General features: G+C 41.2%; 1 protein-coding gene across 5 annotated transcripts; it reads left to right on the forward strand.

Annotated features, from left to right (window-relative positions):
- The first annotated feature begins 29366 nt into the window (after positions 1 to 29366).
- DCUN1D4 (defective in cullin neddylation 1 domain containing 4) lies at positions 29367 to 101558 on the forward strand. Of its 5 annotated transcripts, none has more exons than XM_058547041.1 (11): positions 29367 to 29467; positions 50287 to 50357; positions 50536 to 50575; positions 59938 to 60052; positions 62912 to 63003; positions 70884 to 70954; positions 76279 to 76370; positions 82981 to 83089; positions 95846 to 95950; positions 98030 to 98132; positions 98244 to 101558. In XM_058547041.1, the coding sequence occupies exons 1-11, from the start codon at positions 29443 to 29445 to the stop codon at positions 98297 to 98299; spliced, it is 879 nt and encodes a 292-aa protein (XP_058403024.1). In that variant the 5' UTR covers positions 29367 to 29442; the 3' UTR covers positions 98300 to 101558. The 5 variants fall into 5 exon arrangements, with proteins under 5 accessions (XP_058403024.1, XP_058403023.1, XP_058403026.1 ...); XM_058547039.1 differs by lacking the exon at positions 29367 to 29467 and adding an exon at positions 44789 to 45504; XM_058547040.1 differs by lacking the exons at positions 29367 to 29467; positions 95846 to 95950 and adding an exon at positions 44787 to 45504.
- The last annotated feature ends 40977 nt before the right edge of the window (positions 101559 to 142535 follow it).

Here is a 142535-nt window from a genome sequence, read left to right on the forward strand (position 1 = left end):
TACTCTTCACCCCCTGCTTCTGACAACCACCAATCTGTTCTCCATATCTATGAGCTTGGGTTTCTGAGGTTTTTTTAGATTTCACGTATAAGAGAGATCATACAGTATTTATCTTTCTCTGTCTGACTTATTTCACTTAGCATAATGCCCTGAAGGTCCATCCATGTTGTCACAAATGGCAAGATTTTATTCTTTTTTATGGCTGAATAATATTACATTGTGTATATATATCAAAATTTCTTTATCCATTCATCCGTTGAGGGACACTTAGGTTGTTTCCATATCTTGGCTATTGTAAATAATGCTGCAGTGAACATGGGGGTGCATATATCTTTTCTTTTCTTTTTTTTTTTTGTGAGGAAGATCAGCCCTCAGCTAACATCCATGCTAATCCTCCTCTTTTTGCTGAGGAAGACTGGCTCTGAGCTAACATCTATTGCCAATCCTCCTCCTTTTGTTTCCCCAAAGCCCCAGTAGATACTTGTATGTCATAGTTGCACATCCTTCTAGTTGCTGTATGTGGGACGTGGCCTCAGCATGGCCGGAGAAGCGGTGCGACGGCGTGCGCTCGGGATCCGAACCCAGGCTGCCGGTAGCGGAGCGCGCGCACTTAACTGCTAAGCCGTGGGGCCGGGCCCCTATCTTTTCAAATTAATGTTTTTGTTTTCTTTGGATAAATATCCAGAAGTGGAATTGCTGGCTCATATGGTACTTCTATTTTTATTTTTTTGAGGAAATTCCATACTGTTTTCCAAAGTGGCTGCACCAATTTACATTCCCACCAACAGTGCACAAGTGTTCCTTTTTCTCTACATCCTTGCCAACACTTGTTATGTCTCCTGATAGTAGCCATTTTAACTGATGTAAAGTGATAGCTTGTTGTGGTTTTGATTTGCATTTCCATGTGACTAATGGTGTCAAGCTGACACATAAAATTAACCATCATAAGCACCGACATCACCTGGGGCTTGTTAAAAATGTGGAGTCTCAAGACTTGCCCCAGTTTTACTACATTGGAATTTGCACCTTAACAAGATGCATAGGTGATGTCAGTCTGAGAGGCCTTGGTCTTGGTGGACCAAAAAATCTCGAGCCCAGAACTGAGATTAAGGTGATTCTGGATGGCTCGTGCCCCTAAGCATCTGGTAAAATAAATAAATAAAATATAATGTAATATAATTAACAATCCTCTTAGGAGGAAGATAATAGATCTCAAATTATTTCTACAAATAATTTCTTCATACACAATGTCCAGTACACAGTCAAAGATGACAGAGCACACGAGGAGATAAGACACCATAAACTATGATCAGCAGAAACAAGACAAGGGCAACAGACATACTGAGGCTTCAGGTGTGGGATTTATCAGATATAGACTATAAAAAACTATGTTTACTGTGTTCAAGTACATAAAAGCCAAGCTTGAACATTCTGGCAGGAAACTAAAACTGTGAAAAGTGACATAGCAGGTTTGAAAAAAAGAAAAATTCTAAAATTCTCAAAAATATGATAACCGAAATTAAGAATTCAGTGAAATGGTATAACATCAGAATAGACAACTGAAGAACTGGAAGATAGGTCAGAAGAAACGCAGATCCAGAGACGGAAGGCTCCCAAGGAGTAGGGATAAGGGGAAAATTCAAATACATCTGTTTAATGTTTGCAAAGACCCTGTCTCTGTTCTACATATAAATAAGCACATATTTAATCATCCTTTTACACCTGCATACAATAGTGTGCTTTGTGCAAGTCAAAGTATACACCTTTCACTAGTTTTAACAGAAAGTACATGGAGCACTAGTATTATGTAATCCCCTTTAACCTGATGATTGTTATTCCAATGCAAGCACAGTAACTCAGAGTGCCTCTAACCATCCCGGCCTGACACATGCTTGCTGTTGCTGAGTCTGGACAAAAAATAAAGACCCTGATGTTTTGGGTGGGGTGAGGGTGTGGCTGACAACAGTTTCTCTGATCATTGGCCCTTCTGAGAGACCCTTAGACTGCCTTGGAGTAGGAGGCTAAGGCCGGTGGTAAATTGAGGGGAGGGAAGGTTGCCATCCTAGGAACTCAAGGGGGTTGCTTTGGAGACTTTGATAATGTGGCTGAACTTGAGATGATTAGTAAACTGTTGTAATCTGTCAACCCAGCAAAATACAACATGCTCTTAATGCTCCTTATTTTTAAGGTTTCTGTGGAAATCTATAGATTAGAAATTAAGGGGCCGGCCCCGTGGCTTAGCGGTTAAGTGTGCGCGCTCCGCTGCTGGTGGTCCGGGTTCGGATCCTGGGCGCACACTGACGCACCGCTTCTCCGGCGATGCTGAGGCCACGTCCCACATACAGCAACTAGAAGGATGTGCAACTATGACATACAACTATCTAGTGGGGCTTTAAGGGGAAAAAAATAAATAAATAAAATCTTTTAAAAAAAAAGAAATTAAGTCAATTCTATGGAAATTTGGGGTTCTTGTTAACGATAACACCAGAGTTCATATTCTATAATTGGATCCAGGATGATTGGATTCCTCTTCAATTCCAGTTTATTTTGTAGCGAAGGAAAGTGTGCAGATTCCTCATGTTTGCACTGCTTTCTAGCAGAGTAAACACTATATAAACATTGCTCTGGGGTTTTTTTCTTTTTTTTTTTTTTTTTTTTTGGCCATAACAGAAACTTTCAACCATATCTCTATAAACATTTTTTAACATTTCTGGCAGTTTTCCACTTAGAGTTTTTTTTTCCCTTAAAAAACTTAGCTAGCTAGCAAGATGTTGAATATGGTTTTTGTTTTCTTTTTTTCCAGATTCCTTTTAAATTAAAGATGGGAATTCACTTGTTTCTTGAGCATGCCCTTAGGGGACAGGTATTACAGACTGAATGTTTGTGTCCCCCCAAAATTCATGTTGAAATCCTAACCCCTAATGTAATGGTATTAGGAGATGGGGCCTTTGAAAGGTGATTAGGCCATGAGGGTGGAGCTGTCATGAATGGGATCAGTGCCCTTAGGAGAAGAGACACGAGGGCTTTCTCCCTCTGCTCTCTGTCATGTAAGGATACAAGGAGAAGACGGCCATCTGCAAACCAGGAAGAGGGCCCTCATTAGATACCGGATCTGCCGGCACCTTGAGCTTGTACTTCCCAGTCTCCAGAACTGTGAGAAATATTCGCTGTTTAAGCCACCCAGTCTATGGTAATCTGTTATAGCAGCCCAACTGAAAAGGAGGAGGGGTCTGATAACCCAGTGACTCTCATCCTGGGGTCAGGGTGGTCTGTAGAGTGAAGAAGCCATTCCTATAGGGGAAAATGGAAATTTCCAAAACTTTCTCCCTACTTTACAGTGGACATACTCTTTTTTTTTTTTTTTGTGAGGAAGATAAGCCCTGAGCTAACATCCATGCCAATCCTCCTCTTTTTGCTGAGGAAGACTGGCCCTGGGCTAACATCTGTCCCCATCTTCCTCCACTTTATATGGGATGCCGCCACAGCATGGCTTGACAAGCGGTGCATCGGTGAGCGCCTGGGAACCGAACCCGGGCTGCCAGCAGCGGAGCGTGCGCACTTAACCGCTACGCCATGGGGCCGGCCCCTACAGTGGACATACTCTTAATAGTCGATGTCTCCTCCATTCTGGAGATCGGGTGCTCTTTTCCTTACCGGCTCTTTGGCCAATTTTCCACTTAGTGGAATCTGGCAATTCAAGAGTTATGTCCTCTTGCCTCCCATTTCTTCTTTATTTTTTGAATTCCAGTATACTTTTTAGTTGATTAGATGGATTCTGGGGACAATGGAAGAGACAAGAAAAAAGGGAAAAGTGCTTATCTGCTGCATTGTGGACTGGTGAATTTATCTTATTTTATACAGTTAGGTCAGTAGCTATTTTCATTCCCCTGTATTTGGGAAGTATCTGATTATTTTAGCTATAGCTTCCTCTGAGCTAATAATCCAGTCTCTCTTTTTTCTCTCTCTCATACTTAGATTAATAATCCAATCTCTCTTTTTTCTCTCTCTCATAGTTAGATTAATAATCCAATCTCTCTTTTTTCTCTCTCTCATAGTTAGATTAATAATCCAATCTCTCTCTTTTTTCTCTCTCTCATAGTTAGATTACCTTAATCTGTACTGAGGAACTCTAGAAGGGTTAATGCCTTGAGCTGCCTTCAGTATGTGAGCAGCTAATACGAACAGTAACATAGTAATTTCAGAGTAAAGACATCAAGGAAGACTCTAGAATGAGAACCACTTAGTCAAACATTGATTGATAACACAAATAATCAGACACCCTTCATAAACTATAATTTTTCCCTGAACTCAATTTTTAAGCATAAGAGGCAAATCATAAGAGAATATGCCCATTTCAGAATCCCGGAATTCATAATCACAGGGCTGGAAGGGAACCTAGAAATCATGTAAGTCAGCTCTCTTGCTCTGCAGATGAGAAAACTGAATTCCTAGGCACTAGATGACTTACACAAGGACACGGCTAAATAACAGAGAAGCTGGAATGAGAATATAGTTTTCTTGACTCCCTGGTCCAGCATTCCACCTTCCATATGTTACTGCCTCTTATAAAATTTGGTGGAGAAAACATTTCCAGGGTATATCATGAGGATCTGATAGGTAGTCCAAACCTCTATACCATAAAAACTGATGTTCCAAATTGAGTTGTACGTCTGTCTTACACATGTCCCAGATACACAGACGGTGCCCCAGCCCCGGACTCACCACCCTACTGGGACCTTCCACCTGCATCTGTCTCTCTTTCCCTCCTCCCACCCCCCCAGGCACTAGTGCAGGGCCTGTATCTCCAGTGGGGATGCCTTTCCCATCCACCTCTTACTTCATCTCTCCCCTTCACTTTGTTAGTCCTAGCGTCAGCAGCTCTGTGGAAATTCTACCTCCCCCGTCTTGTGAGGTCCCCCAACCATAGGGAGCCCAAGCCCACTCACTGGCTAACTTTGTCACTGACAGTTCGCCTGGCTGGCTGGTTAGAGTTATGTCCTCTCGCCTCCCATTTCTCATTTGTTTTTTGAATTCCCGTACACTTTTTAGATGATCAGATGGATATTAGATAATCACAGATTTTAGATAATCAGATGGCTATTAGAGTTCTTCCCTCTCCCTCACTCTCCTTCCCTCTTCTGCTCCTCCAATGTCATTCCCTTCTTAAGGATCTTGCCTCTGCTGGAAGCTAGAGGGATGGAGACTCAAACTCCTTCTTGTGTCTGAGGACATTTAGCTCCCTCTACCCACAGCTGGGCTCCTTCTTTGAGATAGGGGTCTACCTCTGCCCTTGCCTCGGTTCCAGTGACTTATTTGAAGGATTAGGCCAATGCTCTCCAAATGTTTTGATGTGTGCAGCCCTATCAGTGAAAAAACATTAGAGCGTGCATTCTCAATATATTTACTTATAACTTACATATGTGTACTACTATAAATCCATATATCAAGTATAAGTAGAGCTTAATTTCTCTCCAATATTTTTGAATAAAAAGAAATATAAATAGAAGTTGTAATAGTTTCTCCTTGCATGTCCCCTTTCCTCTGTCACTCCCTTAAATTGCTGAATTGGGCAGTGGATGCTCTGGGAGCCACACATGAGATAAGTCTGTGTTCAGCAATAGTAATAATAATTGCTGCCACTTTTGGAGCACATACTGTGTGCCAGTGGTTGTCTAGTGGTTAGGATTCGGAGCTCACACCACTGCGGCCCAGGTTCATTTCCTAGTCAGGGAACCACTCCACCTGTCTGTTGGTTGTCATACTGTGGCGCTGCGTGTTGCTGTGATGCTGAAAGCTATCCCACTGGTATTTCAAATACCAGCGGGGTCACCCATGGTGGACAGGTTTCAGCAGAGCTTCCAGACTAAGAAAGACTAGGAAGAAGGACCTGGCCACCCACTTGCGAAAAAATTGGCTGTGAAAACCCTACGAATAGCAGCGGAACATTGTCTGATATGGCACCAGGAGGTAAGAGGATGGCACAAAAAGACCAGGCAGGGTTCTGCTCTGCTGTACACAGAGTCGCTAGGAGTTAGAATCGACTGGACAGCACTAACAACAACAAACTCTGTGCCAGGCAAGGTCCCAAGCCTTTATAGAAAATGTTCCATCGAATTTTTGCAGGAGCGCTGTGTGGTAGGCACTATTGATTCTCATTTTATTGTTGAAGAAGCTGAGGCTTAGAGATGCTGAGCTTTGCCCACTGTTGGCACTAGCAAGAGGCAGGGCAGAATCAAAGCTAGGTCTCTCTGACTTGAAGCCTGTCTTAGTCACTGTGCCCTGCTGCCTCAGGGACCCACAGCAAACATTCATTGAGTGCTAGGCACTGTGCTGGGTCCTGGACATACACAGGGAACAGGGATGCAGACTCTGTCCTCTTAAAGCTGCCGTCCTCCTGGGCTCTGACATTGTGAGGGCTCCATAGGTCTGATTGAAAAGGGCTGGATAGTGTTGAGTACGTTTTATGAGGCTTAAAAAAAAAAGATCTCTGCATTGAATTGGTTGTGGGAATTTTTTTTAAACCTTAAAATATATAATTATGAAGTATTGTAGCACATTTGGAATTCTATTGGCTTTGTGTCTTGGGGTCTTATTATCATTTATAGCATTATTTCAACGGGAAAGTGCATTTTAAGTTTCAAAAACTCAACTTATAAATTAACTTTTCACAATCTTTTCAAATGTTTGGATTTCCTGAACGGCTTACTAAGGCAAGAAAGTTATTACAGCATTTTGGAAAGATTTTCAACAAGAAGCATTGATGAAATTTTCAGATAATTAGAATACTAAGTTCTTTGAATATTCTGGTTAATTGAGATTATTACTTCAAAATACTCTAAGGTGAATACAGTCATAGGAAAAGAAAAGAAATCATTGTTCCAATTCCTTAATGAAATAAAGACCTTAAAGCCTGATGGTATTTTCTCTTCTCAGCTGGAGTTTGTATTAGTATCCCTTACTCACAAAGCCCTGGCCCTCGTCAGAGTGAAGAACTAGAAGTTGAATGTATTTCTCTTCATCTCTACCACTGTCACAGATGGCGATTGACTTTGCATCCCTAAACAGTAATGGCAAATGTCACAAAAATTAATAATTATAAACTCCTGTGTTGAGAGATTATATTTGTTTTTATATAATATTGACAATACATGTTGCTTTGTAGTGTACAAGTCCTTTTCCATGTACAATTTCTTTTTGATCCTCATAGTCATCTTTTTCGCTAACGTTCTGATGATTTGTCATTGTGTAATAAACTATGTCTCATGATTTTGTGGGTTAGATATTTGGGAAGAACTTGGCTGGGCAATCTTTCTGTTCCATGCGGCACTGATTCCATGGAGTCACTTGCTGGCATGTGGGTGGTGGCTGGGCTGGACCAGAGGGTACAAGCTGGCTTTATTCACATGACAGTGCCTTGATGAGGATGGCTGGAAGAATGGACTCAGCTGAGCCCCTTAGCTGTTTTCTCCATGTTGTTGAGTAGTTGGACTTTATATATGGTGGCTCAGGGCTCCAAAAGTGAATATTCCAAGAGATAGAAAATGGAAGCTTCCAGAAGAGTAAGGCCTAGGCTCAGAAATTGGAACAATCTCTCTTCTGCCATATCCTATTCACCAAAGTAGTTGCTAAATTCAAGGATAGGGAACCAGGACCCTACCTCTCAATAGGAGAGGTGTCAAAAACTGTGTGGCCATCTTTAATCTGCCACAGCTAGATTTCAGGAGGTGTTATTTGCATTTTCTAGATAAGGAAACTAATACTCAGACTAATTGAGTTGATGTGCCCAGAATGGCACAGCTAGTAAGTGGGGATGGTGGGACCCATCCCAGGACTGCTGATTCCGAGGCCAGTATACATATATTGCTGGGCATCTTCTTGGACTGAAATAAATAATTACTGAACAATGTAATACGCTAACACTGCTTCTTTTTTGCTCTTCCTCTTTTAAAAGTTATTGGGGGAGTCCAGGGCATCTGAGGTCCCAGAAGGGCCCTTAAGTGTCTGTGTTTCTGATGGTACATTTTCCCAATGCCTCTCTTTTCCAATTTGACCTATTTCCTTTCTGAGGCGGGAATGAGAAGAGGCGCAGGATAGAAAGGGTGGAAGACTTTCCATAGGAGTTGGATAATTGTAGTAGCTCTGGATGCTGCCCTCAGTGTTTGCTGCTGGGTTAACATTAGCTTGAGTTCTGAGCAAGCAAGGGGCTTAACCCATGGAAGAAGCACCATTTATTTGAAATTAATGGGGCAGGAGACTAGTCAGGAAATAAATACCCATGGGGTGAAGAAGTAAGTATGAGCCATTTTGTTGACCAATATAAATCAGTCCTTTGGACTCAGGTTTTAAATGAGGACACTATCCAACAAAAGCCAGAGCATGTTGCACAGCAGTTTTCCTGTACAGTACAAATGGCTTTTTGAAAAGTACCTCCCAGTACATGACATTTGCTCTATTGCTCAGATTTGGTCACAGGAAATCCTGGGGTTATCTCTGGCAGAAGGCACTTTGTCTTTACTAATAAGCTATGCTTCCACTTTCCTGTATCTCAATATTTCAAAAGATGCTTCTTTTCTCTTCCAGTGAAGCAATGGCTATACTAACATTTTCCTTTTATTACAGTGGAGCCTATTGCTATATTATATAATATTATTATATAATATATTATACTATAATATTATTAATTATATAATGTACATTTTTATTTATGTTATAATTATATTGCTATAATAGCCTATTGCTATTGCTACTATAGCCTGTTGCTATAGTATCCTTTAGATTTAAATTTATTCACCGAGTCTTTGCAAACACCTTGTCTCTCCTCTTTCAAAGTGCTAGGATTTGTTTTTTTTACTGCGTATAAACCTGCCCCATTTTTCACCCAAGAGCAAAAGCACTGAAGAAATCTACAAAAGCACCTTGGAAATCTACATCATACGTGAGCAGGGAAAAATTCCCTTCTAAGTGCTTCTGAATATAATCATGCTGAACAGCACATCGCTTATGCAGAGCCAGGACTTCAAAGTAACAGCAAAATTAAAGTTCAATCACAGCATCGTTCACTCGGAACATTCTTGCTTTGTGGCTATCAAGTACCACATGTACTTGCGGTGGCTAGAATTTCCATGAAAGGAACAACAGGGGTGCTAGATTGCATTGCCTAAAAGTGATGGTAGCTGTTATCACAAAGGGAAAGGAATTAAAGCAGAGGAAAGATGATAGGAGTCGAGTCAGATAAAAACCAAAGGCAGAGTGCACTTGAGCGCTACGGGGGGATATTAGTGGGACTCTGAGCTGTGCCCATCTGATGTGTCCCTTTATTATCTCCTTTACTCGCAGTGTCTGAGGTTTGGGAAATTTCTGTGATTTATGAAGTGCCCCCTAGCTTGCCTCTCTGGCAAGGAAACCAGTGTGGTTCTGTTTAGTGCCGTGGTTTCCAAGATGGGGTCTTTGATTCCTGGGGCTGCATGAGACAATTATCTGGGGTGTAGGAAAAATATGAATTAGTATTACTGTTTTATTCCATAGTATTTTAGTGTTTTAAATTTCTATTTTGGGGTTATGCTTATAGCAATGCTGTTGAAAGTGAGATCACAGACAGTATCGATGTCAACTGGGAACATGTTAGAAATGCAATTCTTGGGTCCCATTGCAAACCTACTGAATCTTTGGTGCTCTGGGGGTGGGGCCCGATGAGCTGTGCTTGAGCAACTCTCCAGGTGATTCTGATACCCACCAAAGTTTGAAGAGCAAACTGGTTTCTAATGTATATAACATGTTTATAAATAAACACACACGTACGGAGTTGCACTCAGAACTTTTTACCAATGGGATGCTCAAACCAAAAAGTTAGAAGATGATGCTGTGGTGGAAATATGCTGACTCAAGAACCACAAATTCTTCCTCCCTTTTTTCTATCTTGCTGATTAACCCTGGAGTGAGGAGGGTCATTTAGCTTCTTTTACTTCCTGGGTGAGCTTAAGCAGGTTACTTAATCACTGTGGAAAATGAGAATAAAGTGAGATGTCACTCTCACAGGACTGTTCTGAGAGTTCAGTGAGCTCGTGTATACTGGAAGCACATAGTGAGCCTTGAGCACAACATAGATTCTCGGTTCCTCTTTTTCCCTATAGCTGCGGACCCGACAGCATAGCAGTTTAAGTTCTTCTGCCTGCTAGGGTATATCTATTAGTCCCCAGGCCATCAGTATAAGTATGGAAGCCAAAAAAATCTCTTACAGTCTACAGACTATAACCTGATATATTACACTTTGTGAAGCCTTGACAATAAAGACCAGTGAAGAGGGCAGCTAATGAGTTTATTCAACATATTTACCCTTTCCAAGAGCTGCATGTAATTTTCCATTGATATTCCAAGCTGCAAAGAATAGCAGTGTCGGAGATGCTGTAGACTGTAGCAGTTCAACATTATGCTATTGTGAGGAACAGCTAGTAAAACCACATTCCCGATTGTCTTGACAGAGCAAGTAGCCTCTGCCTCAAGCTGTGCATGCTTCAGCCAGGCAGCCGGACACAGTTGAGTTAGTTCATGAGACATGATGAAGAGCATTGGCCAAAGCTTTTCCCTAAGAGACCTGGGAAATGCTCCTAACCTTTACTGTTCGTAAGAATCACCTGGAGAGCTTGTGAAATTGGCACATTTCTGAGCTTCATCTGTGGAGAGTTTTATTCTACTGGTATGAAGTGGGCCCAGGAATCTGCTGTGTTAACAAGCTTCCCAGGTGATTCTGTTGCAAGTGGTTCACGCAGAAGCGAATTTATACACCCTGAATCGCAGATGTTTTCGTGCTGATAAGCACTTTAGAGCTCATTTGATGTACAATTTCTTAACCTTTTTCCCTTCGTAAGAGCTAAGACGATTGCCATTAAGATAAATGCATGACACTTTCTCATTAATATATTCACATTTGACAAAACCACAAATGTTGGGAAGGACTAAAAAATGCCACAACCATTAGCAGCACTAATTCACTGCAGACTCGGGGCATCGATAAGGTTATGTTTTACTAAATTCCCTACTGTGGAATTTAACACTGCCTCTCAAAAAAACTTATCAGAATACAAGGGAGAGACAATAAGTGTTAACACAGGGATGACCTTGAATTCATTCATGTTTTTAAAATAATCCATTAGTAATCTCGAGTACTTTATTAGCAATAGATTTCCTGGTGATACGAATCACAATCGAGACATATCATTGTGGCAGAGCCTGCTAGTTGTCCCCTCAGATTTCTTTTCCTCTGTCACCTGTAAGAACCTACAAATTTTAGCAGGGCACATGGACACCCGGAAAAAAAGACTACGTTTCCTAGCCTCTCTTGCAGCTAGGAGTGATCATGGGACTAAGTTCTTGACAATGGGATATAAGAGGAAGTAGCATGCGAGACTGCCAGGCAATGTCCTTAAAGGGGCGGCTGTGCCTGTTCTTTCTGTGGCTGGAATGTGGAGGTGAAAGCTAGAGCAGCCATCTTGGACTATGATGGGGAAAACACGTGTTGAGAGTGGCAGAGGAAAGAACCCAGTAGAAGGAGGCTGGGTCCCTGAAGATGCTGGTGCTGTCGTGGGAGTCTTGGGCTGCTGATGTTATGTGTGAGAGAATTACGTTTCTATCTTGTTTAAGCTGTTATTATTTCTGGCTTTCTGTCACGTGTGGCAACCCCAAGGTTGAGAGCCCCTAATGTAGCCAACCCTCTCATTTTTTAGATGAGAACACAGAAACCTGGGGAAGTGAGTGGCTTGACTGAAATCACATAGCTAGTGAGGCACAGATCTGGAAGTAGAACCTAGGTCTCTTGGCTTCTGGATCAGTGCCCCTTTTTTTTTTTTTTTTTTTTTTACCACCCCAGGCTTTCTCGATTTCACTATTAGCAGCCATGCCTAGAACTGAGATCATAGTTCTGCAGCTGAATTGATATGACAGACTAAACACGTGTACCTACCTGCCTCCTATCCAAAGTCTCATTGACAAGGCAGAGAAAACACTTTTTAAAAGAATAAATCCATAATAGTGTGGGGATACAAGAAATGGTACTATTAGCAGATCAGAGATTTTAAGTTTTCCTGGGAATATTACTGAGAAATTCATGAAAGGCAGAAAACAGATGGGACTGAATTGATAGATGTAGCAGCTGGCTACCTGCGTCCACATCCCCTTGCCGATCTCTGACTGTGATACCACTCAAGTGTTGCACTGCATGTCTCTCCACTTTTCTGCCTTGAGGTTTTCTCAGAAGCAGTGGGAGCTGCATCAATTCTTCTGGGGGTGTAGGGATGACAGCACTCTTGGAGACCCTTTTCCCGCTGAGGCAGGATCCAGTGGATAAGTACCCCAGCCTCACGTCTTTTGTTCCCAGCAGAGTTGAGCCCCTGTTGCCCACAGTAGCCTTGATATTGCACCCTTGATTGGCTTTTCCTCTCTGTGGTGTCATTTTCCCTGCTATCTCTCTCCTGCTTCTTGGGATTGCCTCCTGAGTAAACCACCTGCGCCAAATCCTTATCTGAGGCTCTGCTTTTGTGAGAACTCAAGGTATGACAATGGAGAATCAAGGGCAGAGAAACCACAGCCTGAAACACACATAGGAGAAAATTACTAAAGAGGTAAGCAGCTTTCCAGGGGTCAAGAGATACAAAGAACAAAAGGGGACCTTGAGAATTTACCAGAGTAATTAATTAAAGTTCTTTGTTCAGAATGCATGGATTCCCCCTTATATTGAGCTTCTAGTGGTAGTGACTTTTCCCCAGACCAAAGTCCCCCAAACTACTTTCCAACCAAAATGAGTCTCTGTCTGTGGTGAGCTCCTAGCATGGGGGCTGGGGCTGTAGAGAGAGAGAGCAGGGCAAAAGCAAAGCCAGTGCATCACAAACACGGGCAACAGAAAGAACAAATGAAAGGGGAGCAACTGACTTGGTCATTTGGGCCCAAGATTGCTCAGTTTTCAGTAATCCTGGAATGGCTTTTGTTCTACCAGGTGCAGTTCTACCTACCCCCTCAAGCTAAGGGGGTTAGTACCTTCAGACAGGTGAGGATAGCATCCAAGCCACAGGAGCAGGTAGGGGCTACAGGTCCCACAGGTAACAGGAGAGGGATGGGGCAGGAGGTGGCATTGGTGTCCTGAGAGTCCAGGGGGCAAACATATGCTGGACAGGGCTCCTTGAAGTTGAAACCTCTTTGGCCACCAGGCTGCAGAGGGGTAGAATTACAATCCAAGGAGAGTAACAGGTCCTGGCATATATATGACAAAGCTGGGATGGGCAAGGGGTTAGAGCAGAAAGCTGTAGGATACAGAAAGGAAGATAGAGGGTAGAGATTTGACCCAGCCTGGTGAGTTCTCTACATCTATTGTTTGTAGTGCTAAGAAATCCAGGCACTGGCCTTGAAAGCTACCCTGGAGTGTGGTGTTGAAGAGGGGGCTGGGTCCAGGTGCAGGTGAAATGACTGTGGCCTGCAATGATGCCCTGAGGCCGATTCAGGATGGAATGCAGTCAGGAGTCTTTACCTCCTATTTCAGTCTGCTCAGGCTGCCAAAACAAAATGCGATAGACTGGGTAGCTTAAGCCACAGACATTTATTTCTCATGGTTTTGGAGGCTAGGAAGTCCAAGATCAAGGTACTGGCAGGTTCAGTTCAGGGTTAGTGAGGGCCCTCTTCCCGGCTTGCGGATGGCTGTCTTCTCGCTGTGTCCTCACATGGCAAAGAAAGTGACCGCTGGTGTCTCTTTCTCTTCTGTAAGGACGCTAATCCCATCAGGGGGTGCCACCCTCATGACCTCATCTGAATCTAATTATTTTCCGAAGGCTCTTCCTCTAAATACCGCAACTTTGGGGGTTAGGGCTTCAACAAATGAATTTTAGAGGGACATAAACATTCAGTTCATAACAACTATCCACACCAGAACCTGACTCAGGGAGATTTGAGAAGATATTATATCCACAAAACAAGGAGAGAAAAAACCCTTCACCAATGAGTTATTAACTACCACACAGCTAAAGGTTGAGTTGTTGAGCTGGAAGATCAAGCTAAGAAGTTTGCCCAGAACTCACTAGAAATGGTTAAAGAGAACCAATGAGGAAAAAAAAAGTTAAGACACATGGTGGATAGATCTAGAAGTTTATGTGTTTGTGTAGTGGTAAATAATGAAGAGAATGGAAAGGAAGAAATAATCAAAGGAATAATAGAAGAAAAATCTCTAGGGCTGAAAAAAGAGAAATCTTCTGATTGAACATATCCTCCAAATCCTGAATAGGAAGAAGGAGACTAAACCCACATTAAGAGACACCCTGGCAACATTTCAGAAATCACAGCCCTTGTTGCCACAGGATGCAGAGAGATTTCAAATTGCTTCAGACTGTGGGATTGTTATTGCTTCAGTGCCTTAACTCTTGAAATAAGTCTCCTATTCTCTGTTCTCAAGGTATAGAACAAGCAGCCAATGAACGTATCTTGATCGATGTGTCTCAAGAGGAAAATGCCCAGAAACATTATAAATTTAGATTCTAGCAATAGCATCACATATAACAGAATGTAAAACAACAGTAAGGGAGATAAACAATAATTCATAGAGGAAAATAACTATTTTATATCTGCGCGTGCTGTTGAAGCCCCACAGACAGCACACCAGGGAGACCTGCAGCTTACGCAAGCTGAGTTGATTGACATTGCTGAGCGAGGAAAAGCACGACCTTGACCGAGTCTCAGAAGGATCTCCAAAGGGGGAAGTGAGAGAAGGGTGCTTATAGAGTTGGGAGGGCTGGAGTTAGTCAGAGAGTGGTGGTTTAGGTCAGGGATTGATAGAATTTGTAAATCTGGCAGGTTGCTAGAACTGTCCGTGGTCTTTGGAGCACATAAATCCATGTGGAGTTATTGTTACTATGGTCTTTTCTTTGAATATATGGATCTGAAAGAGCTGGTATTAAAGTAATTTGAGTTGAGATAGTTTATGTTGCACATTATGGTTTAGTACAGTTAATCTATTTTGCAAATCACAGTACAGTTTTTTTGCAATACAGGAAATTGTGGTTTCCACTTCTTTTTTTGTGTGTGAGGAAGATCTGCCCTGAGCTAACATCTGCCAATCCTCGTCTTTTTCCTGAGGAAGACTGGCCCTGGGCTAACATCCATGCCCATCTTCCTCTACTTTATATGGGACCCCGCCACAGCATGGCTTGACAAGCGGTGCATCAGTGCACACCTGGGATCCGAACTGGTGCACCCCGGGCTGCCGCAGCAGAGCATGCACACCCAACCACTTGCGCCACCGGGCCAGCCCCTGCACTTCTTTTCTCACTGTAGTATCTAGCATAGTGTCTGGGTGGGCTCTCAATAAATGTTTGGTTGAATCAGTTAGTAAACTAATTATTAAAGGGGAATCAAGAACAAAATGAATGGACTCAAATGTCTACACACAAAAGCTTATGGCAGTGTTGCTTAATAAAAATGCAAATTCCTGGGGTCACCCCCCAGATAGTTTGATTCAGTAGGTCTGGATTTGAGGCTGGTGATTCTGATGAAAGTGGTCCACAGATTTCACTTTGAAAAACACTAGCATAGTGGCCTGGTGATAAACAAAATGGGTTGAGATGTTAACACGTGGAAGGAAATAAAACCTCATAGGTATCTTTGAGACTTGGTAAAATAGGATTGATCATTGAACTAAAGAAATCAAGAATTATGTCCCCTTCAAAATAAGCCTGCTGATAGAAAAGGAAACAGAATGAATTGTTTATCTACAAGTACACACCTACCTAACAATCCATGCATCCTAATGTGATACACAGCGGGGCGCACTTAGTTGAGAATTAGAGAGAAATAGAAGCAATATTGTTATGGTAAAGAACTTTAGATTACAGTGTCTTAACAGTTTGAGATATGTTACTAGGTCATTTCTTATTAACAATAAAATACCTAAATTTGAGTGCTTTGTTTTTTTATTGAGATGAAATTAACATAGCATCAAATCAACCATTTGAGAGTGAACAATTCAGTGACGTTTAGTGCACTCACAATATTGTGCAACCACCACCTCTAATTTCAAAACATTTTCATCACCCTACAATAAACTCTCTACTCATTAAGTAGTTACTCCCCATTTTCTCCTCCCCTCAGCTCCCGGCAACCACAGATCTACACTGTCTCTATAGATTTACCATTCTGGATGTTTCAAATAAATGGAATCACGTGATCTGTGACCTTTTGTACAAGTCTGCCTTCCTTCATGGAGCAAAATGTTTCCAAGGTTCATCCATGTTTTAGTGTGTATCAGTACTTCATTCCTTTTTATGGCTAATAATATTCCATTGTATGCATATACCACAGTGTTTATTCATTCATCTGTCCATGGACATTTGGGTTGTTTCCACCTTTTGGCTATTGTGAATAGTGCTGCTGTTTGTGTACAAGTATATACCTAGGAGTCTACACCTAGGAGTATATACTTTTAGGTATATACCTAGGAGTGAAATTGCTGGGTCTTATGATAATTCTGTTTAGCTTTTTAAGGAACTGCCAAACTGTTTTCTGCAATGGCTGAGCCATTTTACATCCCCCCCAGAAATGGACAAGCCTTCCAATTTCTCCACATCCTCACCCATGCTTGTTATTTATTTATTTTTTATTATAGCCACCCTAGTGGGTGTAAAGTGATATATCATTGTGGCTTTGATTTGCATTTCCCTAATGACTAATGATATTGAGCATCTTTTCATTTGTTTGTTGGTCATTTGTATATCTTATTTGGAGAAATGTCTATTCAAGTCCTTTGCCCATATTTAAATTTGGTTGTTTGTTTTTTTGTTGTTGTTGAGTTATAAGAATTCTTTATATATTCTGAATACCAGGCCCTTATCAGATATATGATTAGAAAATATTTCCCCCAATTTTGTAGGTTGTATTATGTTTTTAAAACAAATTAATTGAATAAATTCAAAATTATCTTTATACTAACATCGGTTTCATTCCCTTGCATTCTTGAGTGGAAGACCTAGTTAGGGCCATGTGCATACACCCAAACCTATGGTGTACATTGCCTCACTCCTAGTCTTAATAAGTTTGTGGGAACAAGCTGCTCATAAGAACATATTTTTAAGGTGAATCATGGCAGAAAAAAGATGGAGAATGACTTTTCTAGACCAAGTATCCAGATTCAAGAATAGGATGACGTATTCCTGATTCCTGCATATCAAAAACTGGTACAAAGGTGTGAAATAATAGCAAGAGGAGGAACACCAACTAACCTGACATAGAGGAAGTCTCCCTGCCACATTGGCTTTGCTGGTCCTCAACCCTTGGTTGGTCCTCAACCTAATTCTATAATTCTTTATCCAGATGTTGGCTTATCCAGCAGCCTCCATAGATCAGTCTACATCTCAAGCCAGTAGAGTTTGGCTTGTTAAAAGGGGACATGAATCTCACAAAGCCTCAAATACCAGCTTCTTTAACAAAACTAATATCAGCAGCATGAGATGTAGCATGAAGCCAAAATTCTTCAGGCCCTGGAGTTGGAGAAGAAGGATATGCCCCGAAGATTGATTGCCCTTAGTTTGGGAATAATACAAAGATCAGTGGGAAAGCAGACTTCCTGGCTGACAAAACCTCAGAGGATTTCAAGTTGCCTAACACCCCTAGACAGAGCCCTAAGTAGATGTTAAGCACAGAGTGAAAACCATCTTGAACATTCAGCTATAGACTTTCATATTTGGAAAGTGCTTTGTCTTAAAGGTGGCCCACTGGCACTTAGCACGCAGATGAAGAATAAAACCTGCTGACTCTTCCTTAAAATCAACCCCGCTAGCTATTCACAGCCAGACTCTAGACAAGTGAGAGCCATCTATTCATATAAGCTGGAGACTGCATATCCTCGGGGCCAGTAGAGACCGTGGATGAACGTGGTGGGTGGTGAGAGAAGTATAGAAAAGCCACTCTGTCTTCTATTGCTTCGTCACTTCTTCCAGTCACGGTGGACCAAATGACCACCAGTAGAAAGTTAATCAACTCTTGATTCGTGAAATGTTTGCTGAGTTTCTGTTAGATGCTGGAGACAGTACTAGATCATCAAAGACAGCTCCTGCTCTGAAGGTGAGGTCGCCACACAGAGTAGGGGTTTCTAACATGGAAAGATGGGGCCTGGCAGAGTGGGGAGGCCCACTGAACTTGGGAGGATGGAGAGCTGGACCAGCTTTGCTCTATGAGCCAGGACCCTCCTGGTTGCAAGTGACAGAAACCTAATTTGAATTACAAAGAGGGAATATATTGTCATGAAACCAACCCCTTGGAAGGGTAGGGGATCAGCCAGGCTTCAGAAGTGACTGGAATCAGGAACTAGATAGCCATCAAGACAAGGCCACTGCATGGGCTATTACATGTCTGGGAAGCTCTTCCCTCCCACTTAGTTTATCTACTACTCATTATTCATGTGTCTCCAATCACCTCCTTGGGGGAGCCTCCCTCTTCCCCCACTCATTTCCCTGACTGAATCACACCCAGAGTCCTTGCTGCTCTATTCAAGACTTTGGGGCAAATTAGAAAAAGGTGACTCTTGCGAGCGGCTAGTGCCAGTGTGTGAAGAACAAGGTGCCCCTTCTTCTGGGCAAATACAGCTTCACACCAGGCCTCATGGATTGGTGAACAGACTGTAAGTGGGATTTCAGCCCACTTACCCCCTCAGCTGTGCTTCTTTGTGCAGTGCACAAACTGTACAACTGTACAAAGTAGCTGAGCCAGATCCCCTATTACATGTTCTCAGAAGATTATGTTTCTCTCCTTACTACTTGTCAAAATAGCAGTTTTACTCTGCTTGCATGATTATTTAAGGGATGTCTCCCCTGCAAGCTCGTAAGCCCCACGAGGACAGCAGTTGGGTCTGTTTTTAATCAACGTGTTTTTCCTATAGCCCAGCAATGTCTGGCACACGGAAAGGCCCTTGAAAAATAATGGTTGTTTCATGAATAAATAAATGAGCAAGCAAATGACTGTTTGTTTCTTTATTTCTCTTGGACTGGCTTTTTCTATGAGGTGGGAGCCATAGTTGCTGGCAGCTTATGAACACAAACCGAGAAGGCTGCTTCTCCTTAATTCTGATTTTTAAAATTCTAGGAAGGATGCTAATAGGCCAAGCTGAGATCATATGTTCACGGGGAGTGGGAGGCACCCTGCTTGGCAACCTCTATCAAAGCTCTGTTTGATGAATGGTGGGGTGAGCAGTTCCTCAAAAGAAGAGGGGGCTCTTCCCAGCGGAAGAGAGGAGGGCTAGGCAGAAACAACTCCAGATGGCCCCCATACTGCCCTTGACTTGCCAGTAGGTCAGGTGGGCAAGTCACCTCTGTGTCTGTTTCCTCACCTGTGAAAAGAGGGAACTTGCGAGCTCACCTCTGAGATCGTGCAGCCCAACATTCTATTCCCTTTATTCTGCTTCTGGTTCTCTTGCCAAATTCTGTTCTAGTGCTGCACGTGTTAAGTGGAAAAAGACATGACTGGGGGCAGCCTTAGTCAAGGAAGGCTTAATGGACGTGAGCTTTAAGCTGAGTCGAAAGCTGAGGAGGAGTTGTTAGGGAAAGAGGAAGGAGGGGAGACTTTTAAGGATGGGAGGCTGGCTGGGGGAAGTATGTTAGCTATTGTTGTTGAGCCATTTGTTTGTCAAGAGTCTTCTTTTTTGTTTGTTAATGTAAATATCTTTGTAAGGAGCACTGTGTTAACTCATCGATATTTTCCCCTGAATTAGTTTATCCAAGAACAGCAAGGTGATCATCCACAAGGATCTGAGGGAATGCGACATTGGACAGGTAAGTTTTGATAATCAAAATAGGTCCTGAGTACAAGCATGTTTAGGGTATGAATTAGGCTGATCACCTTGGGGTCTGTACTTTGCATGTGTGCTGCTGGGTGGCGGGGGTGGTTTTGTTCCAGCAGTGGGAGAGTGACTCAGGGAGGCAGAGGAGAGAGCAGTGTCTCCATTCATGATGCTGAAACAGCATGAGGCTCTTCCACACACAACTGGCCCCCTGCGCATGATCATTAAGTACGATAACCTCTTGGCGCCTGTCCGTTCCCCTTCCAGTTTTTCAGATGACCCCCTGTGGCTTTCTTCAAGGATGTCATTTAAGCTCGTTTCAGTCTTCCTCAATCTTCTGCCTGTTGGGGAACAGTGAGGTTTGCCTTCACTTGCTAAGGATGGGCTTCATCCTGAAAATGGGAGCGGTCTGTCCAGAAGGGCTGTCCACCAGGCACCACCATGGGAGCCCTGGGCACCTGGAAGGGGAGCTGGAAGAGGGAGAGAAGGCTCACCAAGGGGAAGTGGGAGGAGGGGACGAGTGGCGCAGCTTTGATCCGTGTACAGTGGCAATCCTTTAAAACCGCATTGCCTGTAACAACACTCTGCTACTTTGGGCCCTACTCTTCCATACCCCAACATGCAGTCCTGTTGCTAGATCCTCAGACCTGTTTAACAAGGAAGAGAATAAAGTTCCATCCCCTGGAATTGGGGGAACTGTGTTTCATGTTACCACTAAGGATGGACAGAGAAAACACAGGACATTTGCCCTGGCCCCCTAGAACTATGCTAGATGTGACTGCCTATTGGTGCTAGAAAAATAGCTACAGCTTCCACATTAAAGGACTTGGAGTTTGTGTTGGGGGAGGGGGAATAGGGTGGGCAAGCAGCCCTCTGTACAATGCTACACAAAGAAGCCATATAGCATAGTGAATAACAATACAGATCTGAAGCCAGTCTGCTTGGGTTTAATTCTCCCGGTTCTGCCACTTACTAGCTGTATGACCTTGGGCAAGTCACTTTACCTATATGTGCCTTAGTCTCCTCACCTGTAAAATGGGTTTAACAAAAGTTTCTACCTCTTGGGATTGTTGGGAGGATTCAGTGAGTTAATACCAGCACTAGAACAGTACCCAGTGCCAAGTGAGTGGTACTTAAGTGTTTGCTAATATTTGTGTTCCCCCATCTATTTTCTGTGAATTTGAAATGTTTCCCAAAGCTAAAGTTATATAAAATTTGAATGGAGACTTAAACAGACTAAGGTTGTGGTGCTAGAGCTTCGAAGCCGGAAAAAAGTGATTGTGAGGTGGAAGGATGAAGAAAAAAATGGAAGCAGTTGTAGGGGGTCAAGGTCGGAGTTTCAGGATAAACTGAGCAGACCGTGGGGGTAGAGGCAGGACAGCTGGGAAGCCTGGAGCACAGTGGGAGCTGATCAGGCCCTTGGGTGGGGGGATGAGAGGATCAAGCAATTAGATAAGAGAGAAGGCAAAGGGCAGCTGTGGGCAGAGTTGAGCTCAGAGTCTAGGTGTGGGTGGCTGCAGAAAAAGCGGTTTTGACTGCAACCCAGTTTGAAATTGGAGGTGAGCAAAATTTGGAAAGAGAAGTTTATTTTTGGCATCTCCTCTCCAAAGAGCTCTGCTCCTCTTCTGCTCTTCATCCAGTCCCTCCACATTGCCTTGAAAATGCCACCCAGCCCCCAAGCCAAGCCTTCCCTCCTCTCCCACTGCTCCACGGCCTGAAACTTCTCACCTCACCCACCAGTTCCCTAACAAAATTCCCATTATTTGAGCGTAGGCTCGGATGTCAGAGGAAAGCTGGCGGAGTGGAACTCACCTCTCACTAACAAAATTACTGATAGGCACTGACTAGTCCCTAAAGCGCCTGGATTTTAAAAAGGAAACCCTCGTAAACTCAAATGAATGTCTAATCTAGGAATTCTTAATTTAGGGGGTGATGGGGTGGGCATAGGTGCATTTCAGGCCTTTGACAGAGAGTCATCGTTTTCAGTGATTCTTAAAGGGGCTTCTGACTCCCAAAATGTTAAGGGCATTTGTTTTAACCTATTATGGCTAAGACAGTATAACAAAGAAAAATGTAAGCATTCAGCTGAGTTGGAAGAAAATATTTTTCCATTGGGTAAATTAGTGATTTGTGTGTGTGTGTGCATGTGTGTGTGCCTGCATATGTGTGTGTGTGTGTGTCTTTCCAAATCGTTTTCTCTTTCGGAACCATAGCTATTTTTTGATGCTTGGATTCATTGCTTTCTCCCACCAACATGGCTCCTGTAGTAGCTTCAACTGGGGGTTCAAGTGTGAGTGTTGGGAATTGTCGTGGGGCAGCTGAGGCAGGTATATCCAGGTTGCAGGGGCTGGAATCTGCTTAGTCATAGGTTTTTCACATCCTACATCCTCTTCCTTTCTAGAACAGGAAGTTCTTACTTCCATAACATGTTATCATCACCAAGGAAGTGAGCATATATTTTCCACAGCTCCTGTCCTCCTCTTCCCTCCCCCACTTCCTATTGCAGTCTGCCGTCTCCATCCACTCTCCCAGAATGCTTCACTTTGCCATAATGAGATGCTCGGCTGCTGTGCAGCCACCGACGTCTGGAGATGGATGGGGCCTTCTGCACTGCCCTGAGAGGGATGGTAAAAAGACGTTGTATTCATGGAAGCAGGCTAGAAAAGGCAAGGAGAAATGGAAAGCCTGACAACACACAGAAGCAATTGTCCAAGTAAAATGGTTATTCTTTCTGTCCATCCCCCACTAGCTGTAATAACTGAAGCAATGCTATGTTTATGAAAGTCACTATAAAGGTCATGCATTGTTTAGATTCAATTGGAAAATTATACCTTCCGAGATCAAATTTAATGGCAACATCATCAGGACTTGATTAGCTCAATGCGAATAAGGTGAAAATACCCGATTCAGAGAAGAACATATGGTAATGAATGAACACATTTTTATTCAAATCCTCTGTTAAATCCCTAGGCAGGTGTGAGTTCGGTAAAATAAAAGGCCCTGGATAAAAAATAAAAGCGTCGGTTTGAACATCCTATAGTTGTGCGGGAGAAAAAGATCAGCAAAAAAAGGCTTATTAACGCTATCCGAATAGTCATGTGTCAAGAAATCTTGGAAATTAGAAATAGTTTTAAAAATAAATGAAATTCTCTCTGTATCTAGGAGAGGCAAAAAAATTCATTGTTAAATGAAATTTAAATCGAAACACTGATGTCAAATCTCAGTATAATTAGAAAATTCTTAGCTTTTCTAAGAGATCCCTAATATGGCTGCTTCATAAAGAAATAAACCAGGATTTTCTAGATATTTAGAAATACAGATTCATTTTTACTTGAAATAGTCCCAAGCATAAAAATTAGCCAACTGCACCTCACAAAATTGCATTAGGTTCACATGGCAATATGTGGCAGCATCACATAATGGGTGCTCATGAGTTCATTCCTGCTTCCCTCTCCTACTTTCTTTTTTTTGTGTGTGAGGAAGATCAGCCCTGAGCTAACGTCCATGCTAATACTCTTCTTTTTGCTGTAAGACCGGCTCTGAGCTAACATCTATCACCTATCCTCCTCCTTTTTTTTTTTTTTCTCTCCCCAAAGCCCCAGTAGATAGTTGTATGTCATAGTTGCACATCCTTCTAGTTGCTGTATGTGGGACACGGCCTTAGCATGGCCGGAGAAGCGGTGCGTTGGTGCGCACCCAGGATCCGAACCCGGGCCACCAGCAGCGGAGTGCGCGCACTTAACCGCTAAGCCACGGAACCGGCCCTTCCCTCTCTTACTTTTATAAATGCTTTTACATATTTTATTTTATTTAGCCCTTATTTATCCCTTGAAGGTATTACTCCTATTTTCATAGATAAAGGAACTGAGGCCCAGCCAAGTTTAATGCCTGTTCAAGTGTTTAAATAGTAGGGTTTGAGTCTTAATCTAGGCTGGCCCAAGGCTAATATTGAAAGACATTTTGCCTTTGCCTCTGGTATAGCAGATTGAAAATCTTTTATATCCGTAGCTGTGGCTCTCAGGGAAAAGTAATATTACTTCAAAGTGCAAGGAAGAGAAATTATGCATTATGGTAACACAATATGTGTCTCTATTCATGTAGAATCCCCTTGTAATTTTTTACAATCTTTTTGTGTAGGATGCTCTCTTTCTGTATTTATAGGAATTTCCTATATCCATTTGCACTTCAATGATCAATCAATTTTCATTAAACTAGTTTTAAACTAGCTCAAACTCCTGCTGGACTTTGAACACCACAGTATTGATATTGGGTACTCATTTTTTTCTTTACTGCGTAAAGTCTCACATTTCAGTTCCAAACTAGGCATGTCCTGGAGATGGAGGTTTTTGTATGCTAACTCAGTGTTCACCGCGAACTCTAGAAGGGAGGGAGGAAGCTAAGTCAATAAAACAGAGTGACTGTGGAGTCAGAGACTGGCTTACAGGAAAAGCCAGATTTGGGATGACCAGCTGGATGTGAGGGGAAGAGTTTATTCAAGGATGTGATGAGTACTGGAGAGTGTCATGACAACAGCAGCTAACATTTATTGAGCATTACTGTGTGCCAGGTACTTTTAAGTGCTTCACTTGTATTTATTCATTCATTTATTCCTCACAACATACCTATGAAGTAGGTCCTATTATTTTCACCATTTTGCAGATGAGGAAACTAAGACACAGAGGCATGAAGTAATTTGTATTAAATGTTGGAGCCAATGGGATTTTAATCCAGGCCATCTGATCCAGAAAGCCTAAATTCTGCTTCAGAAAAAATGGTAACACTGCTCCCAAGGCTAAAATGCCCAGTGTAGAGTGGTTCCAGAAAATTCCATCTAAGGTTTTTTATATTCAGGTACATGCTATAGCCCCAACGGAGGCTGATGAAAAAATGGAAGTCTCTTGAATGTGCATTATGAGCCCACATGACAGGAGCATATCAATTCTATGGAGTAACCTGTAGTAATTACAATGAGGTTACTTTCTTGTGTTTAATAGTCAGTGTTCTGACCTCTAGGGTAAGATAGGCAGGAAAAAAGGAAGCCGAAAATGTCTACTTCTATGCTTTTTTCATTAACCTGATAATTGGGACCTGACTGTAGGCAGGTATTGAAAAATGAAACCAACATTTTTATTACCCTAGTAGCATCTGGCAAGTGGCTATTTGCAAAACTGTTCTATGTGTACATGTGAAAAGCAACACATGTTACAGTGTCATTCTTATGTAAATAAACGCTTAAGAGCTGAAACTCTTCTCAATAACACAGGCCTCAATGGTTAAAAGGTTAATTCCGGTAGGCTGAAGAGGCTGCCCTCTCGCACTGACAGATCAGAGTAGAGAATTGATTGGATTCAGCAGAGCCTCCTTAGATACCCTGGATAAATAATCTCGTTAATAATATACCATGAAGTGGATAGTTGCTGTTGAAATAAGGTCAAAAGGTTAAAACAAATAAGAAAGATGTAGTAGTCTGGAAATAATCTCTCTGACTCATATTTTTCATAATATATATCTACAAAGGCAGCCTGAGTTATTCAACTTGAGCCTAGATATTCAACTCCACAAAGAGGCCAGGTTTCACTTTCTATCTTTTAAAAGCACATTCACATCCATATTATTGTGTCCTTATAAATAAATCTCTTGGGTATATAGGGCATATATTAACCTGATTAAAAAGAGAGGGAACTGAAGCACAGCATGGGAACATTATAACACAGGGAGTTACTTAGGGGCACATTACTTATTCGCTGAGTGGCAAATTACTGGAGCGCTTTAAGCCTCAGTTAACTTATTGTAAAGTGGGGATAACAGTAGTACCCCACTGGGGTGGTGTGAGGGTAGGTAGAATAATTTACAAGCAAAGCACTATACGAGTAGTGCCTATCACATTGGAAGCACTGAAAAAAGTTGTCATCATTTGGGTCAGCAAACTGTCAGTTGGTTATGAGTTTGGAGAAATAAACTATCCTGACCTCTATGGATAGATTTACTTTTTGTTTGTTTGTTTCCATATCCCGGAAACCCACTTAGCTTGACTTTTTGTAACTAGTGGAGTTCTATATACTCTCTCACTGTAATCTGAGGCCAAATTAATTCCTCCCTGCCATGTTTTCGTTCTCATTCTCTTCGGATCTTACCAGGGGCACATTTATCTATTTGAGCAGGCCCAACTTTATTTTAGTCTTGAGGACTACGGCATTCTCCATTCTGTACCCCCAACCCCAACACATGCAGTAAAATTGTGCTATGGTAGGATGTGTGGAATTTGGGGAAAAGTTTTAAAATTTGATTAAAGAGCTCTGCTGTTCTTTCTTTCACCAGATTTTTCCACATCAAATTTTAATCTAGGCTTAGGGTATTTTAAAATATATGTGGTTAAAATGAATATTGTACAACTAATAAAATAGAAAAATTCCAATTCAATTAAGTATCAGTTGACACAAGGTAACTTCCTTTAACATTACTTTAAAGCAGTAACCAGGTGAGGCAAAATGGCATAGAGACTGCATTCCCAAATATCTCTACCCATCACAGTCCCAAGACAATTATTAACTTTTTCTCTAAGGATTTGAATATAAATGCACAGAAGCATAACATTATTATCGCAGTAAACATCCCCTTAGAGATCAAGTTTTTTGGGAATGCTACCAATGAGAAAAAATTGAAATGTATTATATATTGAAAAAATTCCTCACTGAATTTCATAAAAAAGAAGGCGATATTCCAGCCATGAAGTATAGAATTTGTATTAGATTGATATAATACCTTTCAAATGGAAAGGGAGAGTAGTTTACCGATTTTTGGAATTTGAAGCTTTAATATTGGACAGTGTGGTTCAGGGGAAAAGACCTGGTCTAGGAGTTGGGAAACTTGAGTTTAGTTAATGCTTTGTTATTAACTAGCTCAGTGACTTGGACTAGACATTTAACCCTTTTGGACCTCAAGTCTCATACTCTTAAAATGAGGAAGTTGGATTTGATAATCTCCAGGGTTCCTTCCAGATCTAAAATTTCACATTATAGTCAACATTCAGTTCACTGTAAGAAACTATAAACTAGTACCTACCATTTGAAAGCACTATACTGGGTGTTAGGGACATAAAGATAAATATAACAAGTTTCCTGCCATCAAAGGTTTATAATCTTGTGGATTATTAAAATGACAGGGTAATATTTGCAGAATATTATATAGTCATTTCATTATACCAATTTTATTATTCATAAAACATGTGGGGCAGTGAGGCTTAGCAGACTAAGAATGAGCTTTGCTTCTCAATCTCCAGCCTGTAGCTGACCCACTACAAGGATCTGTGTAAATTACTCTCTAAGTCTGTTTTTTATTGGAAAATAATCATACTAACCCAACTGAAAGTGATGCTGAGAAATAACAAAGGTTGTACATTCTGTAAATTTTTATGGACATCATGTGCCATGATGGGTGCTAGGGGCAGAGCAGCTGGCAGGTCATCATGTAGCTTAACCATTACATACACTATTACAAAGTTTGCTGCAAATAAATCAATATGGCAAATGGCTACCTAAAACAAATTAATTGTGGGCTTATTTTAATTTAGAGGTTTCAAGAAGCAAGCCCATTTCTGTGTAAAATAACATCTGTCTCGGCCCTTGAAGTACCATGATAAGCAGTAAAAAAAAAAAAAAAAAGCTACAAACGTACAAATATTACATATACAAAATATTATGAACTTGTATAAACTATATATAATTTATTATTTCCTAAGTGTAGAATAGATTGAAAACATAAACGGGATGAAGAATGTAAGAGCAGCTTTTCTGCTCAGAGTAAGGACTGACATTCTTACAATTAGATCTGCCCATCAAGGAATGGCCTGAGAGTCCAGAGGTACCTACCCATCTCTGTGGGGCCTAGCTAAGGCTCTGCCAGGTGACAGGTCACCAATATGGATGAGATTCTTGTCTCGAGAAGGAACCTGAAGTGGATAAATTCAGGTTCAATTCTGAGATTCTATGATTAGGCAAAGCGATTCATAAATGTTTGAATGATAGAAATAAGATAAATATAAAATTATAAGGATGTAATTTATTAATGAGACATTAGGGATTAACAGGCTTGGAGTATATTACAACTGGAGTGGTGTGGGACAGAGGAACTGGTTTAATCCCATTCTTTCAAATATCTTATTTTTTATATAACATTTACCCCCGATTTGAAACCTAAATTTCAGAACCCTGAAACTCAAAAGCCTTGGTTGTAGAAATCTAAAACCAAAACGACTGATGTTTTGTTACCACTTGTTTGTGGTGTCATCCATTCTCTGAGGCAGGATCTGTATAATGCTCTGGCTGCCGGCTGGGGCAGGGCTTTGGCATACAGGGAAGTGGTGTTACAAGTGCTGCGGTTAGGGTAGGAGGGGGAGATCCTCTATTCATATCTCAAAATAGTATTCTGCTGCAATAATATGGTGAGTGCGATGAGCTGGTTTGAAACCACTGAAAAAACTGGTTGGCAGTCATGAAAATGGTGCAAATTCTTGATTTAGGAAACTCAGTCGTCAGAATTCACCTAAATTTACGCCTTCCTCTGCCAAATAATAGACAATTTTGTTTTTGGACGGCCTCTCAGCGCCAATGGCAGATTCTCTTAGCTTACGCTCGTTGTCCTTCGAGGGCTGGTGACCCGGCCCCTAGACTTGCCGACGTGCCACACTGAGCCAGAATCTCAGAGCGTGGCCCTGGATTTCCTGTATGTAGTCTGAGGCGGACAGATGTGTCTATGACGGACAATGCCTGTAGCATTCGAAGCCTTTAGAACAGCCCATTTGTGACGAAGGGACAAGAAGTGTGTTGACTCTGGAAAAGAAGTGCATTTCGAAAACGGGGAGAGAATGGATTCTTGTACAAGAAATGGGAATTTGTTCTTCACCAGAGGATTTGCTGGAAATGAAGACGCAGCAGTTCTTTATCCAGTTTCCAGCTGTAGGAAACAGCTAGCAAGAGAAGTCCCAGTCCAAGTTCGGCGCGAACTGGGCTCCTGCGGAGAGCCGCTCTGAGGCGTGCGAGACAAGCGGGAGGCCCCGCCGCGTCGCGCCAGGCGCGAGGGATGCGCTGACTCCCCGACTCCGTGCAGCGGGATCCAAGCTGCCCCAACCGCGCTTCCTCTCCTCGGTTCTTCGGGTAACACTTCGCGTGCTTTGTTTCAGACGCCGACCCATCTTTCTCGGTTGGTCTGCAGCTCCACCAATCCCGCCCGCGACGGGGCGGGGCTTTAGGGTCAAGGTGGACCAATTACCCTGCCTCGCCGCTACACGCGCTTTCGGACCCCCGGGGATGAGTGACAGCAACCGGGGCCAACCTGCTACTCAAGAGCGTGGCCTCCGCCAGGGGCGTTACGGGGACGAGGGGCCAGGACCAATCCTCTTAGACCTCAGGGGGCGGGGTCTCTTTGCCAGCTCCAGACCCGCGGTCTCTGCGCTCCTGTTGTCAAATGAGAGACGCGGCGGGGCGGCCCTTCAACCGAGGATCAGCCAATGGAGGAGGCGAGGTGGGCGGGCCGGGAGTGCCTGGCGGCGGGTCCTCAGCTCCGAGCCGAGGTGCGGCGAGCCGGTGGGGGGACCGCGAGGCAAGCGCGGGAGCCTGGGCGGCGAGCGGGCTGTGAGCTGCCCGAAAATGCACTCGGATGCCGCCGCTGTCAGTGAGTAACAGAGCTAGCGGGTCGGGGCCAGGCGGCTGCCAGCACTCTCCACTCGGCTCCCGCAGTCCCCGCCCCGCGCCTCCGGTCCCAAAACGCGCCGGGAGCCCCTGCCCGGGAGCCACCCCTTCCCCTCCCGGGGCCGGGGCGGGCGGTGACGCTGAGGGCGGCGCGGGGGGGGGGCGGGCCGTGGGGGGAAGGGGCCGGCCTGCCGGGGGAGGGCGGAGGTGAGGGGGGTGGGGACTGGCTGCATGTCAGTGTTGGGGGAAGGGGAGGCGGGACGTGCGATGAAGGGCCGGGACCGGAGTGTCCGGGGTGAATGGAGGTGGAGGCGGCGGCGGGCGCTAGCGGGCAGGGCCAGGGGGTGGCACCGGCACGGGGAGAGAGGGAGGGAGGGAGGGAGCGAGCGAGCGGGGCGCTGGGGTGAGGATTTCCTAGGGGCTGAGTGGTGCGGGCGGCTCGGTGAGAAAGGCGGGTGAGTGCGAGGGGAGCGCGGGGGCGGGGACAATGGGAAGAAGGGCTGGATGGCGGGGGTGGGGGGGAACAATGAGGTGGGGGAATGGGGGCAGCGGCCGAGCGGGGCAGGAGGGCGGGCAAGGAGATGAGGGCTGATGTAACGGGAGAGCGAGATGGTGGGAGGGGCTGGGGTGCGATGGGATAGTTGGGGAGTCCGGCGGGCAGAAGGGGCATGGGAAGGGTGGTGGGATAACTGGGAGTGGTGAGAGGGGCCAGACGTTGGGGTAATGGGATGGAGCAGGTGTTGGGAAGATAGGGTAATTGGGAGCAAGAGGAGAGAAAGGAGGGTTTGGGGTGACAGGATGGGGGCAGGGGTAGAGGAGGTGCGGTGCGGGTGAAGAGCTAGTTGGGAGGAAAGGGAGGTTGGGAGGGGCGGGGGCAGGGGGAGAACTGTCATGTCCAGATTAGGTCAGCGCGGGGCTGCCGGGGAAGGTGTCAGACTCTGTGTTTGTGGGAGGTGTCCCCGCCCCTCCCCCGATCAAGGCAGGGTCCCTGGAGGGGGGAGCCCTGATCTTCGGGATGCGGGGAGAGGAGTGGGCGGGGCTGAGGTGGAGGGGGGGGAGGTGCCCCGAGGTTGGCGCTGGCTGCGGTTCCCCCCGAGCGGCGGGAAGCGAGGTTAGCGCTGGCGCGGGCTCCGGCTGCGGGACTGGGAGGCGGGGCAGGGGCGCGGGCTGCGGGTTTTCCGCGGTGGGAGCCGGAGGGGTCGGGCCCTGGAGGCCAGGTGTGGGGCTTTGTGCAGGGGAGGTGTCGGGGTCCCTGTCGGTCCGTGGATTTGGTAGTCTGTGACGCAGTTGTCTAATTTCTGGTCGTCAGGTGTGGAGGCTGGTGCCTCGGGACTCGCTTCCCTGCAGGGAGCGCCGGGCCAGAGGCCCCGCGCAGCGCCCCGCGGGGCGCGACCTCTCCCAGGCGTGCGGGAAGGGTGCTTTAGGGGTTTCCTTTAGGATCTGGCTCCAGTCGCCGGGTGTGAAGGGGAAAGGCGGTCCCGTGGATTTATGGGACTTGTAGTCCGGGCCGCGGTTGGGTTGGGTGCACGTGGGTAACTGTGGAAACGAGTCCCAGAATGCAGTGCGCCGCTCAGAGCCTCCCGGCTCTGCTACCTCGTGCTTTTTGCCCGGCGGACCCGAGCGCGCGCTCTGGAGGCGCTCCTGTCCCCTGGGACTGGAGAGGTTTACGAGCCCCCTCCTTGTGTCAGCGGGTGGGGGAGAACCAAGCCCAGTGCAGTCCTTTCTCGCTTGAGTTCTTGAACCCCGAATCGATTCTTTCCCTCTGCATTTGGTGGCCTTCTTTGTAGAGTAAATGCTTAGTCTTGAACCGTCTAGCACATAAGGTGTGGGGAAAACATTCAAGATGCAACACAATCTAAAGCAGCGTCTAGGATGGTGTATTGTGGATGCAAACACTAGGTTAAAAGGTTCGGTCTTATATAAGGACTTATCTGGGAACGCGGTGGAGACAAATGTAACCCTTGTGAAGTTAATATAAATTATGTTTGTATTTCGTGGGTTGTTTGGATTGCCCAGGGATAAAGGGACTTTTTGAAAAAAGATGGTCTTGAAATGAGTTGAGTGATGGAGGCGGCTTAATGGAATTTAGGGTGGAAATGAAAAAGCCAGCATGAAGATGAGTAAAGGGAATATAGGATGTCTTCAGTTTTCCAAGAAGCGTGTGAAGCAAATGAGACTAGAGGAACGTAAACTCAGTGGAGGACCTTAAGAGGTTTTCGTATTTTGTTTTTAGGTGTGGTCTATAATTCTTTCTCTCTGCCTCTTTAATATTAGAGACCGTCCTGTCAGTCTGTAGACCCCCCAACATCGCATCCTTTGCTGGTTCCCTTTACCAGTTATATGCGATGACTCCAAAATCTGTAATGTAGAGGGCCATAAGATTAGCTCAGAGATGACGTTATTTTTCTGTGATATGTAAGGGATTATGAAAGTATTGGTAGTATAGTCACTAGAAGAATATTATAATGACTCTAATGATAGAAATTTTACCAAGAAGTCCTAAGATTTGGAAACTTTCTAGTATGGTTACAAATATACGGAACTTGCATACCTGATTGAATGATGGTTCTTTTGGTAATAGCTGAGAAATTGGGCAATGTGTGGCTTTTTTGGGAAATGATTTATATCTCTCTTTTATTTTACTTAAGCTTGTGGTGAAATATCCCGGAAACCATTTGTGATATGTAAATATGTACTATGGACATGTTTTTTAAAATGTGCATTTAATCCTGGAATTTGCTGTTGTAAAGGGTAAAGTGTATGAGGTTGAACACAGGACTTGTAATTGTCATCAAGCTGGTGTTTTTAAAGAAAATATTAGGCTAGTCATTTCTTTCCCTTTTTCTTTTTTCTGTTACATCCCAAAGGGCTCTTTACACATACACAGCACCCCCCTCCCCCACCCGTATGTTCCTCTTTGATTTTTGGCCTTTGGGGAAGTCCTTGAGTTTCTTGTGAACTTAGTTAGCTATGCATTTAAACAGATGTTTCTTACACTTTACCTAGATTTTTTTGAGTCTTATATTGGGAAGGATTTTTAGGTTATCTTGGCTATAACAATGTCAGAAAAGAAAGTCTCCCGCATTTTCTCTACCTTAGAGGACTTCTGTACATTTACTGTTTTCCTCTAGTCCTGCCTCCAAGAAATGCCCCTACTAACACTTGATCACATTTTTTCAAATGTTATTTATCATTATATCTTTTCCTGTTTTCATCTTTAGCTGTTCCCAGTAACTCTTATAAGCTTATTGCTTTCTTCCTGACTATTAATACATGTTTGAATTATTCTCATGCCAATAATAATAGTCTTGTTAACTCAGCAGTATAAAAATCAACCTGTCAGAAACTGACCTCATGATGACCCCTGTTGTATCAGGATGCCTTTGAAAAGTAAAAATACTCAATGAAAAAATGGCTTAAGTAATAGAGCTTATTATTGTCTGATAATAAAAAGTCTAGAGATAGATGATTCCAAGGCTGGTGCCGTGTCATAATGATGTCTTTTAAGTATCTTGGCTCTCTGCATCCTTTTCATCCTCTATTCTTAGTATTTTGGCTTATCAGAAGCCTCAGGCTCATTGCCTCCTGTTTGCAATATGGTTGCTGCAGCACCAGACATCATGCCTGTGTAAGAAAGGGAGGGAAGAATATTTCCTTACAACTCCCTGTTGACAGAAAGGAGTCTTTTCCAGAAGGCACCTTGGAGACTTCCCCTTCGGTCTCATTGGGTAGAAGTAATCTCATGCCACTGCTAGTTGTGAGGGAGGCTGAGAAAGTGAAAGTCTGACATTTTTCAGCTTCTGTTGTGGAATGTGGCCTTTGTTAGGGTGGAAGAAGGGTAAGGAGAATGCTCTGGGCTGGCAGCCTACAGGTTATATCCCTGAACCAGCTACCTTGTCCAACTGTCTCTCTCTTGGTCTCAATCTTTTTAATCTGTTGATTTATTTTCTGCTTCATTCTAAAATAATTAGAGGTGACTTACTAAATAGAGATAAAATCCTTTCAGCGAAAGCAAAATAAACTATAGATTTATAGGCTGCACATAAGTGCTTGCCATACGTTAGAAATAGGCATATATTTGGCTCTGAGCTTCCTAGTAGCCAAAACAAAGAGGAAAACAAGACCAGTTAATTTTATTCATTTGGTTAATGAAACTGCAGTTCATTGAATAATGCAGGCTGGAAGCCTAGACATTTCTCGTGCTCTCTTTCCCTGGCTGGGAGTGAGAGTGCCTCTCTTCCCAGGCCTGTCCTTTCTTTCCCATACATATTGTCATTGCCTAGGTCTGATCCATCCTTTCTTATATTGTAATTACCAGTAATCCTTTCATCAGGCTCAGCCTCCTCTAACTTTATCTTTTCCATCTCCAGTTGAATCATCTTTGTCCTTATGATTCCCCTGCCCCAAAACCTTCAGGGCTCCCAGTTGCTTACTGAAATACAGACCCCTGAGAACCGGGGGTTGAACCAGCTTCTGTAGTTTAAGCTCAGTTTCTTCCCCCTGGACTCTCCCTCCTCACCCACGGCCCTCAGTGCAACTTTGCTTTATTGAGTTCCTTGTTCCCTCTCTAGCAGACTCTGTCTCTCTCTCGAATCTCCAAAGTACTGTTTACTTCTGTTCTCAGTTTTATCTTATATAACAGTAGCTGCTTGTTTACTTATTTGTCCCCTGCCCAATTAGATTATTACCCCCTTGAGATCTGGGACTGTGTCTTACTTATTATCCACTTTATGGTCCAGAATGATGCCTTGCTTAAGTCCTCAAATGTGTATTGAATTGGACTTAAATGGTCAACTCTTGGGGCTGGCCCCACGGCCTAGTGGTTAAGTTTGGCACATTCTGCCTTGGCGGCTCCAGGTTCGGTTCCCGGGTGCGGACCTACACCACTTGTCGGTGGCCATGCTGTGGCAGTGACCCACCTACAAAACGGAGGAAGATTGGCACAGATGTTAGCTCAGGATGAGTCTTCCTCAAGCAGAAAGAGGAAGGTTGGCAACAGATGTTAGGTCAGGGCCAATCTTCTCAGCAAAAAACAAAACAAAACACAACAAAAAATGGTCAGCTCTTGAATAGTTAGTGAATTATCTGGAAAATTTTAATTCTTCCTCTTTCTATCTGGCACGCTTCTGACTTGTCTTTCATTATCTTTGGATTTTTCTTCAGGGAATAAAAACTTTCACAGAGAAAACATTCTCTGCTTTTTTTTTGACAAAGTCAGATGTATGCAAACCAATTTAAATAATATATCTTTTTAAATACATGCAGATACCAGTTTTGAAGAATGTATGGCATGGAGAAATTCTCAAGGAGAGAGTAAAATGCCAGTGATGTACTGGGGGACCAGGAGTCTGTGTCAAAGTGCAGTGTCCATTTCAGATCTGGAATGTAACAGTCCTGTGTGAAGAAGGCTTGACAGGTCTGACCTTAAGGGGCCTAGAGTATTTCTGCTTTCTGCCTCTTTTTGTTTTATGACCAGATTCTGGTCCTAAGGGTTTATTTCTGGATGTTAACAATACATTGAGATCGCTGAAAGGCATTCTTCGTTTAGAAAGTAAGCTTTGTTAGTTGGAGGTGAATTTTCTGAGAATCTGACATTAATGCTGATGTCTTTTTGTAGTTGGTCAGCTTGAATTGGTGTTAATAGCTTTTCATTGCTTGTTCTTTCTTATTCTGAGATTCAGGTTAAGAGAAGTACCTCTTGAGAATTCTTGTAAGCAGAACATACATTTAAAAATATGTTTTAAGTAGAAAAAAGTATTGGAGTACGTTTTAAATAGAATCATGTATGTTAGCAATCATTGCATGACTGTTTCAGATGTAAGGATCTTTTTTCCAAAGTGTCCGGTATTCTAGCAGAGTAGGTATCTGCTGGTTTAGATTTGAATTTTTTCTTTTGAATGGAAAATCCTGTTAGTGAGTTATTTTCAATCTAGGAAGGTAGGCTTGTAGTTTTTGAAACTAATTATTATACTGAGTAAAACACTAAATTATATGAAAAAGACCTTCACTCTCCCCAAATAGCATTACCTCTGGGTATGATTCTTTTTAGTTCCATCTCTGAGGATTTTTTTCTTGCGAATATTTTTTTTGAACACCCTTCCTTACTTGCTGGCCTGTGTCACTGTTCGCAGAGGTGTGCCATCCATCTCTGTCTGTGGTTGGCGTTGTCAGTCTTCAGGGCCCTGGCTCCTCCTCTGATTGAGGAATTCCTGCCTTCATGGGCAGAGCTGCTCAGACCCCCCCCCCCCGCCCCCCCCCCCCGCAGGGTGAAGCTGAAGCTGGAGGCAAGTGATAGGAGGCCTGGAGGCCATTTGGAGAGGATGAACAGTGGTGGCAGCTGTTTCTAGAGGCTGTGGGGGCTGCAGTTCCAGGGGCCAGGTGGGTCCAGGCTGTGTCTGTAGTGTACTCTGCTGTGTGCCCTTAGGCATTGTTTTGGGTGTGTTGCCCATACATTTGGTTCTCTGGATTTCCTAAGAGATTCTGTGAATTTTCCAATAGCCCTTTAAAAAAAAAAATCACTGTTCTGTTTAAAGTAGCTAATTGGTCTCTGATGCTCGCAGTTAAGAATTCTGACAGATTCAACATCCAGACCTGTCACTGGTCAATATGTGGCAGAGCCCTTGTGGAGAAGAGGAGAGATCTGCCTTTGCACCCTGGTTGGACTGTTCAGAGTCCGGGTGTCCTGGCCAGAGATGACCCAAAGAACTGCAGGAGCACACAGGCGATGGTGGTTGTGAGGGCTGCCATTGCTGGTGGTCAGGCGCGACTCTGAGCCCCACAGCAGCCACCCCACTGGATCTCACTATGTGGAGCTCTTTACTGCTGTCTTTTCCTAATTACCTGTTTGTCCCTAAAAAAAAAAAAGTCGAGAGCTGTGATGTTCAGGAGCTAATGTATAACTTCTTGTGTATCTTTTTGGATTTGACTTGGGAATATTAGCTATGGAAATAATATTTGTGGCTTTTTTTGGTGGGATATTTGTTTAGCTAAAATTCGTATCTGATAGTCCTAATTGCGTTTTAGTCAACTTTGTTGAATATAATTTACATACTATAAAATTGTACTTATTTTAAGTGTACAGTTTGATGAATTTTGATAAATGTCTCTACTACTGTAACCACTACTAAAATTAAGATATAGAACATTTTCGTTACCCCAAAAAGTTCCCCTGTGCCCCCTCACTGTACTTCCCTACCTCACACCACAATTTTTGGCTTTTAATATATGTCGTCTTCGGCCTCCTCCATCTTAGTTAATGATTTGTCATTTTGCTGTTCATGGGGATATTACAGAGTAAAAAGTATGCTCAATCTCTCTTTTTTTTTACTGAACTGTTAAATCCAAAGAAAAGCTATCAGTGCTGTATAAATTATAAATCTGGTAATTAATACTTTACCATGTGGAACTGTCTAGAGTTAGATGACTTGTTCTCTTGAAAGGTTTTCCAGTGTATGGCTTTTCTCCAAAGACATACAATGCTAGGATTTGCTCTGTGGATGTGATGATGTCTTTTAATTGTTATCTGGGTCAGGTTGGGAGGCAGGAAAGCATAGCAGTTAATTGTGCACCCTAGAATCAAAATGTCTGGGTTTGGATCCTTGCTCTGCCATCTCTTAGCTGTGTGACCATGGGTAAGTTACTCCCCTTCTCTGTGTGCTTCAGAGTCCTCATGTATAAGAAATAGGTACTGCAGGGTGTGGAGTTGTTCAAACCAGTATTTATTAAGCACCTGCTATATATCAGTCCCTGTTCCTCATCTTGCATGAAGTTTTCATTCTAGTGTTGGGGAGGTAATAATAAACAGGTAAATCATGTGGTATGTCACATGCTGTTAAGTTCTATAGAGAAAAATAAGGCAGGGAAGGGGGAGAGCACCTGCACCCCTATGTGTGAGGGGGGAGGGGAAGAGGAGCAGGAGTGGGAGCAGAGGATGCTGTGATTTTAAATAGCATGGTCAGGGAAGGCCTCACCAGGAAAGTTTTAGGGTAAGACCTGATGGGGGTGAGGGGGCAGTCCACGCAGAGGGAACACAAATGCAGAGGCTCTGAGGGGAGCAGGCCTGTGTTTGAGGAACATCAAAGAGGCTGGGGTGCTTGGAGTGGAGGTGGGGGTTGGGCAGAGAGAAAGAAGTAGGAGGCAAGAGCGGAAGTGATCCCGAGGATTAAATGGGGTAAAACACATCAAGTGTTTAGAGAAGTGTTTGGCACTTTTCTGTTTTGTTGCTAGTGATTACTGTGTAATGACAGTCTCCTCATTAGCCTTTAAAAGGAGACCCTCAAGAGGAAGAGAGGTTAGAAGAAAGAAAAGAACCAAGTGAGCATTCCCTCCCTTAGCCATTCAGCAAACATTTGAGGTTTTTCTTGTTGTCAGGCACTGCTGTAACAAACATGGCTGAGCCGGGGTCCTTGTGTTTAAGGAGCTTCCTTCCAGTAGGTTCAGTGGCAGAAGCCAAGAAATAATGGACGGTTGGAGTATGGGACAATGACAACTGGATGGTTAGATGGATGCCCAGGGCACTTTGGGAACAAATGGGGAGTCATTAAAATTAGACTTCAGGGAAGGGTTAGCAATTCCCAGGTGGGTTTAGCTTTTGGAATTTTATTGTCTGAAGAAAAGGGTCTGTGTGTGCCTGGGGGGTGCTGTCCAAGCAGAGGGAACAGCATGGGTGAGAAGACAGAACTGTGGCAGTGGAATGGTAGTTGGTAGGCCAGAGGGAAGGGGAGGAGAGGGGATGGGGAGCCGGAGCCACATGGGGAAGGGCTGAAAAGAGGCACCAGGGAGAGGCACCGTGCATGGAAGGAAAGTGGGAGAAGGAAAGAGAGAAGCCAGAGAAGGTGGGGCGTGGGGAGAGAGGAGGGACTGACACACAAACGGTCATTATTCTGGGGCTGCTCCAGCTGCTCTGCCTGCATTAACTCATTTAATCCTCACCAGGACACTCTGAAGTGGGTTAGGTGCTGTTTTCATCCCCATTTTACAGAGGAGGAAGCTGAGGTGCCGAAGGGTGTTAACTGAGCTTCTCAAGGTCACACAGCTTGTGAGTGGTGAATTGAGATTCTGACTCCAGGGTCTAAGTGCCCCATCCCTGCCTATGAAATAATACTCAACGTCCTATTTATGCTTTTCCTTTAATCCTTATGGTAACCCTGCAGGTATACTGGAATTCCATATTTTGTCACTGGCCTATGAATGATAACACAGTGCCAGTTGATATAATTATCTCCATTTTGCTTTTGGTTCTTTCCTTCTTGGAATGGGTCCCAACAGGATCAGGATCCAGGATGAATTCCTCTTTTCCCACTCCTCTTCTTTCCCTCATTTCTGCCATCTTACTCACAATGACAGTGGGCATTTAGAAACAGATTCTCACCGGACAACTGATGGTGGCAAAGCAAAGTATTTCCCTACTTTTCCTGAACTCACTAATGACATATAGTCGCTTTTAGTCTTCTTAGATTTTATTTTAAATAGACGTCTATTAAATGCTTTTTAAACACATGCTTTTTATATTATTTTTAAATACAGGAGATATCTAACAGTGTTGCAGAAAAACCAGAAAACATAAAACTTACCTTTTAGTAGAGCTCCTAATGTAGTTTTTTTTTTTTTTCCCCTTTTTTCTCCCCGAAGCCCCAGTAGATAGTTGTACGTCATAGTTGCACATCCTTCTAGTTGCTGTATGTGGGACGCGGCCTCAGCATGGCCCGACAAGCGGTGCATCGGTGCGCGCCCGGGATCCGAACCAGGGGCCGCCAGTAGCGGAGCGCGGGCACTTAGCTGCTAAGCCACGAGGCCGCCCTGTAATGTAGTTTTGTGTAACATCTTTGAAATTATTTTCTTCTCTTTTTCTGTAGTTGAGGGTGAGTTTAAGTCTTGTTCCCCTCTAAGATTTCTTTCTACAGATGTCATTCCCACAGACCAAGATTAGACCACAGATTACCTGTTCTCAATTAAACAGGAAGCTGAGGGTAGTTGTACATTCAAGTCTAGGCAACTGGCTACTGAAGTCCGTTTTAAAGACCTGACACCTTGTTATCCCTTCTGCTCTGTCTTTACTTTTTGATCTTCTAGTTTCCTCTGTCTTAGTCTCTTCCACATTCTAATGATAATAGGGATTAGAATATTGAACCTTTCTTGGTGCCAGCACTGTGCTGGGTGCTTAGCATGTTCCATCTTGTTTAATCCTTGCAGTAGCCTTGTGAAGAGGGGCCTGTTACTCTGGCTCTGCAGATGAGGACACTGAGGCTCAGTGAGGTTGGGTCACGGGCAGGGTCACTCAGCTAGGACGCCAACCCAGGGCTTTCTGATGCTGGTGCTGTACTCTTAACCAAAATCTGGCCTCTTGTAACATTAGTGAGGTTAAAGGGTGGTTTTTACTCTAAACTGCCGAGTGGATCTGTGTTTTTCAGTGGGTAGGGTGGGGTGAAGGGCATGAATCTAGGGCCCTTTGTTCCTTGTCACATTTGGAGTGCAGCCAGACCCGGTGTCCTGAAGTGGCCGACTCCTTTGAGATGGCACCAGCAGGCACAGGCTGTGCGGTGGATGACGGGTGCTAGGTGGCACGCTGGCTCTCTTGGGTGGATGGTTTTTTCTCCCAGCCTCTTTATGGGTCCTATGAGCATTAGGAGGAAAAAGCCAGCAGCCATATGCTTGGATGGCTTTAACTTTGGATCGTGTGTTCAGTGAAAACGCTGAGTCACCTGTGATGACCTGCTTCCCTCCCCTTATCAACGTTCCCCTTTCCAGGGCTCACCTTTTTGGCTTTTGTCCATTGTAAATAGCAAATATTTATTGGTGAGGAGAATGATGTTAACACCTTCCTCTCTGCCATTTGGTTTCTTTTCATTTTCGCCTGGCTTTTCAGCCTTGAAAAGCCTGGATCTTGATCCTTTTTTCATGTGCTGGTGGAGTACTGGGGAGTGAGGTGGATTCCTGTCTGTGCTGTGCTGAGGTTGTTCCAGGAGTGCATTGGCCGTGGAGGGTTGGGGGTTGAGTCAGGGTGGGGCTAGAACTCCCCTCTCTGGTTGCACATTAGGATCATCTGGGCTGCTTGAGAAAGGATCGACCACTCCCATTTTTATTTAATTGATCTGGGTTGGTGCCCTGGCACTGGCATTTTTTTTCAAGATTCTCAGGTGATTCTGATGTGCAGCCACTGGATTAGTTTTAAATAGCTAAATTTGTGAGCTGGGTTTGGTTTGGGCTGTTGGGGAAGGGGACTCAAAAGATGCATAGCTCTTCTACGGGCCCTGCCCTCGGAGGATAGCACAGACCCTTCTTGCTCACCATGTGACATTATAGCCAGGGCTCAGGTAGCGCTTACCGTGTGCCAGGCTCTGTTCTAAGCGCATTGCAGCATTAACTGATTTAATCCTCACAGTATGCTTATGAGGCAGGCACTGTTATTCATTTTATAGATAAAGAGATTCCTACTTCTGGCAGTGAAGGGCATGTGATATGAAGCTGTCCGACAAACCTAGCTTTTGGTTTTTCCTAGTTTTGTGGTATAAAAAACTCATTTCAAATCTTTGTGTTTTAGTAATTTGGCCTTAAATGTGAATATATTTGTTTTTACGAATGAGACATATACCTGTGCCATCGCGTATAGGTAAATGACTGTCAGCTGGGATGCATAGGTGTAAATTGATATTGTAGATCATTTAAAACACTACTTTTTATAGTGTCAAAAAAAAGTTGACTTCTCTTTATAGTAGATTTTATATTTCAAGTCATTTTGAGGTAGAATTCATTTTAATGATCTTTTTTACTTAAAATTACATTTTGTACGTTTTTTTTTTTTTGCTGAGGAAGATTCACCCTGAGCTAACATGTGTTGCTGATCTTCCTCTATTTTGTATGTGTGCTGCCGCCACAGCATAGCCGCTGACAGACAAGTGGTATAGGTCTGCGCCTGGGAACCGAACCCAGGCCACTGAAGCGGAACATGCTGAACTTAACCACTAGGCCGTTGGGCCTGGCCCACTTTTTATACTTTTCTTTTAAAATCACATGTACTATGTATGTGCGAGCTCATATGTAGATGTGCTCTGACTCCTGATCTGGCCTGCTCTTTACACTCTGGCTACTGTAACCTTCCAGGATACTAAGCAAATCAGCATTTTAAACATGCTCAAGTCTCACCATTGTAAAACCCAAATGGAACATTCCCTCAATCCCATGTGCATTTCTAGTCTCCCTTTCACAGTCAAACTTCTGGAACAAGTTGTTAAGCTTGACTTAGTGTGTCCCTCACCTCCTGGTCTATCCTTAGCCCTCTTCGTTCTGACCTCAGTTCTGGCATTGAAGTCTTCGCTGAGGTCACGGAGTAACATCCACGTTGCTGGATCCATTGACGACTTTTAAAGCATTCATTCCCATATTCACTGGTCTCTGTCATGTGTTAGGCTAGCTATGCTAGGTATGGGGATACAGTGGTGAGCAAAGCAAAAGAAAGTCCCTGCCCTCCTGGAGCTTGGGCTTGAGGGAGAGTGACAAAGGACAAAGATTATTGACATTATAAAATATAACATCAGTGTCACAAAAGACCTCATGGTGTATGATTCCATTGATATAAAATGCCTAGGATGGGCAAATCTGTAGAGATGGAAAGTGTGTTAGTGGTTACCTAGTGCTGAAGAGGCACGGGCAGGGATGGGGAGGTATTCCTAGAGGGGTGAGAAAAATACCTGAAGATTAGACTATGGTGATGGTTGCATAACTGTGAATTTACTAAAAACCATTAAATCGTGCACTTTAAATGGGTGTATTGTGTGGTATGTGAATTATATCTCGATAAAGCTGTTAAAGAATGTCAGAAAGTGACGAGTACTATGCAAAAATCTAAATCTGGTGGAGATGGATAGGGAAGTCAGAGGAGTCCTCTCTGGTGAGGTGACATTTGAGTAGATATTTCAGTGAAGTCAACTGTCAGGCCTTGGAAACATCAGAGGTCATCAAGGCAGAAGGTATATTAAATGCAGACGCCCTGAGGTAGGAATTCACTTGAGTATTCAAGGAAGAGTGTGGCTGGAATGGAGTGAGCAAGGATAATGGAATGAGATGACTTAGGTCAGATCATGTAGGGCCTTGTAAGGACTTGTTAAGGATGTGGATGTTTTTCTTTTATGCTGCAGTAACAAATCCAGAATCTCAGGGGTTGAAATCAAAGGTTGTTAATATCCTTTGCAGGTTGGCAGGGGTCTCTGCTTGACATCATTGACATTCTCATTCTCAGTCTATCTGAAACCCATAGGAAAGAGGCCTCCTGTTGCTAGAAGGAAGGAGACAAGGCAAACCTAAAAAATGGCTCTCAAATACAGAACACTGTTGGCTTTAACAACGAAGTTTTTTTCTTTTTCCATATCACTGAGCAAAATTGATGTTTCAGGATGGGCCATGTAACCTGTTGCTTAGAGAACTCCTAAGCATTCCGTGTTGAATCCCATTAGAGAGGCCTTGCCCTGCTCGACTGGATCGTGTTCTTGTTCTGTCCCAGAAACATTTAGGATGAATGCTGATATTGATAACCTTTAATTTTGTCCAGTTTTGTTTCAATATTTTGGCACTAACATGGTCATTATTCTGCACCACCCCACCAGAGCCTTTACTGGTTTAGTTTATCATTTTCGTTGTCATCAAATATCTGTGCATAGTGATGCATTAAAAACTTTTATACTTGAGAGCATTGCTCACTGACTCACCCACTGGAGTTTAAGCTAATAATAAAGTATTTTTATGACTCGATAGTGACCAGAAGAAAGAAGTGTACTTGAAATAGAAATAACATTGGTGTTATTGGTGATATATTTTCTGCACATCTTTTCTCTTTTTTTAAAAAAAAAAAAACTTGGTAAATTGTTTTAGATTTAGCCAGTTTTAGTAACTTTTTTTTTTTTTTATGAGGAAGATCATCCCTGAGCTGACATCTATTGCCAATCCTCCTCCTTTTTTTCTCTTTTTCTCCCCAAAGCCCCAGTTGGTAGTTGTATGTCATAGTTGCACATCCTTCTAGTTGCTGTATGTGGGACGCCGCCTCAGCATGGCCGGACAAGCGGTGCGTCGGTGCGCGCCTGGGATCCCAACCCAGGCTGCCAGTAGCTAGTAGCGGAGCGGGCGCACCCAACACTAAGCCACGGGGCCGGCCCTTAGCCAGTTTTAGTAACTTTTTAAAAAATATTACTCTTAAGTTTGTGTGCTTGATTATTAACAACTTTAGGTGGGAAATGCTGATTTTTCCCTTTATGGAACATGAAGATCAATTTTTGCTCTTGTTAGAAATAAGCTAGAAGGAGGAATGGACTTTGAATTGGGAATTAGAAGATGTGCATTATTCCCGGCTTGGCCACAGCTAGCTGTCTGACCCTGCTTGAGCTAATAAAACGAGGAGAATTGGACAAAAGGACATGGAATGTTGAATGGTACTCTCTCATCTCCCAAATGCTGTCTTAGTGGTTTTTCCTTACAGTACAATCACATACATTTTATATAGAAGTTAGTTCTAAAGTCCATATGTAAGGTGACGATCACTTGTATTAAAAATATCGCTGGAAATACGTTCAGGTGGTGCCCATTGGAGATGGTTTCGGATACAGGCAGCTCTTCCTCCAGCGTTGGAACGGATCGCTGGCTCTGGAGTTGAGCACCAGTTGAAGCAGCTGGCTTGCATTTAGGGACCATGTTTTATTAAAAAAAAATCTTTAAATACTAGACTCCTAGAGTGTTGTGAGATGCACAAAATGTGATTGGCACATGGAAACTGAGGCGGACCGAGTGACTGTGGGATTCGTGTTGCCCATCTCCTGCTCATTAAGTAGAAGGGAAGGCAGTTCTGGGACAACTGAAATTTTTTTGTTCTCTCTCCCTCCTTTTTTTTTTTTTTTGCCAAGTGAATAAAGTTGAATTTGTGTGAGTTAAACGTGGATGTTCTGCAATCCTGCTGTACTCAGGATTTCTCTTCTCCGCTTGTATTGCCGCTGTCTAACTTAAGGCCGTAATCATTTCCTACTTCAGTCTCTTCCAGTAGTCTTCATGAAAGGCCACTCTAAATCCGGGCCACCCGTCATCCATGCCACACATTTGCCATAGAGGGATCTTTCTAAAAAACTCCGGGTTTTAACACTTCCACGGCACCCAGAGCCATAGCAGTGCTTCTCAAACTTCTCCACCAGCATTCCGCTGTGGCAGAAGTTCAGTAAATTAGGTACTCGCAGGGTGCTTGGAGCATAGTTCGGTGTGGTGAAATTTCTTTAAAGTCTTGTGCCATAATCATATTTTTGTTTTTATGTAAAAGTGTTGTAGGCAAATTACCATTGAGTAAAATTGATGCTGCTTGAATGCACCATGTTTGTTTGTTACATTTGCATGCCTTTGGGTGGCTCAGCTGGAAATACAAGTCCTTAGGAGATTAAATCTAAACTCTTAAGCAGGGTTCACAGATCCTTGTTTTCTGACCTTTGCCTTCCTTTTGAGTCTCCTCTTTTATCATGCTGCTTCTCACATTTGAAGATCTAATGGTGTGGATGCACTTGAAATGCCCTGAATATATCGAATTTAAGACTTAGTGCCTTTGTACCTGCATCCATTCATTCATTGAGTGTGTACTGAGCACCTAATATGTGCCAGGCATTGTTCTAGGTACTAGGGATACAGCAGTGGACAAGACCAAGTCCTGACCTTCATGAAGCCTGCATTCTAATGGGAGAGGAATATGACAAACAACTATAAACAACTATATAATATAAAGAAAAGTAAAAGAAAAAGAAAGGTAAAGCAGTGTAAGGTGATAAAAGAGTAAAGAGGGAGTCCTGTTGTTGGTCTGGCAAGTTTCTGTAAGAAGGTGATATTTACATGGCAACCTGATGAAGTGTGAGAGCAGGCCATGTTACTATGTTATTATGAGAGGTAAGAGGGCTCAAGGCAAAGACAACAGCGTGTGCAGAGGCCCTGAGGTACGAGTGTGCTTGGAGTGTTCACAGAACAGCAGGAAGGTCACTGTGACTGAGAAGAGGGAGCGAAGGGAAGGTGAGTAGGAGATAAGATTGGATAGATGGGTAGAGGCAGAATGTGCAGGGCCCTGAGTCTGTAAGGATTTTTCATTTGTGTTGAATGCCTTCCCCTTCCATCTGTAACTATTGGGTGAGGTTGGAACTAATTTTAATTTGTTCACATTTGCTTCTCCATTTACTAAATAATTATCTCTTCGCCATTGATTTGAAAGGCCATTTTATCATACGTTAATTGTATGTGTGTTTAGACATACATATATATTCATGCGTACATACATATGTTTATCAACTCTTTTCCATTGATTTTTCTTCTTGCACATGTACCATACTATTAAAATTACTGTACCTTTATATCAGGCGTTGGCAAACAATAGCCCATGGACCAAATCTGGCCCACCACCTAGTTTTCATAAATAAAGTTTTATTGGAACACAGCCACACTCTCTTGTTTATGTATTGCTTGTGGCTGCTTTATGAGTTACAATGGCAGAGTAGTTGCAACAAAGATGGTATCGTCCACAAAGCCTGAAATATTTACCATCTGGCCCCCTACAGAGAGTTTACCAACCTCTGCTTTACGCTATGTATTGGTATCTGATAGGGTAAGTTGTTCCTCATTCTTCTTTTTCAACAATTTCTTGGCAAGTCTAGCATGTTTGTTCTTTCAGATGAACTTCAATCTGCCAAGTTTCCCTGACTCCCTTTTCCACACCTCTTTTTTGGGTGGGGATCTGGGAGGCCGAGAGAATAGGAATTTGACTGCATTTATTTTGTAGTTTAGTAAAGGGAGAAGTGATCACTTTACAATACTAGGTCCTTCCATTCCAGGAATGTAATATCTCTACGTTTATGTCTTTTGGTAAACTTTTATTGTTTCTTCATCGTATGTTGTGTATTTAAGTTTATTCCTGTAAGGATTATTGCTTTTTGTTGCTATTGTAATTGAGATCACCTCCCAGCTATGTTTAACAAGTGACTATTTATGGTATAAAGGAGAGGTTTTGATTTTTATGTACTTAAATTGTTTTTGACCCTCTTATGGAAGTAAACTCTTTTAGGACTGTTGATTTTTAAATTTGATTCTTTGGGTTGACAGTCGTTGTCTGAACTTACTGATAATTGTTTCATTCCTAACATTTGTGTCTCCATCTATACTGTGGGATTCTATGCCTGGGGTGGTTTGGGGGAATGGATTTAGACCGTCTCACTGGCATTCATTTTTTTTCTTTTATATTATGCAGGTCACAGCAAATGGTAATTACAAAAAAACTCCCCAAATCAGAAAACTTGATGCCCGGTCTACATTTGTTGGTAGTTTTAAGAATACCTGGAAGACAGTTTAGGCAAGCTGTTTGTTAAGCAGGTTGTGCCTTTTTGCAGAGCCATTTGTTACAGGATATAGGGTTTGCATGTCACGCTGGACTTGTAAACCTGTGTGACATGCAAACCCAGTCATTGCTTTACTGTGGAGAGCCGTTTGATCTTGGAATAAAATTGATTTAACCTAGCATTTATCCTTTGGAATTGAAATATGAGCAGAAGGAGATTTTTATGAATCAGTTAGTGCTTTCCTAAATACGTTCTCTGTAAAGCATTTGATCTTTACCCTTAATATCTGTTCCTTAAGGATGTGAAATCTATTTTAGATTTCAAGGTCTGTTACTTGCTCTGAGCACTGAATAGATGAACCATAAATTCAATATATGTTAACCTTTGTGGGTTAATCTTTTAATGCCATTTTTGTCCTTTTTCCCTGAATTTGTGTCTCCACCTTAGCTTCTTGGTGAAACTAAAGATAAATTATTTGTGTTGCTGGTTCCTTTTCTTTTTCCTGTTTTTTTTTTTTTTTTTGGTGAGGTGATGATGGAGTGGTGATGGTAGTAAACATTGGATATGGAAATGGAGAATTGCTGACATATGTGATGTGTGAAATGAACTTTGTTACTCTCGTTGCCTGTGAAGTGAAACTCCGTATTTAGAACCTGGTCCTAAATGCTCGTGTATATTTTTTCCGCTGTGTTGAGATTCACTTGGACCATCATTATGAACATCAGCTGGTGGTGTATGAACATAGCAATGCCATCATGGTCTGTAGAGATGTATCAGGCCGCATGCGTCAGTCATAGAAGAAGCTCCAACTCTGGGGTTTTTGATGTAGGGCTTTACTTGGACCTACGGAAGTTAGAGACCATTTTAGATAACTGTGGGGTGTGGAAAATGGTATAAGCGAATTTAGTGATAATGATGTCTTTTATTGAGCACTTATTGTGGTCCACGCATTGTAATGGGTGTCTGCCACATCTAGGCATTGTAATCTCTTTTTACAGGTGAGGACGTCAAGATTTCAGTTAAATACCTGGTAGACCTGAGGTTCAAACCAACTGTCAGACTCCACAGTCGGGTTGTAAAGCACAGTGGTATTTTGGCAGGAACTGTGTGTGTGTGTGTGTGTGTTGAAGGATTTTGCAGTTTTGATTCATTTAGATTCTCTTATGTGCATTTTGACAATTGAATTAACATCAGGGTGGTAGAAAAAGCTTGAATGATCTTTGGCAAGACACTTTCTTCTCTCCTATGTGGCCTCAGTGAAAAGAGAATCTAGATCCTTAAGTTTTCTCAGTTTCATTTTTGTTTTTTGGAGGGCTCAGCAGTTTAATTTTTATTTCAAGATCAAAATGGAATGTATCATTTGTCTTCCTATTTTTTTTATTTTTATTTTTTTATAATTATTTATTTATTTATTTATTCCCCCAAAGCCCCAGTAGACAGTTGTATGTCATAGCTGCACATCTTTCTAGTTGCTGTATGTGGGACGCGGCTTTAGCATGGCCGGAGAAGCGGTGCGTCAGTGCGCGCCCAGGACCGAACCCAGGCCGCCAGCAGCGGAGTGCACGCACTTAACCGCTAAGCCACGGGGCCAGCCCAATGTCTTCCTATTTTTAAATTGAGAGAGTACAAAGAGAGGGGTTGTGGCTTAGTAGTAGATGCAGGGGAGGGGGCGGCGTGTGTGTAAGCTCCCCATTGCCTCTTGCGGGTCAGGAGAGGATGGTGCTTCTAGCTTTAGAGACCCCATCCATGTTTATTAAATACAAACGTAAGTAAATAAATACACACACGTACATATACTCACACACCCCAAATGCTTTTTAAACCTTTTCTCTGCAGTTGTACTAATTAAGATGGAAAATCAAGGTTCTGTGCCATGTTCTGTCATCATTTACCTTAAATATGGCTAAACCATTCAGATGCTAAACAGTTAACACTTGTCTATATTCAAGGCCCATTTAGAGCCTGAGACCCTGCCCTGATTGTCTCTGAGCCAACGACTCTGGTTCTTTGGACCATTCTCGATGGCTGTGACTGTGGTGGCAGGCTGTTGTGCCGCTGGGTGGGCCCATGTACGTGTACAGGTGTGGCCTGCTGCTCCTGACAGTGGCGTGTGAATCTCAGGGGCTCTGCTGCCTGCCAGCCCGTCTGCCCTGCAGACCAGCCCAGAGCTGGCTTCCTGGCACGATTTAGAAAAGAAAGTACATAACACTTTCTAAATACTGGCAGGGAAGTCAGCTAGCTTTCCAGATTCAGAGCAGCAGCCCAGAGAGTCCAGGCCCTGCACAGACAACTTGTATTGTAGCGTCTGCTCTTTGGGTCTGTTCTTTGCATTTGATACATGTCCCAAATAAAATATTCCAGTGAAGGGTGATTTTTTTTTTCTTTTTTATCAGAATAGCATGACTTGGAGAGTTACAGTATCTTTTCAAGGTTACTTTCAGACTAACCTTTATGGTCCTAAAGAAAAGGAACTAATGTAAATCCTGATATTTTATAAAAATACTTCTATTGATGCTTATTCAAATATGAAGTTATTCATAGAATTTTAACTTGTATTTACATAGCCTAATATGTATGCAAACATACTTACCTTTGAAACATACTTACATTTGAAATTAGAGATTCAAAAGCCTAATGGTTTAACTTAAAGTTTTATGTTGTGCAGGATTCTAAGATGGAGCAACTTAGTTCGTATTGTGTGTGTGATTTAGTGCGTAATTCTGAAATTGTTAGAGATGATATGTGGCACTTTCTTTGATTGGGACATGTTTCTCCAGGAGTGTGATTTCTGCTCCTGTGTGTCTGTTCTGGGGCATGTTTCAATACTGCAGGGCAGGTAGCTGTAGGTTCCATCACGGGGCTCTGGCCTTGGGCGGGGAGCTTGCAGCCTCCCTGTTTGATTTGTCTGTTTCTTTAATGGGAGGGGGAGGGGCTCAGATCCCCTTTTTTGCGCTCTCTGTTGTAAAAGAGCCAACAAAAAAAATACATTGTAAGAAATGCTGAATGGTTGCGATGCTTTTATTTTCTTGCCAGGAGCTTGATATTGTACTGGTAATTCTGGGGAAGAGAAAGGGAAAGAGAAAGTGAACATGCTTCATTTGAGATCTGTCTTCTATTTGTGTGACTTGTTTAATTTGTTAACATTGTTGACATTTTTCTCTTAAGATCAAGTTCATTGCTGGTAGGATTTTACAACTACTGAAGTATTTTTTTTTCCCCTTACAATTCAAATGAAAATTTCATGAACTTTAACATTTGGTTGGGAATTTAACTTTATTGTCAGACTCGATTTCTAGGAGATAGGCCAGTAGTTGCACGTTGGATTTTATTTAATAAATATCAAATTAATGGAGATAGTATTCGATTGTATCAAAACATTCGTTTATCTTGGCTTCTGAGCTTTCTTTTTACAGTCTTTTTGCAGTACGGGAAATAAATAACACTGAATTTTCCCCTTTTTCTTTTAAAGACTTTCAGCTGAACTCTCATCTCTCAACACTGGCAAATATTCATAAGATCTACCACACCCTTAATAAACTAGTAAGTCCATCTTTTAAAGACAAAAGTACCAACTGTTTAAAATAATCCTTCTAAGTGTATTTGATAAAAATTTAGATTACGGATATTAAGATATCAGCTGCTTATGAAAATACTGAATTTCAAAACTTGCTGTATATAGTATGTGATTTCTTGGTAATAATGAACATATTTCTTGCAGAATCTAACGGAAGACGTTGGCCAAGACGATCACCAAACAGGTATCTGTAAATGCTTAACACTACTTAATTTTAAACAAACTTCCTAATTTAAAGTGATGAAGGAGAGATACTAGCTGAGAATGTTCTGTGTTGTTGTAATACACTCTGTTAACAAGTTGTTACCTTGTTGAGGATGTTTTTCAGGGTGTATGAAGGCAGCCATGTTACAGCTCCTTCCCAGGAGGAAATCTGCACTGGGGCTCTGGTTTAGGACAGAGTACTTCAGTCCGTTGAAAGGATTCTCCCCAGTGGTTTCAAGATATTGTTTCTCTACTGAAGTATTTTAGTGTATACTAAAAAGTTACTACAGTAATGCAGTTTGAGAGGTATTCCATAAACGTTTGTTGAATTGAGATGACAAATGATTTGATAGGTAGGTAGGGATGTGTGTGTGTGTTGTATAGGCCCTGAGGATTTACGAATGGGAAAATTGAAACTTAATTATTGCACACGATTGTCTAGCCCTGTGGTCTCAAGCTTTAGCTAGCATTTTAATCACCTGGGGAGGGCTTGTTAAAACAGATTGCTAAGCTCCACCCCTAGATTTTCTGATTCTGTGGATTTGGGATGGGGCCCCAGAGTTTGCATTTCTAACAAACTCCCAGATGATGCTGATGCAGCTGGTCTGGAGACCACACTGTGAGAACCACTTCTCTAAACTGTTGATAATTATAAAGTTTAGAAATTGCATTTGATCTACAGTTATTAAAACTTCCAGCAAAATTTATTAAAATATATTTTAAATTTTTTGAAAATTACCATAGTAATATATGCATACGTGCTTGTTGGAGAATTTTGAATAGCACAAAAGTAAACGGAGTAAAAAGTGACAGTCCTCCTTCATGTCTCCCAATCCAGCCTTCCTTCAGTACGCCATTTATTTATTTATTTATTATTTGTTTTTTTTGAGGAAGATTAGCCCTGAGTTAACATCCATTCCAATCCTCCTCTTTTTGCTGAGGAACACTGGCCCTGAGCTAACATCTATTGCCAATCCTCCTCCTTTTTTTCCCCTTTTTCTCCCCAAAGCCCCACTAGATAGTTGTATGTCATAGTTGCACATCTTCTAGTTGCCGTATGTGGGATGCGGCCTCAGCATGGCCTGACAAGCAGTGCGTCAGTGCTCGCCCAGGATCTGAACCCGGGCCGCCAGTAGCGGAGCACCCACACTTAACCACTAAGCCACGGGGCCGGCCCCCAATACGCCATTTAATATTTATCCTTTCACACATTTTTATTCATGCATATATTTTTATAGTACTGTTTTTTTATTTAGCAGCAATGAGATCATACTGTACATAATATACAGCGTTTTCCTTTTTCATTTAATGGTATATCTTTGAGGTTGTTGGGATTTAGAACTCTCCCCCTCTCCCCTCCAAATGGGTTCAGAATGAATTGAAAATTAGGCACAAGATGGAGATTGAAGTAACAGTTGTGTTAGGAAACACAGCTTAGATGTGCAGCCAGAATGTAGAGGCTTTTTAGTATTTCACCTGAATTAGATAGCTGTACACCCAATCACTGTTACAGCTAGATAAGCACAGGCCAGTACACCCACTGTCCCCCCTCTAACCCACCACTTAAGACAGTGGAAGGATCTGAGCTTCTGCTGGCAGGTGGTTTTGAAAGGGAGTTCAGAAGGGTCTGGGCTCCTCTGCTCAATTCTTTCTCCCTGGATCACCAATTACATCAGAAACTCCTCCTTCCAGGGGAAGGAGTGAGAGGAGTGGGCAGCCACCGTGCCAGTAGTGTTCTGGAAGGCCAGGCCACAGAGGCTCCCTTCACCTGATCTTTCTGTGTCAGTAAATATAGATCAACTCAAGGATAGTCAAAAACAATTTCCTTAATAATTTTAATGTTTGCACATGGTTTTAAAAGAAGTGTCAAAAAGGTATAAAACAAAAAGTGAAGGTTTCTGTTTCATTTTATGACCTCTAGCTCCCATCCCCCAATAGTACCCCACATTTGACTCTCCAGAGGTAACTCTTACATTCTTATATTTGTTTCCCAAATGATGATGATGATGATAGTTTCTTCCCCAAGTACAGTATACATTTGTATGTGCTTTTTGTTTTTGTCACTCAGTGTATCTTGGAGATCTTTGCATAGTGGCACATTTATAGAGCATCTGCTTTATGTTTTTACATCTACACAATTTTCTAGTTCATGGATATATCATACTGTGTTTCTCCAGCCTCCTACTGGTATACATTTAAGTGTGTTTAATTGTTAGCTACTACCAATAATGCTGAAATAAGATTTTCAGGGCCAGTTTTAATAGTTAAGAAATAAAGCACAATTCTCTCCTATTCTGGAACAATATGTTGGTGGGCTTTGAGGATTTTTTAAACTTAAGAGTTGATGTAGTTTTGATTTTTTTTTTCTTTTGGTGAGGAAGATAGGCCCTGAGCTAACATCTGTTGCCAATCTTCCTCTATTTTGTATATTGGAGGCTGCCACAGCATGGCTCGATGAGCAGTGTGTAGGTCCACGCCCAGGGTCCAAACCTGCGAACCCCGGGCTGCCAACATGGAGCACCACGTTGGAGCACAACCACTACGCCACCACGCCGGCCCCTAGTTTTGATTTTTAAAACTGAATTTTGTGTTTGTAAAGCCTCTGGATTGTCTTTCTCTTAGCTGAGGTAATAAAACCTCTAAGTTCTGGATCTTGTACATTATATAGTTAACTTTGAACTTTGGATTTAAATCAGTTACCATAGTAATTTCACATCTAAATATTTAACCTGAATGTGGCAATTTAATAACTGTAAGCTATAATTAAGGAACCCGAAAGTGTAAAGTGTGTTTGGTCTCATGCCTCCTCTTTTGCCCTTGGGGACAGTGGATGATATGTCTGATGTTTGGAATATAACACGCTGGTGCAATGCCTGGTACCTTGTAAGTGCTGGTCAGTGTCAATTAGAGTTAGTAATTTCTTACAATAGTCCATTTCAGTACTATTTCCTCATTTGGTTATAGCATCACTTGTGATTGCCATAGCTGACAGAGTATACTTTAAAAATTAAACAGCATAAAGTCTATAATGTTTGGAAGTCTGGGAAAATTAATCACTGTAGTACTGCTTCGAATCATTTGTCCCAACAGTAGTCTGAGCAGTATCTGTAACAAACTGTGTGTGGAAGAGCCAGACCTAAGTGCAAAAGAGGCTGGCATCTTCTTACTCTGTCTCCTGCAACACTTTTCTTTGGTGCTCTCAATCTTCCTCCCGCCAAAAAAAAAAAAAAAAAGAGTCAAGGAGAGTTAATTTTGGAGAAATAGCCCAAAATACACAATACAGGGAGTGAATAAAAAATGACAAACAGAGAGGACCAAAAAAATGAGTAAGGAAGAAGATGATAGATGTTGGAAGTCAATATTATTTAGAAAAAAGGAAATTTTTTTTGTCTTAGATAAAAATTACACATTTAGACACTAATATTTCACTTAAGCAAGCAAGTAGTTCAGTGATCTGTTCAAGAAAATGAAATAAAATATTGGTTACTGGTAAAATGTCTTAAAATGAAATCTATCAACTTAAATTACTATATCTTTGTGACATTGTTCAGTGAAAAGTGAGGTGAAATAGTTATATAAAAAGTATTGAAGTGGCAGAATGAACTGTGTGAAATGTTAAGTGAAACAAGGTTATGATACAGCAAACTCAATAGCATGAAAAATTAGACAGTGAGATTTTTGTATTGGAACATGCATTTATGCTATGTTTGGAAAAGTCAGAAAATTTCTCTAATTTTATAAACCTCTTGGGGATGGCTAGAAATTGGGCACACAATTTAATATCTTACAGAAAATGAATCCTGAATAGAATTTTTTCAACTTGAGACCCACAAGCAAAAGATTTACGGAAAAAAAGGCAGTGGAGCACCTACTTAGATGCCATTTATTAAGAAAAGCATGCTTAGTTAAGTTATCATCAAAACAGCAACCTGGATAGACATGAAAGGGCCTTTGGTCTGATCCAGGTGAACTCAAGTTCCTCTGTAAAATTGATTTTCTGGGACCAAATATTAGAATAAACATGTTGAAAAATATTGGCAGTGTTTCTGGTTGTTTAATGTAGAAGAATGGCTGTATTCATTGACTACCCAATTTGTTTGAAAATACAGTTGGTCAGTTAATAGAATAGTTCATTGTTCTCTTTAAACCCTGAACCAAAAAGAAATGAACCTGAACTCAAATCTTAACCCTTGTGTAAAAAATATAAACAATTTTTATTGCCTTTCTAAGGATCATATAAACACCCCAGCATCAAGAAAGAGCTTGGAATGACGGGAGAGTTGGGAGTGTTGATTTCAGACTCACTGTCCGTCTATGTAGGTAGAGTGATAATATTAAGGAGCGTGAATTATAGTTTAGGATTACTAGTTGAGATTATTCTTCTCCTGCTCTTCTTTCTTCATTATTATTATTGTCAAAAGTCTTTTCTTCTTTGATATGTACCTGCCAAGTATTTCTAATGAGATTTATGATGGGTCCCGAAAGTGTTTTTTATCACTGCTTTTTCTTGGGTGATTGGCAAAGCATGAAAACTTGCAGCTCTGATCATTTCAAATGAATTTCTGGATTTCTTAAAGTTCATTAGGAAGTCACTTTTATTTGTTAGGTATTTATTGATCTAGGAACTTTCATTGCTTAACTTTATCGGCCAGTTTTCTTATCTGTAGGATGGTAATAACAACCCCTCAAATTTGTGAAGATAACTTTGAAAGTGCTTTGTAGTTATTATTTAAAACATCACCTTAATATTTTGCCTCTACCTGTAATGTGAGAAAGCTCATTCTTTGAAGCAGATAAACATTGTTGTTTATATTATTTGCTCATTAAATTTTTTTTTTTTTTGGTGAGGAAGATTGGCCCTGAGCTAACATCCGTGCCAGTCTTCCTCTCTTTTGTATGTGGGATGCTCAGTTAAGTATTTTTATTATAAAAACACTTATCACAGTCATTTTGAGAAGCAAACATTCTCAAATATTTGAAAAAAATTCCTACCTGCCGGGAAACAAAGTCAAGTGCTTGTTTTACTGACAAATGGGGGAAAAAATTCTGAATGATGGTGTATTATCTATTCATAGATGTTTTAAATCACTGCAAATGTACTGATTTTTTAGCAGAACTTGATTTACACACGTGTTAGGAACACATTTATTCAACAAATATTTATAGAGTCCACTGTAGGACTCACAATAATGTATATATCTTATTATTACTGTACTAAGATACTGTATATGCACAGGTGGACCCAAGTGGGGCCCTGCAGACCAAGGTGTGCCTTTATATGTGCACTTAAAAACCCTAATTGTTGGGGCTGGCCCGGTGGTGTAGTGGTTAAATGCGCGCACTCCGTTGCTGGCAGCCCGGGTTTGGATCCCGGGTGCGCACCGATGCTCCTCTTGTCAGGCTGTGCTGTGGCGGCATCCCACATAAAGTGGAGGAAGATGGACGTGGATGTTAGCTCAGGGCCAGTCTTCCTCAGCAAAAAGAGGAGGATTGGCATGGATGTTAGCTCAGGGCTGATCTTCCTCACACACAAAAAAACCCTAATTGTTGCTCTTGCTCAGGTCGCATCCCTGGAGCCATGTTGCCACAGGGGGAGCAGGTTTGGGGCAAACAAGCTTTGAATTGTGCGCGCTCTGTGTATTTTGTTGATTTCGTTCATGTTGGCAAATTATCTTAAGTAAACTTGTTTTCCTCAGCAATAAAAAGTTGATTTTTACATAGCCTGAAACTTTCCACTGTCATCATGGGTTCTAGGCTTCTACCTGTGGAGCTGTGACATGTAGTCCTTGTAACCTCACTGGGTGAGTTTGACTCATCCTTCCTGGGAGGCGGGGGTGAGAGGGTCGTGAGCCAGTGAGGGCCCGAGCTGTACCCGGCATCAGTGAGGTGAACAGACATCACTTCTTTGTGAAAGATGGCCCCCTAGCATCGCTTACGCTGATGATTGGATGGAGAAAGCTAAACAAAAAGCCGTGGTTCTTAGCTAGTAGTTAAAAGTTTTGAATAAATGGAAGAATAAAATGCCAAATTTGGGATGATTTGAGGCCCAAATGTGAATGTTTTACTACACAGACTTGAGAAAAAGTGGTTTGTGAAACTTTTTAACCGAAAGCATTCATCAATAAGGAAAAAAATGAGAAAGTTGAAAAAGTTGGTTAACTTATGACGTTAGTATGTTTACCAAAAACGTGATACTCTTAACAAGTAGGATTCAGTGAAAGCCAGACATTGTATGTTTCTGTGCAGAAGCAGATAGTAGAAGAGCTAGTGGATTAATCTTTATTGGTGAAGACACTGTTTTGTTTTGTTTTTTTTTTGTGAGAAAGATCAGCCCTGAGCTAACATCCATGCCAGTCCTCCTCTTTTTGCTGAGGAAGATTGGCCCTGGGCTAACATCCGTGCCCATCTTCCTCCACTTTATACGGGATGCCACCAAAGCTCAGCCTGACAAACGGTGCATCGGTGTGCGCCCGGGATGCGAACCCTGGCGGCCAGCAGCAGAGCGCGTGCACACTTAACTGCTGTGCCACCGGGCCGACCCTGGTAAAGACGCTGTTTTATTGCTCATCGTCCCACGAGCTGAGGAGATAAGTGCATTTTCCTCTGTGTTCTGCAAACACTGGTGAAAGGGAGAGGTTACTGCCAGACCAGGTGCTTGGAACCGAACCATGACCAGTACTGGAAGAAAATGTCTTTTCTTCACGCATACACATCCAAGGAGGGAGAAACAAGCCTGAAGTTTAAGACAGATTGTTATTTCTGAGCAGTGTAGCAGACTTGCCACCTAGGTGGGGCGTACTTTTTCATTCTGCAAGCCCCACTACAAGGCATTAATGGATAAGAATAACAATAAATCCTTTTTCTGCAAAAGCTTGGGTCACTCTGCAACTCTTTGGACCTTTTTGTATGCTTTAGTGTTGTTTGTAAACTGGACCACCATTTTATATGGAAGGTGAGTGGGGTGTGTGTGGTGTGGGCAGCACCCTCTCTGGCTCTTTCTTTTTCAGTTCTTGCTGCTGTTGTCGGGAGGGAGATGTGGGTGTGCCTTATGTCTCTGAAGAACTCTCTACTTCTGCTCTTGGAAGGACAGGGCCTGGTTGGGCCCCTGAGAAAGGTGGCTGAGGGTTGTCCTTTTAGCCCTGTTTGGGGTCTGCTTCTGTACTACAGGAGTAAGCAGGATTCTCAGGCTCATGTGTCGTCCAGTGCCTGGCACTGGGCAGACACCTCATTTGGGCAGTAGTCCTGGTTTATAACAGAAAAGGTGCTTTTGGCTGGCATGTTCCTGAAGTGTTTCACCCTGGGAACTTCGCACAGTGGTGGAAGCCTAACTGTGAACTGGGATTTAGGTTCCAGCCCTGATCATTGCTCTTACCAAGATCATGACTATTAGCTACTGGCAGCTGTCTCCCTGCCTTCAGAGCAGGTTTCTTGAAATAGTTGTCCATGTTCACGTGCTCACTCCCTCACCTCACGTCCTTCCCCAGCCCATTGAAGTCTAGCCTGCCCCCTCACCAACCTGTTGCTGCTGGACTTCCTTGCTCAGTCCAGTGTGTGCCTTCACTCCTTCCCTGAGCTGACCTCTGTGTGCACACTCTCTCCTCCTTTGGCTTCTAGAAGAGGGTACTCTCTTGGATTTTTCTCTCAACCCAGGTTTTTACCTTCTTTTCCCAGCCCCTTCAATATCCACACTCCCCAGGGCTCTGTCCTTAGTTCTGTGGTTCTCAGTCTCTGCTTTGATGGCCTAGTAGGGGCAGCAGGGAGTAGTGGCTGAGAGCTTGGGCTTTGCTACTGGGCTGCTTGGGTTCAGTCATCAATTTCACTTACTGCTTTCCAGTAAGTGACTCTGCGTCAATTTCTTCATTTGTGAAAATGGGGCTGTTAACGATACCCACATCATAGGGTGGTTGTGAGGGTTCAGTCGCTGAGGTCCAGCCTGAGAACTGCCTGCAAACCTCCCTTATGGCCCTCAGAAAGTGTATATCCCCGTCATCTACCTACACACAATGCTTGGCACATAAACACTTACTCAGTGGATGTTTTTTCCTCATAAAAATCCTGAGAGGTAGATACCACAGTTCTCATTCTTCGAATGACGAACCGGCATAGGTCAGTGATTGACCAAGCTACATAGTTAGGTGAAGAGCTGGAGCTCATTCACTGGATGCAGATCATCCAAATGCAAGCACCTCTGTGCTCTCTCCTGTCCCGGTGACTCGCTCAGAGCCCAGGGCCTACCAAGGGGCCAGTGGAGGAAGAGATGTGGAGTCCAGAATTCACCACTTAACACTTCTGAGACCTTGGAAGGAAACTGGAATGCCTGAGCCTTAGCTTTTCCCATCTGTCAACTAGAGATAATTATCTCTGCCCTGCCTGTCATTCAGGGTTATTGTGAGAACCAAATGACACAATATGTGTGATAGCACTTGTGCCAAGATGGAGTATTTTAATTATCTTTTAATTGTTTTGTAATTTATAATGGTTTAAGACAGTCTGAAGCGAGACTGTCTGGGTTTGAATCCCAATTTTGCTGCTTACCTAACCTCTCTCTGCCTCCATTTTCTCATCTGCATAGGCAATAATGCCAGTTCTCTTTTCATAAGCTTGTTATGAGGTTGAGTTAATACTTATAAGTGTTAAGAACAAAGCCTGGCTCACAGTAAGGTCTCAATAAGTGTTCCATGTTGTTATTGTCTGTTGTTCTTACATTTTATTATTTTTTACCAAATGCAAGTTTGGTAAAAACTTGAAAATCCTGACTAAAAGTGGCAGAATCTTCTTCAAGTGGCTGAAACAAACTAAAAATTATTAGGAAATTTTGCTCAAGATTATGTCAGGCTTCTGCCCCAAAAATCCAAATCCTGTTTTTTAAAAATCAGATATCGCTTGAAGCTTAAGAGTGTTGGGACTTGTGTGCTTGTGTGTATTTTAGATTCAAGGTTACCGGTTGAGCTGGCCTTGCCTAATAAAGTACGTAAATGAGATAGCGGTGCAGTTCCTTCTGAGGGAACGGCGGCGTGTAAAAGGAGCTGAAGGCTCAGATGATTTATATTAGTATTTTTGGAGAGTGAATTGAAGTGGTGATAACTTCCTTTTCTGGTATGGTTGGCGGCGGGGGGGGGGGGAGTATTAACTTATTTGTGTCATTGCAAGGTTTATTTCTTGACTAGAACATTTTCTCAGAGGAACTAAAAACTATTTTTTCACCTTATAGCATTTAAAGATAACATCTAAACCCTTTACAATACAAATCATGGACGTTTTAATTGGGGGGTGATATTCTTTGGAGGTGTTGTGCTCTGGCATTCCTTACTGTTGTGCTGCTCTTGGCCTCTGTGTTTGTAGGAAGTCTGCGGTCTTGCAGTTCTTCGGACTGCTTTAGTAAAGTGATGCCGCCAAGGAAAAAGAGAAGACCTGCCTCTGGAGATGATTTATCTGCCAAGAAGAGTAGACACGATAGGTATGTTGCAGAGACAGAAGATCAAAATTGACCACATGCGTGTCGAAGATGCACGTTTCTACCTAATCCAGTGTTAGTCTTCTAAGTGTACAGATGCCAACTGGAATATTGTTTTGGTTCTGCCAGGTGAACTTTCAAAGTGTAATTATTTAGCGATACTTATTTTATGTATGGGTTTATAAAACAAAAACAAATTAGGAAATTTGAGTTCTTAGAAATTAACATTTTATCTTAGTCCATTGATCCACCAAAACTGGTGTAGAGTTTCCTTCTTTCCTTTTAAGGGCTTGCTGTCTGTGCCTGTTGGGGACCACAGGATTAGTATGTATCTGTTCTTTAAGAGGGTCTCACTCGCTAAGTACAACCACAGGAATCCCACACTTGCCTTTGCAAGGGGCTTGGGCTGGGTGGCTGGAGAGAGCTGCCTGTACTGAATGCTCAAAGCCTGCCTGGAATATTAGCCGAGCTGAGGTTCATTTTCAGAAGAGTGAGAATGTGTTAGAAACTGTGAAAAACAAGACTGTTTAAACCACTTCTCTTTTACACAAGTGAACTGCTAAATTTGGTAACTTCAAAGGTCTTTTTAATTTCAGGCATCTTTATTGTTTCACTCTGATTGTAAAAAGTTATTTTTTCTTCTCTTTCTTTTTTTTAAACAATGAACAACAAATATCATAGTTTTAATTTTTTCTGCCTTTTTCCATCTTCCTCTATTCTGGCTCTGCAGGTCGCTTCACTAATGAGCCTGAATTTCCACAGTTTTAATCAAGGGGATTAGATGCGATTTTTCTGTTTCTTTCTTGCTGTGATACTTCATATGCTGTAAGTCAGTTGGAGGGTTAGAGATGGACTCTGAAAATGTGAAAATAATGTCGCTATTCATATCCCAAATGGTAGAAAATATTATCTGAAAGAAGATAGCAGTGATTTAGAAGATAATCACTGAACATAATCACAGAAGATAATGTCTAGACCAATGATTTTCAGCTCTGTGAAGCCAGGTTATTTGATACGTCTTTGGTGGTGTAGATGTGATTATCAGGGAATTGTTAAATTCTAATAATCACATGGCATTTCGTGACTATACGTAACACTTAGTTGTCCACCACAGTCTAATATAATTTAGTATGATAAAGCCAGTTTAAAAACTGGTAGTGGAGTTGCAGAAGGGTGTGAGGTACTTTTAGTGATAGCATTTCAGTGGTCACCCAAGGGATGGGGATCTCTAGCATTATCTGAGTTTCTTTCTTGGTCTTTTTTTTTTAAAACAACTTTATTTACGTACTGTAACTGTCTTTCATTTTAAGTATACAATTCAGTGATTTCTTAATAAGTTGTTAGAGTTGTGCAACTACCGCTACAAACCAATTTTAGAAGATTTCTGTCACCCCAGTTAGATCCTCATGGCCATTCTGTTCCCAGCCCAGCCCCAGGCAACCACAAATCAACTTTCTGTCTCCACAGATTTGCCTTTTCCGGATTTTTGGTATAAATAGTCTTTTTGTATCTCAATTCTTTCTCTTAGCCTAATGTTTTTGAGGTCCATCCATGTAATAACATGTATCAGTATTTTCTTTTATTTGCTGAATGGTATTCCGTTGTCCTTTTTTTCTGTAGAGTATTTTTAGTTATTCCAACATTGCAGTGTCATATATAGGTCACCAGGTTATTGACCAGTTGCAGACTTTGAGCTGAGATAGGAATGTCCAAGCCCAGGCCTGGAGCATATCTGTTTGAACTCTTGACCAGTATCCACCTCTGTTTCTAGGTAGTATGACTACCTTTTATAGAAGAAACACAAAACTGGTGGTTTGCAGTTTCCGTATCTTAACACCCTGTAACCTTATTCTTTTTTTGGTATTAAAACCCAGAATCTCTAATCAGAGGTATATACAGATATTCTGGTGAATGTCTAGGTCATGAATAAGTGCTTATTAAAAAAGAATTATATATGATTTTTATATTATATACAATGTAAATAAAAACTATATTCAAAAATGTTTATGTATATAACTATTTGTGCAATTTATATATAAGTAAGGGATAAAAAGTATATATACTCATTTTTCTATTGAAATGACTATTTTAAAGGTAATGCCTCCTCTCCCCTTCCCAAGTAGTGAATATCTTGGTTCTGAGCCCCAGGTCATCCTGAAATAAGGCATTCCTGCAGAACGTCACACACACAGTGTTGCAGGAGGGGGATGCTGTGTTTTCTGATTCAGTTCTCCAGTCTATGCTGGCTGTTTCCACAATACTAGCGGATTATAAGATAATGGCAGAAGCCAGGGTTTCTCTATGCTTTTCTCTCCTGAGATTTTTTCTTGGAGGCTTGGACATAATTTGATGTTTCTTTTTATTTGCTTAATGTTCCCTCGAGGTGTCTAATATTGACAGGTTCTTCCTTAGACTGTGCTTTGTGCCCAGCCTGACTTGTAAGACACAGAAGTAGGAGAGCTTAATGCAGAGACATGAGTGAGTTCTAGGGCCATGAATTGAAGAAAACACTGTTGGCATTTCTTGCTGTATCTCACTATTATTCTGTAGTTAGTTCTGGCTACTGAGGTTGAAGGGAGTATATCAAATACCTGTTCTATTCAGTTCTTACTGATTATTTGTTAATCAGAGAAAAACCTGTATTAAGTGCTTACTATTTAATTCTATATTGGGTAGGACTGTGTTTAAAACTGTAGTTATAAAAGTTGAAGCTTCCAAATGCAGGAAGTAAAATGTTTAAAATATACTTGAAATAGTGATTGAATAGATGTCTGGTTTGAGTAAAATAAAAACTATCTGCTACTTAAGAAGAACTCTGTATGTTTACTTTAAATAACTTAAAACTGCTTTCTCAATTTCTAGCATGTATAGAAAATATGATTCAACTAGAATAAAGACTGAAGAAGAAGCCTTTTCAAGTAAGAGGTGCTTAGAGTGGTTCTATGAATATGCAGGTAGGTAATCATATCATCTGCGACTGATCCTCATGAAAATAGGGGGTACCTTAGAGGAGATTAAAGAATTAAAAAATGTGTACTTTTTGAATTTGGTGTGTGTTTCTCCCTGTTCCCAGTAGGGAAGGAACATAGTTGAAACAAATCACCAATGTCCTATTTATAGCCAGCAGCTAAGCCAAAGAATTCGGAACACTAGAAGGGAACTGAAAAGATGAAATGCACTTGGGAGAGATACTTCAGATTGCTAGGAAACCTATTTAGAATGCTGGTAATGGGTGATTATTTGGTTTACACATCAAAGTTAAAATAAGCTTTGCTGCTTTGAACCTTTATGTAGTGCAACGGAATTTCTTATGTCGTGTCTCTATTTTGAAAGATCATTTGGCAGAAAATGTTTATTCTGTCATTTAAAATGTCTTAAATTCAGTCCCATTTTTGCAACTTATTATAATTGGTTAGATAATGTAATCCTGAAACCTAGCGGTTTTTGTTATTGTTGCTGTGTATGGTATAAAAAGAGAAAAAGAAAATTTTTCAGACCAGTTTGAGCTGAGGCCCTTTTCCCTTTCCTCTTCTCCACCTTATTTCTGTCCCTCTCATAACCCGTCAGCTTGATTATTCCAGCAACCTTCACACCAATTTTCCTGTCGTCAGTCTCTGCTCCCAGCCAGGTTCCATGTGCCTCCTGTGGTCATATTTAAAAAAAAAAATAAACTAAACAGATCATACATGTCATTCCCAACAATCCACTCCACCCTCGGCCACTGCTTAAAAACCCCTGCTACCACAGGGTGAAAAACAACTAACTTGCTGCCGACCCTTTGCCTGGACATTTTTCCATCTGACAAGCTGCAGTCCATCTTTTAAGGTCCCTAATTAGCTTAATAGCCTTGTTTGTACTTCCAGGACATTTTTCATAACTAATTTTAATACCCTTTTATAAAGTGAGGATTCCTCCTGTGGCAATTTTTCTCTCTACCGCTACCCTTTTTCTGATAAGAGCCTCGCTCTTTTGGTCACAGAGATTGTTCCAGGGGCCTGGCAGGTAACCCAGGCCAGGCCAATCAGATAAAATTTCCTGGGATTTTCAGATTGAAGCTGGGAGAAATGTGTCTTTCTTTTCTAGTGGTGGACTTGATAGAATGTGCTCCTGATTCCTCTAGTTCTTTGGATTTTTGTGAGCTACCCCAACATCTTTCTAGTGAATTTTCCTTCACTACTTGAAATTAGTTTGAGCTGGATTTTGTTTGCCGGGCATGGACACTAGTATAAACACTTATATAGTATTAGAATTATCTGTTTTCGTGTTTACGTTGTGAGAATGTGAGTCTCTTGAAGACATTTTGGATTCTTAGTAAAGTGATTGGAACTTTCCAGGTGTTCAGTACACGGATGATGAATGAATGAAGAGTCTTCTCATATTGGTATCACTTTGATTATGAAGATTTTTTGCTTTCTTATGTTGGTTCACATTTATTATTATGAAAATGTATTATAAAAAGGAAGTTTTAAACAGAAAAAGTACACTTAATCCCACCATCTGTAGCACAGTTATTTTTATTTTTTTGTATGTCTTCCTTTACAAGCAAATAGAAATTTTTCCATAGTATAAGCCACAGTTCTGTTTTCTTTGAAAAGAGAGCAGGCTATAATTTTCCTTCTTGTTTGCTTTTCTCTGGCTGCAGAAAGGTGACATTTGGGATAAAGATTAAGCCACATTCTTTAGGTTCCTTGAGATCCCTGCTGGGTGATTCCTTCGTTTCAGCCCTGCAAGAAGCTTCTGTGGGTGTGGCTATCCCTATTTTTAGCCCCCCTCCCCCTTTTTTTTGCCTCTTTTCCTCTATCAGTAGGGAAGATGGCTTGAATTAGGAATCATTAAAAACCCCAACTGGTAGCTGCTTTCACTTTTAATATCCCAACTTCATGAATAAAAACTGTAGATCAGTATTATTCAAGAAAAACTAGTGAGAACAGACAGGATAACTGACAGGTTGTGAGGTAGGACGAGTCTGGGAGCAGGCTGTGAGGCCACAGGGTCCCCCCCCTCCCCCAAATGCTAGAATGAGGAAGGCTTTACCACCCATGGTGTGTTCCTTTTCCCTAGGAGAGAGCCAGCTGGTTTTGGCTGACTCCCCACACTTTAATCCAGAGTGAAGTGGAGGGGCCGTAGGGGCCTTTGGGAGTGCAGTTGTTTCCCATGGATGGACCTTGAGTTCTTTCCAGAGTGCTCAGTTCCACTCCTCTCCCTGCCTTCTGCTTTCCATGGTCCTGCGGCCTGAGCACTGCTCCTCCCAGCTTCTGCCTGGCCAGTTAACCCCAGCCCTCCTTTGCATATTTTAGGATGCAGCCTCTCACCTTTTTAAAACCCTGTCAACTCAAATTCTGATTTTCAGAAATTTAATAAATGAAACCCGCTCCGCTGGGGGCTTTTCTCCTGTTCTCTGGGGGTATAGGTTTACTCTTATACTTTGTACTTTGGTGCTTTAGTTCTCTTTGACTTGAGAAAGGATTGGTGGGCGGAAGGAGGGAGAGTATGTTGTTCAGACCTCCATCCGAAACTGGGATCCCATTTTCTTTTCTTTAGAATGAAAATAACCAGTTTTACATACATCGTTTATCTAATAACTTCCACTTTCTGAAATACATCTAAGAATAAGGAAATTAATCCAAGTACAGAGCTATCAACATTGATTTCAGAATTACACTAAAGCTCACATATGTCGGTCATAAACGGTTCTATAAGTCCTGACTGTAGGCCCTTAGTCTCGTCTCTATTTTGGATTAAGTTCTATGGCAGAATTGTTTTTTGTTTTACCAAAATGAGTTTAGGGACCAGGAGGAGGTGCTACGTGCCAAATGTTCTATCAGCAAAGGAAGAGAAGTTAAAAACTATCAAAGGGGACAGTGTGGCCCCATTTGCCTCAGTGATACACAGCATGGTATCATTATGGAAACTTTACCGTGATGGTCTTGGGCCATCATGAAAAGGTTAAATGTATTTAGTTAGGGGTTCCTGTTTAAAATGGCAGGGAAAGTGGGAGAACTACTTTTTTCTAGATTATTGTCAGTATATCTGCCTTCCAAATACACCTCCAGTATCTTGTCACCAGGGTATTCCATAGCTTATTATTTCAGATATAATTTTTTTTAAACCATCTCCCTCAAACCCCACTTCTAACCCACTTTGTGTTAGCCAGTGGTATATTTGTTAGAATTAAGATTGCTTAATTCTACAGGTCAGTTGATAAATTTAGTGTAAATACAACCATAATCCCAATGAACAATGTGATTACAACTAGATCTAAATGTATGCATGGGAAACATAACAAGAAAAAAGGAAAAGTTGTTTTAGGTAGCTGGATTATGGGTAGCTTTTAAACGATGTTGATTGGCAAGCTATATTTTAATATTTTTAGGATAAAATATTACTTTTGGCAGAGTCATACCATTACAAATAATACTGTTAAAAACTTGCTCCTTTAAAACACACAGGGGCCGGCCCTGTGGCTTAGTGGGTGAGTGCACGCACTCCGCTCCTGGAGGCCCGGGTTCAGATCCCAGGCGCGCACTGACACACTGCTTGTCCGGCCATGCTGAGGGGGCATCCCACATACAGCAACTAGAAGGATGTGCAACTATGACATACAACTATCTACTGGGGCTTTGGGAAGAAAAAGGAGGAGGATTAGCAATAGATGTTAGCTCAGGGCTGGTCTTCCTCAGCAAAAAGAGGAGGACTGGCATGGATGTTAGCTCAGGGCTGATCTTCCTCACAAAAAAATAAAATAATAATAATAAAACACACAGAGGCAAGTGTATACAAGTAATATGACAATGGCATTGCATAAAATGTGGAAAAAGGAAAAAAGTGTGGATAACTTAACATTACCACTGCATAGGATACCTCAGCAAACCTTTGAGGGCTCGCTATGTGCCAGGCTCTGAGGTGCAGTCAACAGAAGCGCTGTGCTCAGAGCTCATTTCATAGTGTGACAAACAGACAAAGAAATTGAGAGGCGTCGCCTTTTTAGAGTATTGACAGAGAGAGGAGCGGTAGCCAGGTTGGAGGGTGCCAGAGTGGGAGAGCAAGCTGGGAGACACCCAGGCCTTGTGCACTGGCATGGGAAATGCAGGTGGCTTGCTAGGCTCAAGAAAAGGTTGCAGTAAAAGAACTTTTTTAAATCAAGAAGAATAGAAACCAAAGACAGAGGAATTGTAAAAGATTATAATAAAGTAACTTTTTTTCTCTCGGCTCTATGCAACCACCTCCCAAAGAGTCCTATCAGTAGATACCAAAAAAGCATCTGTTCCTAAACACAAAACCTCTTAGCAAAATCGGAATACATGGATATTTCCATATGAGAATAATTATCCTTTAATCTCATAGCCTAAGTACTTTACAGTAATGGAATGATGAAAAGGACTATGAAACATAGAGAGAGACACATATTCGCATACGATGAAGTAACGTAAAATGTGACAGCCAACAAGAATAAAGTAGATGTATAGGTACTCTCACAGTAAGATTATCACACACATTCAGTGAAAAAAGCAAGGTGTAGAATTTATAGGTACTGCATGAACCTATGTGTGTAAACAAGTTTAAAATTGTTTCATTGTATATTTGCACATACCTAAATACATAGCAAAAAGGTCTGGGAGGATACATGCCTAACTGGTAAGGAAAAGGAGAAGGCAGGCTTTCTCTTTTTCCTCTATTTTACTGGGACTTTCTCTAATTGAACATTTTACAGTGTGAATGTAATAATGTATCATTTGTGTAATACATACCTGAGCTGCACATGTGGGTATAGGTACTCTCAAACCCAAAGCTAGCAACGTTTCACATGATAAAATGCTACATGCGTTCCTGTGTGAGTCAAGAATGAGCTAAGGATGCCCGCTCCCACTATTTTATTTGCCATTGTTTTGAAAGTTATTAGCCAGTGTTGGTAGATAAGAGAAAGAGACAAGGGGCATGAGTATAGCAAAGGAGGAGGCAAAAAACGACCGTTCACTGAAGATGAAATGATTAAATTATTGTCTACCTGGAAAGCCAACGAGAATACCTGGAAAGCCAAACTTAGAAACACTAAATAAATATGTATATATTCCATGCATACAGAATTCTATAAAATGGCTTATTTGGGGAAGGGTTCTTAAAGAAACTCTTTAATAAACAGTTGTCTATGGGGAGTAGGGAGAGGTTAGAGGGGAAACTTTTGCTTTTCAAACATTTTTATTTTTCATTTTCACTTTTAATTGAAATTTTTCTATCATGTTTATGTGTTAATGTAGCCCAAAAAACCTAAATTAAAAATTAAGTAAACTTTTATTTGATTTTTCCCTAATAATCGAGATAAAAAAATTAAGAATATGTAGAAAAACTTATAAAATAAAAGGAGAGAAAAAGAAATCCCAGAAAAAGGTAACATTTGAATTTATGAAACAAACCGTTTTGTAACAAAATAGCGCATTTATGATTAAAAGAGAATTAACAGCATGCAGAGCAAATATTTGCTCTGGCCGGGTTGTGAGAAAGAGCCTGAGTTTGGACTTTAGGGGGAGTCAAGGATTTGAAGCAGAGAAGTATTCATCCTTTGTTGAAAACAACCATCTTATACATTTATGGTGGTCTAGTTATTACTTTGTATTGAAATTACTCTTAGGCTTTGTCTCTCTTTCTGGAGGACAGGGACCATGTTTTATTCATCTTTAGCAACTTCTACAGTGCATAGTTCCAGGATGTGTCCGGTAAATGCTATCTGAATGAAACTGAGACATATTAAAATAGTCGATTCTGCTGGACTTGGCCAGTTGCTAGTTCTAGAGGCTATCGGAAGTTTGTAGAGTGATTCCTATATTCTGGTACTCATTCAGTAAACTTTATTGAGCAACTGCTGCATGCCAGGTGGTGTGCTGAGGTTATAAGAAGAATAAAATAGCTCTTACTCTTGAGGAACTTAAAGGGAAAGATAGATGAGCTGGAAAGACAGATGTGTTAAATGTGAGAAAACCGTTCTTAGCATTGCTTGGGGTCACAGAGGACTGCCTGACCCAGCCTCTGCTGGTGGGGGTGGGGAGGTTGGGAGGACTGCCTGTCTGAGTTAGTCTTAAAGACTGAGTATGTTAGCCAGGTAGAGGGGGAGGGGAGAGGAAGAGGGGCTAAGGCCACAAAGAGTAGTATGGTGATGGGTGTGTGTCCGGATGTGTGTGCAGAGCAAACCACAGGTAAGTAAGTGTTTCTGGATCTTAATTTTTATTCATTCAGCAATATTTATTGATTCATTTAGTTTCAAGAAACTTGATTTGAAGGTGGAAAGGTATGAGGCTGAAGAGGAAGGGAGGTACTAGATCATAGGGAACCTTATTTGATGAAGTTCAAAGACTTTGGACTTTATCTTCAGGTAGTTGGGAGCCATTGAAGGATTTTAAGCCAGCACGGGGTTTATGTATGAGATAGACCCTTTAGGTGACTATGTGCAGGATGGGTCAGTAGAGGACAAGGCTCTAGAATTAGGGAGATCTTGAGGAGACTGCTGGTTTAATCTAAGTGAGAGAGTGAAGCCTGGACAGGTCAGTGCAGGATAGGTGCACTTAAGAAATATTTGGAAGGTAAAATTGGCAGTATACTTGATAATTGATTGGATGCGGAGAGTGTAGAAGAAGGGAGGAATCCAGGATGACTCCCAAGTTTCTGTTTTCGATGGTGCCACCAGTTGAGACAGAATACAGGAGTATAAGCGAGAGATGATCGGCTGAGTGAGGTGGTTGCTGAAAATGTGAAATGCAGGAGGAGGAGTAGATTTGAGGCAGAAGATAAGTTTAGTTGTGGCAGTTAAACAGGAGGTGGGGTTAGCCAGATGGTGATGTGGTAGACAGTCCAAAGTAAGGGCAAAGTGTGGGCTAGAAAGAGATCTGGGTAGTACCTGAAACCTCGAGTATGACTGACATTTCGTGGGGAGACTGTGTTGAATGGACTAGAAGAGGTTTAAGCATGGAACTCTGCACATCTAATTTAGCAAGTTGGGAGAAGCAAAGGAGCCCGTAAAGAAGCCGAAAGAGGAGAGAGAGGAAAACCAGATGAGAGAGGGTACTTCCGGAAGCCATGGGAGGAGACAGTTTTGTAAAGAAAGAGCTGCTTCAAAATTTCGGATATCACAGAAAGGTCAAATAAACTAAAGCTTGACTGAGTCTGTTAGGTTCAGCAGATAGAGGGTTATTGGTGACCTTGGCAAGAAGAGGGTTAATGGAGAGAGAGGAGCAGAAAGCAAATTGCAGTGGTTGAAGAATGAAGGGGAGATGAAGTAGAGATGGGGCACGTGGACAGTTCTTTAAGGAAGAAACAGCTGAAGCTAGAGTGGGAAGAAGGAGGCTTCATTGCCTCATCAAGAACAAAAAGACTACCTGATTTTTTTTTTTCTATGTAAAAGAAACAATTATGTTATTTCCCAGTTAATTTTATAAAGAATATTATGTAGTTCTTTGCTCTGATTCCAAAAATTATTGTATGTGTTGAAATTATTACCAAAATAAGAATAGAGCTTTAAGCTACTTTAAAGAGCAGGAATTGAACTCATGTAGCCTTATCTTTAGACACAGATGATCTGTACCATATATCTATAGGTTGAAGGACATGACGATAAATTGACTTAAACGATTGTGCAGAGCAGAATCCTTTAAAGACATAACTGAATCTCCAGAATAGTTGTCAGTTTATGCTTGGTGATTTCTTTCTTCAGAAAGGAGTTATGGCCTTTAAGTGTTACTTGATTTTAGTTACCTTAATAATGAATATTTTGACAGTATAACACTACTACAGTAGTAATAGTGTGCATGGTTAGATTTAATTTATATAAAATTGCATTTCATCACAGGTACTGATGATGTTGTAGGTCCTGAAGGCATGGAGAAATTTTGTGAAGACATTGGTGTCGAACCAGAAAATGTAAGTCTAACTTACTAAGTTGGGTGAATTAGTTGATTATTTTTCTTAAATCTTTTGTCCCTAAACAAATAAAGCAAGAATAAAGAATGGTATGTTAGTTTTCATGAGACAATATAAAACATAAGTTCCAATTCTAATTTGATATGTGAGCAAAATTTTTTGTTGTAATTGGTGTGGTGTAACTACAGTCAGTTATGTTTTCTCTCATTTAATTTCTTATATCTAAAAGGTACGGTAATAAAAAGTAATTACACTAGATGTTCAGAAAGCCTTGTGTACCAGCAAGGATAGATCAACTGGGGGACTGAGTCACAGGGCATTGTGTACCCTTGTCTCCCTCTGTAGTTGTTCCAGCCTAATGTAGTTTGTCCAGAACTTTGAATAATTAATTATTCATAAGGGTTTGAGTAGGTTGTAATTATCAAGAATTTTTCACAGCTCTTTCACTTCTTATTTAAGTTAGCTCAGAAGGTGATTGCTTTTGAGTGTAAAGGCCTTAAGTATTTCCTTTAAAAAATTTAATTATAAGTTATTTTATATACTTAGTAGTTTTGTTTAATTATCGTGTTATTGTTGAATATTTTTTCCTGTTCCCACATCTTCTTTCATGTTAAAATGAAAAATTGTGCTCATACAAGTATCCTGGCTCATTAACTATACAGTTTAGTATTGCATTAGCTTCCAATTTAACAAATATGTCTTACATGCTAAATGAATTTATGATCTGGAAGAGATCTCAAGAGATCATCCCTTTCACTCAGACTATTTGCAAGATATCTGGTGCCCATGCGTATATGTCATGCTTTTAAAGAAAACTAGGAAATGAAACTTCACATTTTTTTTTTTGTAAAGATTTTATTTATTTATTTATTTTCCCCCCAAAGCCCCAGTAGATAGTTGTATGTCATAGTTGCACAGCCTTCCAGTTGCTGTATGTGGGACGCGGCCCCAGCATGGCCAGAGAAGCAGTGCGTCTGTGCGCGCCCGGGATCCGAACCCGGGCTGCCAGCAGCAGAGCGCGCGCACTTAACCGCTAAGCCACGGGGCCGGCCCCACATTTTTTTCTTGAAACTTTTTTACTCTTACAATTTCTATCTCCCCCCCCCCCCCAATAATACTTTAAATTTTCTAAAGAGCCTTTGGAATGTCTTTTAACTCATTACATGGATTTTTATCTTGTATTTTTTATTTTAATGTGATCTAGTTCAGGTATCTTGATAAATTATTCAACTTGGTGTAAAGGTTTGGGGACAATGGGTCAATAGTATTTTGCCTGATATAGTCTATAGGCTAGTCATAGACGTAGAAAAGGCCATTTCACTGACTTTAAGAAGGGAGTTTTCTGATGGGAGCTGGGCCAGCTTGACGGAGTGTTTTCTTTTTTTTTTATAATTTTTATTTATTTATTTTTTTCCCCCAAAGCCCCAGTAGATAGTTGTATGTCACAGTTGCAGATCCTTCTGGTTGCTGTATGTGGGACGTGGCCTCAGCATGGCTAGAGAAGTGGTGCGTTGGTGCGCACCCCGGATCCGAACCCAGGGCCGCCAGCAGCAGAGCACACACACTCAACCGCTAAGCCACAGGGCCGGCCCGTGGCGGAGTGTTTTCTGAACAGTATAATAAGAGAGGCGAGAGTGAGTTTGGCCTGAGAGGGGATCCAGAGGTTCCACCTACAGGACAGTAATCAGCATGTGATCAGGGGGGTGGGCAACAGGGCCTGACTGAGGAGATGGGGAAGCAAGGGTCAGGCTGCAGGTATGAGAGGGATTAGGTGAGCGGTTTACTCTCCGAGGTGGAAAGGTCTGTCTGGGGAGGGAGTGCTAATGTTGATTCTGTCTGAAGAAAAAGGGAGGCACAGCTTGTCCAAGTTCCTCACCCCCAAATACTGGTACTCAATAAAAGATAGCTGCTAGCATTATTCGCCATAGCCAAGAAGTGGAAGCAACCTAAGTGTCCCTCGACTGATGATTGGATTAAGAAAATGTGGTATATATATATATATATATATATATACAATGGAATACTACTCAGCCATAAAAAAAGACAAAATCGTCCCATTTGCAACAACATGGGTGGGCCTGGAGCATATTATGTTAAGTAAAATAAGCCAGAAAGAGAAAGACAAACACTGTATGATCTCACTCATATGTGGAATATAAACCAACACATGGACAGAGAAAACTGTACTGTGGTTACCAGGGGCAGTGGGGTGGGGGGTGGGCACAAGGGGTGAAGGGAGTCATATATATGGTGATGGACAAACAAAAATGTACAACCCAAAATTTCACAATGTTAAAAACCATTAAAACATCAATAAAAAAAAAAAAGATAGCTGCTAGTGCTCTCCTTTAGTTCTCTATTTCTGTAGGAATAGAAATAGTCTTGAAATGTTGAATTCCATTGAAGACTAAAAGACCAAATTCAGAATATTACTCCAAATTATTTATTACTGTACTTCAGTTCTAGGATGCCACCAATAGAAGTTTTATTATTTTCTATCATCACTAAGAAAGAAAAAAATGTTGCTAAATAAACTCTCATATGTCTTTAATTGTGGATTCATCCCAATTTCAGAGACATTTGAAAAACAGCATTAGAAAAGTGGTAAAATAGTGTTTTAAAGCTTTGTCTGCATTGATGAGTAAGCACTTTGAAGTATTTAAACCTTGTCTGATATTTATAGGTCATGAAATCTAAGCAGGTTTGTAAAATTCAAGTCTACTTTCATTTACTAAGGTTACAGCAAATTCTTTAAGTAGCTAGTTTCCTTATTAGCTATCTTAATAAAAATTCCATTTCATGTAAAGAAATAGCCATTGTGAATATCTGCTTGTCTGTTTAGCCATATTTCATGCATATTTGTGTCTGTGTTCCTGTGCCCTAACCATTTTTTTCACTTAAGTGTTTATGTGGAATTTTAATCTTTCTAATAGAGGATTGAGTATAAATATAGTTTGAGAAGATACCAGGCTTGAATTAGAAAATGTGGGTTAGTTCAACCAGGTAAATTGAGATACAGGAGTCAGAATTCCAAGAAAAGCTGAAGGATGAGGAGAAAATCCACTAATGTGTGAATAGCGTGAAGAACATGTAACCTCTTTGGAAAATTCTTCTGAGTAGCCCATTGGTCTCTTAAGTTCCCATTTTTTAACCTATTTAACAATCATATTTTGTGATGATGCACATAATATGTAGAAATATTGGTTTACTCTAATCAGTCCTAGTAATCTAGCTAATAATCTAGATTTTTTAAATCTAAAAAACCTAGTGACTTTTGAAAAATTGATATATATTGATTTAATTGATATTTGATGAAAGGTCCTAGAGATTTAGTGGGTTCTCACTGACATTAATTTCCAAAATGGAAAACCATGGAGTCAGCATTAAGAGAAAGCTTTTCGTTAATCTTGTGGTTAAATTAGAGCTGGAGGTTTTTAGTGTACAAACTAGCTTTTTGGCAAACAAACGGACAGACCTTCTGAACCTCCTAAATACTATTGTTCTAGAGTCCTTAATGTACACGTTGGCTCTTGGAGGCTAACTAAATCATCTAAAATTATTTCTAACTGCCTGCCTACCTCATTATTTCATGTTATATCATCCCCACTCCTTTTACCACCACCCCATCTGACCCAGTTGGGTACACGGATGATGAGTCTAATGGTTTGGGACAGTTCTTCTAGTTGCAATGAAGCCTTAGTTCCTGTGTAAAGAAATCAAATCAACTGCCAAATGTGGAGTATGCTAACCCCTGGCCAACTTATTACACAAACATCTATTTTCTTCCCATTGCCTTTTTTTGTTACAGCAAATGGAGACAGTCCATCAACAGTGTATACGTGATCCCCAGTATAAGACTTTGGGTGTCCCTTATGTATGAACGATTGTGCAGAGATAGCCAGCCCCGTAGAAAGGCAGGGTGGTCCTAAGAAGGCCCTGTCCCTCTTCTTTACCTCTCTAAGACTGACATACTTTCTTTTTTAGTTACTTCTCATCTTATCTTGGGTCTTGGAGGTAGTAGAGATGGGAAGGCTTCCTCCTCTTCCCCCAGTCATGGATGGCCTCAGCTCTGTCCCTATGCACACCCCTGGATAGCTTGAAGTTGGCTGCACCTTTGAAATGTAATTTTGTCTTTACACCTCCAGGTATTTATTAAAGTCACCATCAGTATCTCTGTGCCATCTTTTCTCTAAAGCAGCTAAGTGAAAAAATGATAAGCAGTACCATAAACTAGAGTTGTCACAGCTCCTGATATCTGCCGAGTTTCAGAAGATTGATCAACGCAGGAGTGGTGCCCCACTGAAAAGTGATCGTGCTGTGCCACTCATCCTCTGCTCATTCCAGGCCCAGTGCTGTTTAAGTAGGCTGTGGGGCTACTTTAAAGTAATTTTCCACCGTGTATATAGTTGAGTTCACAAACATTAATGTATTTGTGATACAGCTGCACTGTATATGTCCCATCACCCACCTTTTTATTTTTTAACACTCTGTTCCACACTTTGCTCTCTTCACTTAATAAATCTTGGAGACTGTTCCCTCTTTGTACTGATAGCTCTACTTCATTTCTCTTAATGGTGGCATAGTATTCCTTTGTATGGAATGTATTCAGCAAAGAAGTATTTAGTCCTTTATTAATAGGCGTTTGTTTGTTTTCAATCTTTTACTACTACAAATAGTACTGCAGTAAATATTGTTAACTATGCATCTTTGTGTACGTGTGCAGGTATGTCTATAAGATAACTTTCCATAGGTGGAATTGCTGAGTCAATAACTCATTTTAGTTTTGATAGATATTGCAAAATTGCCTTCTGGAGAGGTTAATCGTTGACACTTCCACCATCATGCATCATAAGGGTTCATGTTTCTCCAAACCTTTGTCAACAGACTGAATTATCAAACTTTTAGATGCCAAACTAGAACTCATATATATATATTTTTTTTGCTGAGGAACATTTGCCCTGAGCTAACATCTGTTGCCAATCTTCCTCTTTTTTTTTTTTCTTGAGGAAGCTCAGCCCTGAGCTAACGTCTGTGCCAATCTTCTTCCCTTTGTATGTGGGTTGCCGCCACAGCATGGCTGACGAGTGGTCTAGGTCCGTGCCCAGATTCCAAACCCATGAACCTGGGCTGCCAAAGCAGAGCGTGCAGAACTTAACCGCTACGTCATGAGGCCGGCCCCTAGAACTCATTTTTGAAGTTACCCCATTCATATTTCAATGACTAAACTACCGTGAACAGAAGCATTTGGTAAGATGTTAATCAGTTTCATTGCTGAGATCTGTCGTTCTGATTTGACTGGTCTATTTTTTTTTTCTTTTAAACAGGTAGTTATGCTTGTCCTAGCTTGGAAATTGGATGCACAAAACATGGGTTATTTTACTCTACAGGAATGGTTAAAAGGAATGACTTCTCTACAGTAAGTCCTGAGGCTGCACTGGGTGGGGGGTATCCCTGCTCTCCCAAGCTGGCTGCCTCCTCCTTGGATCTCAGCAAGCCTGGGGTGGGGAACTAGAGGAAAGCCAGGTGATCTGGGCAGGCTTCACCTGTGGCCATAGTTGTAAAGACCAAGCCTTGTTTTCATATGATGAGGAGGGCTATTATGGATGAATTTTAACAATTGAAATTTTTATATAATGTGTAATTGTTTATTTTCCTATTCTTCTAGAGCACCTGTGCTCAATAAAAATAGACCAACCATTTCTCGTATATGTGGGCCACATATGTAGTTTTAAAATTTTCTAATAGCCACATTAAATACAGTAAAAAGAAACAGGTAAAATTAATTTTAATATATTTTATTTAAACCAAAATACCATCATTCCAACATGTAATCAATATTTTTAAAATCAATGAATGATTTCACATTCTTTTTTCATATTAAGTCTTCAGAGTTTGGTGTATATTTTACATTGATGGTACATCTCAATTTGCATTAGCTGCGTTTCAAGTGCTCGGTAGCCACATGTGTCTAGTGGCTACTGGATTATCGCAGGTTTAGAGCTTAAAAAACAAAGGTTTATTAGCATCTGGCGTATAGTTAGTGAGAAAATATTGAATAAAGTATAACTTATAAGTGAAAATATTTGATATCTTCTATTTTATATATTCTGATTTTAGCTTTGGGCAAAATTGGGACTTCATTATTCTAGTGATTAAAAAAATAATAATGATAATAATAAAGATTCTACTTGTATTACCTGGCCCAGAATAAGAAAACAGTTAGTGGTTTTATGTGTTCACTTTGTGCTTGTATGCGTGTGTGTGTCTATGTATGTGTGTTTGCTAAGAGTTTCATTCAAGAAAACATACGTTATTCTATATTATGCATTGAAGGATACGGTTGAGGTGGGTGACCAAACATTTCAATTGGTGTTGGAAGATGAAGTGCTAATTCTCAGCTGTGATCTAAAGTACTTGGAATGACTTCCCTTTTTCTTTTCAGTTTAACTAAGAATAATAGACTTTGATTTTTACTGGATTAAAATTGGAATTGAAATGATTTTATGGTTTTATTTAAGTAATTTTGGAATTTGTCAGCTTTTAGTGTCATTGTCCAATTGTTATTGGCAAATAAGTTGCTTTGTTTGCATTGTGCTTTGGTGTGTGTGAAGCCTGTTCACTGTTCTCTCATTTGAGCCTCACGGCTACCTTGTGAGGAAGACGGATCAGGCTTTATCCTGCACATTTTACAAACGAGGAAACTGAGGCTTAGAGGGGATATGTGATTTGTGAAAGTAAGGGGCAGAGATGGAAGAAAACTCAGGACTTCTGATTCTTAAGTCACGTTCTTCCTCTAACAACTATTGTCTGATGGCAAATGAGTTTTAGGTAAAAGCCAAATCACCCTTTTACAAATACACTTTCCTCTCAGAGTGCTCTAGAATTTTACTGTTAAGTCTCTGAAATATCTTTAAGATTGTGTTTCTCATGTTGAGGAACATCTCCATATGATTTTAAGCCTATTAACTCTTTCATTGATTCCCTCTTACCTTTCTTGGTTGCTTTCCAAATAGGGCACATGATGGCTACTCTTTTTAAGTGTCTTTATAATGATGAATGCATGGCCAGTTCAAGATTTTATTTCAAGGCTTCAGAAGAATGGTAGGACACGTTTTTATTTGTCTTAACAGGATATAATGTCCATTTTTGTATAGTTCTAGACTCTTTTTTACATTTGCCTTTACAAAAGAACATTGCAAGATGCCAGGCTTTGCCCATGTGTTTTGAGGGCCACACCTCCTGGGAGGTGAAATAACGCTTTCCTGGGAGAGGTCTGCATGTACCTTCTAGGAGGGGTACGACACACTCTGCAGGCTCTTTGTTGGGAACTCTGCTTGCCACTTTGTGTGACACAGGTGATGGCAGATGGGTTCCTATAGAATGCTGCCATTTGGTCCTTGCAATTCAGGGTGTAGTGACAAGCCTGATCCACTGTAAAGGCATTGAAGTGTCTGCTTTCTTTTTCTGATATAAAGCTCTGAGATTGGTTTCCTCATCAATGAGGTGGAGATAATTACTCAGAATAACCTTTAAGGTTCTTTGTAGTTCAAAAATAGTCCAATTTCAAATTTTAAGAACCTTTGCTTCACTCTTTTTCCAGCCTCCCTAGATTCATAATTTGTTCAGCAAATATCTGAATAGCGGTGATGTACCAACCATAGTATTCCAGGTCCTGGGGAAACAAAACCCATGAATAAGACAAAGTCTTGTTTGGGTCAGGGGCTTGGAAGCAATGTTCAGGCAAAAGATCCAAAAGTAATAAGGTCACTTCTCTTTAGCTACTTGAATTAACTGAATAAGTACTGTATTTGTAAGGTACGTGCACCCAATAAATAAAACTCAGAGGCTGATTATTTATGTGCTCTGAAGATGGAAAGTAGTCCATCTTCTTAATTATTTGTTTTGTCTTGTATTTTGGATTTTTTATTGCTCATTTTTCGTTTTATTAAACCTGTCCAGTGAAATGTTTTGGACTCAAATTAGAATTAAAGTGTATATGACAAAACCTGTATTTGTATATGTTAGTACTTTTGATTAAAATGCTAAGTTTTTAAAAAAATTGTTACAGTACAGTGGGAGTGGGCTAGAAATAGAGAGCCCATGGTTTTGGAATCAGAGTTTTGAATCAGTTCTGCCACTTCCTGGGTGTCTCTGGTAGTGTCTCTAAAACCAGGAAGGCGGAGTGATGAACTTGGCTTACCCCTGGGCATTCAGCGCTCAGTCTCCTTGATGCCGTCTGCAGGAGCTGTGTGTGTGGCCTGTCCAGGCCAGTGTTTGTGAAAGTGGTGAGGTGACAACAGCTGGTGGGGAACCTCCATCCCTAAGCTCTCTAGACCGTTTTCAGTCAGAGCAGGCATAGCTCGTTTTATTGACTATTTGGTTTATTTATTGCTTCATTCCAGCATGTGAATTTAAGCTTGTGGGGATGTTTAAGCTAAACAAAACAAGTGTGTCAGGTTTGAGGGTAACTGCGTAGAACTGATGATGGGCTGGAAAAATACCTTTGGGCTGATTAAGTGAGGGAAGGGGGTCTTTCCCCCGGGGAATGGGAGAGAATTACCTCTGATTTGATAACCTTTGAGGATTATTGCCCTGATTTCTGTTGCTTCTGAATCTGTTACAGCAGCAGAACTCTAAAGAAATGATCCCACATTATGTGCATATTTTGTTTTGGGAAATGATGCTCCTTAGTGGTGTGCCACTGTCACTCTACGACTTCTGTGAGTTTTCTCGCAGGGGAAAATGGTGAAGATGTGGCTGCTTTCCGAAAAGTCTTAGGCTGGTCACTTCAACTTCCCAAGCCTGTTTCTTCATGGGCCCTTTGTGAGAACTGAGTCCCTCTGCAGATGTTCTTGTTGAGTGGCCACTAGATGGCAGCCTATGGTTCAGACTGGGTGACTCATCAGCCTGTTTCCTTAATGGGAGTTAGTCCAGGGCCCCTTTTAAAGCAGATTAAGCTCTTTCTTGACAATGTTAGCTCTAACTCACGTAACCATCCTTAATAGGTACATGAAGTGAAGTATTACCTGGTGCATTTTATGCTTAAAACATTGAGAACTGTTAGTTTTCTACACTCCGAACGAGTCTCTGAGCATCTTTCTAGACACAGGGACATCTATGCCAGGATGGCTGGACTCGCTCCAGTCACGCTGTAGAATTCACATTTCGATTTCCAGCTCTACCCAAAGACTCGCAGCTCTTTATTTTCTTTTAGCTGTGTCACGGTTATCTAAATGAGTGGTTCCTGCTCTTGAATCTGCTGAAACAAGCAGCTGCTCTCCTTGCCCTCATTGGGCAGGGCTAAACTAAAGCGCCGGCCAAAATCTGGCCAATTCCTGTGGCTTTGGCCCTTGACCTTCCTTTCCAGTGAAGATCAGGGAGCTGGGCCTTATATGGTTTTGAGTTAGCTGGTTTCCCTCCTCTTCGACCCTTCTCCTTATTATTATTTTTGATAAATTATTATTTATGTACACGGTAAAAGAAAAATCAAACTGTATAGCAGAGTGCCCAGTGCAAAGTAGGCGTGGCTCTCACTCCTGCCTCCCAGACTCCCACTTACTGCTTTCTTGTGTATTTTTCTACCATCTATCACCCTTCATTTGGATTCTGGCCCTAGATCTCTAACTAGGCTTCAATATCTCTTTTTGTTTTCTTCCCCAACCCTTCTCCAGGGAGATCCAAGTCTCTCCCCTGGTGGAAGGTGGCTTCCATTGTTTCTAGGATTCAGTAAGCAAAGAAAACATTGTGGACCACAAAAACCCTTTATTGTCTGGCCCCACCTCCCTTTCAGCCTCATCTTGTACCACTTGCCCTCTTATTCTACCCAATCCACTCACAATGGTTTTGTTTTAGTGTTTGGACTTGCCGTGCTCCCTTCTGCCACTGGGCCTTTGCACATGCTGTTCCTTTTATCTGGAAAGCCCTCCCCTCTAAAAACATCTAGTTTCTGCTTATCTTTCAGCTCTCAGCTTACATGATGGTCCCTTAAAGGAGCCTTTTCTGACTTCTAAAATAATCTAAATCTTTTTTTAGTTTTCAGACATCAAGAAGAAATAAAGGACATTCTATATTGTTATAGACTCATAGAATAAAAAATTTACTCTAATTTTTGGCTTTTAGATATTTTATCATCTCACTAGATCACAGGGACTTTTTTGTAGTTAGCTACAAAAAAGAAGCTTTCACAAATTTATTGCTAAAAATAGATCAGTGTGCTCTATTATGAACCATATTTTAGTTTATAGAGTATGTAAAATATTTACATTGGTCATACTTGTAATATGTATTATTTATACTTAGTAGTAGGTAAAAGAAATATAGGAAATTTAGGAGGAGAAATATAAGGAAACACATCCAGCATTGAAAAGCTTTACTATCGCTGGTGAAAATGGTGACTCTTGGTTCTCATTTTTAAGGGCTAGATATTAAGAACAGAAAATTAGTTTGTAAAAATAACCAATTAGTCTAGATCCTTAGGAAAAATAAACAGTGTGTCATTTACCTGTAAAAATAGGTTATTATCAGCAGGGCTCTCTGGAGAAATGGCTGATTTCAAGTCTGGAGTGGGGAGATCACAGGGTGAGCTGGAGTGTCTTGTGCCAGAGAGCAAGGACATGCTCACAGACTGATGGGGACATCTCAGAAGGACACTGGAGTCAGCCTGAAGGAGCCCCTGCCCAAATGAGGACAATTTGTATATCAAAAAGAATAAATACAGGGGGCCGGCCCGGTGGCGCAAGCGGTTAAGTGCGCGCGCTCCGCTGCGGCGGCCCGGGGTTCGCTGGTTCGGATCCCGGGCGCGCACCGAAGTACTGCTTGGTAAGCCATGCTGTGGCGGCGTCCCATATAAAGTGGAGGAAGATAGGCACCGATGTTAGCCCAGGGCCGTCTTCCTCAGCAAAAAAAGAGGAGGATTGGCGGATGTTAGCTCAGGGCTGATCTCCTCACAAAAAAAAAAAAAAAAAAAAAAAAAAAAAAAAGAATAAATACAGTAACAGATTATAACACGGAATAAAAGCAGAAGTCCTTAAGTCCAGAAAATAAGAAAGGTAGTGAGTAGAACTCTTCTTTATAGAAGAATTCCAGCCAGTAAGTTGAAAAGGCATGATAGAGTTAGAAAAAGTCACCATTTTGCATCTTCAAATGTAAAATCGATTCAGGCAGGTATCATCAATGGATGCTAAAATCACTGGCTGAAGATTGCTGAGGAACAGGATAGTCACAGTCTCAAGATACCACCCCACAGATTATGTACTATTTCAAAGGGGGAAAAAGTACCTTTACACGGAGAATCTGGTGGACACTACCTTAACCAAATGAATCAACTTAATGTCACCAATAATGGGACAGACTGACATTAGGAGCCTCCTCGTGGGGTGCACTGAGAAAGGGCATCATGTGTAGTATTCCTGTCAAGTGCCTAACCTAGATATAATCATAGGGAAATTATCTGACAAATTGAGATTCTGATCTTGTCTCTTCAAAATTGACATTGTCAAGAAAGACAGAAAAAAGACGGGACACCCTTCTAGAGACTAAGGGGATATGACAGCTAAGAGCAATGCATGAGCCTTGGTTGTATCCTGGATCGAAAAAAAGCAGCAACTATAAGAAAAATTTGGGGAACAATTGAGATATTTGCATATGGGTCGCATATTAGCTCAGAAAGTTAACAATGATACAATATTAAGAATGATAATGGTATTTAAGTGTTTAGGGGTGAAGGGTCACTGTATTTGCAATTTACTTTCAAATGGTACAGAAAAAAAATGCACGGATGTGAGAGAGAGCACAATGTGGCAATGTTCATTGTGAACAGAGGGCATGGAGGATGGGTATATGGGTGCTTATTTACTATTCTTTAAACTTCTCTGTACATTTGAAATTTTTAAAAATGAAAAGTGTAGGAAGAAATAGGTCATCATGGCTCTAGGGTTTTATTCTGTCTTTTGGTATTGTGTTTTTTATTACTGCCCCAATTAAGAAAAAAACTCAGATTATAATTTGCTTTTATTCTGTTTTTCTAGATGTGATACAACAGAAAAACTCAGAAATACTTTGGATTACTTAAGATCATTGTTAAATGATTCTACAAACTTTAAACTTATTTACAGATATGCGTTTGACTTTGCACGGGTGAGTTCTCTGGAGCCTATCCAGATGTTTCCCTCTCCTCTCTCCCCTTCTTTATTGCCTTTTGAAGTTTGTTTTTACATGGGTTACTCCCAGGATGCTAGTTAGAATTTCTTTGTACGTGAACGCTGTCTAAACTAACTCTGATTCTGGGCAAAAATGTCATATGTTAAGCAAAAAGCTATAGTGGCAGACCTTTAATAGCTCTTGCGATTGGCTTAGAAGTAATTTATAAAGGGATATGTAATAGTCACTGTTCTAAATGTCTCTTGGATAAGCTTGGAAAAGCTTTTCCTTCTCATGAAACAACAAACCTTCACCTGTTGAGTTTATTGGAATAAGCTAATCAGATCTAATCCAGTTTCACTTTGGGTGCTATATTGTATTTGGAAATCATTTTAATTTCAAATCTAAGCTAATTTCAGTGAACGTTATTCAGACAGTTTCTAATCATCGTTTTGAAAAGCGATCATCTTGTCACGTGGTGAGCCAGGTCCAAATGTGTGACAGTGGTTCTATTGGAGTGAAATAAAGTCTTGTTTTTCAGCCTGGTCACCACAGGTGGTGAATTTGGAGGCACCCGTTGGTGTTGTATTCCTTCACACACAATCCACAGCCCATACAATTAAACTTTATTCAAGACGGTGTTTTCTGTTATGTTTATGTGTTTGGTGGATTCGGGTGACTAGACTTTCTTGATTGATTGCATTTTTTTAATGATTTTTTTTTAAAGCAGAGAACTCAGTGACAAATGATTTTTTTCCTACCACTAAGCTGATTTTTTTCACTTTTTACCTGCTTTGGCTCTGCTAGTTCAGCAAAGGTTTATTTGGTGGTGAATTTTGGTGCATCTGGTGACCTTTTACATTGTTGCAACTGTCAGATAAAATCACAGCTTGCATGAAAATTTATAGATGTTAGAAATGATATGGTGAAATTCAGATACAGTGTTTTACTAAATGGCATTTGCGTAATTGTATATAGAAGTTATTTGCCAGATGCTTTTAGAATAGATGCATAGTTTCTAGGATTAAATATTTTATTACATGAGATATTTTTTCCTCTCAAAATCAGCTATTTCTTATTGTATCGGTGAAAGTTTGTTTAGAAGCATTATACCTTCTCACCAAAATAAGCCCTATTTTCTAACTTCCCTGTTTGGGGGTCAGATTTTCCCACTATCTGCTGTCTTGGACCCAAGTTCCATTTTACTGCTCCCTGGCTTTCCAGCCCACTCTTGGTCAGTCACGGAGGCCCATCTCACAAGGGCTTCTTTGGTTGTTTCTTTCTTGGTGTTTCTACCACAGCGTTGCCTTCCTGAGGCCCATTTTACTCCTCGACTGCACTGCTGTGGTAGCCTTCTTTCCACATTCTTTCCCTTCTCATCCAGCATTCACATCAGTAGGGTGTCATTCATCTGCCTTCAGCCCCAGGGTCACTCAGCTACCTTCAAGCTCATGAAGGCTTCAGTGCCCAGTGCCTTTATGTTAACGTAGCGCTTCACATGTGGACGGTACAGCTGCTCCCACAGCAACTCTGAGTGACAAACAGGGATGGTTTCAGTCTGCTGCACAGAGGAGGAAAGTGGGCCTCAGAGAAGTGGAGAAGTTGGACTGGGGTCACATTGTTAATCAACAGTAGATCCAGAACTCAAACCCAGGTTCTGGCTCCAAGTCCAATCTGTGGGTCACTCCAGGGTCTCACAGTCGAGTCCCAAGCTTCCTCTCCCACATGATACCTAGATTGTGGTGGCGTCAGATTAGCTGCTCACTGAACCTGCCGCCTGCCTTTTCGGCACCTTCTGCTTTCTGCCTTTTGTCGTACTCGGCCTCTCCCTGGACCCCTATTTGCACTCCCACAGCTCTCTCCAGTGTCAGGCTTCTGGGCCCTAGGCACATGCCTCCACTTTTCACACAGCCTCCCCGGTTCCTCCTGTCCTGGAGGACACTCTTACATGGCCCTGATATCTCGTCTAGCTTGGTTTTGGAGTTTGGGGACAGGCCTTGATTTTTTCTAACAGATTAAGGGACTGCATGTTTTCTTTCTTCATATCCCCAGTAGCAGCCCACAGAGTTCTTTGATTTTAAGGGGAGTATCAGCAAATATCAGTGTATTAAGTCCTTTTATGTAATGATGAATAAGCACCCATACTCAATTACTAACGAATAGATTCAGTTCAGCTGAGACATGCTCTAAGATGAATTTGTTATTGAATCCTTTGTTTTGTTTTGTTTAGCTGTACCCCACAAGTTTTGAGATGTTGTGTTCATTTGCATTCAGTTCAAAATATCTTCCAGTTTCCCTTGTGATTTCTTTTTTGACCCATTGGTTATTTAGAAATGTGTTGTTTGTGTTATTTTCCACGTATTTAGGATTTTCCAAGAAATCTTTCTGTTATTGATACCTAGTTTAATTCTGTTGTGGTCAGAGAACATACCTTGTATAATTTCAGTCCGCTTACATGTATGGAGTCTTGATTTATGGTCCAGAATGTGGTCTGCAGTGATGAACGTTGTTGTGTGGGTACCTGAGAAGAGTGAATATTCTGCTGCTGTTCAGTGGAGTGGTTTATAAATGTCAATTAGGTCAGGCTGGTGGTTCTTCTGTATCCTTATTGATTTCCACCCACTGTTCTATCAGTTTCTGAGAGAGGAATGTTGAACTCTCCAACTATAATGATTTCTCCTATCGCTTCGATTATTTTTTTGTTTCATGTATCTTGAAGTGTGAATATTTGGTTTAGATACACTTAGTATTGTTATGTCCTCTTGAAGAATTGACCCTTTAGCATTATGAAATGTCTTTATCTCTGTGATGTTCCTTGTTCTGAAGTCTACTTTGTCTGATACAAATATAGCCATTCCTGCTTTCTTTTGATTGAGTCTGCATGCTATGTCTTTTTCCATCCTTTTACTTTAAACCTATTTGTGTCCTTATATTTGAAGTGGGTTTCTTATAGATGGCATATAGTTAGGTCTGACAATATTTATCTTAATTGAGATACTTAAAGCATTTACATTTAATGTGACTATTGGTATGGTTAAGTTCACATCTCCTATATTGCTATTTTTTCTCCTATTTGTCCCATTTGTTTTTTTTCTTTTTTTGGTGAGGAAGATTAGCTGTGAGCTAACATCTCTTGCCAATCCTCCTCTTTTTGCTGAGGAAGATCAGCCCTGAACTAACATCCGTGCCCATCTTCCTCTACTTTATATGTGAGATGCCTGCCACAGCACGGCTTGATAAGCGGTGCTTAGGTCCGTGCCCAGGATCCGAACCTGCGAACCCCGGGCTGCTGAAGCGGAGCGTGCGAACTTAACCACTACGCCACTGGGCTGGCCCCTGTCCTATCTGATTTGTTCTTCTTCTTTTCATGACTTCTTTTGGATTGAGTTTTTTTTAATGATTCCATTTTAATCATTCCATTCCACTATCACCTTATTAGCTATTTAATTTTCTTGTGGTTGCTCTAGATTTTACAGTATACATCTTTAAATTTCACAATCTATCTTAAAATAATATTATACTGGGGCCGGCCTGGTGGCACAGCAGTTACGTGCGCGCAGTCTGCTTTGGCGGCCCGAGGGTTCGCAGGTTTGGGTCCTGGACGGGCAACAACGCACCGCTTGTCAAGCCATGCTGTGGCAGCGTCTCATATAAAGTGGAGGAAGATGGGCACGGATGTTAGCCCAGGGCCAATCTTCCTCAGCAAAAAGAGGAGGATTGGCATTGGATGTTAGCTCAGGGCTGATGTTCCCCACAAAAAATTAAAAAAAAACAAAAATGAAGTACATTTAAAAAAAAAATTATACTGCTTCCTGTGTAACACAGGAACATTTACAACAGTTTACTTTCATTTTGCCTTCCCATACTTTTTGATGTTGTTTTACTTACACATATGTGCTATAAATCTCACAATATATTGTCTTAGTTTATTCAGGCTGCTGTAACAAAATACCAGAGTCTAAATAGCTCATAAATAACAGAAATTTATTTCTCACAGTTCTGGAGCCTGGGAAGTCCAGATCAAGGTGGCAGCAGATTAGGTGTCTGGTGAGGGCTCACTTCCTAGCTGGCTGTCTTTTCACTGTAACCTCATATGGCAGAGGGAGGAGGGATCTCTTTTATAAGGGCACTAATGCACAATCGTGAGGGCTCTGCCCTCATGACCTAGTCACCTTCCAAAGGCACCACCTCCTAATGCCATCACCTTTGGGGTTAGGATTTCTACATACGAATTTTAGGGGAACACAAACATTCAGACTGTAGCATGTATTATCATTTTTGTTTTAAATAGGCAAAAATATCTTTTATATTTACTGAAATATATACCATTTCAGTGCTCTTTACTCCTTTTGTGTAGATTCAGATTTCTATCTGGTATCATTTGCCTTCTGCCTAAAAAATTTCCTTTAATGTTTCTTATAGTACAGAGAACTGTACTGGTGATAAATTCTCTAAGCTGTTATTTTACCTTCAATTTAGAAGGTACTTCTGAATAAAAGATTCTAGAATGACCGTTTATTCCTTCAGTACTTCAATGATAGCCATTGTCTTCTGTCTGTTGTAGTTTCTGATGATAAGTCTGGTGTCATTCATTATTCCTCTGAACATAGTGTCTTGTTTTGTTTTCTAACTGTTTTTATTCTCTTTTCACTGCTTTTCAGCAAGTTGATTATGATGTACCTTGGCATAATTTTCCTTATGTTTATTCTGGTTGGAGTTTGTTGAGTTTTTTGGATCTGTGGACTTATAGTTTGTATTAAGTTGGGAAAATTTTCAGCTGTTATTTCTTCAAATATTTTTTCTGTTCCCCCTCTGCCCTCCTTCTGGGACTATAGTCATGCCTACGTTAGATGCTTGATACTGTCCCACAAGCCACTGATGCTTGGTGTGTTCGGTTTTTGTATGTTTTCCTCCTTTGTGTTTCCCTTTGCATAATATTTATTACTATATCTTATAATATTAATCTTTTCTTCTGCAGTATCTAATCTGCTGTTAATCCTAGCCAGCGTATTTTTCATTTCAGATACTATATTTTTCATCTCTAGAAGTTCAATTTGAGTCTTTTTTATATCCATTTCTCTCCTCATCATGATACTGTTTTCTTTTACCTTCTTGAACATCTAGAACATGTTTATAACAGGTTTGTTAACAACTTTGCCTTCTGGTTCCATCATCTCTGTCATTTCTGGGTCTAGTCTATTGGTTAATTTTTATCTTGGTTATGGGTCATAGTTTACAGCTTCTCTGTATTCCTAGTAATTTTTTTTTGATTGGATGCTGGATATTGTGAATTTTTTGTTGTTGGTTGCTGGGTTTTGTTATATTCCTTTGGATAATGTTGAATTTTTAAATTTTTCTGGTGTACAGTTATGTTACTTAGAATCAGACTGATCCTTGAAAAGGACTGGTCCAGAGCAGCCTTGAGTCTGGGGATGATTTAGCCCTGCTAGTAAAACAATACCCTTGTAAAAATGCTACCCATGGCCCTGTGTATTATGAGATATTTCTGCTCTTGCTGGTCGGAATATATAGACTATTCCCAGCCTTGTGTGAGCTCTGGGAGTTTCTTACTCTTTTGCAGTGATTCTTTTCCCACACTCAGGTGGTTTCCTCTCACATACGCACAGATAAATCCTTGGCCAACGACTGGGGAGACACTCTGTAGATCTCCAGGTCTCTCTCTGTGCGTCTCCCATCTTGCTAGTATTTTGCCCCACAAATTATAGCCACTTTTGCCTCCTTGAACTCCAAACTGTGTCTTTTCCAGCTCAGCAAGTCCACTGGGCTCAGTTTGGGCCCCCCTTCCTATGTTGTGGCCTAGAAACTGCCTCCACACAGTCAGCACATCATCATAGGGCTGACCTTCTGCTTCCTTTTTCTCAGGGGTCATGGTCCTGTGCTGCCTGTTGTTTGCTGTGTGAGAGCCATCATTTCATATATTTTGTTCAGTTTTCTGGTTGTTTGAAATGAAAGGTTCCAGAAATCTGGTTTCTCTAACTCCATCTTGGTTGGAAGTAGGGCTCAAAGCCCCTTTTTTCCCTCCAATCTTTATTTTTTTTCCTACTAGAAGAAAGACTCCTAGAGGTAATATCTTATAATTAACAGCAGACCTTTTAAAATCAAACTTTTAATAGAAATTAAACTTTGTTATAGTTTTAATATTCTAAATATTCTCCATCGCAAATAACAATGACATATGTTAAATATTCTGAATTATACTTCAGTATACCAGGAGAGAAACTATAGTACATTACCATAAAGATGTTAAAATGGCCCCTTTAACCTCTCTCCACCAAGATTATAGTCCTAAGGGTGTGATTGTTTTTTCCCTCACCTTTGAACCTTGTAGCCAATTGAAAATAGTACTTAGCTGTAAAGGCATATTATTTTTCTACTGATTTTATTTTGACCTGAACTTATTTATAGTCTTATGGATATCATAGACTCATGAAACTTCAGAGCTGAAAGAAACCATAAGAGATCACTTGGTCCAGTCTTGTCATTATGCAGATGATGAAACTGAGAGCCAGAGAGAAGGAGATGACATGAGGGCCCGAACCTTGCCTCTGAGGTGCAGGCCACCATCCTCTCCTCGAGCTACACCACCTTCCCTGACTCAAAACTGTCACCATCACATGAGAACATGATGTAATCCATGCAGAAATAGAAGTATAATGATGACACCTGAAATTCATACGTTATAAACCACTGTTACAGCGATAAATGAAAAACAAACAAACAAACGAAAAACTGTCACCATCCTATGGTATCTTGTTACAGGAAGATGGTGGCATGTAAATTCAGAGGCTAAAATGGCCAGTTCTTTCATACAAGTGGAATTTTGTCTGAGTATTCTCATGCATAGGATTTTTTTTCCCAATGTAAATTTTATTATATAAGCAAACGTTGTATGGATTCGTTGAAATAAAACAGCCATTTCTTTCTTGATTCCTTTTTTCAAAAGGACCTAGTGAGAGTAAGATTGGACAAAGGGAAGGAGAAAAAAAACTAAATATAGTGATTTTTTGTTGATCTGGGAATAGTGATTAAGTATCAGTTAAATTTGGTGTTTCTACGTTTTCTGTGGCAGAGGCAGGGTACCATGCTGAAAATCACAGAGAGTTGACGCTTGGAATCTTGAGAAGGATCAAGGTCGGGCTGAGTGAGGTGCTGATGGCAGCAGCGTCTTGGCCCGGCTAAGAGTAGACACCATGAATTTGCAGTGATGCCGCTGTCGGGGTTTGTTTTCTAGCAGTGCGGTCCAGCCTTGATGCCGAAAGGAGAGAATAATGGGAGAGACTGAGAGTGAGAAGTGTGTGGGGCTTGGAGGGCAGAAGGCAGTTGAGAGGAGCCCTCCTAGAGTGGTTGAGGTGGATCCAGACGGAATCGGGAGGGAAGTGAAGTTAGGAGAAGCTGCTAGATAGAGAGAAGGGAGGCCTTCGGGGTGAGGGAAAAAGAATGGCAGTGAGCAAGAAAAGAATGGGAGATTTGTCTGGGGGGGTGGGGAGTCCTTGCTTTTTTACTCCTTGAAATAAAGCTTTAAGTGGTTTTGTGGAGGCAGAGGACACTTGTGGGAATCCCTCCTACTGAGAGGTGGTCTTGTGGCGGTTAGTGTGTCACAAGTCCGTCCTCACAGCCTTGCCGTGATGCTCGCTTTCCCAGCAGTGGGTACCAGTGCTTTTATTTACCGTTTCTGAGGGGTGTTTCAGGAAGATGTAAGGTCACACAGATTAAAGCTCAGGTATCGTCTTCCCTCTAAGTAAAACCACAGCTAAGTCATTTCTGTTTAAACTAGACATGATATGGATGTTAGTCGTAGAATTTGCTAAGGAAAATATTGCTGGGTCTTGTGTTCAGCAACCCGTTATCAGATTATCCTGTCTGACTCCAACCTAAATCTGTCGTGACCATTTGATTCACTCCCTCTTCTAACTTGACTCAGTTTCTCACTTCTTAACCAATGTATTTCTCTAGTTTCCCTCTCCACACAGCCCCCCACCACACACCACACACCACACACACACACACACACACACACACACACACACACACACACACTCCTCTCTACTTTTTTCTCATATTTTCGTTGTAAATTATGAAGGAAACAGAAGGTGAGCCTGGGTGAGGACAAAAGTGGGAAGAATATGCAGTCATCTAATCACAAGTTTTATCTTAAAGATGGTTACTGCAGAGTCATGCAGGTTTGCTCAGCAGTTATCTGTAAAGCTAATTGGACTGTATGTCTCTTAGTATTTAAATCTCTCTGCCTCACTCTCAGGGAAGTGGTATATGGCACACACTCAGGCTTGGAATCAGACTTCGGGTTCAAGTCCCCGCTCTACCACTGCTTGACTGTCATTTAACTCCCTGTGCCTCAGTTTTCTTACTCATAAATTGGGGATTATAATAATGGTTATCCTAACAGAGTTGTTGTATTAAATGGTTTTAAGTATAAGGCACTTAGAACAATTTCTGGCTCAGATTAAGTTGTCAGTAAATGTTAACCATAGAATTAGAAATAGTTGTTGAAGTATTCTTCACTGATATTACTTAGGTGTCTGCAAATCTCAAGTTTCAAATAATGACTGACTTACCAAGAGTAGTGCTTACAGTAATAGAATCCATGCCAGATAAAATGACAAGGAAAGGCTGTGCCTGTTGGCAGATTTTTTTTCTTTTGTTTTAAAGGAAATGTCAATAGTTGAGCTTAATTAATCGCCTTGTAAACATTGTTATCTGTAAACTAATGCTGGGTAGATCCTAAGAGCGTACTTAGTTTCATTTTCCCCAATGGGAGGACACTCTTGAGTTTTATGACTTTTTGCTTGTTTTTAATGTGTATTTAAAAAAAAAAAAACTCCCATTCAAAAAATTGATTTGCTATACGTATTTTCAGTTTTATAAACTGAACCACATTAAGATTCGAGTTCTTGAGGGGCCAGTCTCGTGGCTTAGCGGTTAAGTGCGTGTGCTCCACTACTGGCGGCCCGGGTTTGGATCCCGGGTATGGACGGACGCACCGCTTGTCTGGCCATGCTGAGGCCGCGTCCCAGATACAGCAACTAGAAGGATGTGCAACTATGACATACAACTATTTACTGGGGCTTTGGGGAGAAAAAGGGAAAAAAAGGAGGAGGATTGGCAATAGATGTTAGCTCAGAGCCGATCTTCCTCAGCAAAAAGAGGAGGATTGGCGTGGATGTTAGCTCTTCCTCATAAAAAAAAAAAAAAGATTCGAGTTCTTTAGCGCTATTTTTCCTTATATTTGTTTACTTAGGTAGCTGTGTTAAGGAGGACTGCATTTTCTCTTTATTTTTTGTGGTCCATGTGGTCTCAAATGAGAATTCTGTGATGTACATCATAGGTCTTCAATTAGGGCCTTTTGGTTTCATGTACCAATTTCTGATATGATTGTCACCATTATATGTTTGTGAATCATGGTCACTTATATACTATTTCTTGAGTTCATCTAGTCTCTCTCAAAAATCTTAGGGATTTTTTTTTTGGTGTTGAAGATTTTTTTTTCTTTCTAATTTTAATAATTCAAGGTTCCCCTTTTCACGTACAAGTCTTAAGCTATTAAAACTTTGTGAAAATTGGAAATAGATCATCTGAAACGATTGGGGGCCTCTGATAGAGCATATCCGGATAACTAGATGTTCGAAGATTCATTTTTGTAGTTTATGTATATTTACAACTAACTGTTTAATTACTCTTTCAGTTATTGTTTCTTAAGTCACTTGGGCCATTTAAGGAAAAAAAGGCTTAATTTTCACATTTTACAGGAAGACCTATACTAGAACAGTCTTACATAACAAAGGCACTATTTTTTTTTTTTCATGTTCGAACTTTAAATCAGACCTTAATAAAACTTCATTATTCTCTGCTCTACATTAGCTGGTATTAGTCTTTAGCTTCAGGAGTGCATTTATTCCATATACAGACATAACTTCTTAGAATATTCAGAGTAGGATCCTTTGGTTTTACAGCTGTACCACTCAGAGGCCTGATCTCATCTCTAACTGCTTTTTTTAAATCTGTATTTAAGGAGGACAACAAGGAAGAATCTAGTTGTGTTTTGTAGGAGGTTAATACATCTTTAGTGTGTAGAACCTGTTCAGTTCCTATTATTATTTGAAAAATAAAATTGTTTTTGAATTTGTTACTTTAGAAAATGAAAGTTTATGAGATACGTATCTATGCATCTTGGGTCAAGAGGTGGACAGGGAGAAAAGTTGCATTCCTTCTCCTTTAACCTTGATGGGCCTTCTGGGGATGCTGATTGACTCTTGACTGTCTCCAGGTACTTTCTGCTTAGATTCTAACCTTGAAATGCAGAAATCTGCCCCTTGCTCCTTGGTGCTCCATGAGCAGAGGGTCGCAGGGTCAGTGTTGACAGTGTGGGGAGCTTACGAGGAGCTTCTGGATATCTTTGCTGTACTCTTGAATATGTTAAGGTGATTTTTTTTAATGCGCATTATGTTGGTGGCTGCTTCATAGCATCCTGGGAGATTCATTTCACTTTTAATTGAGAACCCTTTTGCAGAGAATGCCATTAGGATCATCGTCAGAGAACCTCCTGGGCGTGTCTCCCTTTTGCTGTTTAGCAGATGTTTGCTGTGGGATCTCTCAACTGTGCTGTTCCCAGGAATTTTGTGTGTTTCCAGTTACGGCCGTTTGCGCTTGGCCTCAAATCCACCCACAGGCACTGTTGGTTATCAGTGAGATGCCGCTGTTCAGATCGTGAGTGCATCCATAATATCTTTCTCTTATTTGCTAGGCAGAAGATGGTGTTAGTGATTGCGAGCTGCTGGCTGGCACCCTTGCAGAGCAGGAGTGAGTGAGTGCTGTTCCGCTTTCCGGTCCTGTGAGTCTGATGCCGTTCCCTCATGTTTTGGCATCACTGCCAAACACATGCATTGAAATCCTTCATGATCATCAGTTTGTCAGATGATTATATTGTTGCCAAGAGTCTGTCCAGGTCCTTTGTATCTTTTTTTTTTTGTCACCTTAGTGTATGTCCATTGTAATGGGGACAGAGGCATTGATGATGTTGGAAGAAGGCATAATATGTATCAAGGCAAGACTAGCGACTTTAGATTTAGTGAATCATTAACAAACTCCTCAAAGGGAAAGCTTTTCCAGAGCGCCAGTGCCGTCAGCCCAGTGCTGCATGAGCTGTTGTTCAACAGATGAACTTTGGCCCAGTCCTATGGTGCTGCATGTGTTTTTAGCAGTTTGCTCATTTTTCTTGTGGAGTGCTTCATAGTGTGGTCTGCTGTTGCCGTCTGCCGCACCTATGTTACAGGGTAAAAGAAAGTTTTCCGTTTGCTCGCACAGTGCATTGTAGAAGTATGAGCCCATGAAATGCAACAAACCAATGAGGCTTGATTGACAAAAAGTGGGCAATCTCTAGAGCACCTTTTCTACTGTCCTTCTCTCCAAGGGAGTGAGGACTGCAGCCCTGGGCAGGACGGTGTGCATGGCCAAGCGACAGGCAGAGAGTGCTGTGGAAAGGAAGCCCCACCTGTTTGCATTGAATTGTGGGATTGGGATACTTTGCCATCATCAGACTTTAAGTTGTGTGGCCTGTAACAGAGAAGGGTGACTCGGAGACATCTGACCTGGTCTGTTTGTGAACAGTCATTAAGCTTTACGACGGTGACCAAAAGGCAGGCCTTTTGCACATCTTCCTGTATCTTCATCTACTTTGTTTGCTGTTGTGGAGTGAGGCCCTTACATTTGCTGTACTTTTTAAGTCCTTCACTTTTAAAATCAGTGTCATGGCCAGAAATTCTCTGTTTCCTAAAGAGCACTTCACTGTTAAGAGTCCTTGAGGTAATCATTTATTTCATCGGGAGATGTGTACGGGCTGCATAGGTGGCTGACAGTGGTGATCACAACATCATCCCTTCATCTGGTGAACGTTTAGATTCCACCCCACATGGGACAGCCAGGCACTTTCTCCCTTTGTAGAAAAGTACTTTTGCAAATTTCCACTGTAGTTCAGATACCACGGGGAGGCTAGCTTTATTTCTTTTCTGGTTTCCTTATGAAATGTTGTCTTTCACTTGGCTTCTAGTTAGGGATATTCGCTAGGAGATTTCACATCTAACAAATCCAAGGTAAGGAGGACTGTAATAGGTGGACAGACTACTTTCCCCCGGAGTGGGTGGATGAATATGTACATCCTCTTACTAGGAGAGAATCTCCAGAGCCCCGTTTATTATGAGCTGAATTTAATTCCAACATTTTTAGGTACAAGAAAAACATTTACCAGTGAAATAAAATTGTTGGAAAAGTGATTTTTATTAAGGAAACCTGATTCCTACGCATGGAAATTGAAACCTTTAAACTCCATTTAGTTAAGTTATGGGCTTTGGGGTCAACAATTATGATTTTGATGATAATCATAAATGTCAAACAGCAAGTGATTGAGTTATAGATTTTTATTTATCCCATCAAATAATCATAGATATTTTTACTGTATAATTAATTGACTTTGCATTAGGTTGGTCACTCAATTGACATGAATCTTTCTCACAGTAAGTTTATGTAATACTGAAACCATTAAGCCTTCTATGGTGTTTGACTACCTGCCCTCCCCCATCTTAGTCTTGATTCAGGGTTTTTGTGGTGTATGATAAATGAGCTGTTTTACTAATTTCTTGTTGAAGTGAAATAGAAGTTTGGATTATTGGAATTTATTATTTGGGGGCATCTGGCTTATCCTTGTTTTTGTTTGTTAAACAGGAAAAGGACCAGCGCAGCCTAGACATAAACACTGCCAAGTGCATGTTGGGACTGTTATTAGGAAAAATCTGGCCCCTTTTTCCAGTTTTTCACCAATTCTTAGAGGTACCAAATTGTTATTTTATGGAATGTATGTTTGCTTGCTTAGAACTACCAAGTATACTTTATTTAACTATTTTATGTAATTTTCTGTTTGTTGTACTTTTCTGTCTATAGGAATAATGGTGACATGGTTGCTGTTTTCTCTGTGAATGCATTTACTGTTGTGCTGCCTCTCTCCCCTTATAAATGCAGAAACAGCTACAGCTCTGCCTCTCCTTTCTCATCCCCATTTTAAAAGCTTTACTTTTGTTTAGATTTCCTGTTCTTTATAACAATAGTAAAACAAGATTTACTTTCTTTTGTGGCTTTAGATAATTTCCACTTTTATTAAGCAAAAGTTAAAAAACAGCCGTCTGCCTTCTTGCTAAAATTAGTTTGTAATGTATCCTTATCTACTCTTATCTCCAAGTAACTTGGGGACCTAGATGAATGTAAGTGTTAGGCAAACTGACAATATGTCTTTTAAGTTTAAGTTTTCTTCACATTTGTATTAGAAGTAATCCAGCATTTTACTCCATCGTTGTTTGTTTGCATTAAGTATTAATGATCAAAAATTTTGAGCTGCTGGTTATTAGGAGCTGGTTTTGATGCAGTGTAATAGTGTAGGACCTGGAGGTGTTTGAGCTGTAAGTCTGAGTTACTTGGGTTGTCATATTTGGCATCCTTCTTGCCCTCCAGCCCCAAGCCCCTTTTAAAAACGCCCTTGGCTTGAAAGGATGAGGGTGTTGGGTCTTTGAGAAAATCCCAGGCCTTACCCTGACTCCTGCTTCACTCTTGAAATAGACTTGCTTACAACTTGCTTTATTTAATGGTCCAGAAAAACTTCCAACTGATATATGATTCTTTGAGGACTGCTGTTAAAAATGACTTTTAACATTACTAATTGGAACTCCTCGAGAGGTATAAAAACTAGTTTTCATATAAGAAGTATTTGTTTACATGACAATCCATATCTACAGATGATCTATTCCAATTTCTCTGACAACTCCATGAAATGTTAGCTTTATTTGGAAAATAAGTAGAAACAAGTTCTTGTTCTCAGAGAGTTCAGCAGAATTTGAGCCCAAGTGTGACGGGTTCTTGAGCTGAAAGAGCTTGCCGCAAGCAAAGTTGACTTCACCATTCCAGGAGCATCATCAACTGTTTCATTGACTGTTTTTTGCCTTTAGTTGCTTAAAACTTAAACCTGTAGTCTGTGCTTTGTCCTCTCCTTATATTAGTTTGCGTTTTTCTTGTAAAAGGATGCAGTAATCCTTTCATTTGAGTTTTTCTTATGTTTGCATCCTCAAAACCATTGACTCAACTCTTGGCTTCTTATGTACTTGCATTGTTTTCCAGTGTTCCTGATTTTAGTGGTTAGGATTTAAAAATTGTTGGATCTGGATTTTATTTTTAAATCTTTGTACAGCAATACTGTATTTTAATATATGCGTATGGCATATTTCTTGTCTAAGAGGAATAAAAAAATACTTCATGGCTATTGTGATTTCTTTTATGATCAGATTCAAATTTTGAATTATTAGAACAGCAGTTTTCTTCCGTGGCTAGAACACGTAGTTCTGAGACCGCTTACAGCACTTAAGAAGCTCTCGTCCAGTCCACTCCTGCTGCGTGTGCTCTCAGCTGACAGTGTGACAGTGAGCGTGCCACTTGTCAGGAGTTCTTCATGGGAGCTGCTCTTCATTTTGCACTTACTTTAAGCCAGGCACTGAACGAAGTGCTTTACATAAATTACATAACTTATCTCTCTTAATCCTTGCAACATCTCTGTGAAGAAGATATTATCCCCATTTTATATAAAAGGGCTAGGGCAGTCTAGAAATTTCGCTTCTAGGGATATAAAATTGTGTTTCTTTTATGTGCTTGTCATTTTGTGCTGAGCCCCCATAATATTTTCGTAATGAAAATTGTCATCGTAAGTTCTACTCTTGCTTTCTCTCACCCTCTCCTAAATGGTGCTTAACACCCCTCAAATGGAAAGAGTCAGCCTTCATGAACTTTCTTAAGTTGATTCAGACAGCAGTTGAAACCATCCCATTTGTTAATTGTGTCAGTAATTCATGTTACTCTTCCCTCCATCAGCAATCAAAATATAAAGTTATTAACAAAGACCAGTGGTGCAATGTGCTCGAGTTTAGCAGAACAATTAATCTTGACCTCAGCAACTACGATGAAGACGGAGCGTGTAAGTACCAGTCCTGGGTGTTCACTCACTCTTTCCCTCACTACGTTTGCACATCTTCCTCCTGAGGCTCTATGAAGAGCCTCACAGCCCTCTTGTTCTCTCTCTCTCCAGGGCCAGTTTTGTTGGACGAGTTTGTGGAGTGGTATAAAGACAAACAGATGTCCTAGGACTTGATACATAGCAGCGCGAGAGTCACTGTTACCACAGTTATGTCAACCATTAGCCATAAATTGCTGTTTGTATCAAAGCGCATGCTGCTTTTCTTGCACTGTCTCCCTTTTGCAGGGACGTTTTGGTGTTTGCTATTGAATGGGCTGGCTCTGCCTGCTGTGTGGCATTGTTCTCTTGGAAGGCTGCTTTGCAGTTTGTATTTACACTACAGATTGGTGAATTTGCCAACGTCCTCACTGTGATTATGTGTATATTGCTGTTTAAATTTTGTATATGTGTATAAAAAAAAAGCTTCACCTAGAGATTATTTCTGCAAAAATGTATTGTAAAAATAATTTTTGTGGCATATTTCTAGTCCCTTTTTTCAAATGAACCAATTATACTTTATTTGGTCTCAAATGTAGCATTTCAGAAAATAAGACAACTGTTACCATAAGCAAGTTTTGCCAGAGTTTACCTTATTGTTTAAGAGGCCAACTTTTGGAAGGGAAGTGGGAGTCATAACTTTTCAGAGGCATATGCCAAATATAATTTGGTCTACTTAAATATTAGCGTTTTTAAATGATGCAAGTTGTAATTATTTGAACATATAGACATGTACCGTGCCACAAATCATTTCCACCATGCAAGGTATAGGTTTTTATTTTCTAATGTTAAAGCTGTGGTAGTTTGAATATAGGTACAAATGAACAAATTAAAGTTGCACCTTTTTTTAAATGGGTTTTAAACTCTTATAAACTTTCTTTAGTGTTTTTTTTCTTTCTTTCTTTTGCATTCTTCTAGTCAGTGTTGGGTCTGCTGATGCTTTCTATGCCATTCTAAGTGAAATTTATTTTGCCTCCTCCGTGAAAACCTAATGGTTTGCTAGCAATTTATAACTGCAGAGCACTTTTAGTTGTGGCTTGAATTTTGAGTTAAGCTTTCATCATGTCTAATTTTCTAGTTTTTTGGAAAAAGAACTATACTGTAAGTGAGAGGTGTTTTGTTTTGTTTTGTTCTTTCCTTTTTTGTTTCTTTCATGCTAGGCTTTTCCTGGCAGCTTGTCCATTGCAGGCAGTGGACAGGAAACCACCAGCATTGAGCTAACTCTGTTACACGGTAGGACCTTTCTTGGAAGGGCCACTCGTCATTACCTGAGTAATTTGTACAGAAAGGTGATAGCCATTATTTATGTGGATGAGGAAGCAAGAGTAAACAAGACGGTATTTTTAGGTTTGTATTTTATGTCTTGTTTTTTTCTTTCCTTGCCTTACCCTTCTTGAGGAATTGTATAGATAACGTGTTGTCCCCTCAACTTTCTGGTGCTATTGAATGACTGATTTAGTCCCTAAAGTTTTGTGGAAAAACAAGGCTAATGATTTAAACCAAGTAAAAAAGTGGTGCATTTGAACAAGTGAATGCTACAGTTGTGAGCAAGATCCGTGATTGAACATATAATGATTGGACGAGGTTTGGATTATTTCAAAATCTGGCCAAAAAGTCTTTTGGATTAAATGTGAACCTTGAAATGGCGTGAAATGAGTAAAGCACACAGACAATGCTACTCTCGACCACTATTTCACAGTTTCTTTGCAAACAGTGTTCTGATTTTCATATTATTTTTTTCCCTAACTGAACCACCAAAGACAGACATTTTGTGTGTATATACAGTGTGTGTGCATATACAAAATCATGGTATGGTAGAATGAAATTGCTTCCTTTTTCTACCAAATAGAAAAGTTTGGTTTGCTGTGAAATAAACCAGAAGTTTGAAAAACTCTGTAGTGGTTAAGCATACTTAATCATTCCTTGTTTAGGAATTACAGACTCACTTCTACCTTACACATTCATACCAGTTTGCACAAATTAATGTCTCGAAAGAATAGAAGATGTTGACGGCAAGCACAGCTCTTGAGACCGAGGTGTTGAAAGGGGTTCCCTTCTGACAGGTGCCTGTGGAGTTCAGTGGTGATAGGCCATAGGCAGGTTCGAATCTGTGGAGGACTTGATTCATTTTCAAAAGGATCCCATAAAGTTAAAAAAATCACACTTTAAAGGCAGCAGTTCTTAAATTTGATCAACTGTAGTTTTGTTTAAAGCAAATATAAAATCATAGATGAAATTATCTTAAAAGCTATTGTTAGAAACTGGAGAAGTTTTTAAACACTAAGCACAGTGAATCCTAAAATAAAAGTGTTGTTACAGGGGTGATGTTACATTTCATCACAATGAACATTTTGATGATGGAGGAAAATCCAAGTAAAAAGTAGTTTATGATGAATAATATGAAAGTAAGTATTCCACAGGAATAAACTTGCATATTTAGAAAACTCCAAATAATCTTTAAACTGTCTTGAAAAATAAACCTCTGTGAGTGCAGAATGCTTGCCCTTGGTTTTCTTGATTTTATGCAGTTATTTTTAAAGGGAGAAAAAGGGGTCAGACAGAGTAATAAGATACGTTTTCTTAAAAATACCCCTAAGTTATGTAAAACTGAGCAATCATCAAGCGCTTGTTTACTGGCTAGTGTTAAAGAAATTAGGGTGCCTTCTTCTGGTTTTTCTTTGTTACCCAAGTCTACGCCCTCTCTCTCTTTCCATTGTGTTTGGAACTCCACATTGCAATACTCTGTCACATTGGAATACAACTGTTAGATGTTTACTGCTGAGGTAGGTCAGAAATTTGGTTATTTGATTTGCCGTAAACACCCACTCTAATGGTACGTGCAGCTTTTTTGAAGCATGAACTCGGAATTAAGTTTTTATAAATCTAACTAGACAAACACCTAGATTCTGGTTTAACAACAGATTTCTGTTGCCTGTCAGTGTCCATTTTATCAGTGCTTTTGAAGTTTATACAGAGAGCTTTAAAAGTTAGTTTGTGTCCTTGGTTTTTATTCTTACAACTGCTAAAATACCTCTGTAAGCCTTATCTTTTATTCTTTCATATGTTGTATAATAACTGTATAGAATTCATTGACCAACTAAAATGTTGGGTGTCTGTAAATGAGACCAAAACGTGGGTTGCTTTTTTTCATAAAATAACTTCTCTTGGAGGTTACTGTTAAATGAACAGCAGCTAACCTGTAACTGTGAATGCTTCTTGTCGTCAGTATTTGCATTACACTCATAAACGTGTGCAAGTCCTGTGACTCCCGGCTTAACTGAAATACTGTTATGCCACCGAACTTGAGTATAGCAAACTGGTTTTAGGTTTAATGGAATTGATGTAAAATGATATCCCCAAAATAAAAAGTATTTGTGTTTGGTTTCAGAACTGATTTGTGAATTCTTTCTTCTCTTCTCTGGCTGTTTCTTCAAAAACCACATAGGTTAGCTTTAAAATATTTTATTTTGTATTCGTTTTTGTTTTTTCCCAACTTTTTATATTGAAAAACGTCAAAGCTACAGAAAAACATACAAGAATAATATAATGAACACCCATATACCAATCACCTAGGTTTTCTAGTTGTTAATGTTTTGCCACGTTTTCTGTGCCACTCAGAGTGTGTGTGTGTACTTCTGTCTGTAGATATGTGGCAATAGTCTTTTTTCTGAACCATTTGAGAGTAAGTTACATTATGACACTTCACACCTAGTATTTTGAAACAAGGACATTCTTATAACCACAATACAGTGATCGCACTCGTGAAATTTAACATTGGTACAATACTGTTACCTAATGTACAGTCCAGATTAAAATCTCCCCATTTGTACCAATAATGGCCTTGATAGCTATTTTATTTTTAATCCAGGGACAAGCATAGCATTTAGTCATCATGTCTCTTTAGTCTCTTTTAATCTAGAACAGTTCCAGATACAGTATTTTAGTGTTTTGATTAAAGACAGTATAAACACTCCTCAGCAAAAAAAAAAAAAAATTAAAAATTTACCACCATATGTTGCATATTTCTAAACATCGTGCTAATAATTGAGTACTTACTATGTGCCCGGAGCCAGGCAGAAATGACCATTTTTACTACCTCCAGGGCTACCCCCCAGTTAGTTTGTAATTGTGTGTAAGCCCTGGTTACCACTCTGTAAAATGGTCTTACATCGTTGTCAGCTCCCTGGTGGCAGGATGCTGGCAGGCAGAGTGGATGCTCAGGAAACGTACATGGATGAAAGCAAGTAACAGAGTTCCCACTCGGCAAAAAATTGTCAGGACCTGAGAAACCTTGTGTAAAGATTAGAGAATCCAGGAAACACTGGTACAGACTTGAAGATTTTTAGAAGCTTGAACGCAGGAGAGGAGGTAGAAAACAAGATTCCTAAAAAACAGAATCCAGGTGCACATTGTTTAAATTGGTGATGTAGGTGGTTCTTTCAACTATAATTTGGGCCAAAAGCTGAGGACCAAACGAAAATCTCTGTTCTTCTGGACACCCACAAAGATTGGGAATGGATGGTGGGTGGAGATAAAGGAAAAAGCTTAATCCTAAACTGACAGAAGTGGGAGATGACAAACCTTAGGATAGGGAATTCTTAACCTGAGCTACAGCAAACACTAGAAAGTCATGAGGCACATTATCCAGTAGAAGGAAATGGCGTCATGCGATGTATTCTCCAGGCAATACTTGTAGTGCACGTAAAAATTAATGGGAATTAAAAAAGTTTTCCAGCAATGTAATTGGAACAAGATAGACTGGAGAGAGGTCAAGTCACTAATGCCAGCTCAAGACAACCCATGACAGAACAAAGAGGAAGATTGCTCTAAAGGAAAGGCATTTGTAAAGATAGCTTTTTGAAATAATGGACGAAGAGGAAAGTGAACTAAAAAATGAAAAACATTACCCACAGAGGAAAATGGAAGATCATTGGGTCAGTCCCAGGGCCAAAGTGAGGAGGGGTGGCTGGCCCCGTGGCCTAATGGGTAAGTTCAGTGTGCTCTGCTTCTGTGGCCTGGGTTTCGTTTCTGGGCACGGACCTACACCACTTGTCAGCAGCCGTGCTCTGGCTGCGACCCACATACAAAATGGAGGAAGATTGGCACAGATGTTAGCTCAGAGCGAATCTTCCTCAACAAAAAAAAAAAAAAAGGAAAATTAGCTACTTCTGGGCAACAACTTTTCTTGATTTATTTGAACCTACAGGAAGGCAGGACATGTTTTCCACAGTGCTGTAATGTGTGTTACATCACACTGAAATGTTATCCTCAAATCTTGATGTAAAGAATAACTTTTAGGCAGAAGATAAGAGCTTTTATGATTCCTTTAGAAAAGAATTGCCTTCGGAACTTCATTATAGCTAGAAAGGAAAAATAACTTGTCATGTGAGGAAATAACACATCAAGCTTTTTGGCCCTGTCTTCTTATGGAAGCTTGTAGGGCGGAATATATTCCCAAATAGGGCACATTCACCACTTTTGGCACATTCAGCAGAAAACAGTTTGGTTTTTCTCCGCCTGAATTTGTTCTTAACATTTATTTTCAATTGCCTTAACAAAAAATAAAATCATCCTATGTATAGAAGTACTTGCTAGAAATCCTGGTAAGTAGGCTATGCTGAGAATAACAATTGGAAACTGAAAAACAAAAATCGACCATAGTAATTAAGTGGAAATTTTTAAAAACCTCATTTAAAATATAAGTCTCTTCTCTCGAAGAAATGCATTCAGTTCTTGGAAAGAAATTACAATCACTCTGAAGAGGGTGGATGGTGAAGAACCCTGGCAAGGAGAAAGTAAGCTGAAGAGGGTTTGTTTCTTCCTCTGACACTTTCCAGGAGCGACATCTCAGAATTGCCTAAATTTGAATATCTGAAATTCAAACTAGTGTTCTCTAGAAATCTTAGGATACATGTGTGACGATCAAGAGAGCTGCAGCTGTACTCATTACCAGTGAACTAACTCACTGAAAAGTTTTGGGCCAACTTTTTGATAGTTTATTGAAACCCACTGCATTTTGTCTCAACTTGCTTACTATTTATTTTGGCTTCATTACTTGTGGTGGCTCCTATGTATGCCATCTTAAGAATTGGACCAGGACAAAGGTTATGATCCCATCACAGATATTCCCAAAATCATTTAATAAAATCATAGGTGCCTTTTTACAACCTATTCTGCGTGTCTCAAAGTGCTCATAAATCATTCAAGTCCTTATTCTTCCTACATGAAACTTGATTTTCAGATTCTCAGTATAATCATTGCCTGTATCAACAAACTTTAATTGTGTGTTAGGCAGAGTTCCTCTGTGAAATTGGGAACATGAGCATTAAAATTTTTAAGCATGCAGAGGGGACTGGGGTAAATAGAAAATCACCAGATCGAAGAATTAGGAAAGACCTCTGGATGGAAGGTCTTGTGCCCATTGGGTGTAAGTGGCATCAACCACTTACAAATGGTAGACCAGGAAGACACCAACTCAGTTGGAGCTGAGAGTTCCTTTTGGAGAGTACAGCGTTATAGAGGGGGACTCAGCACAGGACATTCCTTAGGGAGGTCTAGCAGTGTACACAAAGATAGTGATAGAGGCAGCAGAGAGGTTAGGCTTTTCAGGACAGAAGAGTTTGTGATTGAGAGAGCAATATAACTGATGAAAAGATGCCAACAGAAGAAATATTCTTTAATGATGAAAGATGTGGAATGTACTGAGGCAGCTACATAAAGCAGGAGATGATAAACCATGTTCCCTGTGGAGGAACTGCTGCTCAGACCTTCCGAGTTCACCATGGGCATGTCCAGCCATAGTTGAAAACCCCACACAGTGCAAGGATTCTACCAGGCATGAAATGCTCTGTTCACCTTCTCACAGGAGGTTTAACTCTCTGCCCTCCTCTGAAGACTTGGGCCATAAGCCTGCCCACTCACCAGATGGAAGTAACTGGTGCGGGACACCCCAGCACGTTCCCCACAGGATGGGGAATGGGAAGGTCAGTTTTCCAGGAGCATCCCTCCCCAGGCCCAGCCTCCCCTGCTTTCGTAGAGGGGAGGACACTCATGAGGAGGAAGATCCCAAGATTCTGAGAGGGGAGTGGGAAGCCAAGGGGCTGGGAGGTGAGAAGAGTCAGACAGTATGGCCCAGAGATTGGGTGGAGGGGAACCTCAGTGAGGAGAGAGAGGGAGCAAGCTGGGCTGAGGTGTAGATGAGGCTGGGAGGACAGTGCTGGGAGAGAAGGAAGCTCACCTGCTAGCAAATTTCGGAGACCCAAAGCTCGTACTGTGTTTGGATTGTCAACAAAACTGCAAGAGAAGCAAAAATTTGGGGTCTTAGAATTGTAATTCAGAGAGCACAGATTCAGGTAGAAACCCAAAATGTGTCCCACTAGGGAGTAAAGTCAGAGGCTTTTAAAGGCAAAGAAGAAAGGAGGTTGTATTAGAAAAAACTTTAATTGAAGTTGGAGGCAGAGAGCTAGTCTTGGCTAAACGCTGATTGACTATTGATTCTATCTTCAGAAAGTCCTCGATCCTCAGTCTTTGTGATCAGGATGTCCATTCTCCTGCCGACTTCTCAAACAATTGCTTGTAAAACAATTGCTGTCTTGGCCCAGTCCAAAGGTTTGGCCCAGCTCAAGGTTCAAGACATCAAAGTAGTTCTTCTGGAAAGGCAGCTCTGACTCCATTTTAAAATGGCTCCACTGTAGTCAATTTTGACAGGATCAAATCTCCCGTAGAGGCGTTGACTGCCAGCATTCAGTTACAGGGAGAGCGTGCAGGCTAGTGGGGACCCTGTGCTCTCTCCTCTTCATCAGAATTGACAATTTTCCTACAGCCTATGTTTTTCTGTGCAGTTAGATTGTCAAAATCTTTGCAGCTAAGCAGTTGCGATGCTTAGGTCACCCCTGTCCCCACCTCCCAAAATAGCAGGGTTATTTTTTTAACCCTGCTAAAAGAATAGGTTGCTAAAAGGCACCTGCGACCATCCCCCTCTTGTTCCAGCATGGAAATTTGAAGATAAGAGAGCAGACGTTTGTGGGTCTTTTCAGGCAAAGTACTTTTTGAATTCTGACCACTATGAGATGGTATTGCAGGTGACAGACTCAGGATACAGAATAAGAAAAAATTAGACTTTTTATCTTTCTGGTTCAACACGGTCATCTTCATTATGTTAGCACTGATATCGTGTGCACACACATGGATTTTGTTGTGAGAATTGGTTGCCAGCAAGACGTAAAGGAGTCAAGGATTGTAGTCAAAAAGGCCAGCTGGTGGTTTATTGGCATCATTTAGCTCCTTTCTGAAGAGAAGGTGGCCATTGGGCAGTGTGCTTTACACTGATCTCCTTGAACAGCTTTCAACGATCATGGGAAATATATGGAGAAAACTGAGCTTCAGAGCGTTTAGGTAACGTCCTAAGTCACGTAGCTGGAAGGTGGGGAGCTGAGGTTTACACTCAGTTGGGTGTTCCCACCCCAGCAATTTGCTGAGGAGGCCACATGGTCTAGAGAAATGTTTGCCAGGAGTAGGAGAGTTGAGGCAAGTGAGCCCTCTCTGCTGCTTGGTTCTCTGATGGACTTACTGGTGCCCCTCTCCTGCTAATTTTATAGAGAGTTTGGGGAAAACACAGAGTTCAGGGACTGGCCAATTTTTCAGAGGTGGGAATGTTTAGGGATTGGTTGAGCTTCAGCCAAGGAACTGAGGTCACTGGAGTGATGCTATTTCTGATTGGCCTGCTTTCAGAAGTATGGGGCTGTCTTTCAAAGGCATAGTCTGATGTGTGTGTTTTTTCCAACAGCACCAAGCTGTTAACTAAGTTCTGACACTACCTGGAGGTAGCATCAAATCCCACAGGTTAAGGGCGCAGTCCCACAAAACTGCTCCCCCCTTCAGATGCCAATCAAAAGTTCAAGTTGTCACCTGTGCTCCTCAGCAACTGGCTATAAATTGGAGGTTCCCACATCCCTTCCTCAAGTTTGATTAATTTGCTACAATGGCTCATAGAACTCAGAGAAACATTTACCAGTTTATTATAAGAGGATGTAACTCAGGATCAGCCAGATGAAAGAGGTGCATAGGGCAAGGTATGTGGGAAGGGGCGCAGAGCTTCCATGCTCCCCGAGGGTGCCACTCTCCTTGAATCTCCATGTGTTCAGCAACCTGGAAGCTCTCTGAACCCCATCCTTTGGGGTTTTTATGGTGGCTTTATTAGATAGGCATAATTGATTGCATCATTGGCCATTGGTGATTGAACTCAATCTCCAGGCCCTCTATGGAGGTGGGAGTGGGAGGTGGGACTGAAAGTTCCAACCCTCTGATCACGTGGTTGGTTCTCCTGGCAATCAGCCCTCATCCTTAGGTGACCTAGGGGCTTTCCAGAAGTCACCTCATTAATGTAACAAAAGACACCTTACTCACTCTCATTACTTAGGATATTCCACGAGTTTTAGGAGCTCTGGGCCAGGAACAGGACAAAGACCAAATACATATTTCTTACTATAAATCACAATATTACACATGATTACTTGATACATAGCTGTCATTGATCAATTGGGATAAATTTGAAACCAGTTCTGGTGGTTACATGTTACTATGGCCAGTGAATAATCGACTTGTTGTCCTTCTTTCTTGAATTTGGAGTATAGGAACTTTTCATTCTCAAGATAAAGGGGAGAGAGGAGGTGATGGATGGAATGAAGGAAGCAGGAGGGGGGACTCTAAAGCATAGGTGGACAGGGCAGTTTTCCTCTGAGACAAGCAGAAGGCAGGAGATGATGGTAAATGGATATGAGGAGGTAGTCACGAGTCCTCACCTCATGACTTTGATTTCCTCAGGGACTGATTCAAAGATTTCTACTGAGAGAGAGAAAGGAGAAGAAGTAGGAGGTTCAAGGAGAGATGCAAGTGTGGCAGAGCCCCTGAGGAGAGTGAGAAAAGATGACTAGAGAATAGGTCTCATTGACCTGAGAGAAATAAAATGTAAAAATAGGACTAAGCTATGTAACTGGCACAGCAAGAAATTATGGATCCAGGATGTCGGCATTAGATCCAGGTGATATGGCTGACAGGCTCCAGTCCCCAGCCTAAATTGGTGTAAAAGGTAGCAGGATTTGGGCTTTGGGCTCCTCTGACTTGGGATATTCCTCTCTCTTTGCAGACTGCTGAGACCACCCACCTCTGGATGTATCTTCTGAGAAAGAAAGGAGACCCAGTGAAGCCATGTCCACTGGCTTGAACTATCCCATATTCTCGAATGCTTGCATATACTTTACACTGTTTTCTAGGTAAAGGGATGGTAAAACAAAGTGGAGTTGCCCTTCCTATCAGTCTTCAAATCCAGACCAGCCCTATGGTCAGCCGTGTCCCTGTGGAACGGTCAACAGAATTGGGCAGAATGACCTTATGTGTAAGAAGGTAGCAGGGAAAACTCCTAAATTACTAGAGTGGTGTAATCCATCCAGTGGCTTTCTGTGGCTTTTGAGCTGCAGGCACAATGAAAGATGGGCATCTGTGGCATTATTCTAGGGTGTTAGAGAGTATCGCCTTGTGGGTTAAAAAGGAAAAGTGGGACAAGGGGCATGCTGTGTCTCAGAATTACAATACCAGGAATACCAGATTGCTCTTTACTAATTTGGAACAAACATCAGAAGAGGTCAAAATCTTCCAAGGTTACAGCAAGCCTTTAGCAGGGAGTAGGATGCTAAGGTAGAAGGGCAATATATGACCACTTAAGTAAAGAGGACTCACCTAGTGGTGCTCCACTTTCCTCCCATGGGCCATCTTTAGGGCTAGATACCTGCAGGAGATCCTGAAGGATGTTCTGGAGGGTGGAAATGTAGGAGACCAAGAGTCTAACTAGGTTGGAGACAAGCACTCCTATGTGGAGCAGTCTAGACGTAGAACTCATGGTGAGTGGGAGGAAACTGAAGAATGGGTCTGGTGGCCTTACCCCAGGACTATGACATCATCATAGGCATGACAACACTTTTAAGAAATAGAGAAAGAAGAAGCAGAGGTTGATCTTCCCCATCATTGTCCAACCTTGTACTCCTCAACCTCAAGCTTTGGACACTAGCTGGATGAGCTCCATGGACCCATGTGGTCCCAATATCAGGGCTATGAGAAGATGAGGGGCTGTACCTCAAGGTGTTAGTAAAGTAGAGGGGTTGTAAAACATATACTGAGGGTTTCTTCAATATGAGAAGTAAAATGATAGTTGGGTAACCCCTGTCACTTTCCAGATGTGTCTCTTATTCAGTGAGAAAGCTGAAAGGACACTTCACATAAGAGCCAGAGAATCCTTGAGAAGCCTGACCATTGTCTGGGTGGTTGTGATTGTGGGGGACCAGCCAGAATGCATTGTGGACATATTAGGAAACAAGGGGAGGGGTGACAGTTTCTTCTCTTATGTAAAGACCCATGTCAGGATGGTGGATAGGGTCCACTCAAAACTTCTCACTTTGCCCCAACTATCCCATTAGTTTAACACTTTTTGTTACCCATATTCCAGGCAGAGTGGAGGAAACCACAGGCCTCATCAAAAACAAAAGTTGTGGTTGGGGTAGAGGAAGACATGTATATCCCACTGTATAACACATTTCCACATTCATGACTTGCTCAGGCTGAACTTGGGGTCTCTCTTTGAGGCAATTGGGCAAGAGCAGAGAATGTGCTTTATTGGCTTATATTTTCAGAAAGCTCTTGAGAAAAACCATCAGATGCAACAATTAATGTAAAAGTTAGCTATAAGATCTTCCATAATTTGCAGAGACAAAAGGCCTTGGGAAATAAGACCAATTATTATTCTAAAATAATGACATTCTTGGCAAGTGTGTGGGTAACATATGAAGTTTTGCTTCCTACAGTGGCTAAGTTGTCTTGGACAACCTCCTGCTAAAAATAACTAGAAAAGTTAGGCAAAATATTTTTCAAATCTATTGGAAGGGATTGAAAAGCTACTAGGGAAGTGAACATTTGTTAGGCAAAGTTCTAGAAGAAGAAAGAAGCCAAGAGAGATGAGCCTAGTATTTGAGGCCACTTTTCCCCTTCAGGCAATTGTCAATTCTAAAAGTGAAAGCAGACGCTGAGGGGCTCAGAAGACCTTTTGAAGGTCTCACTGGGATGGGGTGACAAAATTAGAGTTCAGAGTCTGCCAAGGAGGATGGGCTCTGGTAAACCCCCAGACTTACAGTTAGGACCTTGAGAAACTATAGGGGTCTGTGAGTAAGGATGAGCTAGATATAGACCAGTACTCACAGGACCAAAGCTCTGTTCCAAATCAATTCAATCCCTGATGGGATTAAGGTGATTGCCCTGAGTCTAACTGCCTGACAGAACTAGAAGCACATTCTCTCTGGAAAAATGCATCATCCATGAGTGATTTATATATGAAGTAAAATTCTGTTCACTTGTGAAAAAAGAATTCAAATTTAAAGCAATGAGATGTAATTTGTCTTCAGTAAAGCTAACAGATTAAAAAAATCACACAAAATCTAGTGATACTGACATGAATGTTTTTATACTATACTAGATATGATTATCTTTGGTTTCTGCTGAGACTTACTTCTAAGCTTGATCTTGCTGTGTTTTTTGAACATATGAGTTCACACTTCTCCAGCTGTGGCTGACTGGACCAGGAGTATACACCTGCCCCAAGGGTACCAATCCATAGGCTTGGCTGAGCCTTTCATATTCTCTTCCTCAAGAATTTGAACTAAGATATACTGAATCAGTCAGGAGGAAATAAATGGGAATGAGATCTATAATGTTATGAAGATTTGGGGTAGATTGACTTTTACATTGTTTATTTGTCAATAATAAGTCAGAAGTAAAAGCTGATTAGCAAAGAGCAGCAGTAAGAAGCAGTATGAGACGGGCAGTTCCCTGAGAGATGGATGGGGCAGCTTTAGTCCCCAAAGGTCCAGGTCCAGAACCCATTTTCCCAGCTGTCTTTGCTCCACTTTTTGATGTCTATTTTTGAATATCTATAAAACTATTGAAGCCTTGAAATAGGCTTTCTTTATTAATTAAAAAAAATATCATACAGAACCTCACACAGTGTCTACAATTTCTTTTACACAATGTTAGCAATCATTAAAAAATAAACAGGCCTACAAAGCGGACAAGACTTTTTTTTTTTAAAGGGAAATATCAACAGAAAAAAGACTCTTAGAAGATTCAGATATTAGGGTTATCTGACATGGACATTAATAACTATAAATTAATATTTATAAGACAGAGAATTTCAGCAGAGAACTGGAAGCTATAAAAAAGAATTGAATGTAAATTCTAGAACTGAAAAATTCAATAGAAAAAATTAACAACTCAATGGATTGTATTTAACAGAAGATTAAACACAATATAGACAGAGTTAGTCAATAGAAGATATATGAGAAAAAATCCAAACTAAAGCACAGAGAAACTAAAAAGAAAATAGAAAGACAAGTCAAGAGATTTATGGCATAGTGAAAAGTTTTAAAATACACATAATTTGAATCTTGGAAAAAGAGGAGAGAGAAAGCAGCAGAAGCAATATTTAAAGAAATAATATTCAAGAATTTTCCAAAACTAATGAAAGACAACAAGCCCCAATTCAAGAGTGCTACAAACACCCAAGAAGGACAAATATGAAGAAAGAAAACAAGCATGTACCAGTAAAACTTCTGAAAAAACAAAGAAAATCTTAAAAAGCAGCCACACCTATAGGTAGCAACTATAAAACACTGTAGACAAATTAAAAACAAACAACAACCTGAAGGCACTGGAGAGTATGCAAAAACAGGCAGAGTCTGAAGGGAACTTGACACCTGGATTAAGAGAATGGCACAGAAAAAGTTTTCCATTTTTTAATAGCTTTTAGTCTAGAGCATGCCACAGTCTGCACCACTCGGGGTGAGTTAAACTTGGATAGAAGCACTGCAGTCTTTCAAATAATCAGAGGACACATATCTGGGCCACCATAGCCTCTAGAAAGTGAGGAGGGGAATCCCAGAAACAGAGCCAGAAAGGAGAAAATCCAAATTCTGAGTATACTCTGCCCAAATCTTCAACTAATCCCTGAACCATGCATGTGCAGGGCAGTTTGCAAGTAGCTAGCTAAAAATAAAACTACTGAAATAAATTTTGAGTTACCGCACAATAGATAGAGTTTGCCATTTGAATTGAAGCAAGTTAATCAACACTTTTTGGAGGAATTTAACAGAATCCAGAGTTTCCACAACAAAACAATCACAATATCCAGGATACAATACAAAATTGCTTAACATATGAAGAACCAGGAAAATATAACCCAGTTTCAAAAGATAAGACTATCAGCAGAGACTGGTCTTGAGATGATCCAGATGTTATAATTAGTGGACAAGAATTTTAAAGTGGATATTGTAACTAGCTCAAAGAACATAAAGGAAAATATGGTCACAATAAGGGAAATGATAGGAAATCTCAACAGAGAACTAGGAACTGTAAAATACAACCAAATGGGAATTTTGGGCCTAAATAATACAATACCTGAAATAAAAAATTCACAGGGGAAAGATTCAATATAAATGAAGATAGATCAGTGAAAATTAATCCAGTGTGAAGAACAGAAAAAAAAAGATAAAAAAAACGAATAGAAGCTCACACATCTATGAGACAATAGCGAAGATCTAACATACATATAATTGGAGTTTCAGAAGGAGAGAAGAGAAAGAATGAGGCAAAAAAAAAAAAAAAAAGGAACTAAAGGCTAGTATTTCCCCAAATTTGGTGAAACGCCTACATTTACAGATTTAAGAAGTTCAGGAAACCCAAAACAGGATAAATATGAATAAAATTATGCCTAGGTACATCATAGTCAAACTGCTGAAAACCAAAGACAGAGAAAAATCACAAAAGCAGCCAGGGTGAAAAATAATAATACATTATATACAGGGGAACAACCATTTCAATAACTACCACTTCTCATCAAATGCAATGAAGTTGAGAAGACATTGGACCAATACTTACAATGTGCTAAAATTAAAAACAAGCTTGTTCACTCAGAATTTCTTCACCAGGCAAAATAAAGACAATTTCAGATAACTGAAAAGCAAGAGAATATGTTCCCAGCAGTTTTGCAGTACAAGAAATGTTAAAGGAAATTGTGGAGGCTGAATTGAAATCTTATCAGATGTAAATGGTAAAGAATGTAGGACAAGTTAATAAAAGAAGCAATGGAGTAATCCAAAATAATTAATCAAAATGAGGATAAGAAAAGAGATAAAATGATCATAGAACACATAATACAAGTATAATGAAAATAGTAAGATGGTACATGTAAGCCCAAATATATCAGTAATTAGAGTCATTGAAAATGGATGTATTACTCCACTTGAGAGACAAAGACCTTCAGAATAACACCACCACCCTAACTATATGCTGCCTACAAGAGACAAATCTTAAATACCAGAATATTTAAATAACAGGGTAGGTAAAGATAGGTGATCGCAAACATTAACAAAGAGAATGTTGGTAAAGCAATTCTACCATCAAAGTAGATTTCAAGGCAACTGATGTTACTGAAGATAAGGAGAGATATTTCATGATGGTAAAATGTTCAATCCATCAAGAAAATATAACAATTCTAAATCTTACACACCTAAATACGTTGACTTCAAAATATAAGAAGCAAAAAGTGACAGAACCAAAAGGAGAAATAGACAAATCCACATAGTTGAAGATTTTATCACCTCTCTCTCACTAACAGAACAAGCAGACAAATAAACATTAAGTTTATTCAACATTTGGATAACACAATTATCAAACGATTGAATTGACTTAGCACACTGCTTTTAACAACTTCAGAATAGGCAATCTTTCAAGTGTACACAAAACAATACCAAAACTAACCATACACTGGTTCAAAAAGCAAGTCTCAACAGATTTCCAATAAAGTACCAAAACAGCAAAACTAAATAATGGTCTCAGAAGTCAGGATAGTGATTACCCTTGAGAAGGAGGATAATGAGGGAAGAGGACAAGAAGTGGGCATCTGGGATGCTGAGTATGTTCTGTTTCTCAGCCTGAGTGCTGGTCACGTGGCTACATTCAGTGTGTGAAAATGTATTGCACTGTATATTTATGTGCACTTTTCTGTATGTTCAGCTTAATAAGAAGTTAACAACAACAGCAAAACTTTCCTACAAAACGAAATAAAGCAAGGGGCTGGCCCAGTGGCATAGTGGTTAAGTTCATGTGCTCCACTTTGGCAGCCTGGGGTTTGCAGTTTCGGATCCTGGGCACAGACCTGCATACCACTTGGCGAGCCATGCTGTGGCGGCATCCCAATGTAAAGTAGGGGAACATGGGCACAGATGTTAGCCCAGGGCTAATCTTCCTCACACATACACACACACACTCATAAAAACAAAATAAAGCAAAACTTCAAGCCTAGGGAGCTCCACCAAAGAATTCTTCCAAACGTTTAAAGAAGAGATAACACTAATATTTTGAATCTTGTTTTATAACGTCAGTGTAACCTAAGAACTTTACAAGAAAGAACGTTGTAGGCCAATTTCTTTTGTGACATAGGTGGAAAAATCTTAAACAGAATATCGAATTGAGCAAAAACATAAAGATCATCAAATTGGGTTTATTCCAGGAATGAAAGCCTATTTTAACTTTTGCAAATCAATCAATGCAATCTACTGTATTTATAAAATAAAGAAAAAAATAGATGCAAAGAAAAGATTTCATACAATTAGGCATCTGAGATTCATTAATTAAGCATCTGATGATTCATACAGTTAATCATCTGAGAAATGCAAATTAGAATTCCAGTGGGACACCTCTGCTCTAACTCTAGAATGGCTAAAATTAAAAATAAAATGACTGACAAAACCCAGTTTTGGTGAGGATATGGAGCAACTGAAACTCTTGTATATGGCCAGCATGAGTGTACTTTGGTACAAATACCATGGAAAATTGTTTGGCATTAGCTACTAAAGTTTAACATACACATACTCTGTGATTCATCATTTCCCCCCTAGGTATGTACTCCTGGGTACTATATAAGGTTCAAAAACAGGAAAACTAATTTATGGTGGTAGAAGTCAGGACAGTGGTTACTTCTGAGGAAGAGGGAAGGAATCATTATTTGGAGAGAGGGACTGAGTGGAGGGTGAAGTTCTAAGGTTCTGGTAGTGACTTATTTGTCTTAGGATGATGGTTGTAAGATTTCTTCACTTTGTGATAACTCATGGAGCTTACACTTAAAATTTGTTCCTTTTCTGGGTATATGTATTCTACTTCAATAAAAGAATTTATATTAATGTGATAGCATAGGAAATTGTCCATTTTACTGAAATTCTAAGTCTTTGAATTACAATACAAACACTGTCCTGGTTTCTTGTTCTGAAAGGCAGCAACAATTCATCCTATGAGTCCATCCAAGAATCAGGCCAGTGAGCACATTGCAGAGCTATAGATGTGGTATGTGAAGCAACCAGATCCCTGGGCTGTCACAATGGAACCACAGAGCTGCCAGGGACCTCAAGGACCAGAAGATGATTTAGCAAAGTCCTTTATGGGGCAGGGCCTTCAAAGAAGGCTCAGTTAACAAATACCCTATGAGAACTCTCAGATGTTCTTCCTCTGCTAACTGGTAGAGGACAACTTATGGATCACAAGCAATTGAGACATGAGAGGTTTGCCACCAGAATCATCGGATATAACATCTGCCACGTGCATTCTATGACCCAGGCCTGTCCTAAGCTCTTTGCAGGCAATAACTTACTTAGTCCTCACTACAACTTATGATTCTCATTCCACGGATGAAAATATCAGAGGCACAGATGAGTGTAGCAATTTCCCTAAGATTACACAGAGAAGAAGTGAAGAGGCAAGATTGGAACCCAGGCCATCTGGCTACAGAGCACGTACTCAACTTCCATCCACACAACTCCTCCAGGCTAATCAGCAGCTTTACAAACTGCTCGTGCATACATGCTCAGTAACGGTATGGAAGGAATACAGTTTTTTATGCACTAGAAGAATGTTCTTCCTGCCCAAAGAAAATATTATTTTTATCTCCACTGGTTATAGTTAAAACTCATCTGTGTGGAAAGCTTTTGCTTTTCCACATGGCAGCTTTTCAACAGAAAACTCTTCCTCCTGTCTAGGCAAAGGGGAAGCTTGAAATTAAGGGAGGCTGCTGACCAACTAGAAGATTCTGTGACAATAGACATCTAGAGTCTGGCTGTGGCAGTGAATAACTCTGCCCATTTCTGGAAGCAATAGGAGCCCTCTCTGCTCAAGAAGCAAAGCCCTCTTCTGCTCAAGACCTTGGCTGGTTCAAACCCTAATTCTTTAGGAAGAAGGGAGATTATAGACGGCGTATCATTTTGCAACACCAGACTCTTCTCTGTGGGAGTTGCCGATGGGCAACTGGGCCAATGTGGGAGCCAGCAGTCCAGATTTTGGCACTTTCCCCCTCCTTTAAGCTGTTAAGAACATTCTGCATTTCCAAAGTTTCAAATTTCTGCTTGATCTGACCTCATCTTATAGCAAGTGAAAGCTAGTTACTTCTTCAAATTAAGTTCTATGCAACTGAATGGACAGTGTGCAAGAAATTCACTGACAGCTAAAATATTACCCATCCTATCATTATGACTCGTTTCTTTCTGTAAATGTGTTTTTGGAAATGCTTGATTAAAGAAAGTGATTCGGGAGAAGACAAGTAGAACCCTGACATGGCTCAGATTGTTCAGGGGTGCCGGGCTGTCTGGGAACTCTATGATTCCAACCCAGGTAACTGTTGGGTGTCAGCAGATGGCAAAGAGTTTGTTTGCTGGAATGAAACTCCACTGAAGCCAGTGTGAATTGTTGTAACTGATGCAGTGTTTCTGCTTGTCCAGGCAGCGATCTCAACACATGAGACCTGCTATGCATCACTCATCTCATGCAATTTAATTATATGAATTCTAATTTAAAGGATACTCTTAGACACCGACTTGGTGCCACAAGCAACTAAAATTTTTTAGCATCGAATAGGTAGAGAGATAGAAATGCCGAGTTTACAATGAGCCAGCACTTCCCGGATTTCTAATTTCTGTTTCCTGGAGAGGAGCTGATTCAAGTTCTCTCGATGGGACAGATTTTGTTCCGTTGTGTTGATGTCATGTCCTCAAACTGCAGCAGCAACCAACAACACGTAACTGGGATGGCTTATTGCTCTGACTTAGTGATAAATAAGATTTTGTGTCTTTCTATAATTTTAAAAGCTTTTAATCAAAGGAATATATGAACATGGTTATGAATTGTATAATTCAGAAAGGATTCTAATGAAAACCAACAGTCATCTGTCCACTCATTCCCAACTCAGTTGACTCCATATAGTGTTTTTATATCCCAGAGAGTTCTCTTGTTGTTTGATAGTTTGTCCCTCAGTTTATCTGTTGACTACCAAATCATTTTGTTCAGTTGGTTTATCATGGTCTTTCTCTTCAATGTTTTAGGCCTTAATCAAATAAGGGATGATCTGCCCAAAATTCTGCAAATTCACAACTTTTCTTGAACATATCAGAGAGCTGAGGCTGCAGGTCAACCAACTAACTTGAAATCTAAAGATGGGCACTTCCAAGGAGGAGTGGGCTGTGAGCACTTTCTTGGCCAGGGCAGATGCTGCTAGATGCATACAAGCTGGTAAGAAGAATCCAACTAAGATTTTTAATGAATTGCTGAAGGCCAAGTGTGACTAATATAAGAATATAGAACCCCTTGGAGCTACAGAATGTTCACAGAATGTGTACAGAATTTGCAGGTTCTTCACTGGGCCTGACCAGGTGCTCACAAGAAACACTGGGGAAAGGGTGAGGATGGTTTGTGTCATGGCCAAGGAACACTGAGCTGAGGAGTCAACTCTTATAGCGAGCCTGCTCTTTGTCTGGGGGAAGATGTTATCTCATCCCTCAGGCTGCTGCCTGCAAACACAACTCTGAGAAGTGGCCAGGGAAGGAGGGTGAGAGCCTTGCGTTCTTGGCACACCCAGGAAGAACTTGCAGGGACCCACAGGGCAGATTGCCTCTCCCAACAAGGTCAAGAACCCGTCTCGGAGGACTTGGCCCAGGGAGTTCTTTCATTGAATAGGGAAGATCCTTTTCCTGCCCAAGATGCCTAGGCTTGCTGTTGAGGACAGGAGGATATGAAAGAGTGGAAGTGAAAGGTTGGAACGTGCCCCTTCTGGTCTTGAGGGCTTCTAGGAGGTAATAAGAGAGGACGTAGGAGGGGAGGAGTGAGATGTGCTTCCTCAATATGGAGGGAGGAACTTGGGTTGGAGGAGACCAGGAAAATGCTGAGGGTGTCAATTGGGACTCTGGGAGGGGCGTCATCTCAGACGCCCCCCCTACACCAACCTGAGGTCACCAGAGCTAAGCAGACTCAGCTGTGCAGCAGGTTAGGAGATGGGGGGGCTGGAAATTAGCTTTCTAGAGCTGATCTTTGTGCCGTGTGGGGTGGCTCAGACCCAAACAATCCCACAATGACCCAGAAGTGGGTGTATTGGACCTAATTTATGTGCTTCTCCAGATTCCTTTGGTCAAGTGCTCTTGCTCCCAGTCGTGGGGCTGCTGCCAGCCACGCTGGACCCGTTCCATCCCCTGTCACTCTTTTCTTAGTGTAGACGGCTCAGGCCAGGTACGGTGGCCACTTGGCCAGCTCAGCCTGCAGCGGCATGGCCTGAGAACGCACCTGGACTCAGGCCATGCTGTTGACCTCACTCTCTAACTGTCCAAAATGTGTGCCCCATGGGAGCCACTGCAGCTAAAGCCAGAGCCCCACCATTTTCAAGTTCAGATGCAGCACAATTTAATAAGGATTTAGTTTCTCTCAGTGCTGCATGGAAGTGCCGGGAACACAGCCCGGAAGTGCAGAAGAGTTTTGACTTGTGGGATGAAGTTTGAACAGGGAGATACAGGAACCGGGAAGGAGCCAGCGAATACACTCCTTGCCCTTCCTCCTCTCCCCTTTCCCCCACCTCCCGCCTCCCATGGCCTATTCCAAGACTCGGTGATTCCATGCAGCCTCTTCAGAGACGTCCATGTACCTGAGCACAGCTGTGTGTCCTTGTGCATCCTCTTGCACAGTAGTCCCCCCATCAGCAGGGCACACAGTCCAAGAATTCCAGTGGATGCCTGAAATATTCTGAATGGGGATAGTGCTGAACCCCATATATACTGTGTTTTTTCCTATAGATCCATACTATGATAAAGTTTAATTTATCAATTAGGCATAGTAAGAAACTGACAACAATAACATCTTTTGCATAGCTGAATTGCCATCATCACTTTTCTTGTGCGTTGAGGCCATTATTAAGTAAAATAAGGGTTACTTAAACACAAGCACTGCCATACTGCCACGGTCAATCTGATAACAGAGACAGCTACTAAGTGACTACCTGGTGGGTAGTATACAGTGTGGATATGCTGGACAAAGGGATGATTCACATCTTGGGCAGGACAAAGCAGACAGCTCAAGGTTTCATCACAACACTCAGAATGGTGTGCAATGTAAAACTTATGAATTGTTTATTTCTGGAATTTTCCATTTAATATTTTCGGACTGCTATTGACTGCGGGTAACTGAAACCGTGGAAAGCAAAGCCACGGATAAGAGAGGACTACTGTATTTGCATGCCCTTGTCCCCTGCTTTAGTTATCTTTTCCTCTCACTCTGGCTTCCCTGGGATTGCTCCCCATCCCCAATATCTCCCCACCAATAATGCACTGGCTTTTAGGTTTTACTTCAGACTCTTTTTCTAGGGAGCCCAGGCTCAGGCACAATGTATGGAGGGTAGTTAAGTGTTTGCCTGGGGACCTTGCCAAAGAAGATCAGAGAGATGGGCTAGGGTGGCCCTCAGTACAGGGCTTTAGAGATGGAAGTGCAGGGCAGTCTGTCAGACCTCAGTGTCTGTGAGAGCCTGGGGGAGGGAGGTAGTGAGGGACAGACCTGGACAGACCAAGACAAGTGACAGCCAGAGAATGACAACAAGATGAGCAGCCACTGGGTGGTCCGGGGACCCCTCCCACAAAGCCTAATTTGAGAACCCTTTCTCTCCAAAGCCTCAAAGACAGAGTGTGGCCCTCATATACCCAGACATTAACCTGAGGAAAAGAATGGAGAGGAGACAAAAATTAGCGAGATGAAGTCATTCCAATGAGACTGCTTAAACCACTCCTGAGAAAGAGTTCAATTACTTTTCAACAAACTAAAATTTTAAATAGAAAGAAGACAATTTGGATTGGAAGAATATAAATATTTTTCTTTGGCAAGTTTAAGTTGTTTCTGCTATCCTAGGAAGAATATCAGTTATAGATGAAGGAAAGAAATTCCGTTTGCTCTGTTAAGTCTGCGTGCCTCGTGAGTGATTTTGTGGCCCTGCTATGACTCATTGGCGTGCTAGGCAAGAGCCTTTGCTACTGGCCAAGATTATAGATAGGTCTAAGGAGCACTGGAAGTGGCCCTGGATGCGCAGACAGCCAGCGAGCGCTGTTGTTAACTGACTTTGTGATTGGGAAGTAATTCTTTCTTTATCTTGAAATGTGGCTGTTTGGCCAGATCCGTGATTCTAAGTCAGGGATTGCCAGCTGCAATTGCCCACAGGGGCCAGGCAGGTAACATAAATGAGCGAAGAGGACTTGAGGGGAACCGTGTCAAACTGGGGTATGTTTGCCCCCTATAAACAGGCCAGCTACTGCTCCACTCCAGCCATGTTCCCAGATAATAGCTTCCCTTTGTTGAGGCAAATAGATGATCTCATTTGAAGCTCCCAATTACCCTATGTGAGAGGTACTATTATTATCCGTATTTTTCAGATGAAGAAAATAACTTGAGTTACTTCAAGTCTTAAGGCACAGAGGTTAAATAACTTGAAGCTCAAAGAAATAGAAAGTGGCAGGGCTGGGGTTCAGACTCAGACATTATAATGATAGCGTAATTCTGCTGATTTTTCATGATTAGTCAGAAATTGAGATTTAAAAAAAAAGAATTTAAATATTCACAGTATTTTAAAAAATACTCTGCAAACCAAAGAAAACCAAAGTGGGCCAAGATCTGGCCGTGTGGGTCGCCAGATTGTGTTTGGCGTTCCGAGAGAAAAGTCACGAGGCATCCTTGGAAAGCTATGTTTTTATTTTTGTTTGCCCCCAAATATTCATAGCAGAGTTTAAACTTATAGGTTTTCCTTCAGAGTAGTCAAGTTGGGCACCTACACACTTTTACTGATAATGCTCCCATTGCTCAAAATATTTCTGGAATTTCTCTTTTGGAATTGCCCTCAGAAATGTTTACAAATCAGCTATATATTATTTTGTAGCTGTATCTCCTTTTTTTTGATGAAACTAGCATTTCCCTGAGTGATTCCAATCATCTTCACCAGATGTGGCTCTGAGTCACTTTTAGTTATTTCCAGAAGTCACATCCATTCTGTATGCAAGGCGATTTACTGCCCAAGGAATAATTCAAAAGAATGTGTTCCAAAAATCGTTAAAACACGTTTGTAGCCTTCAAGATAACAAGGTTTAAAAGGACACATCAATTGGGGCCGGCCCGGTGGCGCAAGCGGTTAAGTGCGCGCGCTCCGCTGCGGCGGCCCGGGGTTCGCTGGTTCGGATCCCGGGCGCGCACCGACGCACTGCTTGGTAAGCCATGCTGTGGCGGCGTCCCATATAAAGTGGAGGAAGATGGGCACAGATGTTAGCCCAGGGCCGTCTTCCTCAGCAAAAAAAAAAAAGAGGAGGTTTGGCGGATGTTAGCTCAGGGCTGATCTCCTCACAAAAAAAAAAAAAAAAGGACACATCAATTCATCCCTTTACATTCTTCTTGGTTAGAAAACCAGGCACTACTATAAGGCTTCATCTCATTTGTATTACCTGGGTTGGATATTCTGAGCGATGCTGTGATATTATCCCTTGTAAATTCTGCCGTGTGAAATCAATCATCTCTCTCTCTCTCTTCCTCTCTTTGATGCTAAGAATTAGGAACAAGGGACAGAAATTTGAATGGTTTTAGGTCTACGATAAGATAACATCTGAAATCTTGAAAAGCTTAACAGTATGCATTAGATGATTTTTTCTAGACTTTTGCTGTGTATGAGGTGGCTCTGTATAGCATAGCATTTCTAAATATACCTGTTCTGTGCAGTTTTCCCTTGGTTCCTGTGATCTGAAACAAATTCCAATGTAGCTATTAGCCACATACAGAATGCAGTTTTCTATAAATTATTTAAATGGGAAAAAATCTAAAGAGGAATATGAAATAAAGAAGAATATAAAATATGGTCAGTTGAATAGACAATTCTGTGTCTGCCGCATTCATTCTCAACTCACAGCCTCACTGGAAGTGGGGTGGCTGAGGCAGGGTGCTACTCTGTGGCCTCTGATATCTACCTGCCATCCCTCCTAGATTAGAGTTAGCGGCACTAGCTTTGAGCTAGGCGATCTGTTATTCTGTCTCTAATGCATCAATGATAGAATCAATTTATTTTCTTTCTTTTTGTTTTTTAAACGCATTCTCTGCTTACCCCAAGCAAGCGTTAGTGTACTTACTGCTCTTTCCTGTCCAATAGATTTCTAGACTTAAATTTCATGACCTGAAATTTTTCTTCTAATTGCAGAGACTGACATGGCAATGTCAACTTTTAATTTTTCCATGTAAGGGTTTTTTTAATAAAAATACTATCTATGATTGCTATCATTTGATGAAAGAAAGGAGATTTTAACCTTTAAAAAAGTAAGAAAAGACACAATCCTAGAATAAAGGATGATGGAATAAATTTATCTTTTCACGCCCTACATGATCACACCCATTAGAATGGCTACTGTCAAAAAAAGAGAAAATAACTATTGTTGGTGAGGATGTGGAGATACTGGAACCTTCGTGCACTGTTAGTGGGAATGTAAAATGGGGCAGCTGCTATGGAAAACAGTACAGTGGTTCCTCAAAAAATTAAAAATAGAACTACCGTATGATCCAGCTATTCTACTTCTGCATCTATACCCAAAAGAATTGAAAGCAAGGTCTTTAAGAGATATTTGTGCACCCATGTTCATAGCAGCATCATTCACAATAGCCAAAAGATGGAGGCAACCTAAATGTCCACTGACAGATAAATGGATAAACAAAATGTGGTGTATACATACCACATAATATACATATTAAAAAGGAATGAAATTCTGATATATGCTACAACATAACCTTAGGGACATTATGCTAACTGAAATAAGCCAGTCACAAAAAAGGACAAATACTGTGTGATTCTCCTTATATGAGGTACCTAGAGTAGTCAAACTCATAGAGACAGAAAGTAGAATCACGGTTGCCAGAGGCTGGGGGTGGAGGGTATGGGGAGTTGCTTAATGGGTACACAGTTTCAGTTTTGCATGATGAAAAGGTTCTGGAGATGGGTCGCACAACAATGTGAATATACTTAAGACTACTGAACTGTACACTTACAAGTGGTTAAGACGAAAAATTTTATGTTATATGTATTTCACCACTATAAAAAATAAAATATAAAATAAAATAAATGAAGCCATCATTCTCCTCTTAAAACAAAACAAAACAAAACAAAACAAAACAAAACAAAACAAAACAAAACAAAACCCACCCTACATGAGTGTGTCTGCTGCATCACTCACGTCTCAGCAGGCTGGTAAAACCGTCATCAGAGATGGGCTGATCCTCAGTGGCTGTGTGGGAATCATTGGGCCAGGAGGCCTCATGATTCTAGGAGGGAGCCCAGGTTCTAGGCTACAAACAGAGAAGGAGAAGTGAAGCGTCCTTGGCTTCAGCCAAGGGAGTTGGTTAACCTGGGACACGGCAACTGCAGCTCCGTAGGAGGAGCCTGCCAGTCTCTGGCCACTCTTTTTTTTTTGTGAGTAAGATCAGCCCTGAGCTAACATCCATGCCAATCCTCCTCTTTTTTGCTGAGGAAGACCGGCCCCTAGCTAACATCTATTGCCAATCCTCCTCCTTTTTTTCCCTTTTACTTCCCAAAGCCCCAATAGATAGTTGTATGTCATAGCTGCACATCCTTCTAGTTGCTGTATGTGGGATGCGGCCTCAGTATGGCCGGAGAAGCGGTGTGTCGGTGCACACCCGCGATCTGAACCCCGGGCCGCCAGTGGCGGAGCGCGCACACTTAACCGCTAAGCCACGGGGCCGGCCCCTGGCCACTCATAACTTCAGACCAGGAATCTGAGCTGCGGAATGTGTAATCTTATTTGTTCCCCTTAGCATGGGGTAACATACAACTGTTTTAAAGACAAGCACTCATCAGTTGAGTGGATGCTTGCTGAGTGATGGGCAGGGATCTAGAGCTCCCCCAGCAGCTACCAGGCGCTCTGCTTTTGGTGGGGGGCCTTCATGGGGTTTGGGAAGCTGGTACAGAAGTGTTTCAATAGCTTTCCCCCCAGCTTTATTGAGGTGTCATTGACAAATAAAAATTGTATATATTTACAGCGTACAACGTGATGTTTTGATATATGTATACACTGTAAAATGATAACCATAATCAACTTGATTAACATATTCATCACCTCACATAGTTATCATTTGTATGTGTATGTGTGGTGAGAACATTTAAGATTCACTCTCTAATCAATTTCCAGTATACAATACAGTATTGTTACCCATAGTAATAATACTATAGGTACGTTAGCTCTCCAGAATTTATTCCTCCTTAGTTGAAACTTTGTACCCTTTGACCAGCATCACCTCATTCCCCACGACGCTGGCAACCACCGTTCTACTTTCTGCTTCTGACCTTGGCTTTTTTAGATTCCACATATACGTGAGATCCTGCGCTATTTGTCTTTCTGTGCCTGGCTTATTTCACTCAGCATAATGTCCTCTAGGTTCCTTCAGCTTGTTGCAAATGACAGGATTTCTTTCTTTTTAAGGCTGAACAATATTCCATTGTATGTATATGTTCACCACATTTTCTTTATCCATTCATCGATCAACGGATACTTAGGTTGATTCCGTATCTTGACTACTGTGAACAATACTGCAATGAACATGGGAGGGCAGATCTCTCTTCAAGATCCTCATTTCATTTCCTTCGGATATATACCCAGAAGTGGGATTGCTGGATCATATGGAAGCTCTATTTTTAATTTTTGGGGGGAATTACTGTTTTCCACAGTGGCTGCACCAATTTACCTTCCCACCAACAGTGCACAAGCGTTTCCTTTTCTCCGTATCCAACACTTATCTTTTGTCTTTTTGATAAAAGCCATTCTAATAGGTGTGAGGTGGTATCTCATTGTGGTTTTGTTTGTATTTCTCTGATGATTAATCACGTTGAGCATTTTCTCATATATATCTTCTTTTGAGAAATGTCTATTTAGGTCCTTTGCCTATTTTTTAACAGGGTTATTTGTCTTCTTGCTGTTGAATTGTTTGAGTTCCTTGTATATTTTGAATATTAACCCTTTATCAGATGTATAGTTTGCAAATATTTTCTCCTGTTCCAGGATTTTCTCTTTACTCTATTGATTGTTTCCTTTGCTATGCAGAAGCTTTTTAGTTTGATGCAATTCCATTTGTCTATGTTTGTTTTTGCTGCCTGTACTTTTGGGGTCACATTCAAAAAATCATAGCGCAGACCAATGTTAAGAAGCTTTTTCCCTATGTTTTCTTCTAGTAGTTTCACAGTTTCAGGTCTTGTATTTAAGTCTTTAATCCACTTGGAGTTGATTTTTGTATACTGTGTGAGATAAGGGTCCAGTTTCATTCTTTAGCATGTGGAGATCCAGCTTTCCCAACTCCATTCGTTGAAGAGACTGTCCTTTCCTCCTTGTGTGTTCTGGCACCTTTGTCAAAGATCAGTTGACTGTAAATGCATGGATTTATTTCTAGACTCTCTATTCTATTCTATATGTCTGTTTTTATACCAGTATCATACTGTTTTGATAGATTTGTACTAGATTTTGAAGTCAGGAAGTGTGATAACCTCCAGCTTTGTTCTTTTTGTTCAAGATTGATTTGACTATTTGGGCTCTTTTGTAGTTCCATATGAATTTTAGGATTATTTTTTTCTATTTCTGTGAAAAATGCCATTGGATTTTGACAGGGATGGCATTGAACCTGTAGATCACTTTGGATAGCATAGATATCTTAATAATATTAATTCTTCCAATCCATGAACACGTGGTATTTTTCCATTTATTTGTGTCTTCCTCAATTTCTTTCATCCATGTTTTATAGTTTTAAGTGTACAGATATTTCACCTCCTTGGTTAAATTTATTCCTAAGTATTTTGATGCAATCATAAATGTGATTGTTTTCTTTCTTTTTTTCTTTTTTTTGCTGAGAAAGATTGTCCCTCAGCTAACATCTGTGCCAATCTTCCTCTATTTTGTATGTGGGATGCCGCCACAGCATGGCTTGATAAGCAGTGCATAGGTCCATGCCCAGGATCCGAACCTGCGAACCCTGGACTGCTGAAGCAGAGTGAGCGAACTTAACCACTATGCTACTGGGCCATCCCCATAGTTTGTTGTTAGTGTATAGAAATGCTACTGAGTTTTGTATGTTGATTTTGTATCCTACGACTTTACTGAATATGCTTATTACTTCTAAAGGCTTTTTTGGTGGAGCTTTTAGAGTTTTCTATAGATAAGGTCATGTCAATATTTTCAATATTTCAGTTTCTTTATAGCCAGTAGAATTATATTGGTGAATACCAGCTCAATACTAGCTTGCCCTTTAGGTTCCTAAAAATCTCATCCTAAAAACTTCCAAACACTGCTTCACTGAACTGAGGAGGGAGATTTGTCTGTATCTGGAGCAAGTTCGCTAGGGAAAACAAAGTGGCCTAGAGGAGGTTTATGGGTTTAGCGGGGGGTCAGGAGGAGGGTTGGTCAGCAGTTGGCCAGCTGGAAAATCAGGGAAGAGCCAGTGGTAAGGATAGGGGCAGAAAGGAGAAGATGGAAAGAGGAAGTGGGGGAACACCTCTCCCTTCCCTGTTTCAAGGGAGTGTGCAAAACCCTGGCATATATAATGAGCTTTGCAAACTTTAAAAGTAAAGACAGGGCCGGCCCTGTGGCTTAGCAGTTAAGTGCTCGCGCTCCGCTGCTGGCAGCCCGGGTTTGGATCCCGGGCGCGCACCAACGCACTGCTTCTCCAGCCGTGCTGAGGCCGCATCCCACATACAGCAACTAGAAGGATGTGCAGCTATGACATACAACTATCTACTGGGGCTTTTGGGGGAAAAAAATAAATAAAATTATTAAAAAAAAATAGTAGAGACAGTTCATAGTTTTATCTTCCTCCTGCCACTCCGTTGGAGCTCATGGCAAATCACAAAGCAGATTTTCTGACGCCAGCAAACCAAATCAATAGCTGGTTAGTTCAGGGAAAAGTTAGCTTTTGTACACACTCAGGCCCAACAGCTTTTTGGCATCTCATGGGCAGAGTCTCAGTGTAACCTCCTTTCCCTTCTTCCATTGGGAGGTGATGATACTGACAGACAGGAACAGGTGAAAGCCAAACAGGAAATAGATGAGGCAGCAAAGGGCCTGGAGAGAATCCGAGAAGAGTTGAGGGGCAGGCACTACCTTCTATGGGAGAAGCTTTGACCATGACAGTTTAAACCTGAGAATCCTCCCCACACTGGCTGGTGGGGGTGTGTGTGTGTGTGTATGCACCTGTGCTCATGCACACACAAATGCAGCTGCTCATGTTTTGCTGATGCATAAAAAGAGGCATGTAGAGAATGTCACATTTCCAGGACAACAAAGGATTAGTGGAGGAGCCAGGAATAAAGTCCAGTCCGTGAGATGGTGAAGCAGTTCTTCACAGCTCCATTTACTCTATATTTCCCTTCCTTTCCTTCACATTCCCTTTCCTCCCCTCCCCTAACTCACAGAATCTGTGATCTAGAATAGGTCTGCTGCAAGGTTGGGTTTGAAGAAAACTATTGCAGACAGTAGGAAAATATGGGAAAATTGATGTAGAGAGATTTACCTGGGGCATGGCAGGGCTGAATATAATGTTTGTTGAGTGAATAAGTGATGGGGTAGAATGGAAATAGCTTGGAGGTACTAGAGCAGTTAGGAGGTGGATAATAACAGCAGCGACATGGAGTACTATATGCCAGATGCTTCCTGGGTATTTTACATACACTATCTCATTGCAGCGACATGGAGTACTATATGCCAGATGCTTCCTGGGTATTTTACATACACTATCTCATTTAATTCTTAGAACAATGCTATGGGGTATATACTATTGCCATCCCCATTACATGGATGGAGAAACTAAGGCTTAGAGGCAGTGGTATGCTGGTTTGTGTTTAACAATCAGCTTGGGGAGGGAGGGGGATGCTAATTTGTAGTGTTTGCCAATGTCCATGGTATAAAACATCACATGGCCAATTTCAAGCTGCCAACAGGAAGTCATTGAACATAGAGTTGGGAAAAGATGCACCAAGTCTGCCCCCGTGTGCCAACTCCAGTCAGCTCTAGCACATCTCTGCTTAGAGGAGTTAAGCAACTTCCCCCAAAGCGCTTCTCTGCACACTGATGACAGAGTGAGCCTCAAACCCAGGTCTCACCCCCAAACTACCCTTTTAACCAAGGCACTATAGCACCTCTGTGTTAAATCAGCCTGGCTGTAAAAAGGGTCTACCTTGGGGAGGTGGCAGTGGGAAAGGAGAGGAAAGGATGGATGAGAGAGTTTATTTGTAGGAAGCACTCTAGAAGACAAATGCTTTTCATTTATCTCAGCCCAGCAGTCTGAAAAAGCAGAGTTCAAAGGTCAATGACTAATTAATATCTCCCTGCCGAAAGAGAACAGTGCTTTGACCTTAGCAGAAAGTTACATAGACTCTCCCTGGGCAAGAGACTTCCAGGGAGAATTAAGAGGTGGTACAAACAGAGTTTATTTGGGACAAACTGGAAAAACTTTCCATTTAATCCCTAGAATTCCATTCAAAGCTGTGGTGGGTGGAGCACAGAGGCAGAGCTGGGTAACATCTCTTGATATTCTGGGATTAAAGAGTCATGCTTCTACAGGTATTCCAAAGCCAAAGACAGTGGGATGGTGGTGGTGTTGGGGGTCATTTCCAAATTCTTCCATTAGATTTTTGTGTTGCCTTCTGGGCCCAAGCTTGATAGTCGCAGTCAAGACTCAGGCTTGATCAGGGCCAGGGGCGCATGGCACTTTATTTGATAAGCACGGAGCACAGTGTGGCATGTTGGAAAGAGCTCTGGACTGGATTCTAGTCCCAGCCCTGCCATTATGGGCTGGCTGACCTTGGCAATGCTACTCTGAGCCCGTTTTTATCATTTATATCACAAAAGGGTTGGACTAGATTAAGTTTTAAAAATTTGTTCCAGCTCTAAAACGCCACGATTCCATGACACTGAAATATTTTCATTTCCTAAGTGCTATGCTTCTCGAAGAAAGTTTGATGAAGCAAATTTCACTTGGAAATAGATTAACAATAACAACAAACATTTACATGGTGCTTATTAGTGCCAGACAGTTTTAAGAGCTTTACATGTTAAACCATTTAATCCTTACAGCATTCATTTGAAATATGTAATATTGTGTGAAGTGATGGATGTTAACTAAACTTTCCGTGGTAATCATTTCACAGTATGTGTAAGTCAAATCAGTATGCTGTACTGATTTAAACTTAAACTTATACAGTGCTGTATGTCAATTATATCTGAATAAAACCGGGGGAAAAAAGAAATAGGTAATATTATTATCTTCCTTTTGCAGATGAGGAAACTGAGGAAAAAGTGGTTATGTCAGCCTATGGGACGGGTGCTATTCTTATCCCTAATTACATGGATGAAGAAACTAAGGCTTATAGGCGGTGATGTGCTGCTAGCTTGTGGCAGAGGATGGAAAGGGTCCAGCGTGGCTGGCAGCAGCCCCACGACTGTGCCCAGGAGCACGTAGCCAAAGGAATCTGGGGAAGCACATAAATTAGGTGCAGTATACCCCCTTCTGGGTCATTATGGGATTGTTTGGGTCTGAGCCACCCCACAATGGTACAAAGAGCAGCTCTAAAAAGCTAACTTCCAGCCCTCCATCCCCAGCTGTGATGCAGGGCTCAGTCTGCTTAGCTCCGGTGGCCCGAGGTTGGTGTGGGGGAGGGGAGCATCTGAGATGACGCCTCTCGTGGAGACCCAACTGACGCCTTCAGCATCTTCCTGGTCTCCTCCAACCCAAGTTCCTGCCTCCATATTAGGAAGCACATCCCACTCCTCCCCTCCTACTGTCTCTCTTATCACCTCCCAGAAGCCCTCAAGACCAGAAGGGGCACGTTCCAACCTTTCACTTCCACTCTTTCATATCCTCCTGTCCTCAACAGCAAGCCAATGGCCTAGGCATCCTGGGCAGGAAAAGGATCTTCCCTATTCAGTGAAAGAACTCCCTGGGCCAAGTCCTCCGAGACGGGTTCTTGACCTTGTTGGGAGAGGCGATCTGCCCTGTGGGTCCCTGCAAGTTCTTCCTGGGTGTGCCAAGAATGCAAGGCTCTCTCCTTCCCTGGCCACTTCTCAGGGTTGTGTCTGTAGGCAGCAGCCTGAGGGATGAGGTAACATCTTCCCCCAGACAAAGAGCAGGCTTGCTATAAGAGTTGACCCCTCAGCTCAGTGTTCCTTGGCCGTGACACAAACCATTCTCACCCTTTCCCCAGTGTTGCTTGTGAGCACTGGTGAGGCCCAGTGAAGAATTTGGAGGTGGGGACAGGGGCTTATTTGTAGCATTTGCCTCTTTTCTCATTGTACGCAGCTTGAATCAGTGGCTGCTGTGGAGCCTGAACATATACAAAGCCAGGTGGCTAACCATTTCCAGAAAACAACCAGCTATTTGTTGGCATCCTGGCTCCAGGTAATCTGATCTGTGATCTGATATGAGCTCCAGCAGAGTTGTGGGAGGAAGATAAACTACTAGCTGTCCTTACTTTTAAAGTTTTCAAGATTATTTATTTATGCCAGGGTTGTGCACATTCTCTTTAAAAGATTTCTCAAGGTAAGACAGATGAAAGATCACACAATTAGATGCAGGGAGGCCCTCGGTGGGCTGGCGGTACCCACCGTCCGAGTTTTGTAGACTGAGGCATTGTACCAAGAAGATTATGTAAACCTGCTCCTTGCCCTTGCCGAGTGCTAAAACTCAAGACATACTCACTGATGGGACCAATAGAGCATGATAATAAAATGCTTCCATTGACTGAATCAAAGGCTTCCAGTGATGACTGGGCACTTAGGCACACGGGTCATAGAGAAATCAAGGTGGTGTCCTGCTATGGGTGAAAAGCCCGGGCCAATACAGGACTTTGGTTAAAGCACTGAAAGAGGCCGAGGAAGGTATGTCAGACTCAAGAGACAAAAGAGAGTGCATACTAACCAGGGACCTAGAAATCCTGGGAATCCTTACCCAATCCCTTTTAAAATACACTTTCAGGTGGGTTTTCTTTCACCAAAGCATATAAAAATTGGGTCAAAGCAGCTGTCTTCCAATGGGGAAAATTGTCAGAGAGCCAGTACTTGGTAGCCCTATCTATTGAAATTTTATGAAAACGTTTTAAGTGAAGGAAAAGGTAGACTGAAAGTCAGGAATAGTAAGTGTTCTTCTCTTGATTTTTAAATTTTCTAGAACGTGAGAATTCTTCCCAATAAATCACATAAAGTCATTAGAGGAGATTGAATGATTTTTGTTTAATCACTTCTGAAAGTGACAGTCTGGGACCTGGTTCCCATCAATATGTGTGTCCTTTGTAATATAAACATATTGGAAAGCACTGTTTCTGGTTTATCTGGAGTTGAAATTTATTTAGTCAATCAAAAAACATTTACTGAGCACCTACTCTGTGCCAGGCACTCTCCTTGGCTCAGGGGATGCCACAGTGACTAAGACAATAAGATTTTTGCCCTTACTGGAAAGACAGACAATAACACAAAGAAACACTCAAATAAATGAGAATTTTGTAGATGATTTTAGGAGGTATGAGGACAACACCAAAATGCGATAAAGAATGCTTTGCAGGGGGTGTGCTACTTTAGGCGGGATAAGATGGGAAGGCCTATCTGTGGAGGTGAGATTTGAGCTGAGCTCTTCATTGCAATAAGAAACCATAGTGGGAACTACAGGCAGCACACTCCATGCAGAGGAAACAGCAAACCAAAAAGGCCCTGTAGTGGGACCAAGCTTGGCGTGTTCTGGGAGCAGAGAAAAGCCAGTGTGGCTGAAGTGGTGAAAAAAGGAGAATAGCAGGTGGTGAGGTTGGCGAGGAGGTGGGCGCGTGGGTGACATGGGGGTGCTGTGGGCCACGGAGGGAGCTGAGTTAGAAGGTTTTCTGCAGGACAGTGGCATGATCTGTCTCCTGAGTGGAAACTGTGTCTGTACCAGCTATGTTTTCATGGAGAATAACCAAAGAGCAATCTGTACATTCACTTCTGGGTCAGGATTCACATTTAAGAAAAAATAAACATTTCATGTTTTGTTTAGTGGTAATCTTATTCACACACAAGAAAATGTACATTAGGGGCTGGCCCTGTGGCCTAGTGGTTAAGTTTGGTGCGCTCTGCTGTGGTGGCCCGGGTCCGCAGGTTAGGATCCCAGGTGTGGACCTATACCACTCATCAGCCATGCTGTGGCAGCATCCCACATACAAAATAGAGAAGATTGGCACAGGTGTTAGCTCAGGGCGAATCTTCCTCGGCAAAAAAAAAAAAAAAAAGTACATTAGCATTTCTGCCAGTTTGTTGAATTTTGCTCACATATTGCAGTTTATAACGTTATGTACTCAAAGACAAAATTTCCACATGCTTCCATCTCTGTATTCAGACTGTCCTAAATGGTGGGGCCTCATCACTAAATGTAAATCAAATCTTGTTTATGAATATGTAAATTGATTTTTCCTCTACTGACCCAAGTAGGGCTGTAGGCCATTACATATTTTAGTGCTTTTGAATTCAATTGAACATCTATTATTTAGATATGTGGTCTAAACAATACATTGACATTCTTTCTGCATAATCCATAAATTACTTTATAATATGCACAAAAGTCTAGCACGCATATGTCCCCCCTCCCTAGCTTCCCATTCCTATGCCCTCGCCTCCACCCCTCCCTTCCCAAACATGGAATCGATTTCTCTGGACCGCACATGTTTGTAGGGGTAGGTGCAGGAAGTGAGTCTTTGTGAGTCTTTCCCTCTGGATTCTAAGCACTCTGAAGGTAGGACTGTGTTGGTCCAGCCCCATCCTCATCCTCCCTCACCCCCCATACTCCATCCTCACTGGGCGACTTGCACAGCATTTTGCACATTAGAGGCATTCTGTTGAATTGCGTGGTAAATATAAGAGTGTTTCTGAGCATATGTGTGTACGATTTAGCAAGCCAAAGTAGTGCTTATGGTATTTTTAAATGCGCCACCAAGTTAACAGAAAGTATTCATTCCAGGCTGCTGAGTCAGCCAAAGTAAAAGCTGATGCCTTTTGGAGCCATGCGGTCGGGAGAAGGTGGAGAATGTGTGTGAGCCGTGTGACGGCTAGTGGCGGAATTCACAGAATGGCAGGACCTCAGGAAGGCCCTCCTTTTTGAAACATCAAGCTTTTACATAATCCACTCTCCCTACAAGTAACTCTTTGCTCCTGTGAAAGGAAGCACTTTTGCAACTATTTGGTTTTGCCTCTGGTTTATTTTGTTTTTCCCTTGGCAACTGCAGGCAAGACGTGATGTTCCGGGTTTTCCCTCCCCTCGATTTGGGTGTGAGTGAATTTCCATTTTTACTGCTTTGTAAATCATTGCCAAGGCTCTGACCGCGGCACTCTTGTAGGCATCGGTGGCATGTGCTTAATGCCTCATGAAGAACATACCAGACGTCTAATCCCTTCTTTGCTACAGAAGACATAGCTCAGAGGTATTCACTTTCCTCCACCTCTGCTGGAAATGCAGACTCTTTCAGTACATTGCATGGAAGATTTTTCAGTTCATTTTATTTGAATATTAAAATCGGGTTGCCAAGTAACATACAACAGGTTGCTCAGTTGAATCTGTATTTTGGAGAAACATCGAATAATAGTTTAGAATAAATAGGTCCCCAATATTGCATGGGGCGTACCAAGAAAGTTATTTGCTGTTTACCTGAAAGGCAAACTCAGCGGGGTGTCCTGTGTTTTTATTTGCTAAATCTGGCAGCCCTAATTAAAATCACACTGGCAGCCAGCACTGCTGGCTGATACTCTCCCTCGGTAAACGGGGAGACGTGGAATGGAGCCTTTCTCTTTTCTTCAAGGTCTTCTGCTGCACCCAGTCTTTCGGAGTGAGGGGGAGCGAGGCCCGCAGGGTGCGCCACGATGCGGTGCTGGCAGGAGGCAGGGAGGCCGGTCTTAGAGCAAACTGGGGCTGCTACCGGCTGGGTCGGGCTGTCTGTAGCAGGAACAACTCCAGACCAAACACACTCCAGCTGCTGAAATTAAAAAAAAAAGGGGGAGAGTGAGCAAGTGAGGGCCATTTCGGCTCTTGCGGCTGCAGAGGTCCCCGGCTGCCCCGCGCAGTGTACGCCCAGCCGACCTGAGGGGGAGGAGCTGGAAGGGAAAGGCATTGCTGGCCTCGGGGGAGGGTTCAGAACCACAGGGCTCCCCTGGATCCGGAGGGGGCGATGGAGAGCGAGAACGTGGAAGCCCTGACCTTCGTAGCTGGCTCCGTGGAGCCCATCTCAGATGGCAGGAAGGTGAAGTTCAGGCCGGAACTGTGAAAGGCACAAGGCTACATCCAACCATTGGGTACCACCCTCTGTCCTGGCGAGTGAAGCATTTGCGGCAGCCGGCAGCAGGTTTTCTTGGGAAGATGCTGTGACATCCTGGAAAGAATGTTTTGTAAATCTCCTGGGTGGCAGGTTCTCCCTTTTGAGCAAGGCAGCCAGCTGGAAGCCAAGCAGCAGGAGTGGTGGAGGAAAGGATAAGAATTGTCCTCACTGATGGGGGAATTCTGGTTGGAAACAAGAACTAACTGGGTGACCTTGGGCACATAAATTTACTAACCTGTGCTTCTGTTTCCTCACCTACAGAATAAGGTTGGACTAACTGGTGGGCTCTTTCAGATTTGCTCTCATTATTCACCTGGAAACTGCTCCAAATTCCACAAAGTCAGTTTAGTAACCATACCACCTATAAGAAAGATCAGAATGACAAATTTGGAAAAAAAAAGGGGGGAGGGGGAAGTGGATTGTTATTTCCTGCATAATTGTCAACATTATTTCCCATGATCCAGCATCAGAAGTTCATTCCCCTAGCTGAAGGATGTGTGGATGGCATTCAGGGAATGTGATCAGCATTAATAAATTAATCCTGAGGCAAAACAAAACTGTATCTATAGCAATTTAGATATCTACAAGGTGTCATAGAGTCTGGAAACATAGACAATACTGGTTTACTTTTTTTTCATATTGAAGATATTTGTGACATTATGTATATTCACCTATGTTTCTGGATTTTATGGACTGTCTGAATATACATATATATATTCAGATATATATATATGAACTTGAAAGAGAGAAAAAGTAAATATGGCAAAAATGTTAATTAGTGAATCTGAAAATAATGAAGGTGTATGTAACTCTAGGTTTTTCACACGTGTATTCAGGTAAGCGCTATTTAAACAGCCAAAACATTGCATCTGATGGAAAATGAGCTTTTAAATTAATGAGATATAAGAAATGACTGCAATATTTACACTAGTTATTAGGGCATTAAGTATAGAGAAAGACTTGACTTTACATGAATGCAAAGAATTTATGGGAAATATCTAGTGTTGATAAGATGATCTCTTTTCCAAAAATAGACAATGAGGGATTATTTTTTATTTTTGTTGATTTTGGAAGTTTACTTTTGATTGGAAAAGTGTTTCTAATTTCTACAGCAGATCCTAGGCAAAAATTGCAGGAACCCATGGGTTCACTCCTTCCCGTTACATCTGCTGTTGAATGGGTTATAATAGTCAACCCAGAATTGCTCATTCTTCTTGTTTATTACTATTCCTAAGTACTTTTCATTAAAACTGAAGTCAACTCTATATTTACTTTATTTTTCTGAAATAATTAACCAAATAAGGATTATTTGAAATTTGACTTTTCCTTAAGTTCTGTTCAATATTTGATATTGAACAATATTTGATATTGAATGTAAGGGGGTGTTATGTATAAACAGGATCCTTGCTTACAGTCCAGATGCTACAGGACACAGCATTAGGACCGACATTCTAGTTCTAGGGACAGAATTGGGAGCAGGTTCTTTTTCCTCTAAAGGAGTGGATCTTTATGCCGCCCCACAAGTTATGGGTAAAACCCCAGTAAGCTTCAATGCCATCTGCAGCCCTTCTGGGTGGAGCATAGAGTGTTGTCAGTGAAGAGGAGGAAGAAGGAATTGTTCTGATAGCCTGGAGTCTCCAAGCGGTCCCCAGTGCACCACCCAGTGTACATCCTGTTGCCTAGGGCTTACCCTACAGAGAAAGTCAGAGGGCCCTCTCTTTTTATGGGGTCAATGGTGTAGTCCTGACCCTTATCAAGAGAGGCCGGCTTTAAGGGCCTGGGCTGTGCTGGCACAATAGCCCACCAATCCTATAAAAATATATGGCAAAAAGTCACATGCTTACATTTAAAACATAACATTGGGGCCTAAATGTAAGCTGCTATTTAGCAATCAAATTTCATCAGTCAGCTTTTTGTCTCAATAAGTTTGGAGGACAGTCTGATGACATAAGAAAGCAAGTCTAAAGTCTTGTAACATGATGTTTTTAGGGATGAGGCAAGCTCCCGAAGGAGGTTATCCAGGGACCTCTTCCAAGACACAGCATGTCAGAAAAATAATGTAGTGCAAGGCAGGATGAAATAAAGGCTGTGTAGAATTACAAGGTATGTGTTTGGGGAGCACAGAGAGAGGAATGAGGAAGGCTGATTCTGGAACAATCAGGAGAGGCTTCATAAAGAGGGGAGCAGCCTCTTTGAGCTGGGTCCTGAAGAATGGGTTTCTCATTGGCTGAGTTGGGGTATTTTCTCATTGGCTGAGCTTGTTGCTGGGCAAGGAGAAAGTCTTCCTTCCTCCTACTGGAATAGCAAAGTAAGCTTCTTCCTGTTAAAGATGCAAGGGATGATCTCTTCCCATTTGGGGTCTGCAGATAGCAACAAGTGGTAGTGCGTGAGAGCTCCCCCTACAGGGTTTCCTGACTCCATTTTAAATGAGGTTTCCTTTATTAATTTTCACATAACAGTCCTTCAGATGGCAGGTTGCCTGCCCGTAAAGGCCCCATGTTGCTCTGCCAATGACTCTGTCCCACTGTGACCTGTACTGGAACATAGGAAGGGCTCCGGGGGACACACGAATCTTAGAAATGAACTCAGTGGCCAGTGACGATGTGGTTGAACTTCACCCCAGAGGAATGGACTTTATTGGATCCTTCACAAAAGAAATTCTATAGAGATGTGATATGGGAAACCTTCAGGAACCTCGCTTCAATAGAAGTCATATGGTATTGAGACTCTTTGAAAGTGAAGAGGGTAGTCAATATGAAGAAAACTTCAGCCTTATTTCAAATCTCAATCTGAACAAGAAAACTACTGGAGCTAAACCACGTGAATGCAGTGCACGTGGAAATGTCCTCATGCAGCATTCATTGCTTAATAGGCACGTTAGATGTCACACTGAACACAAGCTATATGAGAGTCAAAAATATGGAGAGAAGCCATACAAATGTAAGGAATGTGAAAAAGCCTTTACTTTTCCCAGTTTTCTTCAAATATATGAAAGAAATCATATTGGAGAGAAACCCTATGAATGTAAAAATTGCAGTAAAGCATTCATTTCTTCTACTCTTCAAAAACATGAAATAACTCATACTAGAGAGAAACCTTATGAATGTAAGAAATGTAGTAAAGCATTCACTTATTCCAGTTATCTTCAAATACACGAAAGGATTCCAACTGGAGAGAAACCCTATGAATGTAAAGAATGCAGTAAAGCCTTCAGTTGTACCAGTTCTCTTCAAAAACATGAAAAAACTCATACTGGAGAGGAATCTTATGAATGTAAAAAATGCAGTAAAGCATTCACTTCTTTCAGTACTCTTCAAAAAGATGAGAGAAATCATACTGGATAGAAACCATATGAATGTGAAAAATGTAGTAAAGCATTTAGTTTTCCCAGTTCACTTCCAAGACGTGAAAGAAGTCACACTGGAGAGAAATGCTATGAATGTCAGTAAAATGGGAAAGCCTTTATTTCTCAAGAAAACTTTAGAGGATATATGAGAATGCACGCAGAGGAAAAACCATGTAAATGGAAAGAATGTGGGAAAGACTTTTGTTATCCCAGTTCTTTCTGAAGGCGTGAAAAGACTCACTTGATAAAAACCTCTTGAATGTAAACAATGTGGGAAAGACTTCAATTGGCCTACATCCTTGTTTGTGAAACTCTAACCAAAAAGAAATATAAATGTAAGTCATACGAAAAAGTTCATGGAAATTAATTTGTATATAATGTTCTAGAAAACTTTCAACATGAAAGAGTTGTTATAAAAGTTGTAGATATGTTGTTTACCAAGCCTCTTAAAGTGCAACATTGGATTGTGGATTTCTACTAATAACTTTCAGAAAATGAATATTGAGGTGAGAAAATCCTGCAAGTCATCCATCATCAATACTACACGAAGATTAATAGGTGGTGCTTTTTTCTTAAATCAGTTAATAATATTTTCTCTTTAATTTTTTACTGGTGTTTTAGTTGTTCTGTTTTAAGGGGCCATTGAAAAATGACAGTTTGTAGTTGTTGGGATTTTTTTACTGGCCTTGTATTTCAGTTCCTGGATATGCCTAATCCGTTGTATATATTGTTCCTTTCTTAGACAAAACTCTCTTTTTGGGGTGGTGGGTATAGGAACCTGTTTTTATTTTCCATACTATTAAGCAGTTGGAATAAAAAAAATTTTTTCATACAAGTTCAGCTGAATTGTTCTTGCTTTGGGTCTTATAGGGCTGCAGTCAGGTGGTGGCTGTGGCTGAAGTCATCCTCTTTATTTAAATGTCTGGCAGTTGGCTGGGATATCTGAACAACTGGGAGCTGGTTGGACATCTCTCTCTCCATGTGGCTTCTCCACATGGCTAGCTTGGGCTTCCTTACAGTACAGTGGTCTTAGGGTGATTAGACTTCTTACATGGTGGCTAGCTTTGGCCAGTGTAAGCATTCCAAGAGACCCAGGCAGAAGCTGCAAAACTTCTATGACAATCTTAGAAGTCCTACAGTGTCACTTCCACTGCACTCTATTGGTTAAAGGAGTCAAAGTCAGCTCTGATTCCAGGAGGTGGAAGAATAGCCCTCACCTTCAATGAACCTTGCATGTACAAAGAAGGATGAAATTGATGGTTTCCCAAAGCATGTTTCTACAATATGACTCAGTTCGTTGTGATTAGAGATTGATGTCGATCTAACCTAGAAGTCAAGTTCTAGAGTATCAGATTTTTTTCTAGGCAAGGGGAGCCAGAAAAGCAAGAATGGAATTAGAGCCTTCAGCGGGAAAGAAAAAAAAATCCCACAACTCAGTTGCTGTACTGGGAGCAGGATTCCTTTAGCTGTGTTTTAAGAAAATTGAAAATGAGCAGCTGTACCAAGTTCTCTGGGGAGGCCCAGATTGGTGCATCCCAGGCTTGTGCCACTCTTGGCTGCTGTGCCTCGGAAGCTCCTGGCTCAGAGCCCCTTCAGTCTGCATTGTCCCAGCACCCCCCAGCTCTGCACTAAATAAACTGAGGCCAGTGTTTCGACTCAAGGGTCTATGTGAATTTTTAAAATCTACTGTTGTAGCCTCGAGCCGTGCCCACTTGTCTGCCTGGGCCATCCAAGGTGATTTCCAAGGTACCAATGATTGTTTTTCTTAGTGCTCTGGTTCAAGCTTGCCTATCTTTTGAGTGGTCTCCCCAACTTCATTTATCCCATAAATGTGATTTTACAGAATATGAGGTTTTTCAGTAATGCAAATTTCACATTATAGCAGAAAAACCTGAACAATTTTTTCTCCACTAAAAAGAAAGCAGGGCTCCTTGGAGAGAAGTTGATTCCATTCTTGGGGTAATATGCTAGACTGGCTTGGAACATTTATTGCCAGAAAGCAACGATGCTTTAGAAATCCTGGAGAAGGACACAGAAACCAGCATAAAGGGAAATGTATTGGCCAAACTGCAACAATTTGAGTATCAAAACATAAAACAAAAAATTACAATTAAGTAAAATATTTTGATTCCTGAAAAGCCAGAGTCAATAACGATATTCAAGGAAAAATAATGAGAATTTTCTTTTCAAATAACAAGTATTGTATTTGAGTTGTATTTATTCAAATGAGCAAAGATGTTATTCATCTTTAATCGTACAAATTGCTTCAGGATTGCAGATATGTAGACACACAAAGGCAGACGAAATACATGTCAGCAAATGACTGAAAAAATTTCATGCCCAGGTTCGGAACGTCCTTGTCCATCATGGCGACTGAGGTACATCTGTGATATGATAAATTATAGAGTCTGCAAAGCCTTAAAATTTAGTAACACTTTCATTGCCCACATTATCTAGAATTTTCAGATAGAAGTAAAACATTAAGCAGGAATTTGAAAAATATAAACTGGCCAAAGTGCGTGAAGAAACTAGGGTCAGATAGCCAGAGAGCTTGCCCTCAAGCTCTCATGAATATGAGATTTTCAGGCAACAGAAAGATGGTACTCTCTCCCCTTACTTCTTGGTGGACAAGCTTGTGAGACCTCCTGCTATAAGTCTATGGCCTGACACTTACAGTTATTTGATGACTTATTCATCTAGTGTAAAGCACTATTGAAATTCATCAAAACTTTTCATTCATAGGCTGTAAGAACCCCTTCTCCCCCTCCTGTCTCCATCTCCCTTGAGCCTGAAGGCACTTCAAAAAACAACCTGTAACCTTGAGTGAAGTAGATTTTTGTCTTTGAAATAGACTGGAAATATGGAGACATCTGCTTGCTTGTACTCATTTGCTGTTTGGTGGTTCCAGCAGTTACTCCTCGTTACTCCCTTGATTTTTCTGTGAAAAGAACTGGATGAAGCCTTCCTGAGCAGAGATAGAGGTCAAGGCCCCACAGCTTGGACTGTTCTGGAGGGTTAGGGAAAAACTTTGTCAACCTGATCAAACATGAGTTTATTAAACCTGAAAGGTTTGTAGAAAGTAACAGTAAAAAGATAATTCATTTATGGCACCAGTTGCTCTTCAAGAAGAATGAGATTTTTTTCCCCAGTTTTGTTGAGATTTAATTGACATACAGCACTGTATAAGTTTAATGTATACAGCATAATGACGACTTAAGAAGAGTAAGATTTTAATGTTTCATATTTTGGGTTTGCAGCCCTTGGTCTATGACTTATTTAATAGTTTTAGAAACATGTAAAGGTAGGTTGTACCAGGGATTTTTCAAATGTTTCTTAGACGAAAATACGCTATTATGAGATTATTAAGCTGATAAAAATTTGAATTACTCTAAAGAAATGCAAAAAGACTTATCTTAATGAAAAGTAAGATAAGTTTTATAGGTCATTGGTGTAACAAGAGAACTAGAGACATAATCAAAATAGGTGAAATTAAAACAGACAGGAAAATTGGGGTAAGGGAGATCTGTGGAACTTAGTTTAAAGTTTGAGACAATTTGGGGCATCCTCCAAAGGTGAGATGTTCCAGAAATCTGGCAGTGGCAGGCCTCAAATCTCACTCACATCAAGCAATGTTAGCCAAGCTTCCAGCAGGCATATTGAGAGGGGTTTTAAAATTTGTTTTTACAAGTGCTTGCTGAGAAACAGAGCTACTTAACTGCAATGCCCATGATGTTTATGCCACATTACCAGAAGTTTTTCTTTTCTGGAAGTGTGAACAAAAACAAATAGAAACAGTCAAAATTGTATGTACTTTTTCTTCTATGCTGCTGGAATAGAAAGTAATTTTCCACTTTATAAAATACCTGCCACCTCTGAGATGACTTTCATCTTCATAGACTGTATGTCAGAACTGAATTTCACCCAACAGTTGGAAGTTGGCCAATAGAAGAGTCTCAACCAAGCCATGTGAAGCCTTGTTTCTTCCACAATACACAATGGTACATTGGGGCCCAAGGGAGGAAGGGAGCCGTCCTGTTCTACTTGGGTGGGATGAGGTGAGAAAGTTTCCTGGAGGAGGTGACCCTTAAACAGTGCCTTGAAAGAAGAGTACATATATAATAGGTAGATGAGGCAGGGCTTAGTGGAGAGACCAGACATGCAACCCAGAAAGCGGGGAGCAGTGTGGGCTAAGGCATGTGGGGTGACATAGTCTGGTGTGTTTGTAACTTTGGAGGTCAGGAAT

The sequence above is a fragment of the Diceros bicornis genome, chromosome 8 (assembly GCF_020826845.1).
Source record: "Diceros bicornis minor isolate mBicDic1 chromosome 8, mDicBic1.mat.cur, whole genome shotgun sequence".
NCBI lineage: Eukaryota > Metazoa > Chordata > Mammalia > Perissodactyla > Rhinocerotidae > Diceros > Diceros bicornis.

Excerpts from the sequence above, each read along its gene's own strand:
- DCUN1D4 (XM_058547039.1), top strand. The coding sequence starts at position 45,342 with ATGAAGTGTGAGAGCAGGCCATGTTACTATGTTATTATGAGAGGTAAG. Across the intron at positions 70,955-76,278 it reads TTGGTGTCGAACCAGAAAAT|GTAGTTATGCTTGTCCTAGC; the intron begins GTAAGTCTAACT and ends TCTTTTAAACAG. Across the intron at positions 76,371-82,980 it reads AAAGGAATGACTTCTCTACA|ATGTGATACAACAGAAAAAC; the intron begins GTAAGTCCTGAG and ends CTGTTTTTCTAG.